Raw genomic sequence first — 127376 nt, 5'->3', positions numbered from 1 at the left:
AAATCTCTGCAAAGGTTTTTTTTTTAGGGAGATAAGAAAATTAAAAGAGAAAAAAAGATACAAGAAATTTAGATTCTAGATCTAGAATGTAGAGTAGGGCCAAGAGCTTTCTTTTTGTTTTTTTAATGGAGAAAATAAAGATTAGGTAACTTAATCCCACTGATGTCACCTCTCTTCTCATGTACAGTACAATGTACATAGTAGCTTTTATTTATTTAAAGGTATATCATTTCTTTTATATGAATGTCATTTCAAATACTTTATTATATAGGTTTATCTTAGTAAGTAGTAGAACATTGAAAACAAATTTTTGGTACCCGTACTGAGATTTATTTCATTTTATAAAATAAAGCTTTTGTACACTCTCTTTCCACTCTCCCTCCCTCCTCTCCTTCCTCTCAAGGTAAAAAAATCCAGAACTCCTGTGACTATTTTATATTGTTAAAGGAAATTGAATACATTTGGCTACATTGTGCCAATGAAAACTTTGGCGGGCTATTTATTTAGAGAAAGCACTGAGAACATTTTTTTTAAACGCTTAGCTAAACACAATTTTCCTTTTAGAAGTTCTGCCCCATTAGGTAAAGTAAGTTGAACTGTGTTTAAATAAACAAATGGTAGCTAAATGCAGTGGGCTGAAAGATTGCGCACAATTGTTGGGGCTATTTTCTCTAGAATAATAGTGTAACCCTAGGAACCATAATCTCCTTCCCTTTGCTTGTGGGTTGCAGCTCTTCCTGGAGGCATGAAACTTTGGGCATTCTGCCAGTTGCCCTTGCCCAAAATTTAGTTCTGACTTTGTGCAATGGAAGGGGGGGGGATAGAGTACAACCTTCTTACCTCAGATAGGTGTGATTGGTCCATCATCTGCTGCAAAATGTGTTAACCTTCCTAGACTGAAACCGGCATATGAACCAGCCTCCTCTCTAAGCAAGAGATCATGAGATGGGAATTTCCACTGGGCATTATGGAATTTAAGCAAAAGTTCCATTAACCTATTCCATGAACATTACTACTCTATCCATAACTTCTCAGAAGTAAGTTCCATAGATTTCCATGGGATCTGCTGCTGGATAGAGTTGAGCTTGGTTGAAAGCAGAGGACATAGTTGCTTGGACGTGCACTGTATTTCTCTCCTTTAAGCAATATTTAATAAGACTCTTATGGTATGGCATAACGAAAGCATAGAATAATGTGCTGTGCTGTTGTCACATTTAATAAGATTCCAATGGTATGGAACAGGGGAAATACAGAATAATGTGCTCAGGTGTTATGACATTTTGGAGAAATAAATTTATCTCTTTTTTAACAACTTCTGAAATGATATATATATATTTAATTTTGTTACATTAAATCTGTTAAAATACTATACTTTGTGCTTTAGAGAGATATAAAGCATTCATTGCCTTTGATTTTAATTTGTCCATGAAGTTGCCAAGAATGCAACTTGATGTGTGGACATCTATATCCTAATTTATCACAGCTTTAAACTGTAGTACTTATATTCGTGTAGTACCTATTGCCACTGAACATCTTCTCAAACCCCAAGATGAGTAGCTTATACATTTGATAAATAAATAAATTCCTACAGGTATCTCTTCTAAATTGCTGTTTTGTCAGCTCTCCCAAGTAAATTAGATGAGAAACAGGACTTGATTCTACTCTAATTAATCAATTCTATCTATTGTAAAACTACATTAACAGAATCTTGCAAGTCTCAAGGCATAAACTTCCCACTGCCCCTTTTAACTGCTTGATCCATTAGGCGGATCCTTACTAAGTTTCTTTCTCTGACCATTAAGCCACTGGAGACTCCTGCCTCTCTTATCTCATTCCTAGGCAGCGTCTCTTCCCCTTTTTCCAATGTCATTCACACATTCCATTACATGCTTTAGGAAATATTTAAAATTAATTTTGGGAAACGTTTAGAAAGAAAATGAGTTTGTTTAGGACTTAAATAGAAGGTTATGGTATTTGGAGCTGAATTTATGTTAAAGGTTGGAGTGTATTTTGGGTACATTAAATAATATATTTTGGAATAAAGGTGTACCATTTTAAGTACATGAAATGGAAAATTATATTATGTTCTGTTGAAATATAAGTCTATATTTTATAACCTAATAAATCTAAAATACTAGCTGGTTTGCTATGCCTTTTCTCTAAGGTAAAGGTAAAGGTTCCCCCGCACATGTGTGCTAGTCATTTCTGACTCTAGGGGCCGGTGCTCATCTCCGTTTCAAAGCCAAAGAGCCAGCGCTTGTCCAAGGACGTCTCCGTGGTCATGTGGCCGGCATGACTAGACGCCAAAGGTGCATGGAACGCTGTTACCTTCCCACCATAGTGGTCCCTATTTTTCTACTTGCATTTTTACGTGCTTTTGAACTGCTAGGTTGGCAGAAGCTGGGACGAGTAACAGGCGCTCACTCTGTTACGCGGCACTCGGGATTCGACCCGCCAAACTGCCGACCTTCAGATCGACAAGCTTAGCGTCCTAACCCACTGAGCCACCGCGTCCCTTGCCTTTTCTCTAGGATTACATTATCTTGATTAGAAATATTGTGTTCACTTGAAACAGCCCTTTATTAAAAATACAGAGTTGTAGCCTAAGATTTGCTTCCTGTCATAAAAGGAGCATTACATTGAAGAAAGCTTGCTCAGAAAAAAATACAGATATGTTATATACCTACATGCACTGAAATTTAGATTTAAACATAAAAAAAATATATTGACAATTGTTCTTTGGCCAAGGAGAGAACATTGACACAGATATTTTTACATGCTCCACTATTGAGAGTGGAGTTGCATGCTGCATGGGTCTAGGTATGCTTCTTACAGTAACTGATAAAGCATGCTTCATGGGTCTTTCCATTTTCAGGAAAAAATACATCGTAAAAAAACTCTGTTGCGAGTCAACGCCTAAGATCAATGCACTGAGTCCAGTTTTAATCAGTTTAAACTTTCCAATTCCTCATTAACCACTAGAGCTACTTAATATACTCCCCAAAGAGCTAACTAAGCATGTAGCAAATTAAGGGAAAGCATGTAGCACTATTTCAAAGCTAATTGTTTTTAAGGGTAGCTCCCAATTGACTTGATTTGGTTTAGACTGCCAACTTATCTGGGGGAATGAGAGACCATTAGAAAAGTATTGGATACAATGGGAGGTGGGGGGAGAGGAGACTATATAGTTGTACAGTTTTGGTCCCACCCATATTTACTGTGACATTGGACTTGGAAAATGGGGTATTTTTCAAGGATCCTATTCAGAATTTCCTGTCCCCAAAATCCTGGACTACTTTTAGTATTCTTCTCGGCTCTTAGACTACATTTCTTAGTATATAAGAGATAAAAAGATTTCCTATTTTTTAATTCTTAGGTTTCTTGGATAAATTGCTAAATTAGGCAAGCACTAGTTAATAAAATATTTTTCACAGTTGAAAGAACACCTGAATGTACTATTTCATCTATAAAACTCTACCCCATGAAGTAGAATGAAATGTCAGAAAAATTTTAACTTTTTCCTTTTCTTGTTTTATCTCTCTGGTTCTGCAAAGTCATTATTTCTTGAAATTCACAGAATATATCGTGCATTTGCAGAGCAACATATGGAAGCTGATAAACTCACAACAAGGGTGATATAAATAATACTACAAGTCTCTCTAGAGTTTAGCAATGGAGACATGAACATCTGTCTGCAGCTGTGCAGCTATTTCTGAATTACATAGATCAAGCCAGGTTGGACAGAAATGGTAATTATTTTTGTTACTGACTGGAAGATCAAAGATTAGTCTCAAAAAGTAAGGACAAGGGGACTGGTATCTAATGGAAAGATTTATACAGTATGTAATTTAATGTACGATTTTCACGTGAACCTCGTGCTAATGCATATAAATGACAGCGAAAACAAACACTTTGATACAAGATTAATTATCACCAGTGAAAAGTACATTTTGACTCTCAATCATCCTCACCAGCTGTAATACTCCAATATTATCACTGCAAAGAATCTAGTTGTAGAGAGATTATATGTTCTGGTTGTGTCATTGAACAAATTATTTCATTCTAAAAATAAAATTAATATATCTGTTTCACTGAAATTGGCAGTTGGGGCACACACAATTTATGATGATCTGTGCATTTTAATGCAAGAGCTGGTATTTTTCAGGGATAATTAATCCCTTTTTCTAATAAACCTCAGCATCAGTAGAAAAGTAGAGTTTAGGTATTTTCTGAACCAACCGGGATTCGATCAAATGCTTCCTTTGTATTGTCAAACTTTTTTAAAAAAAATAGTATTAAGGTTCTTTAATATGAGAATAAAGCATGTTGGGGAAACAGCAAAATAATATCATCATGAAAGAGGAATCATAATACTAATGATTTAGGTGCTGAGGTATAAGACAAAATAGTCAGGCGTTCTCCTGCCCAAAACATTAGTGAGAGTAAACTTGCTCTCATTTTACTCTTTAGCCAATGAAATGGCAAGCAAGGCTGACAATGTGTCCAGTGCTATCCACAGAAATAAAAGAAGAAAGATTTTCCTTGAGAATTCTGATTTTTGTGTACTTTGCTGTTTATTCATGCTTCTAAGGTATTTTTTTCCTTCATATGTGAAGAAGTCTATTAATGAATGTTGCCTACATAAATTAATGGCTTGGCAGTCTGATGGAAAATCCAGGAAAAAAACAAAGCAGTTCCACAATGCTGAATACATCTTGCATCCTCATCTTATTCAATAGGTAGCTTGGATAGACTGCCACTCACTTTGTTTGATTTTGTGACAACTCATCGACATACCAACCTGCTGCTCTTTCTAGCTGGGATTCACTACATGAAGTAGATCCCACTGAGACAATTGAACAGAATTGTCATATTGAAGAAGTACACCCTTTCCAAACCAAAGGAGTGGGGGGGGGGGGGGGAAACATGGCTGTAATCACAGCTAAATGTGTTTCAGTTTTGGAGCATCCTTTGCTGGATATGAATTATTAAGTTATGCGGATGTACCAAGTGCAGAATCCAATTAATCTACCAACAAAGTTTATTTTTCCATTCCCTGTAACTATGTGAAAACTTCAAGTTTTGAAATATGTTTCTTCATGCAGCTGTCAAGGGGGGGGGTGTCTGTTAATGAAGACTATCATTATTCAGGAATGTTTATGGTCACTGGCCTTTAAGAAAGGTTCCTCAAAGGGCAGGATGTGAATGGTTTTGGGGGAAAGAAAACACAACTCACCCACCCGCACATGCAGCCCCCTCCCAATTTACAGTTAAATCCAGAATTTTCTGGATTTTATCATTTAAAGTTTAACCGGTAGTGCTAGCTAGTCATTGATTTTTATACTTAATAAATTCCAGCAGATGAAAGCATTTGAAACTGAAATTTGTTTCCATTTATTTTAACAGGGCTGAGATACAGTCTTCCTCTGTTTTTTCTATTTATGACATGCTTAGCACATCAGACCTTTCCTAAGAGGTGAACTCAGGCATCCCGTTAAAGTTGTTTGTCATTTCTTATTGATCTTGTCATATATGTTCCTTGATGCGGTGGGAGGAGCACAATTGTCTGTCTTTTAACATCACTTCAAAATAATTTTGAAATTTACACAGGAAAATTTACACATCTTCCTGCTTTGCCTAGTTGAAGCATTGCTCCAAAATGCATTGGACCCAGGTTATGACTTATTTCTAATGATGTTTGTGAATAGTCTATTCCCCTTGTTCTGTAGACCTCAGCCTCACAGAAATCCTGTAATCTCTCTCTCCATCCCATTTCAGCTTTCTGTTTCATAATTTGTAGGCTCCCAGGCAGTAAACAACATCTGAAAATAAACTTTAACTACATATTAGGGATTGAAAAAGATCTAATCATTCTTTGAACAGACCCACTGAAATGAATGGGTATTTACATACCATAAATGCCTATTGATTTCAATGACTCTGCTTTAAACATGACTAAATTTTGTTCTCAATATAACAGTATAGCATCAAAAATGGCAGAGGGCGGGTATAATGAAATACGATCAGATCATTTTAATCTGAAGGCAACAAGCAGCAACTTCGAATCAAAAGTCTGCATGCAGCCTTGAGGTCATATAAACCCTTCCATTGTTCAGTTAGCACTAATTTTTGATACGTTAATTCAGCTTAGGACTTTTTAAATCAACTGGGTTTCTTCCAGTTGCGTGAGTGGAAAGCGTTTACTTGAAATAGATGGAAGGTCAGTGTTATGAAAAGATCTAGCCACACAATTGTGTTGGGTGTTGAGGTTGGAGCAGAGGAATGTATGGAAGAAGAAAAGGTTTTTTTTTTAAAATAAATAAATCCAAAAGATTTGGAAAAATATTTGCCATGTACTCCAGATGCACTCACTATTTGCTTTTGCTTCATTCACTTGTCTCACTTACATACAACCACCCTACACACCCAGCACAATTGTGTGGCTAGATCTTTTCATAACACCGATCTTCCATCTCTTTCAAGTAAACGCTTTCCACTCACGCAACTGGAAGAAACCCGGAGTACGTCTAGAATGCTGCAGGTCTAGCAGAATCAGAGAGACTTTTTTTCTTAAAAAAATAAATAAATCTGCCATGTGCACTTAGATATGTGGATCTGTGATGCTGATCTCAAATTGCCCTTCCTGGATCCAGATCAAACACAATTGGGTAACGTCTACTGGTATTTCTGTTTATTGCCACATGGCCACGTGATGATGTCATTTTATGTTTCTTCCTTCTATGGGAAACCAATTCCAGGACTTTCTTTGAATCAAACAGACCCTTCCCCAACAGGGCCCCAAAAGCTCATTGCAGACCTTTACAATTAATAAAATCATGGAATTTTATTAATCCCATTCTCATGTCTTTATCCTGGGTGGGTAGGCAAGCATTAAACATCATGGGATATTTTTCCCTGGTGGGAAAAGGACAATCCCATTTATGATGCTAGGATATAAGCACAGAGCCACCAAACTTTGAAAATATATATATCCCAAAGTCTTCTCCCCATTTTAATTGGACTTCCTAATATGATTAAGTACAGTGAATAGCAAGAATTATGGCTGCCATGTTGACTTTCGCTGTACATCCTTGTTTCCAAAATGATAAATGGACAAATGACATGAAGCAAGATTGGTGATGTGGATGATACACTGAAAAGATTGGAGCCCTGGAACCTATGAGAGATTTACAAAACTTACAGTTGTCTCTTGTTTTCAGAGAAAACAACCCCCTTTTCTCCCCTTGTAACTCTCATGGCTGTGGGGAAAGATTTGACAAACAGAGCCCCCCGTTTATTTTTAATGCACGCTTAGAGTATCTTGGATTGCAAAGAAAACAAATGATGCGGTTTTATATGAGGCACAGCTAGATGGTTTATGAGTACGATAAGAAAGGGGCAATTGTAATTTGTCAGGCGCGCAACCAGGGAAGGGAAACATAAGGCCGGAGAGTTTGCAGAAGGTAAAAGGGGGCATGTTTAAATAATCATCTTTCAAAAGTTACGTGGATATACAAAGAACTGGGGGCAAGCTAGGAACCAGTTCATGACTCCGAATGACAAATCAGACTCTCGTCCAGGCATAAAGAGTCTTGTACGTCCAGGACCCAAAATTGTGTGGACCTTCAACCCCTTCTTTTAGTGGCTTCAGAACCACTCAGCATAAGTACTGTGGAGAAAGATGTACACACACACACACACACACACACACACACACACAAAAACACAAATACAGAATACAGAATAACAGAGTTGGAAGGGACCTTGGAGGGCTTCTAGTCCAACCCCCAGCTCAAGCAGGAGACCCTATACCAGTTCAGAGAAATAGCTGTCCAATCTCTTCTTAAAAACAGCTTCTGGAGGCAAACCATTCCACTGATTGTTTGTTCTCACTGACAGTTGCACTGATTAATTATCGTTCAGCTAAGTGATGTAAAGGAGGCTCCAGCTGGTACAGAATGCAGCCGCGAGAGTTGTCTTGGGAGTTTCCCGGTACTCCCATGTTACACCTTTGCTCCGCGAGCTGCATTGGCTACCAGTTGTCTTCCGGGTGAGATTCAAGGTTTTGGTAATAGTTTTCAAGGCCCTACATGGCATGGGTCCGGAGTACCTCGGGGATCACCTGCTGCCGGCGTCAACTTCCCTCCGCCCTGTGCGTTCCCACAGAGAGGGCCTCCTCAGGGTGCCACCGGTCAGAGAATGTCAGCTGGTGGCCCCCTAGGGGGAGGGCCTTCTCTGTGGGCGCCCCGGCTTTATGGAATCAGCTGCCGGTTGAGCTCCGGATGGCACCTGACCTTCGCTCCTTCCGACGCGGTCTGAAAACCTATCTATTTGAACAAGCCAGCCTGGCCTGATGGGGGATGTGTTGGGGTTTTTATTGTGGATTTTTATATTATTCTATTGTTTTAGCTTGGGCTCCTATTTAATTCTTTTTTAATTTTTGTATTTTTATATGTGCCCTGTTCACCGCCCTGAGTCCTTCCAGAGAAGGGCGGTATACAAATATAATAAATAAATAAATAAATAAATAAATAAATAAATAAATAAATAAATAAATAAATAAATAAATAAATAAAATAGAGTTAGTAAAATGAAAAAAATGTCCCTAAATTATCACTAAAAATGGAGGAAAAGAAGTCCCTGTCTGCTTCACATCTGTGGCCTTTGTTTCTCTATTATTAAATGTGAGCCTGTCATGGAATTTAGAGAAGATTTAGGAATGAGAAGAGCTATTAAGGAAGAACTTGGGGAACTGCCTGCGTAGACTAGTGGTGGAAGCAAATGTGAGAAAGAAACTCAAAAGAAACCCACCTTGATTTTGTTAATGTCACAGGGGGAAGAGAGACACAGACTTACAAAAGTCTGTTATTACCCTCTAGTATAATAAAGCAGCATTCCGGCAATCCCTGCAGAGTCTGTCTTTTGCCCACCTTGTAGTCATCAAACGTTTCTGCATAATTTGTCTACTATCTCAAAAAAAGATGTGATTTAGAGCCCAATACAGATTCAGCAGAGAGCTGTTTACAAAGGATGCACAAAAGAGCCCATCAGGTCACAGGTAGCCTTTGACTTACGACCAATCACAGATTAAAATTTATGAAGGACTTCCCCAGGGGTTGCAAAGTCCACCCCGTGGTCACATAACTGCATTTCAAGCACTCAGTAACCGGCCTGAAATTATGACCATTTTCACTATCTCACAGTCACAGGACCATGTGTTACGACGATCTTGCTGAAAACCAGAATTAATTTTCAGTTTTCAGCAAAATCAGCCCATAATGAATCATTGGTTTGCTTAACAACCAGGGTGTTCGCTTAACAACCGCTGCAAAAAAAAAAGATCATAAAATCAGCTTGGTCATATAGGTGACCTAATTGAGACCATGAAAGGCAGGCTCCATTGCAATTGTAAGTTGAGGATTACCTGTACAACATTTTGAATGCTCTGCCCCATAGAACCCAGCCTCTGAAATTTCCAAAACTAGGAACAAAACAGGCCAACTGAGCAGGGTTATGTACAGGTTTGAGCAATTCCGGCCAAAATGGTTTAAAAATGGCCACTGAGTGTCATTTGCCATTTGGAGGTGGGCAATATAGGAGAACTGCAGTGTAAGCCCTAAAGTTGGTTTCACATTAATTAAAGTGTAGGTAGTCCTCAAATGACAATCACAATTGAGCACAAACATCTGTTGCTAAGCAAGACAGTTGTTAAGTGAGTTTTGTCCCATTTATGATTTTCGTTGCCTCGGTTGTTAAGTGAACCACTGCAGTTGTTAGGTTATCAACACAGTTGTTAAGTGAATCTGCCTTCCCCATTGACTTTGCTTGTCAGAAGTTTGCAAAAGGTGGCCACATGACCCTGGGACATGGCAACCGTCATAAATGTGAGCCAACTGCCAAGTGTCTGAATTTTGTTCAGGTGACCATGGGGATGCTGCAATGGCCGTATGTGTGAAAAATGGTCATAAGTCACTTTTTTGAGTGCTGTTGTAACTTTGGTCACTAAACAAGTGCTTGTAAGTCAAGGACCACTTGTATTAAGATCACTTCTTTCCCCAAACTGCCTTCCAAACCAGGAAATTCTGGCCTTACCAGCAAATCTTCCCTTAGGATTTTCCACTAGGCATCACTGCCTTTTGCTCTTGCCCTACTTCCAAAATTCTGGTGGTTTCTCCAGCCTTCCATGGATTGTTCCTTCTTCTTTGTTCTGAGCATGAGAAGTTTCCTTTAGCAAGGGGATGCAGAGAAAGGTGCCATTCATTCTGGAGGGCTGGTGGGCCATGTGCTCCATCTCTTTGGAAAGTGAAGAGAGTTCAAAGGAAATCTGAAAGAGGTGGCACAAGGCCCTCCTGTTCAAAGGGAAGGAAAACAGCCCACATTCCCTAGACAAACACCGCCCCTGTGAAAACCTACAAGTATTTGGACTTTGGCCAAGTTCTCTTTTGAACAGCGGTCCTGGTGGAGTGTTTCTGTGAGAAACAATCCCACCGAGTGATGCCTCCCAGCCCTGCCTCTGGTGGCAACATGTCAGTGATGCCATTTGTAACACCACACCAGTTTCCCATGTGTGATCAATTCCTTCTGTTTGCTTATTACGTGAATCTCAAAATGTTCCCTTCAGCTCTCAGGGGTCTCTCACGGCAGAAGCAAGTTTAGTATCATGTTATGCATCTCCTAAAACCCAGAGTTAGGTACTGGAAAGTAAAAACTAGAAAGCACACTCTAGCTATTCATAAAAAAGGGGGCGGCAATGGAAACAAACAAAACATTACAATGCATGTCACACTGAAGCACTAGTAAAGATAAGATGAGAAATATAATATCAAGTCCAATTTCCTGGGATAAAGAGTTCCACAGCCTGTATGCCTCCACTGACGTTTGGTAGCCTCATCTCTACCTTCTCTTCACCAGCTCCACAACAGCCCAGCAATTGATCTTCCAGGGACTATCAGAGTGGATTGGTAGACTTAGGGGGGGGGTGGTGTCAGAATTCATAACTTTTCTTCAGTGGGGATTTTCCCTACAGAATTTGTGACATGTTCTAAGCTCCTGTCTAAATCATCATCTTCAACGTATTGAGGCTGAGAGATGCATCCTGCAATCTTCCATTCATACATACATTCATACATTCACTCTTAGACCCAAGACAAGTTGACTCTAATTCATTGAAATTTTAGGTATTATTACTTTGTCGATACTAATAGTTTTAGGTACTATTACTTTGTTGTAATTTTAGATGTTGTCATTTTAATATATTTTTAGTTTTTACATTATAATTTAATATAGGCTATATCCTGGAACTTACTTTTAGATTTTGGATAGATTGTATTTTAATTCTCTCTTTGTTTCTCATCCGTACTGGCCTATGACCGCAATAAACTGAACTGAAATTGACCCAGAAAAGGTCTGTACAGGTAGTCCTTGATTTACAGCCACAACTGAGCCCAAAATTTCTGTTGCTAAGCGGGACAGTTGTTAAGTGAGTTTTGCCCCATTTTGCAACTTTTCTTGCCATAGCTGTTAAGTGAATCACTGCAGTTGTCAGGTTAGTAACATGATTGCTAAGTGAACTTGGCTTCCGTTGACTTTGCTTGTCAGAAGGTCACAAGGGGTGATCACATGAATCCAGGACACTGCAAACATCATAAATACAGGCCAGTTGCCAATCATATGACCAGGGGGATGTTGCAACAGCCGTGTGCGACACTTTTTTTTTAATAATCACTAAACAAAATGGTTGTAAGTCGAGGACTACCTGTACTTCATTGGCCAACTTTATTTTGACTTTGCTTCAGTTGCTAGTTTGTGCACATTTTTTTTGGCTGTTAAAATGATAGGATAGGCTTGGGGTTTTTGCCTTGTTTTGCTTTTTGCTTCTTTTTTTCTTTCCTCTTACCAACCCCCCTTGGATCAAATGTTGAGAATGGCACTTAATAAATGTAGTGATTGCCTCTGAAAAGAAGTCTTCCTGGATGGCTGACCGTTGACAAGCTTTCTCAGCTTCCGCCTTCCAGTTCTTAAGAGGCAGCGCTGAGTGTTCCCTTAAAAGCTACAAAGGCGGTGCTGACAGGCAGCGAAGAGGGCACTGCCAGGGAGCCAACTCTAATTTCGTGGTATTAATTAGACCAAAAGGAAAATTAGTTCAAGTTCGCTGATTGCTTATTGCAATTTGTAAAAAAAAAAAGCTCTCTGCCGCAGAGATATGTAAAACAATGCCTCTGCCAGGCATTCAGTGGAACACAAAGGTTCCTCAGTGGGCTAATTTTACCTCAGTTTCAGTCTATTATTGCTAGCTGCCCTCCGGCTTGCCTTTCCTTCACCACCTCTGATCGACAGATAGAGGGTTCCAGTTACAGCTTTTTGTTTCTGGCCCCTTAGATCTCGTTATCTTCTTGAAATTATGCACTTTCCTTCACTGTGTACCGTTCAAGGTTGGAGAGGCCTTCCTTTAAAGCAAGCCTTTGTGTTCCTCAAGTTGCTTCCTCTTTGTAGTAAATTTGATCAACTTTGGGCTGAAGGTTTGTCCTCAATGGCAAATCACCACATACCTGCAAGAGACATAGATACGCACTTTATCTGTCTTCAAGGTCCAGAATCAGATGGGCAGAAACTTTCTTCTGCTTTACCCCACTAATATTTCTCACTCGGTTGGTTCGAAGAATTTGGTTGAGGACGTTTTCAGAGGAGAAACTTCCAGGAAAAGTCTTGCGAGTGAACTTAACAGTGCTTTTTTTGTAAAAGAAAAAGGTGCCGGAACTCACACATGTCATACAACCTGCCTTGGCTACCCTACAAGGTTCCATCCAAAAAAGGTGCCAGAACTCCGTTCTGAGCGTTCTATGAGAAAAAAAGCCCTGGAACTTAACATGAAAATGTGCAAAAACTTTACAGGGAGTCTTCGACCTATGACCACAATTGAGCCCAAGGTTTTGTTGCTAAGCGAAATATTTGTTAAATGAGTTTTGTCCCATTTTATGACCATTCCTGCTACAGTTGTTAAGTGAATCACACAGTTGTTAAGTTAGTAATGTGGTTGTTAAGTGAATCTGGCTTTCCCATTCACTTTGCTTGTCGGAAGGTCGCAAAAGGTGGTCACATGACCCTGGAACACTGCAGTCATCATAAATACATGCCAGTTTCTTAATTTTGATCACATGCCCATGTAGATGCTGCAATGGTCATAAATGTGAAAAATGGTCATAAGTCACTTTTCCAATGCCGTTGTAACTTTGAACGGTCACTAAATGAATGGTCATAAGTTGAGAATTAGCTGTATAGCTTAGGTCTCCATGGAGTCCCTCAGCATTCCTTTGATGGAGCCCCGTCAGAGTAGGTGGGCCTAAAAATTGGGCCTTCTATATATTTTTGGGTGGTGGAGTTACCACCCAAAAGGCAAATGATTTTAAAGGCATGTTATTTATCTTTAAATCTTGCAGATATCCTTAATATATCCTCTTCATGTCATAAAATGTTTGACAACTCCTCTTAAAATGACTCTCAATCTTTTCATACCATTTAAACTTTGACTTTCATGCCATAATTAAATGGCACCTAAAAGTTATAAGGTGGCCCATGAGTGGGTATCAATCTTCATTTTTTAAAATTATGTAATAAAGATCTGCTGCTTTCCTGTTATCCACACTGCTCTCAAATTCTAGGCAAATATTATGAAGGAAGCCCTTTCACGGGACATTTTTAAGAACAGGGTGAATCCTGTCCTTCATAAATGACTGAGGTTTTTTTCTCTTCAGAAGAAATTCAGAAAAAAAACTTTATTTTATTTTACTCAAACCCTTGCTAAATATTATTTATAAAATTGGTTTGGCTTAGTTCAAAGATAAATCAAGGTTTTGACAAAACAATATACAAGAAAATGGTAACATTACACAATCAAACCAAAGGTATGTACAATTGCTTCCAGGCATTCAGCACCCATGTAGAAGTGGACTAGCCTTGTTCAGGTCCTTTCCCTTCAAAGAACATCTGTCAATAGTCTTGAATTCTACAGATTTAAATATAACTGAATGACCTAAATAGCAAGAGTAATTCAAAAACTTTCACTTAGATATCAAATGCTAGGGACTAGTCCTTGTGAAGGGGCTAGTCCTTGTGAAAACAGATTTTGAAATAATAATGCAAACTGAAAATGTACCAATGGAAGAGAATAATTGTGGCTCAGTAAACACTGTAGGGTCCTTGATGCTCTCTGAGTTTGGTGGTTTACAGAAATTTCATTACCAAACTGTTGGCTCAGAGACTGTGGTAGGATTCAGCCAGTTCACACCAGTTTGGCAGAACCGCTAGCTAATTTTTTGTTGCCCAGGCCCAGAATGGACTTCCGGAAGTGGCATCCACACAGAGTTGTTGTTCACATATTTGAATCCCACCACTGCTCAGAGAGCACCAAGGCTCCACAAACCGAAGATGACTCGACAGAAGGGCTTTTTTTCTCATAGAACGCTCAGAACGGCATTCCGGCACCTTTTTTTGAGAAAAAAAAGCTCCCTCTATTGGCTTTAGGAGTAGGCAATCTTGGCTCTTTTTTATGACTCGTGGACTTCAACTCCCAGAAATCCTGAGCCAGCCATGCTGAAGGGAAAGAGAGAGGTTTCTAAGCTGAGCCATGATGGCTCAGGAATTCTGGGAGTTGAAGTCCTTGAGTCATAAAAGAGCCAAGGTTGCCTACCCTGCATTAGAGGAGGACATTAAAATTATTTACAAGGTTACTTCTTTAGGAACTAAACTTTTAGAATCTAAAACACCTAATTCAAAAAAGCCAACAGGAAAGAACCTCACATTTTTCATCTGCTTCTGTCTTTTGGAAGGTAAAATTAGATAACAAAATAATCTATTTCCTATGTTAACATCTCTGCAATGAAATAAATAAAGGTAACAGGAAAGAAATAAGAAACATTTTTCTCAATGTAATATGTCTAATTTAGCTGATGCTAGAAAAAAAATAGTATCTTTTGTACATACTCTTGAAAACTATTTTGAATCTATAACCATCTATTACAACTAAACCACTTTAAATTAAACCATTCTTAAGAATGAAATATTCTTAATTTGGACTTTACTTTTACTGTTTGGACTATTGTGTGTTTTGAAAAATAGATTATTTAGAATCTAGTTATGTTGCACTTGAGTCTTTAAATAATTAACCTAGTATATACACAACAATATATGATGTTTTCCATGGTGAGCTTAACATCAATAACAACATTTATTAAAAAGGCTAAAATAATTTCTGGTGATATTATCTGTACATTAAAATTTTGTTTAGTCACAATCTTTCACTTTTCACATTATGGACAAGCAGTGGTCATGTATCCTAGCAAAAGATGTCACATATGTGCATAAGTGTAGTCAGTAGCATATGCCTTTTTAAAAATATCAAACATGCAAAGAAACAAAAATAAGTCCAAAATATCTGTATTACATCCAGAAATGCCAACTTTGCAACCAATATTTCTCATCCATAACTATGGCACCCTAAGGATACCTGCAATAAAACATTAAACGATATTTAAATTAAATGCAAATGCTTCTCTGGGATCAGTAACGCAGCAGGGATTGCTTTTTCCTTCCAGTAACAGATTGCTGGGAAATACCAGACATGGCCTTGAGAATTCCAATGTTTGTTACAAATTTTTCTGGATGTGGTTGGAAAGAGGCTGTTTGGCACCAGAGACCACTGCCACAAGGAACACAGCTCTGGGTCAGGGTTTGGAGCAGCTCCAGGTGGGGGCTCAGCACGGGCTGCAGCATGACAACTGCAGGGGGGGGAATCCCCACGGTGGCTGTGGGGAGGGGAATCCCCGTGGCATGTGGCTCTGAGCCGCAGGGGCGGGGGTGCAAAGGATGGGCGGCGACGCCGTAGCAAGACACCGGCATCGCTCCAAGTGACAGCACCTCTGAGTTCCGGCACCTTTTTTTTTTTTTAGAAAAAAAGCACTGCTCAACAGTATGAAATGATTTTGAAAAGGGGAATGTGATGTTAGGCTTCTTTAAAGAAGGGAAAATAATAATTCACTTCGTTCTGCATTCGTCAGTTTTGGCACTATGCATTAAGAATGAAAACATGTTCAGAGGAGGCGAGCAAAAGTGATCTGGACTCTTGAAAGGTGAAAGCCACGGGACACCTCAGCCTTAGGGGGGAAAGACTGACATGGGAAAGAAACACAACATAATAGCATTCCTCACATATTGGAAAGAATCTCATATAGAAGACAGTCAAGTCTAGTTATCATTCCACACTATAAGATACAGTACTCTATAGCAGATTTAAATTATAGGAAGGCAGGTGCTGATTGATATTTTTTTTAAAAAAAAGGCTAGAAAAAAACAGTGGAAGCAGTTAGGTGGGTTATTTTTCACTCAAAGCATTTGGGAGGAGGCTAGATGGCCCTCTGTCTAGGACAGGAGTGTCCAACCTTGGCAACTTTAAGACTTGTGGACTTTATCTCCCGTAATTCTGGGAGTTGAAGTCCACAGGTCTTAAAGTTGCCAAAGTTGGACACCCCCGTTCTAGGATGATTTGCTCTGGAGATTGGCGTGGAGCAAGAGAATGGACTGAGTGGCTTAAATGACACCTTCCATCTCTACTATTTTATCATTAAACAAAAACCTCCCATTTCCCCCACCCCTCCTGTCACTGTGATGTATCCTGTCAAGCAATAAATACTGTGTTCCTCATTCTTGTGATGCCTCTGCTAGCAAAGTTTTATCAAAGGAATAATGTGAAAACAATTCACAGTAGTTTTTAGAGAAATAACCTATGAGACAGCCAGTTTGCTGTAGTGCTTGAGGCTGCAGGCTAAAAACCGGGGCATCATGAGTTCTAATCCTGCCTCAACCACAAAAGCAGCTGAGAGATGCTGGGTCCGTCCCTCTCTCTCAATCCTAGGAAGGAGTTAGTGGCAAACTGCCTCCGAAAACCCTTTCAAGAAAATGGCAAGGATTAGTCATTTAGAATCAAAATCTGACTTTTAGCCACGTACACACACACAAGCAGTATTTCACATTCCTCTTTCCTGCTCCTAGTTTGGCCCTGGATGTAGTATACTGTATTGCTGCAAGAGTGGTGGGAGGCTGCGTACTTTTTAGTCCTGCCATATAATCAAAGTAAAGAGAGTGTATTGATGTAAACAATAATTAAAAACATCATTTGGTTGGTATTTGCCTGGGGCTTAATCTTAAAGAGCTGTGCAAAAGAGACTTGCCTGCTTTTAGGATGGCCACTTGTCCTAATATTCAAAGAGCTATTCCACCTGAATTCAGTTTTAAATAGCACAAAGACAACTTGAGAAAAAAAAAGGAAATTACCTACCAACAGTAAGAACCTGAACCCCAGACCATGCAAATGGACTAGTTACTTGGTGGGACCTCTTCTTTGCCAGGGGGAGTTTGTGTTACAGTCAGAGTCAGAACTGAAGTTGCTTCTTGAAAAAGAAGTGAAATGTTTTCAAGGTAAAAACCAAGAAAGACCAGTTGCCTTTTGATTATTACCTTTGGGACAATCATGACCTGGACAAAAGAGAATCTCCATAGACATTGGGTTCATCATCATCGTCATTGGCATCCTTCAGTCTCGAGAGACTATGGTACCGTGCTCTGGAAAGAGGTCCTAAAGCAGCATCTGGTGTGGCTAAAAAGGCCAATTTGAGAGTGGCAGTCCCGTCCGCACTGAGGGCAGATACAATCTGTCCCCTGTCCAGCCCCCAGTTTTCGCTGGTTCCAGGACTGCCTCTTTGCCTCAGCCTGCCACACAAGTGTCTCTTCGAATTGGAGAAGGCCATGCTGTGTCTTTAGCCTCCAGGCTGAGCGATCAGAGGTCAAGGTTTCCCAGCTGTTAATGTCCATTCCCAAGGCCTTTAGATCCCTCTTGCAGATATCCTTATATCGCAGCTCTCCCTCTGGGGTGCTTTCCCTGCACTAGTTCTCCATACAGGAGATCTTTCCATACAAGAGACATTGGGTTAAAATATTACAATTCAAATTATGAAATTTCTCAGTGTGCATCATTATCTATAAATTAGCACATGGATCTTATGGAACACAGGGGAAATTTAGGGGTTTTTTTTTTCCCCAGTAAGGTTAATTACTTCCACTTAGGGGCCAGAAGTCAGGTATGTGAGTGGAAAGTAGGCTGCTCTTTCTTCTTTTTTGAGTGAATATAGTGGCCCTTGAGAGGACCCCTTTCTTTCTTAGGGGGAAAGGAAGAGAGGCACAGCCAAGGGGGAAAATGAGGATGAGCTCTGCAAAGTTTAAGAGATTGGGGGAAACAGCTTTTGGACAGAAGAAGAACTAAAGCTAAGCTATAAACAGATATATGTATATTTATAGTGGGCTTGTAACACTGCCCAAGTCACTGTGATTTATTGAAATAGCACAGTTCTGCTTCAGGCCTGGGTTAAAATAAATTTTCTCTCTGTGTGTCAATTCCTGGTGGTTACCTGGTCAAGTCCCTGCAATTTCCTTTGCAGTACTTGCCCTTGTCTCCTTCCTAGGTGCTGAGAGTGGATTTCTGGCCCAAGGTCACCCAACTGGTTTTGTGACTAAGGTAGGACTAGAACTCACAGTCTCTGGGTTTCTAGCCTGATGCCTGAAGTACTACATCAAACTGGCTCTCTATGAGACAGAATAGCAAACTTGAATTGTGTTTTGGGGCAGCTGGATATGATATGACTTTGGAGAGCTATGGGCCAGCAGATTTTGGATAGTATGCCAGATATGGCCTGTGGGCTGTAGGTTGCCAACCTTGACTTAAAAGCCACTTCGTTGGCTCTTCTGTTACAGTCGAGGATGCTAGATTAGACTAGATCCAGCCTCTTCCTCTAAAAAACCAAGAGGTTTTCTTGTTTTCGAATCTAGGCCAGGGGTTCCTAACCCGGGATGCTCGTACACCCTGGGGGTATGAGGCGATATACCACGAGGTGCAAAAACTTGAATTTTCAAAATTATAGTGTATATGCATCATTCTTTGCTGTTATTTTGAACTATTGTAAGGGGTGAGAGAATATATCAGAAGCGTTCTACGGGTGTGGGGTATAGAAAAGCCTGGGAGCTGCTGATGTAGACCATCCCTTAACCTCCAGCATATAGGGCATATAACTGTAGAATAACTTGTTGGGCTGCTCTATCTCCTCTTTAAAAAATGGGCAGTATAATTGCTAGCCTCCAGTTCCTTTATCTATTTATAATTGTAAACAGGCCAATGGGATTTCACCAAAATGTCTTATTTTTAATTAGCCGGGGGAATTAAATAACTGCCAGGGCCCTTGCTGATATTAACAGATTGATTAAATCTTTGCTCTCTGCAATCATTCTTAGCGAATAGGCATATGAAGGGTCTTTGGCTGTGGACTGCAAACCCCTGCTTCATTTTTATTCCATGTCTTTCCTTAAGTGCTTTTCTCAAATCTTTGATGGCATACAGCTATCCAGCCACATCCACAGCTAGGCATTAAAATATTCCACTGTAATAGAATACACCCAGAAGCAGCAGCATCTTTAGTTCATATTCTTGACTAAGGCATAATGAAGATTCTTTCACGGTGAGTCTTTTCTTGTGTTGAACAAATTACTTCTACGGTAATGCTTGTTTTGATCTATATATTAAAGGTTACGTAGTAAAACTCCATGATTACAGTTTGAGTAGCTGTTTGATCTCAAGTTGTTTTTCTTTAAGTAAAAAATTGGCTCTCTAATCTTAGTTCCCTTCATTATGTGCTGCTATTGTGGTACAGACAAGTTTTGGGGCACTCTTGGTTTTCGAGTGGCATGCCAGAAGAGACTATTCAAAGAGGTCAAGTCAGGGCAATTAATTTAAATATCGTTTAATGTTTTATTTTATTATATTTATATTTATATTTATTAAATTTTTATACTGCCCTTCTCCCGAAGGACTCAGGGCGGTGTACAGGGCAATAAATATTAAAATACAAAGTACAAAAGTTAAAAAGCAATTAAATAATTATGCCCAATATATACAATAGTTAAAACCATATTAAAACCCAACCCCCAAACTCATCAGATCAGGCCGGCTTGCTCAAATAAATAAGTTTTTAGATCCCGCCGGAAGCAGCGAAGGTCGGGGGCCATCCGGAGCTCAACCGGCAAGCGGTTCCACAGGTCTGGCGCGCCCACAGAGAACACCCTGGGGGCCACCAGTCGACATTCTCTGATCGGAGGCACCCTGAGGAGGCCCTCTCTGTGGGAGTGCACTGGACGGAGGGGAGTTGACGCCGGCCGCAGGTGCTGCCGTAGGTAATCCGGACCCATGCCATGTAGGGCATTACCAGCACCTTGAATCTATTATTTATTATTTATTTATTAAATTAAATTCTATAAGGTGACTCTGGGCAGCTTACAGATTATAAAAAGATAAATAGAAAAGCAATTAAAATATTAAAACTATACTGAAACCAGAACTAAGAGATGGACAACATGGGAGTGAAGTCTTCTTACCCTATCAGTCAGCTCCAGCAGTGAGTGCCCTCCTCGGGGCCCAAGCCAACCGGCAAAGCCAAGTTTTAACACCCTTCCGGAAGGCAAAAGGGTGGGAACAGTTCTCATCTCCAGTGGTAGAGGGCTTCACAGGGATGGGGCCACAGTGGAAAAGGCTCTTCTCCTTGACCCCACCTACTGTTATTCCTTAGCAGACCAGATTCGTAGCAGGCCTCTTCCGCTGTCATGAGTGGAGCTGGCTAGTCTCATTGGGGTGAGAAGGCTCCTCATATACCTTAGATTGATTATTCTTCAGTCTTCTCCTTTTTATTACAATGCAGTAATTGTAACAGCTTCTTTGATACAGATCTCTGAAGGCAGCATCTAAAGGTCTCCAAGACTTCATGCAGTCTACATTGCCAGTTGTACTGATTTTTTTTTGCTAAATAAGTTGTGTAGCTTCCTGGCTCTCTAAATAATATACTTACTATATTATATATATATATATTTTCTACTTGCATTTTTTACGTGCTTTCGAACTGCTAGGTGGGCAGAAGCTGGGACGAGTAACAGGCGCTCACTCTGCTACGCGGCACTAGGGATTCAACCCGCCAAACTGCCGACCTTCTGATCGACAAGCTCAGTGTCCTAACCCATCTGAAGACTCAGGGAGGCTTACAATTTAAAGCACAAATCAATGTGCTTAGCAATAGCCTTCATTCTATGTATATGCCTGCTTATTAGGGCTTTTGCCCCCCCCAGCGGCATTATTACAAAGTCAGCTTATTGCCCCCAACAATCTGGGTCCTCATTTTACCTACATCGGAAGGATGGAAGGCTGAGTCAACCTTGAGCCTGGTGGGATGCGAACTTGCACTAATTGCAGGCAGCTGGTGTTACTTAAGGAGGCATTAGCCCACTGCTCCACCAAGGCTCACATTTATATCACATTTGCCATTCTCAGTAGGGTGTTCTTTTTAAAAATGTTACCCAAAATTTTATATACTGTAGAATGCTAGGTGTGCTTTTTGTGTGTGTGGCGATTTTCCCACAAAATGTCTCAGGGAAGGACAACCCATTTGGAAGTACCCATCAGTGTGATAAACATTCCTCACTGAATTGTTGTTTTCATCATGGTCTTCCCATGGTCTTTGAACAAGTCAATTTTCCCATTCCTTTAAAGCTACTGCTGTAGTTATTGCACATGCTTTTGGCCAAAAAAGCTTACCTTGGATTCAATGTGTCAGTTTAACAGTAATTAGTTTCTGAGTTAAATAGCATGAGCAATATGCTGCATTGTAATAACCCACCCGACTTCTTTGTGTAAATATTTATCATTAATCGTATGATGAATTCGCTTCTTGTCTTTGAGTGTTTTCATTAGAGCAGAGTCTGAAATGCCGACAGTTCGATGGCTTGGGTTTGTTTGCACAGCCTACCTGCACAGGAAATGTCTTACATGTAATGATTTCCCTCCTTCAGTGTATTTTAGTTAGCTGAAAATGTAGATGTTGTGATAAGGGGGCAGGAGTGTCTGTAGGAGGTTAATAATTAGTTTTGGAAATGTTTATAATTATGTCACCCGTTGAACTCAAGCTTGGCTTGTTAATGACTTAAAGTTGATCCGAGAGCATGGCTGAGCTGCTCTATTAAAAACATGGTATTAGAACAGCATTTTTTTTCCAGATTCACACAGGCAGCCCATTTGGATGAAATGCTCTACAATAGACAACGGTTTCTAGAAAAGCAGCCATATTGGTTCCTTGAAGTAAAATATCAGTAGCAAACCTAAATCAACAATTTATTTTCGTGGATCACAATGGTCAATAAGAGCCTGTCCTTAAGAAACATCCCATATTATGTATAGCAGAGGGGTCCAACTTTGGCAACTTTAAGACTTGTGGATGAACTCCCAGAATTCCCCAGGTGGCCATTTATATCAACATTTTTACTAGAATGTTCTATTAGAATTTTGCTCAGCAAGTTGACCCTGAACAACAATCCTATCGCTCCTCTTCTTTAGCTTAGGAGCCATCCCAAAGCATCAGAGGGACATCAACAGTACAGTTTGGCATTTGAAATGATAAGATGGATAATTAGTTTTAGTTCAAAATCATAAAACTGATCAGTTAAAATATGATTCAAAATTTATTTCCTTCTTTGGATTCTTCTAACTGAATTCTATTTATTGAGCCTTTGATATAGGCTAGAATGATTCAAAAGTGGTAGGAGGGCTCAAATGGACAGACTTTCTGTCTTAAGAATACCTCTGCCTACATTAACAAAACTTTCTCTGCATAAGATTAAACTTGCTATTTACTAATACTTCAAATACTGAATTTCAACCATGGAACCGGTAGTATTGATTGTGGACTGTGTACCCTCTAAAAGCGTTATTCCTCTAAGCTGTTTACCTGTTTCCCTTTATGGACTTCTGGGAGCTTGAATTAGTTCAGTTACTACAAGTATCTTATATTTCTGGGTTGATGCAATACTGTGTCAGAGTTAGATACTGGAGAGAAAGATTGTGCCATCTTTTCTACTCCTAGCTTACAATTCATAGCTTATAAGGCTAAAATAAACAAAAACATGCAACTTTAAGTGCTGTCAATATATTGTTTAAGGTAGGGATGAGGAGAAGAGAGAGTTACTAGGAATCTGAGGGACAAATGAAGGGATATGGGTGGGACATTTCTGGTGGAAGTGCTGAGTAGAAGAGGGGGAGAAGAGAAGCCAAGAGGCCTGAACCAACATTTCCAGAAATGTAATAAAGGAGCCCTGCTTTAATAACATGTAGGGCTTTGTTTCTTTCTCAGAGCTTTGTCCACTCCCAACAGTCTCCATTTTGTTGCCAGGTCAGCTTAGGAAAAAGTCTAAGGGGCACATTTGCCAAGGAATTAACATTTTCCCTTACTCTGAGTAAGCACCCCAAAGAAAGATGATTTGATGCCTTCTGATTCTAGCTAACCCATGCAGAAACTTGACTTCGGTTATTTGTTTTACCAATGGCTTTTGATTAAGACATAATGTTCCACATTTCTTGTGTAACTTTAGACTAACAAGAGACCCAGTGCCACTGTTTTGGATTGTAAACGGTTCTTCAGATTTTTGCCTCAGGGTATGTTAGAAATAAGGCTTGCAGCCCAAGCCAATGGACTTGTAATCAGAAGTTAATTTCATGTAGTTCATGAATGCAAAAAATCATAATGGATGGAAACTAATCAAGAAGAGAAGCAACCTAGAATGAAGGAGAAATTTCCTGACAGTTAGAACAATTAACCAGTGGAACAACCTGCCTCCAGAAGTTGTGAATGCTCCAACACTGGAAGTTTTTAAGAAGAGACTGGACAGTCATTTGTCTGAAATGGTATAGGGTTTCCTGCCTGAGCAGGGGGTTAGACTAGAAGACCTCCAAGGTCCCTTCCAATTCATTATCATCATCATCATCATTATCATCATCATCATTATCATCTCTTCCTCTCCCCCTGCCCCTTCCTTCTCTTCCTTCCCCCCCCTCTTTCTTCTTTTTAAGAGAAATTATCACTGACTTCTTCCCACCCCATAACAACCTCAATGGTTAAGGCTCTTGATATGTGTTGTTAAGGCTCTCTTTGCAAACAACAACTTTCTTTAAGAACAGTTGCAAGCCTTCTTTGCAAAGTTCACACAGCAGGTAAGAAATGACTGGGATTCAAGGGAACCAGTAAGAATCATCTCCTTTTCCTTTCTCAGGGATAGGATAAAGCCATGCCACACTTGATATTCTCCCTATAGTTATAGAAGAGTTACATATCGAACTCTATGGATTAATTCCCCGAGACATTATGTCTTTCTCATCCACACTATCACACAGTTCTGCCATCTTCCTCCCAGATTGATTTTTGAAAAGTTTACAGTCTTGAATAATGAGGGGGGGGGAATTGTAGGACTGTGCAAAACATTTAGAAGATATTTAGAAAAGTTACTTTGGCATGGTAGGATGAGCACAGCATTTCTTCTCAGGTTGCTGTAGCTTAGGGAAAATATTTAAAACTTAATTTCATATTCTTACTTCTGAATTTGATATATATTTGTCCTAGCACTACTATCAGCAACTGACCTCCAGAAATGAAGCAGATAAGCATGGGTCAAGAGCTTTATTTATCCAAACTCTAGGAGATTCAAAATAAAAGATTACAGCAGTTTGTATGACATTTTCTAATACAAGTTCCTTTGCTCAATCCATTTCCCAAAGCTTAGTTTATTAGTTTATTATGAAGGCAAGTAAGGAGAAGTTATTGCCTAGAATCTCAAAAATTATTTTCAGCCCTGGTTTCTGGCTAAGATTATGAATGTCTTCGATATTTAAAAAAAGTTTCTCTGTTTGTTAAAGCACATTTTCTCCCATATGAGCTTGGCTCTTCTCTAGGAGTATTAGAGAAGGCCATCTTTCTCCTCTCCATCACCATCTGGTTGGGATAAGGGAAAGATGCTTTTTTTTCAGGATTGGTCTTAAATTCCAGGACTAAGTGCCTGAGAAAATTTGCTTTTCTTTTCTCCTCTCTGGACAGCTTTCCGTGGCTGTTTTTTTTTTTTTTATGAAAGGCATTTGGCCAGCAGGCATGTTAACTTTAATTTTCTCTGGCATGCTCAAGGCTTCAATTAGCTTGCATTAATTGATTGTATCTGCTTTTGTGTGTTTCTGCTGTTATCACTTGACTGAGTTCATTCTTTTAGTTCTGCTTGTATAAGCTGTGCTGAACTTTGCTGGGGAAAGGCAGAATATAATATTTACTTGAAGTAACGCGATAATGCCTGCCCCTGGGTTGCAAACCAAAGGACATGACATCAAAGGAAAAAGAAATAGGAGGGAGAATTCATTTCACAGGTTCTATTAGTTATATGAGACTCATGAAAGTGTTTTTTTCCACCCTCAAAGACAAATTGAAGCCAGTATCTGGAGATGCTCCCTTATAGCTAATGCATGAGGTTGAGTTTATCATGAAAGGAGCAGCCCCACCCCCCATTTCTCCTTGAATTCCAGTTGATAGCAGAGACCATAATCTGACATCCTTTCGCTCAGCAATTGTAGAACAACTGGTTGTTGAAAAACTATATATTAGTTTTAACAGGAACCGGGGTATCATTTGTGGACTCCAGAAATATGAAGGATCACTCGAAGATAGTAAGGAGATATAGAACACTCTCTTTCTGCCCAATTGTAGCTTTTTGGATACACATACAGTATTACAGTTAGTTGGGAATGGTTTAGCAGGCTTCCACCAACTGTTCCAGCTCTCTAGCAGTTAATCTGTTTATAGCAAAGACGTATTCCTTGACCTTAGACAGGTAGACTTCTTAAGGAAGTGACTTTTGGTTAAAAGGTCTGTTTGGCAATAGAATAGAATAGAGTGCATTGGGATGTGTGATGAGATCCCATCTCTTGAGGCACTCAGGCAAAGCTAGGAAATCATCTCTTAAGGATGCCGTAACAGGTCTTGCAGCACAATTTATTTATTTATTTATTTTTTAACAGTTGGCTTTTAAGATTTTTAGTCCTCTGTGAGCCACCCAGAATTGTTGGGCAGCCTTAAAAATGATGGAATACATACATACATACATATATACATACATACATATACATACATACATACTGCATGGATTTGCACTATAAGACATCCTCAGTCCTTTCCAACTCTATGATTTAGTATTCTACAGTAAGTTTGGATGTTGGCCCAGGGACTGGGACTCAATCCATGGCCTATCTCAAAATAACTACTGCCCTGGGGTCCCTTACCACTCTTGGCATGCTTCCTTTCTCCTGTCAGAGCAATAAAGTCAGAGTAGGTCCAAATACAGATGTTTCCAAGCATTTGGAAGCATGTACACATGTTTGAATCTCCCCTTTGGAGGCAGATTGAATCCCTTTTTTATAATATTCCTAAAGCCTTTGGAATTCCTTCCAAAGGGTCACTGAATTTCAGACCAAGTATATTTAGAAATTCAGCCTTAGGATCACTCTCATCGCATTTATGTAGCAGTGGTTTCAAACTGCCGGCCCGCGGGCCGGATGCATCATCTGGAAGCAGCGCCCACCCCATTGCCGGCAATGGCAAAACTGTCCCGATATGTTGCGCGACGTCACGTGACATTGCGAGTTTAACATGTCTGATGTAGCCGAAAGATAGACTACACATGATTTTTACGAGAGAGGGACAATGGATGCAGTGACCCCCAAATGGAGATGCCCATATAAAACATATGGTGGCGCAGTGGTTAGAATGCAGCATTGCAGGCTACTTCTGCTGACTGCCAATTGCCTGCAGTTTGGCAGTTCGATTCCCACCGGCTCAAAGTTGACTCAGCCTTCCATCCTTCTGAGGTCGGTAAAATGAGGACCCAGATCATTGGGGGCAATAGTTTGACTCTGTAAACTGCTTAGAGAGGGCTGTAAAGCATTGTGAAGCGGTATATAAGTCTAAGTGCTCTTGCTATATAGATAGGGCCAGAAAATTTTATTTTTCTTCCAGATTTAGGAGGTTTGGATTTGGGTTCTTTTCTTTTTAAAAATCTACTTGTCAGTTTTCAGAGAAATTTTTATGTGTTTCAGCTCTAAAACGTCAAGAACCTCACCATCAATTTTCAACAATTATATTGTTAAATTTCAGAGAGGGAATGGAAAATAAGGAAAGGAAAGGAAAGGAAAGGAAAGGAAAGGAAAGGAAAGGAAAGGAAAGGAAAGGAAAGGAAAGGAAAGGAAAGGAAAGGAAAGGAAAGGAAAGGAAGAGGACATGCAGTCTTAATGCTGCAGATGGCCCAACCCTGGTATAATATATAAAATTAGAAATCTAGAGGAGTGTAACTTTTTATATTAAGAATATATAGTGATATGGTTGGTTCTGGATCATGGTCTTCATAAGGTTTTTTTCCCCCTAATGGATATTGCACAACAGAAAGTTAGCTCACATTAAAAATGCAACAAAATCTTTAAAAGCCTGTCTAAAAGTTGTTGCTTCTGATACTTACATTATTACTTATTATTACTGTATTATTACTATATTAAAAATATAGTTTCAGGACATATTTGAAAAATAGGTTTATTTTTAACTTATCCGTTTGTCAAAAGGTTGGGGTAATAGATATTTTATGATGTTTGTTGCCCACTGCTGGACAGATTCAATTATGAATATTTGAGCCATAATCTTACAACTGCAGGTATTTATTGCTATTGATTGGCATGTAAAAAGAAAAAAATAGATATAATCATTTCCATGACTTTTATGGATTGAACTCTGAGAAAAACTCCTCCAGGACAAAAGCTTCTATTCAAACATAGTATACTTTTCAGAAGCAATATTTCAAATGCATTAAAAATAATTTCAATCCCCTCCAAAGAAAATAAAACATTTTCCAGAGAAACAGAGCTGGTCACTGTAGTGCCAAGGAATTGTTCTACTGAATATAGAAATACACACACGCACACACAGACATAACATTTTTTTTAAGTTGGTGGGGAAAACTCTACCTAACGTGACTGATTACACATAGTTACAAACACATGTTCTCCATGAACAGGAAAAAAATCTTTAGTATAATAACATGGGCAGCCTATAGAATGACTGTGTTTAGCTTTAATTAAAGGCCACGGTGGCCCACGCAAAGTCCAAAGGGCCTTGCTCTGAACTGTAAGTTGACATCCGATGAATCAGAGGCCACCTGCTAGCTCCACTCTTGGCATTTGGGATGATTTGCATTCCTGTGGCCTGTGGCTCAGCAGGATGACACTCAGCACTTTGCTGTCCCTCAAACTGTTTAATATCATGGATCCCCGGCAGGTCATGTAGGCTATCTCTTGGAGGCTCTTCAGGCCAAATACTGTAAGAAAGGCCGGTCACATTTTGGTGAGTAAAGGAGAGCATTTTTCCCTTAGCTCCTTCTGCACTGGACAGAAGGAAATTCTTGAGTAAAATGCTGGGTTGGGATAAAGATAAATTCATTTTTGTCTAAGAGTATCAAAATGAGGCTTTTCCTCTCTCTCTCTCAACCCCTAAAACAGGGGTGTCAAACTGCCGGCCCATGATCTGGATGCATCATAGTGAAACCACGCCCTTCCCATTGCCGGCAATGACAAAAAAGTCACGATACGTCACATGTCATGTGACGTTGCGAGTTTGACACCCCTGACCTAAAAGGACTTACTATTGGAAGCCCTAGTTATGATAAGATCAAACTTAAACTGAAAATAGACTTTGTGCACTGCTCCAAACACAAAGCATCCAAATATATCAAAAAAGGCCCATATATTCATTTCTGTGATTAAAAGGTGAGCTTCATTTGAGTATAGCATGCAGGTGGAACAATGAAATCAGGTTCATAAGAAATGGCCTTTTACACATTGGATCATCAAACCATCTAGCTCATTACTTATGTATTACAGGTTTTTTTTAAAAGTAGGCACATTCTAAATATGTGGGATTGTGGTTCCAGACAACCAGCAATCTGTTGCTCTCCAGGGGTGTTGGGAGTATAGAATTCCTAATGTGAATATCCAAAGCTATACTGGCTAGGAATTCTGGCAGTACATTCCCATCTAAGGGGTGGGATTGCAGAATTGTGGTCCCTACACTCTAGAGGACTTCAGTGCAGAGTATTTCTTAGACCTACTAGAAATACTGGATTTGAGCCTGGGATGAATGCATGCTCTTGAACATTGTAGGGAAAAGAATTCAGACCTGGGTCGATAGAGATGCTCTGAACCAGCCAGGCAGCCTCGTCTCTCTAAAAGAACCCTGAGTAACTGCCCGCTGAACTTTTATTCACCTCCTTTTTCTGAATACCAAATACAACATTACATAAACCCCATCAATCTCAAAAAAAAATAGGATACATAGTGATAATTGGATACGTAGTGAGAACTTCTCAGGTGCCTATGAGATCATTACAAAAACAAGATACTAAGAGATATATGTGAAAGCTCTATCATAGCGTTTCCTAAACCTCCCACATGCCATCCTGTGCGAACCAGGAGTGTGTGCTCATCACTGTAATTCATGTAGAGGCCAATAAGAAACGTTTGGGAAAGCTGAAGGTTGGGAGGCCAAAAACTGGCTGTTGCCACAAACATGAACGTAGACCCTGCATTAAGTTTGGCTCATTTGGCCTCAAGCACCTCCATTAATGCAGGTGCTGCTAATTTATTACCTGAATGTTGATACCAGAATGAACAAACCTCCTCCTCCCCCCCTTCTTTTGGGAAAAGTGCAAAAGTAAATCCATTGGACAAAATGGACAAAGTATTAGCTGAACTTAGTTCTGTTCAGAAAAGATGTACACATAGAGATTAAAACGTGCACCAAAATGAAATCCCCTCTGGGTGCAGAGTTGTGCAATTTTCCATTAGCAGACCACTTTCTGTCCATAGATTTCTAGTGTTAGATTGGGGCAATTCTTACAGATTCTCTGAATTCTAGGGATGAGTTAAGATTTATAATTCTTGGTAGTTAACAATAACTTTATGGGAAGAAGAGATAGCTATCAGGGTGACACAAAGGTGTGGTAACAATAGTCAGAGTGGATCTATAGTCAACCTATATTCTGGTTCTCCGTTCTTCTTTAATTAATTTGAAGAAATCTTCAGGATGGGCACAGCAGTGTAAATCTAGTCTATGTGAAAATCTGTCTGTCTGTCTGTCTTTCTGCCTGCCTGCCTGCCTGCCTATCTATCTATCTATCTATCTATCTATCTATCTATCTATCTATCTATCTATCTAGGGACTGGAGGCTAAAACATATAAAGAGCAGTTGCTGCAATTGGGTATGTCTAGTTTAATGAAGAGAAGGACGAGGTGTGACATGAGAGCAGTATTCCAATATATCAGGGGTTGCCACAAAGAAGAGGAAATCAAGCTATTCTCCAAAGCACCTGAAGGCAGGACAAGAAGTAATGGATGGAAATTAATGAAAGAGAGAAGCAACCTAGAACTAAGGACAAATTTCCTGACAGAACAATTGACCAGTGGAACAACCTGCCTCCAGAAGCGGTGAATGCTCCAACACTGGAAGTTTTTTAAGAAGAGATTGGACAGCCATTTGTCTGAAATGGTATAGGGTTTCCTGCCTGAGCAGGGGGTTGGACTAGAAGACCTCCAAGGTCCCTTCCATCATCATCATCATCATCATCATCATCATCATCATCATCATCATTATTAAAAACTTTTATTCATAAAACATGAAACTCAGTCAACTGAACACTCAAATTGACTGGCACTAATAGTTGACATGGGTTGCTGCCAGCATCCTAGGTATCAACCAGGTATCTCCTTAAAATGTAAGATGTTCCGAGTAGCGCAGTTTTTGTAGCTTTGCTGGAGTTATTGCAGGAAGCTGCAATTTCTTGATGTATTTTGCAAAGTTTTTGGACATAGTTCCCAGTGCCCCGATGACAATGGGTATCACTGTTACACGTTTCATCCATAATCACGCAGTTTCGATGGCCAGGTCACGGTATTTTGTAATTTTTTTCAGTTCTTTTTCTTCAACTCTGGCACCTCCTGGTACAGCGATATCAATCAACTGTATGCTTTGGTTCTCGATGACTGCGATATCTTGTGTGTTGTGTTCCAAATGGCGATCTGTCATTATTATTATTATTATTATTATTATTATTATTATTATTATTATTATTATTATTATTATTATTATTTATCATCTATCTTTACCATCTATTCTATCCAAATGATATCATTTTTGTAAAAGCCCAGAAAATCTGCAGTTGCTGTTATATGGATTTTAACAATTACTGTGTTAACATCAGTTTACAATTCCTAGTATACCTCTACCACCACCACCCATGCAATTTCCCCCTAATGCTTGCTTTTTTCCTTATGCCATTTCCTTTATACTTAAACTGTACCTGGCCCTAAACACATTTTTAACACCCTTTCCCCATGCATATTCTGGGATTTATAAAACTTTCCTTGATGCTGCTTAACCCTTGTGGTACAGTGTACAATCGAGAGGTTCACTTGATGACTTCAGCACTGTAGAGAGTTAGCATGAGGGCATCATTATTACAATTGGGAGGAAAAAAACTGAGTGAAGTTTCTATAAAAAGAAGACATGTTTTTGAAGAGCTGTCAATTCACCATGTTAAAGAAACATTACAGCTATAAGGCTGATTTCACGCCTCTGTGGGGTCAGGCTGTCTCATGATATTAGATTATTTTTTAGAGTAATAACAAAAGGGCAGATTTCTCAGCTCCTCTCCTTTTTTTTGGCCTCAATAAAAGCAATAACTTTGAATGGAGTTAATTTGTGTTCTTTAAAGCTGTGGGATTTTGAACGTGGATTTTTCCCCTTCTCTCACTCTGTACATAAGAGATAGACTAGAGATGAAAAAAGTGGAGAGAAAAATGTCAAATCTGATTTTTGCCTCCTGTTTTGAGGAACGGAGCAATATGATTAATAACAGGAGACACTGTGATCTACTGCTAAAATGCTTCCAGATGAAGTCATAACAGTGAGAAATGCTGGCTTGGAGTTGGGAGTGAGGAAGGACAACTGGAATGCAAATATGCCCGGTTGCTCATCTAAGGGGTTGAAAAAGAGCCGGAATGGAGAGAGGCTCAAAGGAAGGAAATGGAGGTGTGAGAGAACTGAGGGAAATTTGGAGATTTTTTTCCCCCTACTTATAAAAATTCTACACACCAGCTGGGCTTTCAAGTTTGATGCCAACCTAAGAGGTGTTTTCCTGCCTCCAAGTCTCCTGCAATTTTCCTTCACTTTCAAAGGTATACTGTTACATAGCGTAGAAGTCTATTAACAGTTTGAGAACAGGGCATTCTTTTTTGATTCTGCAAATTTATCCGGGAGTGTGCAAAAAGGGAGGCATGTCCCGAGAGCAATGTTTTGCTTTTCTAATGCCTTCGTCCTCCCAAGGTGGTGAATATTCATGGAAATGAGGAACAGCAATAGAAATGTGAGGCTTTTATCATTCGATCAAACTAACACAAACTAAGCTTCCCATGTTATTTTAAATCATTTTCAGCAACAGTTTTTGAACAATTTTAATAACTTCCCTATTTAATTTAGATAAGCAGGATTTTTAAATTGGATAAGCAAGTATTAGATCTAGCACAACACATTTGGTACAGCTTTAAAAATGAAAAAAACCCCACAACCATCGAATGAAAGGCTACCAATGGTTGTTAGTTATATATATAATTTGCATGCATTTTTCTCTAAGTGTACATGTCTAGATTCAAAAGGAGAGCATTAAATATCACTTCTTGCACAGTAATCTTTGCTTTTTATTCAGTCTTCTGGGGCAATCCATGAATGTATCCTTTCATCACCATGTGAAAATTATGTTAACCTTGGGCATAAGCCAAACTCCTCCATCAACTTATTTAATCCAGATCTTTGATTCTAACCTATTCAAGATAATAAATAGTCAGGTTCCAGATGTGCCATAGCTACAGATTGGCAACTATTTCAGTACGACAATTCTACACTGAAGCAAATCCTGTTGGACGTGATGGGCTTCATTCTTAGAAAAACTTCAAGATTTTACCTTGTTTTCTTCTAGCCAACATGCTCTATTGTCCCTGGAATACCCTGTCCAGTTAATAGGGTATAAAATAAAGCCATTTTAAGCATAACTCAACATTTATAACAACACAGCATAGATGTTTTGTTAATAGACAGTATGAATAGGAATGTTAATTTCTTCAACCTGCAAATATTCATCTTAACATGGTAACATTGATCAATATTGCTCAGCACAAACTTTTTCTATTCAATCAGTCCATTGGCTCTTGATTTGAACCTACTCCAAAATGCAGACAAAGCCAGGAAGAGGAAATAGTCAGCACAAAGCTCACCACTATCTTCATCCAATTATACCATGATTATCCCCCACAGTTCATAATTTTCCACTTCTGTGTCAATCAAATGTACAATTTTCAAGCAGAGTATGGAGAACTGGAATGAGGAGAATATTCTTTCTTTCTTCACAATTTTTGGACTTGGAGGCCTGATTAATACTAATTTGGGGAGATCTGTGCCTGAACTGTGTTTTTTTTTGAAGAATATATAGTTGAACAGTAGAATTGGTTGCCATAAAAAGAGATGGTGGCCTCCCTTTTGAAAGATGATTGGACCATGGAGCATTGTTGTATCAAAAGCCATTAACCTTGAAGGCAATTCATTCCACAGAGAGCACTGTCTCAAGTCCAGCTTAGGCCTATCCAACTACATTTCCCCCCCTACAGCATTGTAAATGTCAAATGTGCGTACCTTTCAATCTAATTCATCTTGGTTCTGATAGCAACTTGATCCAGCAAAACTTGCAAGAGGAAGAAGAAAGGCCTCTCTCCATTCTTCTTCCTGTTTTAATTCTTTCAATTTTAGACAGGTTTTTGACATAATTTGGAAGGCAGTGTGTAGAGCTGATTTTGAAATACTGACCTCTTAGAATCATAGGGCTGAAAGGACTTTGGAGATCTTCTAGTCTACCTGCTCTTATGGCAGGAGACCTTATTACATCCCAGACAAATGGATATCCAAAATTTCCTTGAAGACCTCTGTGATGGAGTACCCACAGTTCCAGGAGGCAAGCTATTCCACTGATTAATTGTTCTCAATGTCAGAAAATTCCTCCTTAGTTCCAGGTTGGATCTCTCCTTAATGAGCTTCCATCCATTGCTTCTTGTCCTTCCCTCAGGTGCTTTGGAGAATAGGTTGCCCCCCTTTTTCCTGTAACAGCCTCTGAAATATTGGGGGACTACTATCATGTCACTTCTAGTTCTTCTCTTCATTAAACTAGACATACTAGTTCCCACAACTGTTCATCGTGTTCTTTAGCTTCTAGTCCCCCAATCATCTTTGTTGTTCTTCTCTGTACTCTAATAAAGGAGAATAGTTGTAGCTCAGGGTTGAAATGAGGAGTCCTTGATGATCTCTGAACTTGCTTGTTTTCTTGCAGACGTTTCATTACCCAATGAAATGCTTGTTTTCTTGCAGACGTTTCATTACCCAAACTAGGTAACATCATCCATCTGATGATGTTACCTAGTTTGGGTAATGAAACTTCTGCAAGAAAGCAAGCTCAGTGGGCACCAAGGACCTCTCTGTAGTCTTTCTACAGGCTCAACATCTTTTGTGTAACTTGGTGACCAGAACTGGATGCAGTATTCCAAGGGTGGCCTTACTAGTGCTGTACAGATAATCCTTGAATATGATAGGCCATTTATCTAACCCCCTCCCAAAGCTACATTTGATTCCATTTCAGTTATGATGGTTGCAGTGGGCCTGCAGTCATTCACCCTTATTACCCACCACAGGTTGCTGCACTACCCTCCCACCTCTCTCCCCCATCCCACCCTGCTGACACCCTGAAGCACTTGGGCTTCCTCCCCACATACCCATCATGCCCCACACTTAGCTTTTGAAGCTCTCCTGATCTCATATGATGGAGGAAGGGCAGGCTATGTGTCCCTGGGCCATGTGGTGATGATCCAAATGCAGCTGCCATTTTGTCCCATCCACTTGTGTTTGGGGACAAAATGGCAGTTGTCAGACGAACTGTTATGTTTTACTGCCTTAGAGAGGTCTGCATAGTGCTGCAGAAGCTTCTGAATGCTGTAGAAAGCTTCTGCAGCACTATGCAGACCTTTCTAAGGCAGCAAAATGAAGTAGCTTGTCCCTGGGCCGTGTAGCAGCAACCCAAATGCAGCTGCCATTCTGTGGGTGGGACAAAATGGTGGCCACTTTTAGAATGCTGCCATGTGGTTGCACAAAGAAGGAAGAAGGCCTTCAGAAATAAGTGAGGATAAAGGTGCTTGCCTAGTGTGGTGAGAATCAGGTTTAAAGTGTGGAAGGGGGAAAAGGACCCAAAGCAAAGATGACAGTTTTTCGTTCAGACTTGTTTGTTGACCACAGTAAAATACATGGGTAAATCCCATTGAAATGAAAACTGACTAGAATTAGGGTTTGCATTAGGTTTAGGGTTAGGTCATTTTGGAGTGAGGGCCAGCAACTGATGCCAGGGATAAATACTTAGAGGTCCTCTAAGGAAAGAGAAGATGACAGCCTTTCCTTCAGCTTTGTTTGTGGGACCCAGTAAAATACATGGGAAAATCCCATAGCCAATGAAAATTAAACTAGAGTTAGAGTTAAGGTTAGGTTTTCTTGGAGTCAGGGCCAAAAATATATGTTATGGTTAGATTCTTGGAAATTTTCTAAGGAAATGACAGGGACATCTTTTTGTTTGGACTTGTTTGTGAACCACAATAAAATACATGGGGGGAAAAAACTTTGCCAATGAAAATTAAACTATGGTGAGTACTGGTGTTAGTGCTAATGTTAGGTCACCTTATAATCAGGGCCAAAAACTGATCTCAGGGATAGATTCTTAGAGGTTCTCTAATGAAAGCAGAGGAGACAATTTTTCGTTCAGACTTGTAAAATACATTGGAAAATTCCAGTGGTGATGAAAATTAAACTAGAGTTAGTGTTAAGGATAGGATTAGGTCTTCTTGGAGTGATTTTCTTTGCAGGAATGGTTTTTCTCGTGGAAGTTTCTACTAATGGAAGAGGGGAAGAAGTTATTTTAATTAGCAATGTTCTGGGTTGCTTCAATGCATCTCTGAGCAGTCTGCTGAATGCTTTTTTCCCCTTTCTTATATTTTTCTTATTTCTTTCTCACCAAATGGAAATCAGAAGAGAACATGGTGCATAGATATCATTACAGCCATTGATCTTTCTTTCTTTTCCCTCCTTAGGAACATTATGGCTTGCTAAGTTACCATGTATGTACCTTTGGCTCTCAGGAACTTGAATTCTCAAGATATTTTAGTTTGCTGTAGGCCCCACAGTCCACTCCATGCTATTGTTGCTTTGTTCAGAGATAGGTCATCGGGTGTGTTTCAGGAGTTTTGGAGTGCATTAATTGCCATTGGCCATGCTACATATGCTTGATAGGAGTCGAAGTTTTAAATACTGTGCTGGGAAGACACCAGGAAAAAGGTGCAGTTCTAGGTGAAACAAACCCTCTGTTGACATTTAATCAACATTAAATGATTTAATAAATAATAAATTCTAAATATATACATTTAGTTTACATTATGCATTTATAATAGGTTTATCACTCTTTTCTTCAGTAAAAATGATCCCCAAGCGATGAGTGTAAAATAGCAAATAATCTGTGTATCGTTGCTGGTATTTTAACACAAGCAGCAGGATTTCAGTCCTGGGGGCCAACGTTATTTCAACACTGGGAGATTCTGCTGGATGGGGCTTTCAAAGTTTACTTCTCTGCAGGGAAGTTCCTTGTATCTTCTTTTCCAGTAGGTGGTTTCTTTCCTTGTAGCTGTATTTCTTCTTCTTCTTTTTTATTGACTAAACGGTTCATCAAGTTGCTTCCCAAGCTTTTCTTTGTTATTCATTGATTCCCACCCACCCCCTTTTCTTAGGATTACTGTTATGTCTGCAAGAAGCATGAGAAAAATGCTTTGGGACCTAACAGGAATCTTTGGCTCCAGTTTGGCTTGCATTCCCAGGAGATGGATTAGTCAAGTGTTGTTTTAAAAAACCATCCCTGCAGATTAAATTCTCATACCAGGCAATAACATACTTGGTTTCCAATTGAATTTAACAATTTCAGTCTGCAGATCTGCTGGGGAAAATGCCTTTACTTTTACCATGAAATATATCCTGCTGAGGTTACGCTAGGTGATATTAGTGAAAGCTGAGACCTTTTTTAGTTTTTCCTATGACTTAACATGTAATGATAACTATGAATTTATTACATGTTGATAAAAAAATTCAACTAAACACAATTGAAATAACTTTTGTACATGGCACTGAATCCCTGCTCCAAAGGATTAGCAAAATATTTAGTGTGCAAGGGCACACTACACACGTGTAGTGTGGCTAACATTCACTCTCTGTTGTGATTTGTGATTTTTTAATATTTTAATAATAGTTGTTTCTATATAGTTATTGTTTTTAATTAATTGTTGTCCAGAAAGAAAGAAAGAAAGAAAGAAAGAGGGAGAGAGAGAGAGAGAGAGAGAGAGAGAGAGAGAGAGAGAGAGAGAGAGAGAGAGAGAGGGAGGAAGGCAGGCAGGAAGGCAGGCAGGCAGGAATACACATGTATTTGGGATTGATTTTGGATGAATGATCTGTTATTTTTAAACAAAGACACTAAACATTGTGGCCACAGGGGGTTACTTGTGATAAGTTCAGTTGTGGGATTCAGCCAGTTTGGCAGAACCAGTAGCTAATTTTTTGTTGCCCAAGCCCAGAATGGACTTCCGGAAGTGGTATCAACACAGAGAACCGGTTGTTCACATATTTGAATCCCACCACTGGAAAGGTTAATCAGAAAAGGTTCTCACCAGTCATTCCCATGACTAAATTCCAAATGTTGGAAGGATTGATTTGCATGCCTCACCATGAGTCAAATATAGTTATGCCAAGAATTTGAGGATGATTCAGAATATTCACTAAACACATATAAATCCTTCTCACATTATTTCTGCCATGGGAATAAACTGTATGACTATGGAACTCAAAAGAAGTAAGCTTGAATCCAATATAGGAGATAATGAGTATACTATGTATGATAATATAGTATAGGAGATGTGAATGAACACTTAAGGAAAAGTTGTAGATAATGGGATCATGTTCAAATAAGAATTATTTGTAGCTTTGCTTGTGAAACAAAGATGGAAATCAGAACGCTAAATGGAAGACACTAAGACTATGCAAATGTTGTTCAATTTATGTAATGTGCCCTGATGATATTATTTAGTTTAGTAATGAAAGTTCTGTAAGAATACAGCCATGCTCAGAGAGCACCAAGGACCCCTCGTTGTTCAATCTGCTTGGTTAAGTTCTTCAATGCAGCAAAGTATTGCATGAAAGTATTGTATTCTGCTTCCATGAAGTGTTGACATGGAGCCCATCTTCACTTTGTCCGCTGCAAAGAAGTGGCTTCTGTACATCCGCAGGTATAACTTATGATCAGTGAGTCACTGCAACTGCCCCTTCGAACTTAGAGGATGCACTTTGAAGGGATCTCTTTTGTATTTTCATCTGACTAACAAACTGTTGGAAGAAGTGCTGTCTAAAGCTTATGGAACAAAACACTGTAGGAAAAGTTAGTTAGCATAGCTATGACATATAATATCAAATCCTAAACTGTATAATAATAAGATGATAATAAGGTATATGAGTTTACAGTACAATCCTGTGTAAATATACTGACATTTAAATCCTTCTAATTTTACTAGGACTCCAGTATGTGTGTTTGTTTTAGACTGCAATCATTTGTATACACTTGCCTGGTGTTAAATGAACTTACTCAAACTTCCTTCTCCTGACATACATAGGAATGTACTATTTGTCAGTAAATAAAACAACTAACTGTTTATCTTCAACTCCAAAAACCTAAACATGCTAATTAAACTCCTGCCAGTAAAAACAATTTCCTTCATTATGTCTCATGGAACACAGAAAGATGTTTGAGGCCTTAAACAAGAACTCTAAAAATGAATTGAATTGATAATTATTTTTTAAAATTTTAAAATAATCTTGAAATGTTAATTTTTAATTTTAACTTTAATTTGTTCTGTATCTCTGTGGTTTTCAATACACATATGCAAATCAACCAATATTGCCTTTAGGCAAAATGAAATGATTTCCCATAGCATAATTCCCTTTCTAATCTCAGCTGGCCTGTGTATGGTTTATTTCATTAACTATGGACATTCACAGCCATTCTATTTATTTTAAATTCTATACAATATACATCTGGATATATCCATATATAATAGATGGCTAGTCTCTCATTTCTACATTGCTATAATCATACAGACCTTCCTCCCTCTAACCATTTTCAGGTGAAACATCCATTGTGCACAACAAATTAAATTAAGTACACACACATACTGTAATATGGACAGTATTTTCTTTTTAAAAACCACATACACATATTTTATGTATTTGTCATAACTCCATGTGTTAGGAATCAAAGGAATTATTTGCTTTGTTAACTGTATGGGAATATAATTTGCAGTTTGTTTTCAAAAGTGGAACCACTGTTTTCAGATATCATTCCTTAGGAAATGTGTTTTCAATTATCTCCCACCCTGTTAAGTCTCAGATGAACCACACAACTTATTTTAACAAGTTACACTAATTTGCTCATGAAGATGCTGTCTCAACAGCCCCCCAGTTTCCATTTCCTGGACAATGGCTGGCCTGCAATATAATGGAGTATTCATTTCATAATGAGTTCTATGTAAAAGTACTCCATTTATAAAATTCAGTATTTTTTAAATTCACAACTACATCTGTACCACTCCACAAGTGTTTCAAGGATTCGATACCTTTGACTTCTTTCTTTCACTAGGTTTAATAAAATATATTATGCTTTAGGGATGATTTGTTGCAAACTGACTTCAACTAATCAGTTTAGCAATCCTCCCTGAATTTCAGAAACAAAGAAATATAAGATCACTGATAAGATCACTGGCCTATCCAGGCAAGGACTATTGTCAACAAGGGTGGGAAACAGAATCCATTCCAAGGTCCAATTCTCCTTCTGTCCAAATGTCATCCACACCAAGTGATACTGGAAAGAAATAAAAGTTTCTCTTATCTTCTAACAGATTTTTCTTCTGCTTAAATAGATTTCCATACATTGTATAAGGAACCTAGATGGACATTATTCACCACTAGGTTAGTTATTGCTGGCTTAGGATTCATAAAAGAATCTCGGTCCTATCTGGAGATGTCAGGGAACGCAGATCCATTTTCTTCTCTCGTAAACTCTTGAACAGAAAATGCTCCAGTCCTTCTAGATTATACCATGAACCTCTTATGAACAATAAAGCAATGAAGTGGCTTTTAAGAAGTTGAATGGAAAATTGCTTACTTGTACAAGTAAATTCCATCTCTCTCATGTTCTTGGTAGGAAAAACCACGATGTCCACATGAATAAGTTTTTATTAATTGCCAAAGTTGTCAAAATCCCCTGCAAAGACAAGGAAGGAAACAGAACCTTCTTTTGGATAGAGAACTAAAATGGAAGGATAAAGATTCTTGATTAATGTGTCCTTATGGCAGATGGAAACAAGTCTTGCAGAAAGCAATTTTCCAATATAAGGAAACCATCTGGTAGATGCTTTAAAAAGTTTTAAAGTGAGTGCAAGAATTAATGTTAACATCTGGAAGGGTCACTTGTGATCTTTTGAAACAAAGTCAGATTTGAAAACCTGGTGTCTCTCTGGCAGTCAGAATTTGGCAGCTTCAGCCCTAGGTCACCAATACAAAAGACACCAATTTACTGATATGATTTGCTGATTCATACACTGAAGCACTGTCTTCTAGTTCCCATAAATGTAGAGCAACTAGACACAGCATATGATAAATTACTTACATTTTTTCTCCAAATAAAGTTGATGTGATGATGATAGCTCTTATCCTGTTGGTAAGACCCAATGTTTTCTCTAATGTAGTCTGTAGCTTCTTGCTTGTCAAAAACACTTTTGTTGGCTGAGACTGACTAGATGAAGCTTTGATCCCAGCTTGGTAATCTCGTTAACTTTTTGCCAATTTTGACATCTAAGTATCTTAGTTCATTCTTTTCTGATTGCTTGACACTAGTTTATGCCAACAAACTATGTACTGTTTTTTCCTGGTTATAATTTAATTACACACTGACTAAAAATCCATCAGTTTTGATCATCTTATGATTATAAACAAGCATCCCGTTCCACATTCAGCAGCCCTCTCAATCAAGGAACAGGGCCACTGGTTCCTTTGTACACAGAAGATCCCAAATTCATTGATAAATGTCTGGGAAACGACACATCTGAAACTGTGGACAGGAGTAGTGCATAGACCTGGCCTAGCAATTTCCAACCTAAAAAAATCAATGAAGGGAAGGAGCTTCGTCCAAGAGTGCCATTTGGACTGGGCCTCTCATTTACAGGCTTGTAATTGTATTTATATTACAACTATTTAAATTGGTTCTTCATTTGACTTTTTGATGCTCTGTATTTTCTGCCAACCTAGCAGTTCGAAAGCACGTAAAAATGCAAGTAGAAAAATAGGGACCACTACGGTGGGAAGGTAACAGCGTTCCGTGCGCCTTTGGCGTCTAGTCATGCCGGCCACATGACCATGGAGACGTCCTCGGACAAGCGCTGGCTCTTCAGCTTTGAAACGGAGATGAGCACCGGCCCCTAGAGTCGGAAACGACTAGCACGCATGTGCGGGGGAACCTTTACCTTTTATTTTTTCCAAGGGTGGTCCTTTGTACATCTATTATTTCTCAAGGCCTGAAAGCCTGGGAATGTCTTGGATCTCTGAGCGTTTGCCATCAAGTCGGATGCATGGGAACTCTTGCCATGCTCTATGGGCGATTATGCCCAGCTGATCACGTTATGCCTTAATGAACTTTTTGAAATTCTTCCTATCTGCCTGCCCTCTTTGGGACCTTTTGCCATAATTCTTCCTATCTGTCTGCCCTCTTTGGGACCTTTTGCCATAATTTTTTAATTGCGCAACAGCAAAGCCTGAAGGCCGCCACCTGCTGGACAAAGAGCCCGTCGACTAACCCAGTTTCAAACCGTCACCTTTCTGTGGCAGAAGGAGCTCTTCGAGCCGGGGGCAGAGGATCGACATACTAACCTGGAAGAGGCCACCAATCCGGGACCCCCGTCCCCGAAAAGGGCTTCAGCGCCGGAGCGGCAGAGCAACGCGCTGATCTGATCTCCTCCGGCGACCCAAGGATGCTGGCTGGCCTCGCCAACTCCCGGCATCCCTCTCAGCCAATCAGAATCGCCCGGGATTCCCTCGGCCGGCCGAGGCGGATGCTGCGCCCGCGCTCAGCCAGGCGAGCGGCTTTGCAGATGGCTGGGCGCATAAGGCGCGGGTGGCAGTGACCTTGCCGTCGGAAGGTGAGGGAGGGTCGTTTTGCTGCCTCTTGAGGGGAGACGGGCGCCATGGGCAACATCCCGCCGGCGCTGAAGCACTGCCTCAGCTACCCCCACCTCCTCAAGGAGCAGCTGGGGATCGGCGAAGCCGCCCAGCAGCCGACTGCTCTGCAACAGCCTGGGCAGGTACCAGGGTGGCGTCCGGAAGGCCGTTCGGGGCCACAGCTCCAGCCCACGCAGGGGAGGTGGGAGGACACTCGGGGCTTCTGGCTGACCAGCTGCCAGTCAGGCACGGAGGGGAGGGCAGACAGAGGGGTCCCTGAGAAAGTTGGGATGGCCTTCAGGTGCCCAGGGTTTTTTCTGGGCAACCTTGCCTCAGAAGGAGAAAGCATGGCGGCCAGAGTCAACTCTTGCCAGTCCTCTGTTATTTTCTGCTAAGCCAGCCCTGGTATTCTTCAGGGGACTGGGGTGCTTAAAATTCGTTTTTATTTTATTGTATTATTTTATTTTGCAGCTAGACCTAGGGAGGCTTTTTTTCCTTCGTGCCTTCATTCTGCTGAACACCTAATTCTTGCAGTTCTGTCTAATGTGTATGGGTATCAACTCATAGAGTATGGCTGCAGTATTATTATTTATTCCTTTTATTATCTTCTTTATTTCCATCATCATCATCATCATCATCATCATCATCATCATCATCATCATTATTATTATTATTATTATTATTATTATTATTATTATTATTATTATTATTATTATTAGTGGAGCAGTGGGCTAATGCCTCCTTAAGTAACACCAGCTGCCTGCAATTAGTGCAGGTTCGCATCCCACCAGGCTCAAGGTTGACTCAGCCTTCCATCCTTCCGAGGTAGGTAAAATGAGGACCCAGATTGTTGGGGGCAATAAGCTGACTTTGTAATAATGCTGCTTGGGGGTGTGTGTGAAAGCCCTAATAAGCAGCATATACATAGAATGAAGGCTACTGCTAAGCTTGTAAGCCGCCCTGAGTCTTCGGAGAAGGGCGGGATATAAATGGAATTAAAATTAAAAAAAATAAAAATAAAAATTATTTTCTCTGTTGGCTTTCAAATACGCTGCTTCCGTACTGGAGACAACTTCCTTGTATGTCTAATCACACTTGGCCAATAAAATATTCAATTTTATTTTATTTATTTATTTTATTATTATGATTTTATTTTATTTCTAGGCTGGCTGTGAATTCTGGTATCCCCATGGATCTAGAGCAGGGGTGTCAAACGGCCGGCCCGTGGGCTGGTTTCATCATACCGAAGCCGTGCCCACCCCATTGTCGGCAATGCAAAACGAGTTGCGATACGTCGTGACATGTCACGTGGCGTGGTGAATTTGACACCCGTGATCTAGAGGGCACCCGAATGGAGCAGTTGTTCTAAGGAGCAGTGAGAAAGTATCTCCATATCCCTTCTAAAAGGAAGTGGACAGACCGATGGAGCAGCTGCTCCGTCAGCTGAACTTCAGCATTCAGAGAGGTAGATGTGGGCAGGAAGAGGAAGTGTAGGAAGTACTGAACTCAACATCACTTTTTTCCTCTTGGTGTTGCAGAAAACCTCATGTACTATAGCAGGGGACAGGGACCCTGAAGGCTTTCAGATGTCTTCAGCTACTGTCATTCTTCACCAGTGGCCATGGTGGCAGGTTGCTGGGAATTGTAGTCCATCTGCTTCTGAAGTGTTACATGTTTCTCACTTGGACCTGCTATCCACAGTATTTTCCTTCAGGAGATTATGAGCCAGCAAAAACACCTATCTATCTCTTTAATCAATCATTTGTAGTACTTTTTCTCAATCTCTATCATGACTCAGTAGAAGCAAGTGGCCAAAAAGAAGAAACAGGCATTTAGAAGAATTTGATTTGAGTATCGTTGTGGTTTCTTGCTGTTACATCCAGAGGGAAAGAAGAACTTCAAGTGTCTTACTCCATTCCTGGTCATTTCTCATCTGTTCATTTAGCAACTTTTAACAGGAATAAAGATATGATTTATGAAGATATGTAATATTTGGACATTATGAAGCTGAGTAAAATGGAATGTTACTTGAATGTGAGGTGGTGGCCTCAAAATTGAAGTAAATAAAATACTCAGTGGTATTCAAATATAAATAAGAAATAACCTCTAATATTCTAATATTAGGAATTCAGTTATTGATATCTCCTATGCTGGAGGAATCAAATATACCAGAGTGATGCTACTGCTTGAAACCAGTTCATAAAGCTCATTTAAATTCTTTAATGTAGGGATTATTTTAATGCTCATACTGTTAACGCAGTGTGTCATCTCAATCCTGAAGATACGCAGAATAGAAACTGCTGAAGCCATACTGTCATCTGTAAATCTAGGTTAATGTTTTTTTTTAAAAAATAATCTGATTATTTTCAATGACTAAAATGTTTATCATTTATTTATTATTTATTTATTAATTTGATTTATATACCGCCCTTCTCCCGAAGGACTCAGGGCGGTGTACAGGGCAATAAATATATTAAAAATACAAGATACAAAAGTTAAGAAAAATTAAATATTGTGCCCGATACAATAAAATTAATTAAAATCAATATTAAAAACCCCAAACCCATCAGACCAGGCCGGCTTGTTCAAATAAATAAGTTTTTAGATCATGGCGGAAGGAGCGAAGGTCGGGAGCTATCCGGAGCTCAACCGGTAAGCGGTTCCAAAGGTCTGGCGCGCCCACAGAGAACGCCCTCCCCCTGGGGGTTGCCAGTCAGCATTCTCTGACCGGCGGCACCCTGAGGAGGCCCTCTCTGTGGGAGCGCACTGGACGAAGGGAAGTTGACGCTGGCAGCAGGTGCTCCCGTAAGTAATCCGGACTCATCCTCCTCATCATCATCATTTTAGCCTTTGTCTATCCACTGCAGGATGAAGGTCTCTTCTGCATGTTTCCAAGCAATATGGTCCTGAGCTTTCTTTTGCCAATTGAGCCCCAAAACTTGCTGATGTCATTCATCCATCTTGTTTTAGGCCTCTTTTGTGGATGCTTTTTATCAAGTGGGATCCATTCTATGACTGCCTTGCTCCTCTTGCCATCAGTTCCTCTTGCTTTGTGACCAGCTCATTTCCATTTCAATTTTTCTACTCTCTTGATGGCATCATTTATTTTTGTTTGTTCTCTAATCCATTGTGCAGGTCTTTCTGCCTTGTTTTGTTATGCCAAGCATGTATCTTTCCATGGCTCTTTGCGCCACTTGTGTCTTTTGTATTGATTGTGAAGTTAGTGTCCATGTTTCACTGGCATAGGTTAGAGCAGGTAGCACACACTGATCGAAAACTTTTCTCTTTAGGCATAGAGGGGGGTTGTTCTTGAAAATTACGCTTAGCTTGCTGAACGCCTGCCAACCACATTTAACAGGCCATTCAATTTTCTTTATTGTATCACCTTCCATTGGGATTCATTGGCCAAGGTATATGTAGTGATCTACTATGTCTAGTTCTTCACCAGATATAATTTTTTTTTCTTTAGTGAATTTATTTAACATAACTTGGCTCTTTTACAGGTTTGCTTTTAAGCCAAATAGTTCTCCTGCTTTGTGCAGCTCTTGTATGTGTCTTTGTAGATCTTCTGAGTCTTGCGAGAAGAAAACAACATCATCTGCAAATCTTAAGTGATTTAAATAGGCACCATTGATTTTTATTCCATCTTTTGCCCAGTCTAATTTGCAAAATACTTCTTCAAGGCAGTCAGAGAAAAAGTTAGGTGATATTGAATCGCTTTGTTGTACACCTCGTCCTACGTTGATTTCCACTTTAAGATCATTAGGACAAATTTTCGCCATTGTTTGTTTGTTTGTTTGTTTATTTATTTATTTATTTATTTATTTATTCAATTTATATACCGCCCTTCTCCCGTAGGACTCAGGGCGGTTCACAAGGTTTTTTTTTAAAAAAAAATACAAAAATTACAAAACTTAAAATCAATTAAAAAGATTATATAGACCTTGCAATAAACCCCAGTTAAAAAACAATTAAAATCCCAATTAATATGCTCAGACAAGGCCAGAGAGCTCAAAGAGCCAGGTCTTCAGGTCCCGGCGGAATGAACGAAGGTCAGGGGCAGTCCTAAGCTCTACAGGCAGCTGATTCCAAAGGGCAGGCGCACCCACAGAGAAGGCCCTCCCCCTGGGTATTGTCCGCTGGCAATCTTTTATTGGCGGTACCCTGAGAAGACCCTCCCTGTGGGAGCGCACTGGACGAAGGGAGCTTGATGCCGGCAGCAGCTATTCCCTCAGATATCCCGGACCCAAGCCATTTAGGGCTTTATAGGTCATCACCAGCACCTTGAATCTCACCCAGAGGGCAACTGGAAGCCAATGCAGTTCGCGGAGCAGAGGTGTTACATGGGAGTATCGGGAAACCCCCATCACAACCCACGCGGCTGCATTCTGCACCAGCTGAAGCCTCCGGGTAGTCCCCAAGGGCAGCCCCATGTAGAGAGCGTTGCAGTAGTCCAATCGGGAGGTCACGAGCACATGAGTGACTGTGGGAGGTAGTAAGTTTATGGTGGTCACAGTTTACAAAAGATACTAGCAAAATTATACTCAAGATGCCTCAGAGAAGAAAAAATATCTGATAGATGGAAAAATGCTGAAGTGATTCTTATATACAAGAAAGGGGCCCAAGATGACTTAAAGAACTATGGCTCAATAAGCCTTCTTTCAGCCAGCTACAAGGTTTTCACCAAGATAATAGCAAAAAGGATATTGAGAACATTAAATGATGCATTGCCAAAGGGGCAGGATGGGTTCAGAAATGGCTACAGCACAATGGATCTCATCCAGGTTGTTCAGCAAGTCATTGACAGGCATGAGTACACTATACCTCTGTACATGGCTTTCATTATCTACGAAAAGCGTTTGTCTCAGTATTCCATTACATTATATATATATAACATTCAGTGCAATGCATTACTTATTGCTTGCTGGAATTCTGAGACAAATGCTTTTTGTGGTCAATATGTATATATATGTGTGTATATGTGTATATGTATGTTCTTTTATCCATGAAAAAAGCTGGAATAAGTCAAGTGTCAGTGGGTAACCCTTACATACATTCATGCCTGGTTTCTACTTGTTTAAAGAATAGCATGGAAAAAAGCCTAACCATATAAACTAGACCTGTATAATTATATTGAGTATGATAGAGAACCCTGTAAATGGCATTGTTAAAATACTAAATTCGAAGGCTGACCACTTCGATAAACAGAACAAGGTTAAGCAAGTCATCCTGGTTATATGCTTCTTTTTGCATTAAAGATAGCATGAATAAATTCCATAATGAATTTCCATAGGGGTAATTTGGTGAAAAGAAATGCTTGCGTGTTTGCTGGCTTCACTTAGCAAGATTCTAGGAACTAATTTCAAACCTCAGTTAAAGGGAAAACAAAATGAAAGCATTTGTTCATAACTACAATTATACCTTGCCACATGCATCTCATAGAAGTAGATTAGAATGGGGAAATATTTTTATATTTTCTTTTCAGAATGAAAAGCCCATCCTTGCTGTTTTCAGGTTGATTGTACAGATAGATGCATAGAGTTGAATATGTATACTTTTTTAAAAAAAAACAATTTAAGATTGCCACTAAATGTATAATGTGCAATGGCCTGAAGCCAGTTCTGACTCTTACTATCTGATCCATCCGCCCCACATAAAATACATCTCCATCATGTTCACTTCTTAAATATTTAGACATGCACTTTTTAAATGTACCTAAAAATACAGTGTGTGAAAACACCCTTAGGACTTTGAAGTTTTTTCCTGGTACATGAGGAGGTGAAGAAGAGATAAATCCTGAACATCAGAGGAAAATCTACTTCCTCTTATGTACACATTCCTGATGAGTTTCAGTCTTGGAAGGTTTTATTATTTTAATTTTCCAAATTAAGTAGTATTTAGATTCGTAAATATCCCTTGGAGTGTTCTATTATTTCGGAAGTGTTTTGCTCTAATGGATTTTAGAAACCATTATTACTTCTGGCAATCTGTTCATTAGGATAAGATTTCCTGAAAAGTATGGTTTTAATTTTAGGTTACTAAGAGTCTTAGATCTTTTGAGCTTTTTTGTTGTCATGTATTTTCCATCATGTTCTTATTCACAGGCTCTCTATTTGCTGTCGGTGCAGTTTGTTTTTACACTGTTTTAAACTTTGGACCATTTCATTTTACATGGAATTCACTCAATTTCTTTAGGGTATACATTTGCCTATTTTTCTGTTTAATGTTACTGCTGAATCTTCTCTTGTTGGATTGTTTCTCATAAGTTGTTTCTCTTTTTTTAGTTATCCACATGTATATCTAGGAAGATTATACAGCTCTCACTTATCACTGATTTTTTTTTGGTGGTCACAGTATTCTTCTCATATGTCACAATCAGTTTTTTGGGCCAACGTAGGTCCACTTTTGGGTTTACATTGATTAGACCTACGATTCTGAGTCAAGATGCACATAATGGTGGCTAAATGTTGAGTAGTGTGGTAGAAAATTAAAGAAGAAAAATGAGAAGGGAAAAAAGTATTTTTATTATGCATTTGAGGCAATTAGTTTGGTAATTCTAGGTTTGGTATTAACTTATGCAAAGTTATACCACTTAGGCTATGTATGTGTAAATTTTGCTCAAATAAAATTAGATTTAATTTTCCTTATCTAAAAGGTAAAGATAAAGGTTCCCCCACACATGCATGCTAGTCGTTTCCAACTCTAGGGGCCGGTGCTCATCTCCGTTTCAAAGCCGATGAGCCAGCGCTTGTCCGAGGACGTCTCCGTGGTCATGTGGCTGGCATGACTAGACGCCAAAGGCGCATGGAAGGCTGTTACCTTCCCACCATAGTTGTCCCTATTTTTCTACTTGCATTTTTACGTGCTTTCGAACTGCTAGGTTGGCAGAAGCTGGGACGAGTAACGGGCGCTCTTATGTTGGAAACCACCAACCTTGACATCATTGTGGTTAGTAATACATTTGGGGCAGGTAAAAGCTTTTTTAAAAAAGCAGTTGATAAACAAAAAAAGGTTAAATTTGGGAATATGGATGTTTGCTCAGGAGACATTAACTACACAGCTTTGTTTGCTGTTTTGCTTTATTACAGAATATTGTCTCTTCATAAACAGTCTCAGTTATTTACGGCAGTTCCTTTGAACTTGAAATATGAAGCTCTCTTGGAGTATTTATCTGATTTCTTATAATTTAGCCTAAACTTCTTTTAAAACCCAAACATGAGCTAGGGAAGAGGATATCTCTCTGTAATGATTCTTCAAGTATGCCTAAGAGAGAGCACTACCTGGTACCCTAGAGATCCAGTGCAGTGTGTCAAATAAATAAGCCAGATGGAGTTTTGGCATGGAATAGGGCAGTTTCTGAACTACCACTCATGATTGCTATGCCATTCTGTGAAGAATGTTGAAACATTAATTTATTCCTTGTGTGTCCAATCATACGCCTGCCCTTTGGAATCAGCTGCCTGTGGAACTCCGGATGGCCCCCGACTTTTGCTCGTTTCGCCGGGACCTAAAAACTAAAAACTTGGCTATTCGAGCTTGCCGGCCTGGACTGAGGGTTTTGGGGTTAAGGTTTTAATTTTTAATTATTTGGGGGCTATTTAATTTAATTTTATTTTAACCTGTATATAATGTATTGTTTTAATTTGCCCTGTAAACCGCCCTGAGTCCCTTGGGGAAAAAGGCGGTATATAAATCGAAATAAATAAATAAATAAATAAATAAATAAATAAATACTTGGACAATAAAGAACATTCTATTCTACATCTTATGCTAACCCTAATCCTAACCCACCCTACCCTACCTTACCCTACCCTGTAGTTCGTTATAATGCTATTGTTGTGAACTGGTACACACTTTACTCAGTGTGGAGCTGAACCTACTAAGGGCTGATTCACACCTGCTGGGTCAGGGATATCAAACTTGCAAGGTCACGTGGTGTGTCGTGATGTATCGTGACTTTTTCCCCAGTGCCGAAGCTGGGGAGGACGCGGTTTCGGCATGATGCATCTAGCCCGTGGGCTGGCAATTTGACACCACTGTGCTGGGTTATTTGTTGATTTACTGGTCAGCGTTGTGTTTAAAGAAGTGCCTCTTGGGGCTGAGTCATCCAGGGCGGCTTTTTCTCCTTAGGCAAATGAACTTAATGTTGCAGTCAATCATATATTTTCTAGAGGTAATCATACAAATGCAGCCTTTCCATAGCCATGTGCTGAGGCTGATTCAAGCCCAAGCTGAATTGCAATATTAGCCTTGGGAATGGAAACGTCTGTTGCTCTTACGTAATGCGATTATGATGAAACTAAGCTAAAGGATCTCTGATCTTGTGATCTGTAATGCAATACGACTTCAAACAGGTGGGGGTTCTGGTTACTTATGCAATGGATATGTGCTATCTGCAGGAATACTTGGCTTTCTCCTAGCATTACAGTAGATTGTTGCATTGGCTTATGAGTTGAACAGCAAACAGGGTGGCATTTCCTTAACGCAGAGAAAGCTAAGATGTCTGCTAATGTTTCCGAATTCTTGTTCCAGGAGAGGGGGAAGTTATTAGCAGTGTTTTTCCCTCTCTCTTTCTTTGTATGTGTGGCTGATTTGCTTATAGCCAATGTAAATTTAAGAAGGCTGTAACTCCATGATTAAAGGTTAGCAGCATTTTCTATTATAAACCCATGTTTTAATCACTTTATAAGTTTGGGGGAGAGGAGCAGAAATTAAATATTTTGATTAACATAATTGGCAGACAACATCTTAAGCTTTTTTCCTCTCTTGTTCGAATTGTGTGACATCTGAGGAGGATGGGAATCCAGGGGTGCTTTCTGTTTGGAAAGAGGCATTTTTGAAGAGAGAAGATTTTACATTCAGTTTTCTGTTTTGTTTTTTTTGCCAACACCTGATAAATGGAAAATGCTCCAGGATTTTAGCTTTTTATGTAAACTCTTTCTTGCTGATATTCCACACAATTTTCCCATAGTACTTACCACTTCACAGAGCTAATATCGGATTTAAGAACATTTCATTATTTTTAATAATGCGTTTTTGTTGAATCAAATTTAGGAAGACATGTTCATATACTGAAGGAACAGTTAACCTTTGTAAGATTTTTTTGGCGAGTTTTTTTAAAAAAATACCATTACTTTTTTTCTGTTTTTCACTCTAGGGGACCTGGGTGCACCGAACAAATTTTACACTAGGGTTGACTTGTCGATGTTTTTATGTTTACTTTATAAATCTTGCTCCTTTGAATTTTTTTTTTAAAGATAAATGCATGCTATAAATAAGATGGAGAGTTTAAAAGGAAGAGGAGGAAAGCGGGTGAGTTCGCTGCCTCGAGTGATTTGTAAAAATAATAAAGACAGGAAATAAATAAATCCCTGCTATTCTAATGTTTCAGGCACTGTTGCATTTTTTAAAAAAGGTTTCAAGTCAGTGTTGGCTCCTGACAACTGTGGGCAAGGGCATGACATTTCCTTGGCAAGATTTTTAAAAGGGGTTTGGCCTTGCCTTCTTTCTAGGGCTGAGAATGACTGGCCCCAAATCAAAACAAAATTGTGTGTAAGGCAGGACTAGAATTTAAAGCTTTTGTTTTCTAATCTCGTGCCTTAACCAGTTGACCCTTCCTGTTTGATAGAAGGAGCTCCATTTTTTCCCCTAAATGCTAAGAAATGTTGGACCAGTACAGCAGAAATTAGTTTCCTTTGGAGGACAGAGCCCTGGGGATCAATTGTATTTTTGTAATAATAATAATAATAATAATAATAATAATAATAATAATAATAATAATAATAATAATAATAATAAAGTTGGAAGGGACCTTGGAGGTCATCTAGTCCAACCCCCTGCTCAGGCAGGAAACCTTATACCATTTCAGGCAAATGGCTGTCCAATCTCTTCTTAAAAACCTCCAGTGTTGGAGCATTCACCACCTCTGGAGGCAGGTTGTTCCACTGGTTAATTGTTCTAACTGTCAGGAAGTTTCTCCTTAGTTCAAGGTTGCTTCTCTCCTTGACTAGTTTCCATCCGTTGCTTCTTGTCCTGCTTTCAGGTGCTTTGGAGAATAGCTTGACTCCCTCTTCTTTGTGGTAGCCCCTGAGATATTGGAAGACTGCTATCATGTCACCCCTCACCCTTCTCTTCATTAAACTACACATACCCAATTCCAGCAACCGTTCCCTATATGTTTTAGCCTCCAGCCCCCTAATCATCTTTGTTGCTCTTCTCTGTACCCTTTCTAGAGTCTCGACATCTTTTTTACATCGTGGTGACCAAAACTGGATGCAGTATTCCAAGTGTGGCCTTACCAAAGCATTGTAGAGTGGTATTAGTACTTCACTTGATCTTGATTCTATCCCTCTGTTAATGCAGCCTAGCACTGTGATAGGGACGCGGTGGCTCAGTGGGTTAGGACGCTGAGCTTGTCGATCAGAAGGTTGGCAGTTTGGCGGGTCGAATCCCGAGTGCCACATAGCAGAGTGAGCGCCTGTTACTCGCCCCAGCTTCTGCCAACCTAGCAGTTCGAAAGCACGTAAAAATGCAAGTAGAAAAATAGGGACCACTACGGTGGGAAAGTAGCAGCGTTCCGTGTGCCTTTGATGTCTAGTCATGCTGGCCACATGACCATGGAGACGTCCTCGGACAAGCACTGGCTCTTCGGCTTTGAAACGGAGATGAGCACCAGCCCCTAGAGTTGGAAACAACTAGCACGCACATGTGGGAGAAGCTTTACCTTTTACCTTTAATATTTGTTTATTCACATAACAGTGAAAACAAGACCCTTTTTTGACTGTGAGAAGACTTTGGGCAAAATGCTTTTTTTGAATATCCCTCCCTCACATATTTTTTCTCGGTGCTTTTTACGGTAATATATATTTCTCCATTGCTTTCTGACCTTTGAAGTTAATAGTCATATGAAATGGCCATATGTGACCCCTTTTGCTTTCCATTTAATTCCAAAATTGGCTATACTCTCTTTCTGCTGGCTGAAAAAATGTGCCTTTTTATAGATATTCTGTTTTAATATTGTGCAAATATACCCAGCTTTTATTAATTAAATATCCCTTAGAGAACACTTCCAGTCTTATCTAAAGTCTTCACTGACTTGTAACTCCAATTTAAAGCTTATCTTTTGGTTTATATGATCTATCATCCTTCTGTGACAGTTGACAGTCATTGTTGATCATTCCCTGTTACAGTATACATCAATATAACAAAAAATTTTCCACTTAAAATTTTACTGTAGCCAGTTCATGGAAGTTAAATTGCTGGGTTAAATTAAAATGGGAAGTCTGAATCAGTGTGAATCAGAGGTTGCAAAGCCCCTGGAGTAGCATCAGATTAAGCTGTTTATATTAAAGCCACTGACTGATAGGGACATAATTGTTAGGAATGGCAATTTGCTAAGATAAGTAACAAAACATTTCACATGTTAATCTCTCTGACATTCAGATCACCCTCAAATGCCCTCTCCCTTTTTTCTCTTCATCTTGTAATGTTACCATATCTCCCCTGAAGGCAAATAAATAAATAAATATCAAGCATGATCCCTTGCTGAAAAAAGTTGTCAACTCTAGTGTAAATGGTTTGTATATACCAATAAATAGAACTATAACATGTTAGTTAGCTGAAATTTGATTTCTTTTCCTGAATTCCTTTCTTATTTCCTGTTCTTCTGCTAAGCATTCCACTATCCCTTGCATTTTGCATTGTGATGAAACAATTTACAAAATGCATCCTAGGAGAAACAACGGTTTGATGTTGCAGCATGATGGATGGAGGAAGACGGGGTTCCGTCTTCCGCGTTCGATTTTGCCCCACTGGGGACCCTAAAAAGTCGCCCCAAAGAGGCAATGGAGAAGGAGGGGACCCTCGTTGATTGTGGAAGGGCAGTGGCCCTTCCATTTGATCCGAGGAAGCCCTCCAAACCAGCAGGGGAAAGACTGGCTACATTCGTGTGGCCAGTTAGAAGCAGCTGTCAACCGAAGAAAATAAGCATTAACCAGCAACTTTTAAGCAATGTGGATGGAACTGGGTGAGACCCTATCCTCTCTTTATGGCTTTAAGACTTTCCTGGGGAAAAACCACCCAAAACAAAGAATCCTCCCCGATGAGAGAGGAAAGGGGAATTTCCACCCCATTCCCTCAGGAAAAGAAAAGCAGTGAATTAATTGCTTGGGGGGGGGGAACAGAAAATTAAAAGATTAATTTGAGATCAATACACATATATAACTTTGAAATTTGGGTGCTTTTGAGTTTTGTTTTGTTTTTTAAAAGAGACTTAAAAAGCTTGTAATATAAGTTTGGATGTAAAAAAACTGGAAGACGGTGTCAATGACATTTAGTGGAGAACTAAAGCACTACAATTTATTATGCCTAAAGGGAACTTGGCTGGAAGCCCAGACTCATATAAGACTCTTGTTGTTTTCAGAAACTTTCACTTCTGAAGCTGGGAAAAAAAAGAGGGGGGATTTTTTTCTTGGGCTGATTACTTGTGTGGCGAGACAATAAACTATTTTGAAACTGGCCTGCCTGGATTACAAATATAAATACTAACTGACTTTTAGAGCTGTGTCATGGAGCTTTTTCTCTATAAAAGAAACATGCATTATTGATTGAGATGATGGAATACTTGGAATTATAAACCTTTGATTAATTAACAATTTTTAATTGCTCTTTTCTTTCTGGACAGAAAAATTTGAACTTTACTTATATTTGCTGAGGGGAGACTTAAGGACAGACTGATAGGCCGGCTGGATAATTTGGAGTTCAAATGACAATTGACTGAAACTTTTTAAATCCCTAAATAAATTGGACTATGAAGACTACATACAAAAACAAAATGGATGCTTCATACTTAGTTACAAATGGTAAAAAACTAACCATAACACCTGTCCCCAAAGTCCCCAGCTTGACATACCAACAAGAAAATGTTGATGAATTTCAGAAAGAAATTCTATGTTAAAATCAATACAAGAGACAATTGCCTTAGCTCATGATGAGACTAAAAATAACATAAAGGAGATAAAAGAACAATGCTTTAATCTAGATCTACAAACTCAGAAAATGACTACAAAGGAACTAGCAACCCAAAAAATAGCAGGAAAATCAGAGGAAGCAGATCCAAAGATGGAGGACCTAAAGAAAGGAACTAATAGACAGATTCAGACAAGTGAAGAATTAGAAGATGTAGCGATAATATCGGAAATGGAAAAAAATATCTTACCTGTCAAGATCTCAGAACACACTTGAGGATAAGAAAGAAGAGCTGATTGAATGGAAGATAGAGCTGTTAGGAGAATTGTGGGAAATTGAATAAGAGGTAGGCTGTTTAATCAATACCAATGAGCTGAGTGGCCTTCCAAAAATACTTTAATCAAATTGTCTTTCTTATTCCAAACAATATACACAAAAATAGAGGAAGAATTACTTGATGATTCAAATGCATTGACTTGGAAAGTTAGTTGGCAAAGGAAGAAAGCTAGAGTAAGACTGAAAAAATTAGAGGTTTTAACCCATCTGATGGGATATTATACTATTAATCAGATGTTTGAACATGGCTGAAAATAGATAATTGTTAGAAATAGAAGTATTATTATAACTAGAAAGATAGGATTTTTAACTAGAATATTATATTTTGGTATGAGAAGAGAAATATGAAAATGCTAAGAGGGTTTGAATAAGGAAAGCTTTTGGTTACCTAAATATAACTTATTATGAGAAATTATAAGTGATAGAGATATTTTGAACACTGATGGGAAATTAATATTTAAAAAAGCGGGAAAAATAATATTAATTGAACAAATGGATATTAAGTGCAAATGCAATTAAGATATATTTTGGTTAGAAAAGATATTTTAAACCAGCATTATTTATATTATTAGGAAAATGTAACAAAGATGTTGATATTCAATTGTATATGTATTAACAACAATAAGAATTTTATTTGCCTAGTGTGGGAAAATGTGTACTATCGGAAGAAGAGAGGAAGCATTGGATGGTGTAATATTGGGCCTAGATTGAAGAAGTTAATATGTGTCACTGAATTACTAATGGACCCAGACAACACGTTGTTTATTAAGTGCTTTTGATTGTAAAACTAGAAAATTAATACAATATTTATAAAAAAACCTAAAAAACAAAAATGCATCTTACTGTACGTTACCTGGGAATTTTGCTAATTATAAATTGGGAATTTTCAACACATTTGGAAGATACTTCACTTGAGAAGGCCGTTTACCACACTTTCACCAAACCTATAGAACTTACTTTAAATGGCTGCTATTATAACCTTGGTGATTATGCTGAAATGGATAAAGAGCTCTTAAGGATCCACATAAGCCCATCTTTACCCGATATTTATCACAGCATCAATGTAGACATTACATGGGCTCAGGAATTCTGGGAGTTGAAGTCTATAGGCCATACAATTGTCATAATTTCCTACCCCTGCATTAAATTAAACATCTAGGATCAGGTCTTCTAAAAGGTAAAGGTAAAGGTTCCCCCGCACATGCATGCTAGTCGTTTCCAACTCTAGGGGCCGGTGCTCATCTCCGTTTCAAAGCCGAAGAGCCAGCGCTTGTCCGAGGATGTCTCCGTGGTCATGTGGCCAGCATGACTAGACGCCAAAGGCGCACGGAAGGCTGTTACCTTCCCACCGTAGTGGTCCCTATTTTTCTACTTGCATTTTTACGTGCTTTCGAACTGCTAGGTTGGCAGAAGCTGGGACGAGTAACAGGTGCTTACTCTGTTACACGGCACTCAGGATTTGACCTGCCAAACTGCCGACCTTCTGATCAACAAGCTCAGCGTCCTAACCCACTGAGCCACCGCGTCCCTTCAGGTCTTCTACTTTTCTTTTATTCAAAAGTAGATGCAAGAGGCCCAATCAGTTTCATGATCACAGGATGTGGGAAGGTTTAATCTTTTGAATTCTAGTTTTTAGCTATCTTTTCTATACAACTGTTGTGGGTGTAGGGAAATAAGCTATTTTTACTACAATGAAGTTTGGTCTGATATGGGAGAAAAAAGAAATATTATTACTTAAATGGAAATGAGAATCAACCAAGCCATCTGATAGCCATGTGTGGGCAATTGAAACAGCACATTAAGATTTTCCACAAAAGTTAACTTGGAAAACACTATACAATAATATGGTAGTGATGTTTACTTCCCCAAGCACGCTGGTGTGGGTGGGTGTTGTCAAATAGCTTGTGATCATTCCCAGATTGTACCACTCATGTGCCATTTGTCTTGTAAGATCAAATATCTGATGGTCTTGAAAAAAACACAAACACACTCTCTGCAAAGAGATCTTGCATTAATAGTAATAAAGGCCTTCTAAATTGGAGGAGATGGTACATGACCACGGAAATGTCTTGGGACAGCGCTGGCTTAGAGTCGGACACGACTAGACAGAGAAACCTTTACTATTTACCTTTATGTAGCAAAAGAGAGCTTTGCCTTTGCATTGAAATGGGCTTATATACTCAGCAAGTGTATGTTCTATTTCTTTTTATGGTGTTAATGGAAATGAAGGGTAAATGAATTAGTTCCCCCCTCCTTCAAAATTTAGTTGCTTGGCAGCCAGCATGTATTTATGAGAGTTGCAGCATCTTGGGCTCATATGATCATCATAATCCTATTTTAATCTTGGTTTTATCTTAATTTTTGTATTGTTTTAACTGTTTTTAACCTTGCCCTGTAAACCGCCCTGAGTCCTTCGGGAATAGGGCGGTATAGAAATCTAAATCTAAATAATAATAATAATAATAATAATAATAATAATAATAATAATAATAATAATAATAATAATAATAATAATTTGTGACCTTCCTGGGGGATTCTGACAAGCAAAGTCAATGGAGAAAGCCAGATTTGCTTAACAACTGAGTGATTTGCTTAATGACCATGGCAAAAACATTGTAAAATCAAATGCAATTCATTTAATGACAGCATCACTTAATCATGAAAGTTCTGGTCCCAGCTGAGGACTACCTGTAAATTGTTTTAGATATTAAGGCGAAAACTTTGAACTAAACACTCATGTTGTGCCTATCCCTACAATCTGATTGTTCATCTTTATAGAACCATAGCAAGACAATAACTCTGTATTTAGCTTACTGATTTTGTGTCCTACAAGTTGTGACTAAATAACAGTCCTGTGATTCGTCAGATTTTGATTATATGTACTTATATATTGAATAATTAGAAATCTTAACTTTGCCATAACTAGATTATGTCTACCAAAGGGGTGAGCAAGCATCCTTTGGGGCATCTGAGCTTTTATTTATTTTGTGAGTAATTAAGATTCTTTTTTAATGCCAAGCCACTAATTAATTTCATGCTGATTTTTGCTCGGATGCCAAACAATATAAGTGTATCAAACCACCCTCAGATTTTTTTATACCAATTAATGACAAAACTATTACTCAGAAATATAAAAGCTGACTCTAAAAGTCTAGCTTTATCCCGTTCAGTGCTACCAGTCATTACCATGTCTCTGTGGCACATATATATGTACATGCACATACTTACATAGATGTATAAAACATGGATCTGATCTAATGCCTTGATTGGCAACTAATTTGTTGGAGTTTTGTTTAGGAAAGAATGGCAAAAAATTTCTTTCCAAATTGTCTTCCAAGGAAGATTACATTTCCATAACCATATTTCATCTTTACTCTCCTTTGATCACAGGGTTAGCATCTGGAATACAGATTTTATGCAAATGTTCCTAGTTGCTGATATAAATTATTCCCAAACTGGATGAAAATCAGTTTCTTGAAAATGTAAAAGTTATGTTAGGAGCAACTGGCTGTGATCAAGTTGATCCTCTTCTTATTTTCTCATAAGAGCAGGGTTTGGCTTCATCGTTTCTTGAAAAAGACTATCATGTTTTAGAATCCTGGCTGTTTGATCCTAATCTGCAAGGAAACATTTCCATGATGATGAAAAGACATTCTGCAAAGATTCTTTAAGATAATTTTCGTTGTTCCCCCTTTAACATTCTTGAACCTGTTTATAGTAAGAAAACAAACTGTATGCAAAGCCCTAAGGAGGGAGCCTTAGTGTAGATCGAACTATAATCTTTCATGTGCTAACAAATCTTTCATGTTATGTTTCAGGAATTGCTTACAAGTGGATTTCCTGAGTTTGTTAAAATAGTGGAAGTTGGTCCAAGAGATGGATTACAGAATGAAAAGGTATGTTAACCCATGGGGAGAATGAACCTTTGGGGAAGACAATATTGTATTAATTAAACCCAAATAATTGATCATGCCATTCAAAGTTTACAACAATTTATAAAAAGCACCAGAGTTTAGATTTCTATTCCTCTCTCTTGTGATGTTTTAAAATTTAAGATTAATTAAATTAATTAATTAATCTTTAGGTGTAAGCATTTTTTAGTACTTACTGTGGTATTATTCTACCTATTACATTAATATTGTCTTCAAGATCTTTCCTCTTTAAAGTATCAACAAAATATGACTAACTGTAGCAAAAGGAAAAGCAATGAGGGCGTTTCATCTCATTGAGATGGTTATGTTTTTTAATAGCATCAGTATGAAATCAATTAGTAGTACAATATACAATAGCAACTTTATATTAAGAAAAGGACTCTGGCATATTATATTAATTGCGAGAACCTCACAAAATGTCTTTACAAGCCTCAATCCATATGGAAGCCATTTCCCTTTGGTGACATTCCATATAGCTTCATGTTTGTCACTTAGCTGGTGCCCAGCCTATGGGTTTTCCATATTTAATTATTAATTTGTAAGAAAAAAAGTTCCTCGTTAAATCAGAAAGACCTGTGCACTGTCTTCTCCCATGTGATTTGATATCTTTTTCCCTGTCTTCTTCAACCTCCCAACCTATTATCCTGAATTTTGCCACATAGAAACATGTGCCTTAAAGCTCATGCAACATTTAAATATGAAAAGCATAGCCTTGAGTGGTACTGATGTGACAAAAATCATAGGGCAGTGTGTGAAGTACTTAGTCAGCCTGAGCTGATCTCAAAAAGCTTAGTAGGGTTGGACCTGGTTGGTACTTGGATGGGAAATGGTAGAGCTGTAGGTGGACTGAGAAGCAGAAAAACATCGTAGAAGAAGGCAATGCAAACTGCTTCTGTTTTGTTACAAGAATCTTGGAAGTCTGGTAACTGGAGAGCCAGTTCGGTGTAATGATTAAGGTTCTAGCTTAGAAACCAGGAGACTGTGAATTTTAGTTCTGCCTTAGGCATAAAAACTGGCTGGGTGATTTGGGCCAGTCATGCTGTCTCAGCCCAAGCCACCTCACAGGACTGAGGTTGTCATGAAAATAGGAGGAGGAAAGACTACCTTGATTTGCTTATAAAGCAATACATTAGGGGAGATAATCTAATATAAACAAATAAGTAAATAAATTTTACATGTGCCCATGAAGTTCCCAGTGATACTGTACCACAAGTACAAGCGAATAAAATCAGTTCATATATTGGAAAATCATAATGTTATCATCAGTCTTTCTCCTCCATAATTAGTTACATAAATTGTATAAATTAAGGAAGTGGTGCTTTTTCCTCCATAGCCACTCCATATAACATTCCTGGTATATATATGGGTAGGCAGTAGTATATATATGAAGAGGGAAGTTACTTAAAGGTTGGGATTTTAAAAATCCATTTGTAGAAGGTAAGGTCCCTATTTTCATGACAATGGAAATAGTGACAGCAGCTTTCTGACTTTTGTCTTACTTTATGACTAAATAATTTTCTCATGTTTCTTCTATCATAAATGTATTATATTTCCATCCCTCTCTTTCCCTTAGTCTCAGAGGCTTTAAATTGTAAACTCTTGGGGACAGAGCCTTACTTTCTGCTTTGAACTGGTTGGGGCAATGCCAGTTACTGTAATAGTCAGAAAAATATGTTTTGTATTCCCAAACATGTGCTATCCATAGTCTTTATTCCATCTGACTGTGTCACTTGTATTAAACAGATATTGCAGACTCTGAGGAAGAGCCAACAGTAGTACATATTATAACTTATTTCCTGGGGATGTGTGTTAGTTTCCTTTTGACTAAGAAAAGAGCATCTGGGCCCCATTACCTAAAAACATCATTGGTGATTTTTACATTTTGTTTTATGACATTATAAATGTTTTGGGTTTGGATCTAAGATGTTCTTAACACATGGCATTGTGCTGTACAGAAATGATATTTCTTCTTATTTGCAGGCTATACTTCCTACAGATGTGAAAATTGAGCTCATCGATCAACTTTCCAAAACTGGCTTGTCTGTCATAGAAGTGACAAGTTTTGTTTCTTCAAAATGGGTACCTCAGGTAGGCAAAAGAACTGATAGTCTTGAGCATTACTCAGCATTGCCAGTGTTCCTTGCATGATGAAATTTCTCCACCCTCTTTTTCTGGGCCATTAGTTCTCTATTTAGCTTTCCTCTATTGCTTCCCATTTCTGCCCTGTCTTGTTTTAATATAGTTATTGGAATTGGTTGGTTTACTGATGACAATTTCTTTGCCCCTAGGCAAACTCTAAATGGCTTTGGCACATTACTTGTTCATAATCCAGGGAGATCTATTTGTCAGAGAGGTCAAACTATATTGGAGTCATAATTTCTATGAAGACTTACTATTGTTTCTGGATTTATATGGTAATGGAAAAAAAATAAAAATTCATCTTTGCAAAAGATATTTCTGTTTGATTTTTCCTTTTTTAACACTAGATGATGCAGAGTTAATCCTGTACCCAACATGTTGCCGTTATTTTTCTGTTGACTTCTGAAAGGTTAGAGAAAAATGCACAGTAATGCATTGCAATATTTTTCACTTCTTTTGTTGAGAAGTCATATATAAGATAACTGCACATGGATAACTGCACGTGGACAGTAGAATTTGACCAGGATATCCACATCACCACCACAGTGTAATGACATTCAAACACTTTCAGGTGGCATATCTCATTGTAGGCTGGAAGTTAATTTAAAGGAGATTTTCATGTGATCTTATAAATTGACCTTAAATATGAGGCATTACTTCATGGAATGGATCTCTTTAATTTAGGGCCAAATTATACATTATAACAGGGCAGCATAGTATGAATCAAAATGTGTCTCTAATGTTTTTTCCAGACAGTAACTAAAGAGAAACAAGGGGTATATGTGAGTTTTCTTTGCATGTTGTCATCCTGATCAAAATTATCCTTATCCAAGGCTGCTATTTGACAAGAAACACATAAGTGCAGGCATTTTGTTGGATTCAGACTTGGGTCTTCAGAAATGGAATAAATACTTAAGTTTGTGGAAGATGTCTATGGAGATTCTCAGACATCCAGGATGTTTGCCAAAGATAGGCAAAAGGTCAGAACTGAAGAGGCTTGGAGGAGAACCGAAATGGCTTCAAGCAAAAATTAGAAATCCAGTTGCCTTTTGAAAAGTGGGAAATCAGTGAATATACTTCTCCACAAAAACTTCCCACTACTAAATGTCTATGGAGATTTTCTGTCATTCAGGTCACAGTTGTCCCAAAGGTGCTTTTTCAAAAGGCAACCAGACTTCATTTTTCCTTGAAGACATTTTCATCCAAGAAGCTTCTTCATTTCTGGAGAAGAACAAAACATCTTCAAGGGGAAAAAAAAGTCGGGTTGCCTTTTGAAAAAGCACCTTTGGGACATCCCCCTGATATTACATCTGTTGCAGGAAACTTGGAATTTTTAAATAGGATTTTCCCGTTTATAAGGCAAACAGCAGCCTCAGGAATGAAATGTGAATTTCTCTGGGAGAATGGCATGATGAAAAGTTAATGCTATTGATAGCCTGAATTCACAAAGCAGATCACTCACTCCTGCCTGCAGCTTCTGCAATAAAATACTACCTCTATTGTAGTAAGAATCTTGGATTATGAAGTTTATGTCTTCATTGTCTATCATAATGTTCCAAACATGGGAAATGAACAGAATGAGCTTGTACCAGCATACAAAAAAGTAAATATGATTTCATAGTTAAAATGGAAACTGGGATAACTTTTGTGGGATGATTTCTATAACTAGAATAGAGCAATTGTATGATACTATTTGTTCAAAAGGAGCAGAAGCAATAGACATAGAACAGTTGGTGCATTGGGGATTAAAACATTAAAACATCCTTGCCCACAAATCCAAATGAATGAATTTGGCAATACTGTGGAGAGAATGTGGGTTAAGAATAAAAGCAGTACTGTTGTTAATGCCTCCTATTGCTCTCCTCAATCAAGGGAGGATGTGGACAATACTTTCCAAAGGCAAATTTGCAGAGGCATGAAGTGGTACTTATGGAAGATTAATAATACCTATACATATCTGGCAACAAACTTTGCAGTATAGTCCTTCTGGCAAACTCATGACACCTCATACTGGCAATCTTCTGTAGAGGGTAGAGGAAGGCTCAAGAGAATTAACTCTCATTAAAACTAGAACATTTGGGGTTCAAATGCATGCACCAATTCAGAAGATTTTAAACATTACTATACAACTGAAAAAGAATTTTTCCTCTTGGGACTGATGGATAAACAGTTGGAAAAAAAAGTCATGGCGTTTTGTTTTTATATATGACAACCACAGCAAGCTTATTGGACATATGAAGTTGGAAAGATTTGGCAATATCTGAACAACAGAGAAATGTTTCATCTAGCATTTGAATAAGTATTGATGTGATATTTATATTGCTTGTAGTTATTTTATAAGAGTTAAAGTGCGATAGATTTAATAGTTTATTGTTGTTTGCATAAGGTAGATTATGATTGTTTGTATTTTTATACCCTGTATTTAGCTCTGGGAAGTCGGGGAGGGGGGAGGGGGAAGGGAGGGAGGTGTTGGGGAGGGTTGGGGAGAGGGGAGGGGGTTGGGAGGGGTTTTGTTTTGTTAAAAATAAAATGTATTGTAAAACTTTTCAATAATAAAAAAAGAAATGTTTGGTGAAGATGATAGATTTTGCTGAGGTGGCCAAATTGACCTGATTGATTAGAGAGAAGACAATATCTATGTTTATCGCTGACTGGAAACCCCTTAGGGACCTTTTGCATAAAACAGAAAAAAACGTACTTTTCCTCTATGATTTTGATGATTACATAGGCTAGATTATTAAAAGAAGAGACTCACGCTGTAATGTTGGAGAAAGAGGTAAATCTACAATTGTATTTATAACTGCTGTTAGAAAAAGATCAGAAGCCACTTCTTTGTATCTTTGTATCTTTTTTTCTTTATTTTCTATTTCTCTTCTACCTTTTTTCTTCTTTTTGCACTTTTTCTCTTTTATTTCTTTTTTGTTTTCCATCTGTATCTTAGTTTGTATTAATGTTTGTATATATATATATATATATATATATATATATATATATATATATATATATATATATATATATATTGTTTGTGTTAGCCTTAACAAAATCAATTTAAAAAATAATTTTGGATTTTTCTTATTGTCATTTTATGGTGTAATATAGTATTCTGATACAGTATGTACTTTCCTTCAAGGAATAGTTAAGGCAATCATAAGCGACTTTTTCCCCACTTCCTTAGTTTTTAAAAATGTTTTCTTAATTTCTTTTTTTCCCCAGTGAGGCTCCCTCAGTAGCAAATTTGGTCTAGGTTGGCCATATACAAGTGGTGGAAAACAATCTCATTTTATTTCTATTTCAGTGCTGAATGTATAATATAACAGCTTGATGTTTGCATGAAATTTGTTTACATTCTGAGGCCACATTGCTTGCCAATGAAGCATGATCTTAATAGTATCCCCTTAGATCAGCCTTTTCTTAGATCATAAAATTATAGCTAGTTACTTTTCCATCTTTTCTTTCTTAAAGGTATTTTGGAATTTTTACCATTTCTTTATAAATGTTTTCTTTGGCGATGACTTTTTTTTAGTTAAAACAGCCAGAAGAAGTAAAGGGTTTGCAGTAGCAATGTGCCATGTAAAACAGAATCCCACACCTATAATTGAAATTGCCAAGAATGATAAACGGGTGCCACTGGAATGCTTATGGATTAAGTATCCTATTGCATTTTGTACATGGATTGCAGAAACATTAATGTTAAAATAAGACTTTACTCTCAAGAAAAAAATACCAAGAATAAAATTTGTTGTATAAAATCTATTTGAAACTATTAAGTTTCATGGTGCTTGAATTGTACTTTCTATTTAGCCTTTTAACCATATTTCCAGGTGTCTCACAATAGTCAAAAGCACAAATGTTGTCACATTGGTTTCGTATTTCATTAAGTAAAGTATATTTCATTTTAAAGATTTGCCTTATCCTAGGTGGTATGAGGGACATTCTTTATTTAATTAAGGATTTAAAGCTTTGTTATGATTGCACAAATAGCTTGCCTTTCCTCTGCAACCTCAAGATGGTAAACATAGTCTCATTTCCTTTTACCATCACAACAAAAATATGGTCATTTATTTGGGCTGAGAATAAGTTCAGGGTTAGCAAGCAGCTTCATGTTGAGCAAGGACTCAAACTGCCCATCCCAAATCTCAATTCAGTATCTTACCCACAACCAGTAGGCAGATTCAAATGTGCGAACTACCGGTTCTCTGTGTGGATGCTGCTTCCGGAAGTCCATTCTGGGCCTGGGCAACAAAAAATTAGCTATCGGTTCTACCGAACCGACTGAATCCCACCACTGCCCACAACATACCGTAGTTACTTGAAAACTGAGAGATACTCCTACATGAAGTACTATGTAACAACCATGTGCTATGGAGAGAAAGAGAACAAATGTTAGTTATACTGACTATATTATCTGGCATACATTCTCAGTTTTATCTTGCTTATCCGGTTTGTGTATGTGGGTTGTATTTTTTGTGTTCTTTTATTAATGCCTTGAGATAGGCATCAGATATTATAATATGACATTGTGAAATGATTTTTTTTAAGATGGCAGATCACACAGAAGTAATGAAAGGAATAAAACGATATCCTGGAGTCCATTATCCAGTCCTTACTCCTAATCTTCACGGTTTCCATTCTGCTGTATGTATATATAAATGTATATGTATGCATAGAATGAAAATAGACTGGGGAAATGCAAGTTTGAATCCACCTTTATCCACAGACGCTTATTGGGAGACTTTGGGCCAGTCATCTTCTTTCGGCTCCAAGATAAAATCAGGATAATTGTTAACAAATAAATGAGTGTTTTTTGCTATGGAAAATATAAAAAAGAACACTCTTTTTGATACAAATTAGAAAAAAAATAAATCCTTCCAAAGCATTCCAAGAATTGTATAATTAAAAATACCAAATTACAGAATGCTTCTATTCTTGAGGTTAAATCCAAAATACATTAATCAAGATTTGGATTCCTTGAAATACATGACTTGTGCCAAATTTGGAGCTTATCCACATCTCCTGTTTGCTGCTGTATGAAGAGGGCACATGTACCAATTGTTAAGGAAATCTCTTCACAGTGCGATATATATCTCATCATGTGCCTCTTGAGGAGGCAGGCAGAAGTGCTACCTTGCTTGCGGTGCTTGTCATGCTGTTGGGAAAATAGTTGGAATGTTCCCTCCTTTCCCAAATTGAATCCCAAGAAATTGTAGTTAAGAGGATGATATTCCTATGACTGGACCAAATAATTATAATAAAGTATAGTCCCCTTTAAATTCTATCACAGCCTATAGCATGGTTTATAAACTGTAATATATATTCAGTCAAGCTATTGAGTCAAAACAAACCAACTACATTATGGCTTATCCTAAGAGTAGCAGTTATGCAGTCTGCTGTCATTGATTTTAATGGGTGCTGATCAGGATTCACATTTTACCTCTTCAACTCCCTGACGCCTCCCCCTTTTGATACCCCTAATTGACAGAAATTGCATTACTCTGTCTTTTCCAAGTTTGTGAATGAGTTTCAGTTCACTCTGTATCTCCACTTACCTTTCAGAATAAAAGCCAATGAACTGGAACAAAGATTAAGTAATACTAGCGTAACGTAATGCCTCAACTTTTCTATTTTAGTCTTGAATTCTTGCTCCAGTATGTGGGGTCTGATATTGGACACCATTGAGAAGATCTTAGTTCTTATAGCAGTAATGACTATATCTAGATCTTAACTGGAAATAGTTTGCTCTTGGAATGACTTCATGTAAATTTTATTAATTATAACTAGACTACTTTTAGGTTATTCTTGCTACAGTAGTCAGGAACTACTGTTAAAATAATGCATTTACTACAATTGTATATTCCCTATTTGCTTAAGAAAAATGATGTGTTTTTTTTTCTTCTTGTTCTGTTTGCTTTTGTAGATAGCTGCTGGAGCAACTGAAGTGTCAGTGTTTGGTGCAGCATCCGAGACTTTCAGTAAAATAAATATCAATTGTACTATAGAAGAAAGCCTGGACAGATTTGAGGTTGTAGTTAAATCTGCAAGAAATATGGACATTCCAGTGCGAGGGTAATAATTATTAATTTTATTAATGTGATCATTTCTTTGCTATATTTTCACAGTGACTAAAGAAATGGAGATAGAGTTCTAATTTGCAGCACAATTTTTGGTTGTTTTCTCAGAAATGAATCCTAGTCTATTCTGTTGGACATTCAGTATAAGACTTATTTTAAGATTGCAGTCTTAGTTATTCCATTTTTGCAATAAAGCTGTGTTTCACTTCAGACTGAATAAATACCTAGAGTTCCTTTTACAGCAATACTCAAGCCCTTGTTAATCCCAGTTTACACGTCATATCCATGCATAGCTTGGATAGCTTCTCTTGTGCAGTTTTTCAATATATTCAGTGTATTTGAAGAACTCCAACATTTTCTTAGGATCCATTTCTGGAACCCTTCAAAGATCTGGATATCCCCAGAGGTTTCTTCCTTCCCAGCAATCTTTTTATTAAATTTGCAGCAATTAAGGTGATTGGTAGTGAACTGTGGAGAAGCGTTCAGGGTGGATTGAGTGCTGTTCAACTTAACTCCTGTTTGAAATCCTTTGCTTGACAATGAATGCAATGAGTGCAATGCATTTCTGTTCTCTTTCTAAGGAGATTCTCAGTCATCCAGGTCGTGGTTGTCCGAAAGGTGTTTTTTTTCCAAAAGGCAACTGGACTTTGTTTTTCCTTGAAGTTGTTGCCCGCCTCATTGAGAACTAAAGAAGCGAAATATCTTCAAGGAAGAACAATGAAAGTCCAGTTGCCTTTTGGAAAAAGCACTTTGGGGGCATTTCTGTTCTATGTAGCGTTTTCTCTGTCTAGACGTCACAGCAGGGACAGTCTTGCTGTGAACAATTTTAATCATTGTTTGCGGAAAAAGCTGATGCAATTTGTCCTGATTTGGACTCCAATGTTATAGCAGAACAGAGAGGTTACTTTGGTAACCTGTTAGTCCTGTTAGTCCTGTTCACAGGGAGTTTTAGCATGTAGTGCAGGGGTGTCAAACTCAATTTCATGGAGGGCCGCATCAGCATTGCGGTTGCCCTCAAGGGGCCGGGTGGGTGTGGCCTGGGTGGGCGTGGCCTGCTGGGTGGGCGTGGCTAGAGTGCAGTATGGCCTACCGGGCAGGCGTGGCTAGAGTGCATATGGCCTACTGGGTGGGCGTGGCCAGCTCTACATCGTTCGCATCAAGGGTGCCTATGGGGGCCTGGGCAGGAGTGGGACAGATCTGGGGGTCTCTGGCAGAAGGAGGGTCTCTGGGCCAGGGCCAAGGCAGTGGGGGCCGTTCCCTCACTGTTTCCAGGATGGCTTCGCGGGCCGCATGAAACCACTTCGTGGGCTGGATCCGGCCCCCGGGCCTTGTGTTTGACATGTCTGATGTAGTGTGTGTGGTGATGAGGACCACCACTGTATTGCCCAATACCCTGTCCTTACTAAATGATTAGTTTAGCTTGGATAGGAGAGACTCCATGGTTACGGAGGTGATTAATGCATTTATCAGGGTGGATTATGTTCCTGCTAGTAGTCATAAGGTCCTTATTGGAAAAGTCTCTTGAGCTGGAAGATCCTTGTAACTGCAAGGCAGTCTCAAATTTTCTTGAGTAAAGGGTAAAGGCTCAAAAAAAAATGTGACCCCAATGGATTTGGGTGCAACTGCTTTTCTATTTAAATTTCTCCTGGGTTTTTGGTTGGGATATAATCCTGAGACTATTTTGGCATGTTAATGGATGACCTATAGGGACGCGGTGGCTCAGTGGGTTAGGACGCTGAGCTTGTCGATCAGAAGGTCGGCAGTTTGGCGGGTCAAATCCCGAGTGCCGTGTAACAGAGTGAGCGCCTGTTACTTGTCCCAGCTTCTGCCAACCTAGCAGTTCGAAAGCACGTAAAAATGCAAGTAGAAAAATAGGGACCACTCCGGTGGGAAGGTAACAGCGTTCCGTGCGCCTTTGGCGTCTAGTCATGCCGGCCACATGACCACGGAGACGTCCTCGGACAAGCGCTGGCTCTTCGGCTTTGAAACGGAGATGAGCACCGGCCCCTAGAGTCAGAAACGACTAGCACGCATGTGCGGGGGAACCTTTACCTTTACTTTAATGGATGACCTAAGCTGGAATATAGAAACTAGCTGTGGTGTAGGGACCCGATGTTTTTTCTAGGCTACCTAATGGCTTTTGATACCATCAACTTTGGTATAACTTCAGGCAATCTGGCAAGTTTGGACCTTTCAGAAATCACGTTAAGAATTTCAAGCTTTATATCCTGTTTTTTTCCTGGCAAATTAGAGTTTATATTGCAAGAATAGATCAAAAGTAGTGGGTAAATGTAATGGGAAAAAATATCCTTGAAAGCTTTAGACAGGTTTCTTAAGTTCCATTGCTACAGCTGGACCGGCTTTGGTCCAAGGTCATGCAGTGTTGGTATATGTTCACGTAGATTTATCAGCTGAAATATGGAAGCCTTGAACTGCTTATTGGCAAATATCATATGCTTGCTTTTTTTAAAAAAAAAGATAGGTAAATATTGTTATTAATTATTCATACATCCATTCTCCATATTTATATATCCAGTCTAGTGTATGAAACTAATTAGCTGAAGTTTCAAAATGAAAAGAAGTGGTTCATCTGAACAACCTGTAATTATTAATGCTTTGAATTCCTGCTGCAAGGTACAGTGAAGCTAAGCCCTTGGAAGGTGGGGTTTTGCAAATCCTTCTGAAACTAGTTTGTTCAGAATCAAAATCCAGATTCCATCTGGGTTTGCAAAGTTACCACTACCTTGTGAAGGCTCAACCTGAAAGCTTTGAAGACTTTCTGGTGGAAGTGTCCTCTACGCATAAACATAAGGGAAAATATAGAGAACATATTTTCTCCCCTCTCAAGACTTGTGGCACAATCGCCGACAGAATGCGACAGTGCATACAATTATTAATCAAAGTTTGAATATAGTTGTCCCTTTACTACAATTTTCACTTCCAGCAGAACAGATTAGAAGTATACATGGCTGAGCAACATGATTTTCGCAATTATCTTAATTATTAAATTTTGAATTGTATCATAAAGCAAATTGCCTATCATGGATAACAAAGTGAATAAAATTCCTGAATAATATAATGTCAATACTCAAAGACGCTGGCCTAGTGAATGGATTTTACAGGTATTTATGTTACAGAGATAAAGGAAGACATATTTTCAGACAGGTTCATGAATTCTACACTCAGCTATGGTGTACAATTTAAGCAACCTTAGGTTTATTAATATTAAGATTTAAGAAACCTTGGGTAATATTGACATACAATTTTCCCCTTATCTTTAAATGTTTAAGTTACCTAAATCATCACAGTGTTTGTAAGCTGTTTGGTAAAAACCATTGTACCCAAATAGTATAATATACTGCTTCTATCTTATAATACTTTTTTTCAATAACATGTCATCCAAATATTTTTCCAACAAGGCATTCTAAACAACCATGTCAGGACTGTAGACAACTGTTATAAGCAAAGAATCTGGAAAGTGCTTTCTTCATGAAACGATATGTGCCAGCAAACTCTAGTCCTCAGTGGCATTTGGACACCAGCTGCTGAGGTCAAACAAAAATGGAGGCTGTTCCTTTATCGATAAAAGAAATCCCTAATGGCCCTCAGTCCAGCAGCACTTTTCCTACCACTTTAGAACATCCTATAAGACCACAGTTCAAAGAAATGTGCTAAAAATCCAGCCATCACATTTTTAAAAATATATTTTGTATGTTCAATTGTACTAAAGTCTCCCTGGTGATCTGATAATAGAAACTGCGCAGAAAGTTATTGTCTTTTAAAAGAATTCAAAGCTATATGAGCGCCTTCCCGATGTAAAAGTGTATATAATTACAGACACTCTCCTGATAGGAAATGTGAATGTAATCCATGAAAACAAAAAAGCTTAAGTAAATATATTGTAATTAAACTAAGGGTAGTACAGCAGGTGAATAACATGTCACATTTAGACAACTTTAATTGCCTGCTAGCCAAGACACTGACTGGGTGGTCTTGGCAAATCGTGCTGTCTCTATGTATGATCTGACTCACTCAAAGTATGGTGAGATGAAAATGGAGTTAGGATTGTAAAGCACGATGTTTATTCTTTGGACCTTGCTTTACAAGACTATTAAAATAGTCTCATAGTTCTGACTGAACAGTCAGACCCAGGTCCTATTCAAGATTTTTCCTTGGGAGCTAAACAGATGCCAATGGGATATCCACAAGTAGATCGTGAACAGAATAGTCTTCCGGTTATTTTCACTGAAAATGTTTAAGATGTGAACTACCTCCATTACAAAACATTCATAACTGTATATGTCATAAATTAATTTGAACACTCTTTTAAGATATCCAAGTTAGCAGCCAACACTACATTATTTAATAGTAATTAGCAAAATTTAACAGAGTCGGACAACTCTCTCAGTCTTCTGTTTTGTAGGTGACCCCAGGCTCTAGTTTTATAAGATACTCATAATACTTTGAGAGACTATGAACTTTACATAGTGAGGTTTTCCATGTCTTAATTCTGAGAAAGATGGGATTTCATAACAGATCTGGAACTCACTCTTAACATCAATCTTTTACCTAAAAAAACAAACAAATTGCAAATCCTAAGTAAGCAAATTGTGATTCCACAAATGTGTCTCTATTTATAAGTAAAAGAGCAGTCCATTTGTGGATGGCACAAGTGATTAACTTTACTTCCATGCAGGAAAATTAAATGTGCTTCATTTGTAAAGTTCAATATGACAGGAAAAGCATCCAATGTAATGAAAATATGAAGAGTCATTATTTGCTTAAAGGAAATGAAAATTATTTGTATTCATTCACCAGCAGCAGAATTTTTCATATAAAGTAATTTGTTGCTATAAATGGCCATTATATTGTCCATGTTTGTTGAAGTTTGAAATCAGAAACTAGATCTACGATTATTGTTTGTATTTTTTAAAAATATTGAGAATGGGATTGAGGATTGGCAGCAATAGTTTTATTAGTTTGAACACTCATATTATTATGGAAATTTGTTGAATAAATTACAAAATGCTACCTGAAATACAGTAGGCATTGCATCATCTAGTACAGTACTTTATTTATTATTTATTTTATTTTATTACATTTATATACCGCCCTTTCCCTGAGGACTCAGGGCGGTTTACAGGGAGTTAAAAACCAGCAATACAAAAATTAAAAACCAATTTAAAAAAGATTAAACTAACCCTGTGCAATTAAAAACCCCCGATTAAAATAAATTTCTCCTCAGCCTGGGCCCGAGAGCTCGAAGAGCCAGGTCTTCAGGCCCCGGCGGAATGATCGGAGGTCGGGGGCTGTCCTCAGCTTCACTGGCAGCTGGTTCCAGAGGGCAGGCGCCCCCACTGAGAAGGCCCTATCCCTGGGTGTCACCCGCCGGCAATCTCTTACCGGTGGGACCCTGAGCAGACCCTCCCTGTGGGAGCGCACTGGGCGAAGGGCATTTGATGCCGGCAGCAGGTGTTCCCTCAAATACCCCGGACCCAGGCCATGTAGGGCTTTATAGGTAATAACCAGCACCTTGAATTTCACCCGGAGGGCAACCGGAAGCCAATGCAGCTCGCGGAGTAGAGGTGTTACATGGGAGTATCGGGAGACCCCCATTACAACTCGCGCGGCCGCATTTTGCACCAGTTGAAGCCTCCGAGTGGTCTTCAAGTGAGCAATTTTGGAATACGAAACTATCCAAAGTCCTGTTCTTTTTTAAAACTTTACTTTCATTAGGAGACATTAGGAGACATTTTAAAGTTATTATTACAACCTCCCCTTATTTCCTAGTGTTGTGGTAGAAATTATTTGGTGGCTTTATAATATAATATCTACTAAGGAAATATCAACTGCCATGTTAAGAATTTGCTTTTAGGATGCATATCTGTTCTTATTTCCAGTGAAAATAAAGCTTCTACAATGAATAGTGTAAATTATATTCAAATATACAATATAATAATAGGGAACACTAGCATCTGTGTCTCAGACTAGATTCTGGGGGATCTCTCTGCATTTGGATGTGCTAGTATCTCCCTCCCTCCCTTCCCCCTTCTCCCCTGTCCCTCCCCCCCTCTCTGTGGCCATGTGTGTGGCTTTCTAACCATCATACAGTATTTATTTATTTATTTATTTATTTATTTATTTATTTATTTATTTATTTATTTTTGGGACTTATATGCCGCCCTATCTCCCGAAGGACTCAGGGTGGCTAACAACAATAAAAACAACAATACAAAAGTTAAGAGAAATTAAATAAACAGCCCCAAAATAAATAAATTAAACAATTAAAAATTAAAACATTTTAAAAACCCGTCGTCAGTCCAGGTCAGCCTGATGAAAAAGGAAAGTTTTGAGGTCACGGTGAAAGGACCGGAGATCCGGGGCCATCCGGAGCTCAAGGGGGAGTTGGTTCCACAGGGCTGGCGCTCCCACAGAGAAGGCCCTCCCACTGGGGGTCGCCAGCCGACATTGTCTAGCCGACGGCACCCTGAGGAGGCCCTCTCTGTGTGAGCGCACTGGGCGATGGGAAGTCGTCCCCAGCAGCAGACGGTCCTGCAAATATCCCAGGCCTAGGCCATGTAGGGCTTTAAAGGTAAGTACCAGCACCTTAAATCTCACCCGGAAGACAGCCGGTAACCAATGCAGCTCATGCAGGAGGGGTGTAATATGGGAGTATCAGGATGCTCCCATCACTACCCGTGCGGCCGCATTCTGCACCAGCTGGAGCCTCCGGGTGGTCTTCAAGGGCAGCCCCATGTAGAGAGCATTGCAGTAATCTATCCAGGAGGTAACGAGTGCATGAGTGACCGTACGTAGGGCATCTCGGTCCAGATAGGGGCGCAACTGGCACACCAGGCGAACCTGGGCAAATGCCCCCCTGGCCACGACTCCAATATGATCTTCAAAACTGAGTCATGAGTCCAGGAGGACGCCTAAATTGCATGCCCTATCAACGGGAGGTAACACCTCTCCTCTCATAACCAAACATGGAACCTCTTGGACAAGTCAAGATGCCGGTACATAAAGCCACTCTTGGCCGGGTTGAGCTGGAGCCTGTTCTTCCCCATCCAAATCCGTACCGCTTCCAGGCAACGGGACATCACATCGAGGGCATCGCTGGGTTGGTTCGGGGTGGAGATAAAAAGCTGGGTATCATCAGCATATTGATGATACCTCACCCCGAAGCCACGGATGATCTCACCCAGAGGCTTCATATAGATGTTGAACAGAAGGGGCAAGAGTACCAACCCCTGAGGCACCCCACAACTAAGGGGCCTAGGGTTTGACCTCTGCCCTCCTGCCAACACTGCGAATGGCCCGAGAAGTAGGAGGAGAACCACCGTAAAACGGTGCCTCCCACTCCCAACCCCTCAAGATGTCGCAGCAAGATACCATGGTCGATGGTATCAAAAGCCGCTGAGAGGTCTAAAAGGACCAGGACAGAGGAATAACCCCTGTCTCGGGCCCGCCAGAGATCATCCACCAGTGCGACCAATGCCGTCTCCATGCTGTACCCGGGCCTGAAACCCGATTGGTACGGGTCCAGATACTCAGTTTCCTCCAGGACCAAAGGGAGCTTCCGTGCCACCATGCTCTCAACAACCTTCGCAAGGAAGCGAAGGTAGGAGACAGGACGAAAGTTATTTAAAATAGCTGGATCCAAGGCAGGTTTCTTGAGGAGGGGCCTTACCACCGCCTCTTTCAAGGCGGCAGGGAAGCACCCCTCACTCAAGGAAGCATTGATAACTGCCAGGAGCCAGCCTCGTGTAACCTTCCGAGCCGCATAAACCAGCCAGGAGGGACATGGGTCCAACAAACACATGGCGGCACTTAATTTCCCCATGATCCTGTCCACTTCATCTGGAGTCACAGGATCAAACTCTTCCCAAATATTATTGGCCAAACCCATTGTTTCCCCTTCGTCAGATACTGCCCAGTCGGACTCCAAGCCAGCCCGAATCTGAGTGATTTTAACCACCAGATACTCACTAAACTCCTTGGCCCATCCCTGCAAGGGGTCCTCTCCCGTCCCCTGATTTAAAAGGGAACGGGTCACCCTAAACAGGGCGGCCAGGCGATTATCTGCGGATGCAATGAGGGTGGCGAAGTGAGCACGCTTTGCTACCTCCATTGCCACAAGATAAGATCTAGAAAAGGATTTATGCAAGAGCCAGACTTCTGTGTAGGACTGTTTCTATTTGGATTTATTTTCATTTATTGGAAGCTGTTAATTACCCAGCTACTGTATATTTCGTAAACGTTGCTTCTAAAGACCAATGTCCATAATAACTTATAGTTTCAATCACCAGAGGTGGAGTTGCTAGTATTCCATCCATGGTTTTTTGTTCTTTTTTTAGATGACAAGAAGCAGGGATTTTTTTTTATCACTCTTCCCACTGAGGCATCCAAAATGGTCTTTGAAAATACAGAAGAGTGCTATATATTTGCCCACAAAACCTTATATATATTTGGGTTGGGACTGCAAACTACCTGACAGACAAGAATGTGACTGGAGAAAGGGCAAGTAGAGTGGAGATTATACAGTGTGTGTTAGCTGCAACAAGTGTGGAGGAAAGGCAGGTGTCAGGCATGCCTTCGATGAGCATACCTAGTATTTTAATGGCAGCTGGAAAGATTGAGGTGGCTTCTAACATTCTAACTATAGGCTTGAAAGCAAAGAAAACATGCAGTGAGTCTCTGGCTAGGGAGACAAAGAAGATAGCTGCTGGTTAGCTGATGTAAGCTCCTAGAAGCAGGTTGTAGTTTACATTTTATTTGCTATAGTAAGGATGGACAGAAGGTTACGTAGAACCTACAGATAGATCAACCATGTTCTATTAGTCCTCCTCCCTCCGAGTATCCTGGGGAAAAGGTAGAAGGAACAATTTTTTGCATGAAAGGCAGTTCTGGAATTCGAAATAAATTCAGAGTTGTTTAGTTCTGTAACAATGAAATAGGTTATTGTCTGTTTAAGGATGGGGTAGATTATGGCAGGCCTGGAGTCATCATCTGCATGTGATTCCCATTTATATAATATGTAAGTATTCTGAGTTGGGTGGCTGCTTTGGCAATATCCTGACTGAAGTCCACTGCATGAGCCTTACATCCTTGTATCGGCATATCACTTTTCGAATCATTCCCAACATTGCAAGATTTATTTTGGGATCTCAGTACAGATAATATACTGGTTTGAACTAGTACAGGCATGTCAGACTCGCTACGTCACATGATGTCGCATGACGTATTGGAGCTATTCCCCCATTGCCAGCAATGGGGTGGGCGCGGTTTTCTTGTGATGCGTCCGGCCCGTGGGCCAGCAGTTTGACACCCCTGAACTAGTAGAAGTCAAATTGTAAATATAAATGCATTTAGTTAAAAATAAATGTGATAAGAACATTGGATTTATTTTTCTGCAGTAGTTTGTATTTAGGCATATGGCATATTGTGACCAGGTGGCAGATAGATTGCATTCGATTTTATCAGTATTATAGTGTGACTTGCAGACTAAATTTGTCCACCCTTACACTTTTATCTAATTGTACATACCACATTTAAAACATGATGGTTGCTTGTGAGAATTACCATATGGATGCCTATCAACAGTGTATCTCTTTTCCTTGGTTTAGGTATGTGTCTTGTGCACTGGGATGCCCTTATGAAGGAAATATTCCTCCAGCTAAGGTTGCTGAAGTAAGATTATTTCTTCTAAATTAAAACCAAAGCAGAATATGTGCGTATTAAATATCCGTCTAGAACTCCTTATTCTTCAAAATTTGTAGGGATAGCTGCATGCCTGATTCATTCCCTTGCGATAATTAAAACTGTGAATACAGGAATATGCTTGACCAGGGGTGTCAAACTCAATTTCATTGAGGGCCACATCAGCATTGCGGTTGCCCTCAGGGGGCCGGGTGGGTATGGCCAGGGTGGGTGTGGCCTACTGGGTGGGTGTGGCTAGAGTGCGTATGGCCTACTGGGTGGGCGTGGCCAGCTCTATATCATTTGCATCAAGGGTGCCTATGAGGGCCTGGGCAGGAGTGGGATGGATCTGAGGGTCTCTGGCAGAAGGAGGGTCTCTGGGCCAGGGCCAAGGCAGTGGGGGCCGTTCCCTCACTGTTTCCAGGATGGCTTTGCGGGCCACATGAAACCACTTCACGGGCCAGATCCGGCCCCCGGGCCTTGTGTTTGACATGTCTGTGCTTGACATATTTATTTCTATGTAATGTACTTTGAAATGACACTGCCAAGAGAGGTACTTCTAATCTTTAAATTGGTGTCAGTTTTTCTCACTGAAGGAAACTTTTTTTTACATTTCAGCTATATAATTATTTGACTACATCTTGTCTATTAGCTGTATTAGACAATAAGTAGCCTCTATCTCCAATCCAATTAGCATGAGCCATAGCTATTACCTGCCATCAAATATATTATGTGTGTGTTTTTTCAGAAGCAAGAATAACTGTCAGTTCAGATAATAACAGAAGCATCAGCTCCCACTGTGTCTTAGTAAGCCAGAAAGTAAAACATATGGTGGGGATTTTCTTCATTCGATGCAATAAATGCGCCTTCCTAAACATGTCATGAACACTTCTGCTCAAGCCAAGATTTAGTCTTAAAGCTGATAGAATTTATACAATCTGCCTCTTCTATATTTGAGGAGTAGATGGACTGCAGAAGCAATGAAAATATGTTTTTTAAGTCTAAGAACCACCCATATGAAAAAGAATGTGTGTGTGTATGTTGATCTCTGGAATAGGAATGGTAAAACAGCAGAGCGCCCCCCCCCCACTGATTCATCATTATTTTGTTTCTTGGAGGACAACCTTTGACCTGCCACCCCAAACAAACAAAAACCTCATGCTGAGAAAAGTAGTCCCTCATGCTCTACATTTTTTTTACATGAGTTTATTTCCCCTCCCTCAAAAAAGAGGAAAGTGATGTAAATTCTGAACGCTTTTTAAAATCGAAATGAAGACTGAAAATACAAATCAAAACTTACAACTTTTTGAAGTTATGATAGACTTAATACAAGTTATCTACAATCCTGTCCTCAAAGTTAAGCTGTTGTACCACTTGTGTGGTCGTGAGATCACAGTTTGGGCTCTGCAGCTGATTCTCATTTATGACCAGTTGCAGTGTCCCATGGTCATGTGATTGTGTTTTGCAATGTTTTTGGTCACTCTCCAACAAAACTTGTCCATTGGGTAACCTGAATTTGGATTTTGCTTAAGGGCACTGGTGATTTACCTAACAACTGTCATAAAAATGGTTGTAAAATTGAGCTTGGCCTGGGGGGTGACTCGACTTACAACTACAATGGCTTACAACCAAAATTCCAGGCTCAGTTGTGATGGTAATTCGAGGAGTACCTGAAAATGGAACAGGGATCTGCTTTGGCTTTCATTTGTTAAGTACACTGTAATATCAGATAGGCCTTTTCCCTGTCTTAATTGGTTTAGGCCAGGGGTAGGCAACCTTGGCTCTTTTATGACTCATGGACTTCAACTCCCAGAATTCCTGAGCCAGCTGGCTGGCTCAAGAATTCTGGGAGTTGAAGTCCATGAGTCATAAAAGAGCCAAGGTTGCCTACCCCTGGTTTAGGCAGACTAAAACCTAGCAGAATGTCCTATTGTTTGGACAGATCTCGATTTAAAAGGCCGACAAGGTGACATGCATTTGTAAGTGCAAAGAATGATTTGGCAACTTAGATCTGCTTTCCTGACCCCGTGCCTTCTAACCCCCTTGTGATTAAAATTCCCCAAATTCTAAGCCATCAGGTTTAGATGCTCCAGAAATCTTAGAAAGAACATAGAAATGAACCTCATGAAGAGAAAAAAAAATGAATGGGTTCCTGATACCTCTGAAATTCTTCTTTGGCACATGTCAATTTGTAACGTTAAAGTAGGCGGTTGATATTTCCCTCGCTACCTCTCACTTATATTTGAAAGAAATCTGTTTCTGTCTGATCAGGTCTCGAAAAGGCTATATAGTATGGGATGCTATGAGGTCTCTTTGGGAGATACCATTGGAGTGGGAACCCCCGGCAGCATGAAAAGAATGCTGGAAACTGTTATGATGGAAGTTCCATTGTCTGCTGTGGCAGTGCATTGCCATGACACCTACGGCCAGGCCTTAGCCAATATTCTTACAGCTATGCAGGTAACTTCCAGCCTCTGAGTTCATCTTCACCACCCTCATTCATTCATGTGCTTATGTAGGTTGGAGAAAAGAAGGGAAAAACAAACGCAGGTATGTCCTGAGCTGCTCATTTCCAGGAGTGATTTGATGCTATTCCAAGGGCCTGGGATGAGGGCTGAAGAGGCAAGATTATCATGTTTGCCTCCTAATTGTCTTTCACTTACAACATAGCAGTTTAGAAATATGTTTTCTGAATATACACTTCATTACCAGCCGAGAGAATTTATGTGCTCTACAAATTCAGGTATCCTGCAGACCCCATTATTGCAGGAGGGAATAAACTTGAGGTAAGCATTTTAAATAGTCTTTGAGAAAAAGTCATGGAACTTTGTTTTTATATATGATAACTGCAGTGAAAATGTTTTGTACTATCTGCAATGGAGATATGGTTAGTAAAGGTGATGGGACTTGCAGAGATGGCTAAATGGGCTTCTTTGATTAGAGACAACATCTGTATTTATTGCTGGCTGGAATCCTTTTATAGACTTTCCGCATGAAACAGAAAATGGGCTTTTGATTTGTGGTTTTGATGACTAGAAAAAATTAGTAATGGAAAAAATAGAGCTTTCTTGTAATCTTGTAAGATAATTTTGTGATCATACTTGTATTTTCTGCAGAGAAAATTGGAAGTTTCTTTTTATTTTTTATCTTTCCATACGACTGTCTTTTTTTCTCTCTCTCTCTCTCTTTCCTTTTCCCCCCTTTGGATTAGTTTTTGTTAGTTTTTATCTCCTTTTTAAAACTTTTAAATATGTAGTCCGTGTGTGTGGTGTGTGTGTGTGTGTGTGTGTGTGTGTGTAGTAATACCCACACCGGTATGCATATATATAGATACATAGACAGACAGACAGACAGATAGATATACTCATATATTCATGAATATGAACATGAAGTAAGTCTGACAGCAAGATAAATAAAAATAAAATAAAATAAAATGTTGTTAAAAATAAGGGGTGGTGGAAGCTAGGGCTGCTGATACTATTTACATCATCCAAATCCATAAAAAGTAAAGGTAAAGGTTCCCCCGCACATGTGTGCTAGTCGTTTCCAACTCTAGGGGCCGGTGCTCATCTCTAACATAAAACTGGAACCCAGATCTCCAAGAAGGAAACAGCACTTAAAGGTGATATTTGTCACCCGTGTATAATTTTGTGTCTGTGTGTATGTATCTGTGCTATGAATATAAATCAGAAGTTCAAGAGTTTAAACAGAACAAAAATAAGATAAAGGACATTAGGCAGTCTTCCATGGTTTTCACAAATAAGCAGAAATTGTAGTGTCACGGGACACAATAAAATGACATTTGGATGTTTGGAACTGAGAAACTATTCTAAAAAAATCAGTGAGGGCAGTTTTCCTTCCTTTTTTGAAACAACAATAACAACAACAACAGCAAAATATAGGACAGGAAAAGATTGGGTGGCTTTTCCCTTGCTTTATTTCCTAAAGCCCCTTCATCACCATCATCAACCATCATCATCAGCTGCCTGTCTTCAAAATAACTTTCAGATCTCTGAAGACTATGTATCTGCTTAATTTATCAGAAGAAACAAATTAGGAAGATATTCCGAAGTTTACACATGAAATTTCTGATTAACTTAATTATAAAAAATAGATATTGTTTCCTATTCAAATTGAGGAGCAGCTTTCTGTTGACATTTTATTTTTTTCCCCTATAAATGTTGTGCCCTACAGCATAGTAGAGTAGCTGCCTCTTCATTACATTTTCTTTTCTAATAGTCAGTTGTCATTTACCTTCTTGGGTCTGATTTCTGGAATTGACACTCTTTTCAAGTACCAGGTATGTGTAATTTTGTTTTAGGTCTTGGGCACACATACGTGGATGAGTTAATTAAAACGTTAGATTTTTGTTTACAAAATGTTTGTCTTTTTTTTTACAAATTGTTTGTATTTTTTGTAAAATGCAGAGACATCTCGGAGTTATCTTGAAATTTTTAATCCAAAAGCATATTAAGGAGAGGGGCAAATTTGTGGTGTTACATGCTTCGTGTCTCATGCCAATCGCATCTTGGAAGGAAATTAGTCCTTTTTCATCCTCTCCCTCTTGTTGCCTGTCTGAAAAACTTTCTGAATGTCAGCTTCCAGCAGCTCTAGCAAGCAAGCGAAGACAGATTGCTGGCCATTTATTTATGACCTTAATATGAGTGCTCTTCAAAATCCAGTAACTCTTGGCTGTCTCTCTCTGTAATATCTAAACCGCTGAATAGGGGATTTCTCCCAAAAAGGGATTGCTTTTTCAAGTGGCCATGCTTGCTTGCCTTCTATATTGTGGGCTAAGTGGTGAGCGAAAGATCCTCTTATGGGAGTAGATTATGGTATGGAAAAATTAAAATGTACTACAGGACATTGGTGGGATCAGAAGCACATGAAATCACATCTTAAGATGTAAGTAATGCATGGCTGCTGTAGGAGAATGCTGAGGAACATAACTTCAGGGTCTTTTTCAAGGCCAACCCAGTGACACTGAATGCCGGGTGTAACTGATATGCTATCTTGGCTTTGACCAGTGACAAAAAGCAACAATACAACTTCCAAATTTTACAATTTGTTGCCGGGCCGGGTGGGGGGGGATGTAATAGAAAAAGGTCAGGAAAAGAAGGGAAAATATTTGTGGAGCTGTTTCTTTTCTTTCCTTTTTTTTAGTGGTGTCTATTTCCTTTTTAAAAGTTTAAATGGTAATAGGAACAGAAATGTTGTGTACAATATTGGAAAGAAATGCAAATGGTAAATGGAAAAGAGCTTCCTGTTTGGAAATCATACCAGGAAGTTTTGATCTGCTGTGATTCTGCTTCTTTAACATGTTTCTTATAAAACCATTGAAACTGAAGATGAGATTTCCAGTTTTCCACTACTGAACTAAAAAAAAGGAATAGTGGGATAAACAATACAGATCAGGTATTTTTGGATATCCGTTATTAATAAGGGATATTTATTTATTTTATTTTATTTTAATCCCATTTATATCCCGCCCTTCTCCGAAGACTCAGGGCGGCTTACAATCTAAGCACAAATCAATGTGCTTAGCAATAGCCTTCATTCTATGTGTATATATATATATGTGTGTGTGTGTGTGTGTGTGTGTGTTTGTGTGTGTGTGTGTGTGTGTGTGTGTGTGTGTGTGTGTGAGGGAGCAAAGAAAATTTCGGCCCCCAGAAAGCAGTATGTGTAACAGGGCTTATTTTATAAAATACATATGGGCTCTTGAGTCCAGCAAATGGAATTCATTCAAAGTAACGTCTCTGAAAAAGATCTTGTTAATGTTCTTAACTCGATGCTCTAGAAGAAATAAATTGTGAGCTTCTCTTACTGATTCTAGTTTATGTTTCGTTAATGGCATTAACTATGAGGAAAAAGAACATGTGAAACAAAAACGTGGCACTTTAAAAAGGGTTTAAATATCTAATAACAATAAGTGAATGTATTTTCAGGCAAGGGTCAGTGATGTAGTGCTTACAGATACCAAAACAGTTGCAACACCTTAAAAGGTATATCGTAATTCTGCAATTAAAGGATTAAAGGGTTGAAATGTTTTGTAATTATTATATCTCATAAGATTTCAGTGTTCAGGCATAGGAACTTATAAAAGTTCAGATGTTATTCATTCATTCATTCATTCATGAAGTCTGTACCTGAATTTGAACATACTCCTGCTTTAAAAGTCTTGTAAGAAATATTTAAGGGGCTTGTGATTGTACAGTCTGGTTTCCCTGTTAATTCCTGCCTCATATAAAACTATCAGTGTTGTTCTATTTTCTCTGAATAGACCTCAGTGAGGCAATCTGCATGGACTGTCTTGTTTTTTTGCTAGAAAATTATGTTCACATGATATTCCTAACAAAAAAGGAATACCTGTGTAACCTGAATGGTGACCTGAAGTCTTAGTCTAGTTGATATGTGAAAGCCAGAGCATAAAGAACTCTTATGGCAAGTCAATGCTTTGCAACTGATTAAGTCCTTACAGCATTCTTTGTATAACTAGGCACATTATAATGACAGGTCCTTGGTGCTCTGTTTGTTGAAATGAGGGGTCTTTGTGCTCTCTAAAATTGGTTGTTTTCTTGCGGACATTTCATTACTCAAACTAGGCAATGTAATCACTGTTAGCACTGATGATGTTACCTAGTTTGGGTAATGAAATGTCTGCAAGAAAACAACCAAGCTCAGCACCAAGGACCCCTCATTTCAACCCTGAGCTACAAATATTCTCTTTTATTAATAATAATAGTATCTACGGGGACATTGGCACTCCAGGGAAGGGAAACATAAATATGTTTCCTCTCTTTTTCTCTCCCTGTTTTTTCTCTCTCTCTCTTTCTCTCTCTCTCTCTCTCTCTCTCTCTCTCTCTCTCTCTCTCTCTCTCTCTCTTTCTCTCTCTCTCTCTCTCTGTGTGTGTGTGTGTGAGAGAGAGAGAGAGAGAGAGAATAAATTCCACTGGTGATAGGATGAAATATATGATGCATCAAGAAATTGACAACCTGAAGCTTGACATGGTATGATTAACCAATCAGTGGACAAAGATTAGTTTATTTAGCTTATTTGAATTGTTTTTAAGCCACTTCCTTAAGCCAACGGTGGACAACCGCTATTCCTCAGATGCTGCTGAACACAAAACCCATGGGCAATAGTAAGAAGTGCTGGGAGTTGTAGTTGAGCAGTATCTGGAGGGTCATGAGTTTGGTGTGAATTGGACTGACAACCTGAGTAGGTTTTGTGAGCCTTGGCATTTGACAATAAATCTGGAGCTCGAAAGAGGGGGGGGTGGGTTGGAATGGATGTAGGGAGCTAAACCAAGTGTTGACAAGAAGCTTAAGTTTAGCACAATACTTTGCAACTGCAGAAACTTGGCAGCAGTTATGCATCATTCTGCGTGTACAACCTGATTCCAAGTGCTCGGTTTGAGAATAAGAAGAGAGCTGGCACTGGTTCAAAACCTCAGTAATTTTTCCCTACTGTTTTCATGTTTTGGAATTTAACCTTCTAACAAGCATCTGTCAAACAGGCAAGGGAGTTGCCATGTCAACTAGGTATAAGAACTATGTGCCATTTAGAGGTGGAAATCCAGAAGCCTCACCTTCATTGAAGAAAAAAGGGAGATATTAGAGACGACTTTGGGCTCACCATTTTAGATAGCTCTTATACTCAGAGTTTCATTTGGGCTTTGGTAAATTGCTTTCTACTGGCAGTCATTTCCATTTCAGCTTCTCTAATTAAACATGTAACTCTGCATTTTTCAGCTCCTTGTAGTCAGCCAAAATCCATCTATCATTGCCTGCTTTCCATTAGCAGAAGGAATCGTTTGATTTTTCCCATCGCGGGGGGCTGGTTTTGAAAAATCATTTTGCACTTCATAAAGAGTAAAGAAACTTGGACTTATGTACAAACATTCAATGGTAGCTCTCAGCACTCCATTGGCCAAGTGGGTTTCGACTGAGTTAATGGTCTGTAAAAACTAAGACCCAGTTATAAAACGTCTTCTAAGATTCTTCCTCCCCTAGGGTGGGGTCTAAATCTCTGCATGTGTGGTTTGCAATCTGGCTTCTTTGTTCAGAAGTGGTGCTGTAGCATTTTTCCTAATAAGTATGTCCCACTGACTTTGAAAAATGTATTATTAATGTTCCAATTTCAAACAGATGGAATGCCTCCATGGTGGAAGCACGTTATATGTGTGATAATAAGCTCCATCATTTCTAGATGAGAGAAAAAACAAGGGGTTGACCAAGGATCAGTGCTCAATGTAATGAGTATCCTTAAATGAAACAGATGCAAGGGAGGGGTTCTCTCTCTCTCTCTGTCTCTCTCTCTTCATTTTCAAGCGACTTCCTTATTTATTATATTTAGTAAGGCATAGTTAGACCCTATCAGCCAAAGTTATAACAGTGCAAGAGCAAGCTTGGCTACAGAATCTACTTCCCATCTACTTCCTATTCTAAGAAAGTTTTTCAAGTTCTTCTGACCAGAGCGTTTAGCCACCCATAATAAGAATAGGGTTGGGTACATTACTTTTCCTCTAAATTCCTTGGGTAAGCCAGGGAATTTAGTTCAAGGGAAGAGTTGGTGCCAAATTCTGCTTGTTAGGTGCTTAAAGGCAAGTAGTGCTCTCCGTTTGGTGGTAAGTGATCAGCAGAGTTGCCAATCCCATAGAGCAGTGTTTCTCAACAGTGATTAATATTTATATGTTATTTATATGTAAGGCTGTGGGTCTATACATATGTTGTATATAGTATGTTTAAATGTGTGTTATGTATGTGTACACTTTGAGAGCAAGCAACCAAATTTCATTTTTAATGTGTGCCATTGTGCCCACAGTTAAAAAAAGAGAAGGCAATAAAGTTTATCTATCTATCAAGTTTCAGAGTTTTAAGAAGGATAGACTTCAACTCCCAAAATCCCCCAGCTCCAAATTCTGGGAGTTGGAGCCCACACTTAAAACTCCCAAGCTTGAGAAACACTGCCATAGAGAATTCTACTCCCCCCTCAGCCCAGCTTACTCCTCCACATACCGGTAGTAAGGAGAGGAGGTATTGAGAGGCATGAATAACAACTTCATTTTTTACAAACTTATAAATAGGACTGGACATGGTGATCATTTATTAAGTTTGCGTCAAGGATAAAACAGCCAGGGGAACTTGAGATAGAAAAGAGCTCACTTTCACTCCTTGAAAATAGACAGTGTCTGAACAATGCAGAGGAGGAGATAATGCAGAAACGGTATTTGGGGACGAGTTTTTATTCATTAGAGAAGAAGGAGACGATGGGAAACATAAGCCCTTGAATAGTCTTCAAGAAATCCTTGAATGGCCTTGAAGAAAGAGGTTGAACTGAATGGAGAAGGCTTAGTTCAGTGGTGGGCCACCAAAACAGGCTTATATTCTTGATGAATGAAATCTCCCAGTAGTGCATTGCATGTCTAAGCTTTGGCAATATTCTGTACTTGTTATAAAGTCTGAGTTTCTCATCCTTTCCATTTCTTTACAAACCTCAAGTGGAAGAGATTCACATCTTCCCTGGGCTTAAGTAGCTTGCTTACTCTGTTGAACCATTGCTGCTATAATAAATGTTATTTTCTTGCAATCCAATTCAAGATGACTGTATCCAGTTGCTTCAGTGTGAGCTTCTCTGGTATTATACTAAACAGCAATATCCCGGTTCTCTTCATGAAAAACTATTTTCACATTTTAAGAGATAAGTTTTAACATCTTCACTATTACACTCTTTCCCATTTAAAGTGTGACTTGAAACCAAGAGGGAGGTATTGACTGGATCAAACAAAATTGTACGAACCTAAAAACCCTCAATTTTCTTATCATGCCAGTGCAAAAAACAAATATCCAACTTTTTAAAAACATTCTTTGGGGAGCCCAGGAAATATGAAACAACATTTTTATGAGCTAGCTGTATTTTTAAATTGTAAAAAAAGTATATTTTACGTTCCCCATTGAAATAATTGGAGTTTTGAAATGCATTCAAAAGCAAGAAAACAGATGCTAGAGTTTGAAGAAAAAAACATTTTGACTTGTGGTTTCAGACACAATATTTGTGTACTGATGGAATAATAGTAAACTGTATTACAAAACATTGTACAAGAGCGAAGGGAAAATTTTAAAAGAGGGAATATAACAAAAACCCATCTCACTCTCATGTGTCAATAATTTAGTGTAGCCCCCCCACCCAACCTAGAGTTCTCCAGATGTTTTGGGACTCTTCCCCCTTCCAGAACTCCCAGCAATATGGCTGCTAGCCATCTTGGCTTGGGCATACTGTGACTGGTAATCCCAGCACATCTGGAAGCTGTCAGGTGAAGGAAGGCTGGTATAGTGCAGCGCAGAAGAATATGGAATCGCTGCAGACTACTGCCATCCCACCTCATTTATGTACTAGCATAAATGATCTTGAAGTTAACCCAAAGACCGAATTCTGGTTTAAATGCATTTGACAGGCTGACTTGCTGAGAAAAAAAGAAAAGAAAAGAAAAAAATCAGCGAAAGGAAAGCAATTGGTGGAGCCCTAGAAAACATTTTTGAAATTGTCCATCTGAGGTCTTTGATAATTAGAGGTTAGCTGGTAGAGATTGACAAAGGAAATGGTCGTCAAACGTTTATACAACAAAACATGTGCCCAGGACCATATCCCATGCTGGTATTACTGAAACCAGAGTCCGGAAATGTACACTGGAAACAAAATTTGTACCTTTCTGGGGCCAACACAAACAGCAATTACAGCTCAGTGTGAGAGGCATCCTCAGAAATACTACTGCCTATCAGTAGTTCAACCAAGTCAGCACTTTGGGGTAATTGCAGGGGAAAGGGCTGAAAAACATTACGCATCTCATCAAGAAATGGTCCTTTATACCTTTAAAGTGATCCTTGATCAAAACAATGCCGGGGTCAGAAGAAGGCTACTTTGCCAGTGTTGCTCTCGCCGTGGGATCGGCGGACATCTGGTTGAACTACGGAAGCTGGAAAACGGCTTTAATATTCTCTTGACAGTAAAACGCACATGTGGAAAACATTCTAACCTGTTAATCTGTGGCGCTCTTGGAAAAAAAAAGGGGGGGGACATTTGGCTTTATATTTTTATAATGATAAATAGCAGGTCTCTGAGTCCAGCTGGCATCAAAAAGAAAAATGATCCTAAATATAGGACCGGTCACTTGTGTTACTCTTCTGATGGGCTAAATGACAGAAGCAGGGCTTTTTTTGTCATAGAATGCTCAGAACGGAGTTCCGGCACCTTTTTTGGATGGAAGCTTGTAGGGTAGGCATGGCGGGTTGTATGACATGTGTGAGTTCCGGCACCTTTTTCTTTTACAAAAAAAGCACTGGACAGAAGTAATGGGGCACTTCTGTCCTCACAACGTTACAGATCTGTTTTACAAGGCTCAGTTAATACTGTTTGCAGAACAGTAGAGCTTCTTCCCCAGTGTGAAGTGATGGAGACTGCAGGTCTTTTATCTGTTTACTAAGTCTGGTCCCGCTGAACTTAGTGGGACCTAGCTTTGGACAGATGTGCAAATCACGGCATTGCAATTACAGATAATCCTGAACTTATGTCCACAAGTTGAGTCACAACTTCTATTGCTAAGCGAGGCGGTTATTAAGCGAGTCAGGCCTGATTTCACAACTTTTTTAAATCGAATCACTGCATTTGTTAAGTGACCTGTGCAGTTGTTAAGCAAATCTGGCTTCTCCCCCTTGACTTTGCTTGTCAGAAGCTGGTTGGGAAGGCTGGAGACAGTGGATCATGTGATCCCGGGATGCTGCAACCACGTAAATACATGCCAGTTGCCAGGTGCCTGAATATTGATCACATGACCATGGGGATGCTGCAATGGTCATAAGTGTAAGGACCAGTTGTAAATCGGCGCTATTGTAACTTCAAACAGTCACTAAATAAATAACTGTTAAGGGCACTACCTGTAAATATAAATAGTAACTTATCCGGCCTTTCTGTAGTTCTAGACCAGGGGTCGGCAACCTCGGCTCTTTTATGACTCGTGGACTTCAACTCCCAGAATTCCTGAGCCAGCATAGCTGGCTCAGGAATTCTGGGAGTTGAAGTCCACGAGTCATAAAAGAGCCAAGGTTGCCGACCCCTGTTCTAGACAGATCTAGATGGTTCATATGTAGCTTGATGAACTGTTTTAATTGATTTAATTGCTGGGGAGCTTGAAAAAAGGAGTTGCCTGATTTAAGTAAGATTTTCTTCCAGTAGAGCTTCATGATAACAGTTCAGAAGTGACAACAATGCCTGTTTTTCTTCTCTTTTTCTGCCTTCGGTCTGGGGATTTCCTGCTAGTTCACCATCCAAAGACCAATCAGATTTGGCCCTGCTTAGTTTTTTTGTAGATCAGCTAATTGTTTTCATGAGTAGAAAACTGCAAAACCAATCACAGGTGTCTCCTCCCAGATGTATGCAGAGCGTATTGTACATGCAGATCAGTTACACAGTTTGCTGAAGGAATGGTGTTGTGACCTAATGTGCAAAATAACACTTTGAACATTACCATGGGGGAAAAAAATGATAAAGGTTAGCTAGCCTTATGTTCCATGCAGCGATGTAAAGCAGGAAAAAAGATCAAACCTATGAGCCGATTTAATATTTTGAAGCTAAACTCTTGGTTATATTATCCAAAACATAGTCCAAAATGGAGTGATCAGCAGCCTTTGCCAGAATGTTTTTTTTCTACAGTCAAGTTTTCATTATTAGACAAAATAATCCTGGAAACAGCAGAACTTTTACTACAGGGGTGGCCAACCTTGGCAACTTTAAGACTTGTGGATGTCAACTCCCAAAATTCCCTAGTCAGCAAAGATTGGACAGCCTTGATTCAGTACATACTGCAAATCTGTGGGTTTCAAAGGCAATTTGCTCAAATGCCTGTGAGTCAGGACCTTCAAAGAAAACCTAATAAACAAAGAGCAAAAAACTGTTCTTAAAGTTGTAATCTTGGAGTTCACAGTTTTTGGCCTTCAGCAGTAGAGATACCATATGTTGGCTGCAAAAATTAAGAGGGCCAGAAGATGGCAACAATAAGATACCAATAATTCTAGCTCTTGGCCACCCTCTAGAGCAGGGGTGTCAAACTTCCAGCCCACGGGCCAGATGCGTCATGCCGAAACCGCGCCCACCCCATTGCCAGCAATGGGGGAAAAGTCATGATATGTTGCAACATGTCATGTGACGTTGCGAGTTTGACACCCCTGCTCTAGTCATTCATTATCCAGGATTTTTTCAGAACACAGATATGATCACTTTTACAGGCGAAAACATATTGTGATTTTAAGGAAAGAAAGTTACTTGCTCTTATGAGCTGGAGTATAGCTGCCATGTTGGGTTCTTGGTTGGGAGAATGCTAGGCCTTTAAAACCTGCATGCCTGATCCAGCTAAAGATTAATAAAGCCATGTCAGGATCCTGAGAAAGTTGCTTTGCCAATTGTGTGCTCACCGTGGGATCAGTAAGGTAGATTCCATCCGGTAATGATGTATTTTTTAAAGATGTATTTATTAAGTTTGTAATAAATTATCCTTTCATTGCCCTAATAGGGCTTGAGCAGATAAAAATACATCATATACTCCAATTTGATATTTTAGAAATTTTGAAAAAAACCCCCACCTTTTACTGTGACTTAACTTTTAGTTTAAAAATAAGTAAACTCAAAATCTTAAATATAATCTTCCTGTTATCAGAATTTATCAAGCAAAGAAAGCCCAGCTTAAGGCAACAGTGCCACCAAGTGTTTAGCAAAAGAATACTTTTCCCTTTAAAAAGTAATTATACTCTCATTTCATGTACATCTTGCATGTATGAAATTAACACTAAATTACAAAGAGGATACAAATATAGCCCCCTAAGGTAATTTGTTTGGGTAGTGTCTGATTCAGAATTTTATGCACATTTTCATGTCTGGGTTTAAGCTGTATCAGACCTAGTTTTTCTTCATGATCTCTGGGCAAAGCATTCAGTAGGGTTACTTTGCAAAGTTGGTTTAATGCTCCTTGAACCATCAGCACAACTATGTCCTCTGGCAGGTTGTCAACATGTTAATATGTATGCACAGAAATTCCATCCACTGGAATCACCACCAATACCAAAAAAAAATAAAAAAAAATATGACTATGCCTAGAGACCACAGGGGAAAAAAAATCTTCAAAATAGTTGCACTCAACATTTTGGAGAATGTGGCTGCTTCAGTGCTTTTAAGGAGAGATGCTTGACTTGTCCCAGTGCATTTTGACTAACATCCTGTCAAATCTTTTACACTAAACTTTTTTATATCAAAACTGTCAAGTACACAATTTGTTTCTCATTCTATAAATAAAAACAATTAAAGGCAAGTGTTTATTCTGCTGGCTACTGCTTTTATTCCAGTGGGCTCAAAGTTGTTTATCTAAAGCCCTTGATCAGCCAAATTCCTGTGCGCTGAGCTTGCAGCACTAGTATATACACTAGTTACTTCTGTAGATAAGCAGTGCCTAATGTCAGCATTGCCTATCTGTATTTCCAGACTGAATGAGTAATTTATTTTAACCCTTGTTGGCATCTTTCTATTTACTCTGTGAATTTGTGTTTCACAGAGCATGCCTGCGGGAGTAGAATCTAACTTTGGAGACAGTGCTCTTAGAGTATTTAGAGAAAGAGATGCTTATGATCCAAAAGTATAAGTAAAGTTTATTACGGAAATTGTGCACTAGTATACATGGCTTCATTTCAGAGCTTTCTGTCCTCATGATGCTAAAACTGAGACAGAAGCAGACAATACTTGATTCTTCCTGCAGAAAATAGATTGAAGGGAAAAACCTCAGTCCACCAAGGGACAAAAACCCAGACAATCAATGGTGAATGATAAATGGTCTGTGACAACGATCAATAAAATGTGCAAAGAATTTAAGCTTCTGAAGCGGCGGATCCAATGTTTCTCTAGCAGCTGATAATACACATTGAATGCAAAACAGCTGAAAGTATTACAAAACAATATTATTCAGCAATCTGGTTTTGTGGTTAGCTTGGTGTCAATAGATCCGTGGAACTTATTCAGTGTAATGATAGATGTTTTAGACTTATATATTTCAAACAGTAGCTCCTTAGATCTCATGGGAAAACACATTTGAAATATGGATTTTAAAGTAGAAGCAGTTAATGTCACCTGGATTCTGTTTATTTAGTGACAAATTGAAGTCACTTTTAATTGGGTACTTATTGTGGAACTGGTTCTATAATATGTAATTTGATTTTGTGCATTTTAATAACTTTTCCTCTTGCTGCTATTAATTTTTTATTGTTTGCTTTTTCAGTTTTATGCATTTTTTCTTATTGCTTTTTATAATGCGCTTCTGTTGATTATATTGCCTGGTTTTATGATTAGAATTTATATTAATCTACCTACATTTAAAAAAAAATGGGGTATTATTTTAATGCTTCATCATATAAACTTCTAAATCTATTTTCCATGCCCACTTTAGCTTCAGAAAAATGCTTCTCACTGTAGATAAGTCTGACAAATGGCTTTTTTTTTGATAATTCAGTATTTGGGGGCTTGTGTAAAGTTTTTATTTTGCCTTTTGCATCAGTGTGATGTATGCCTTGAGTTATATTAATGTAAGACTGCTCTACAAGTGTAAAATGATTTTAGCCTATATGAGTTCTATAATGTATTATTATCCATACATGAACTGCATTCATAAAAATGTTGGCTATGTTATATTTGAACATGAGGAAATTAATTGTAATCTCAGAGACATCCATTTTAGTACTTTAGGTTCCTAGTTGTAAATAGTCCTGTGTCAAATTAATTTTTATGAGCTTCCTTGATAATAGCGATTGAGTTCCCAGTGAAAAGTGTCCAGATGCTATGACTGTATTTTATAAATGGCATAACTGGAGTGTGTGGCAGTTTAAACACAAGGAATACGTTCACCATTATGTGTACCAAGAAATCAATTTCCCTTAACTGTAATAGAGGAGACATGCCAAAGATTGCAACTGATTGGGGGTGACCTGTTTCACAGATACCTGAAAAATGCCTCTTATGGAAGATTAAACCTACAACACCTATCTTTTGTTTGTGTCTTGAATTCAGACTATAGTTATGAATCCTCAGATTTTGGAAATGTGAACAATGTCACGTTTTCCTCTTGTGAGACTTTAAATTCCTGTTTTGCAGTAGAGGATCTCAAGCTGTTATCTGATCAGTCCGTGCTGATTGGTAGAATCAGTTTGTAAAGATACAGCATGTTTTATTTTGAAAGAGGTATGGGCACAGCATGGCAGCTGTGTTGAATGTTTATCTAAAATAAGCCACCTATGGTCAGGGTTAAAGTACAATAGTACAATAAGAGTAAAATGGCGGGGGCGGAGCCAGCTGTCAGAGCGGGCGGCTGTGTGAACGGAGTTCTCTCCATGCACAACCTCTCACCCAGTGTTCGCGGGGGCTTTTCGGAGCTTCAGGAGGTCCTGTAGGGACATCCGAAGTTGCAGGCAGCCCGGAGAACCTTCATGAGCGGCGGTTCGTGTTGGAGATCTGGAGAAAGTCTGATGTGAGCGAACCGGGGAGAAGGAGGCCAGTAATGGCCGACATGAAGATCTGACAGAGGGACGGAGCTAGCACGAACTTAGCGGGACAACGGTAGAGCGGAGCTGACGGAGAGTATATCCGAATATTTACATTTGGAAACAATAGGAAGCACTTGAGAAAGAGGTACTGGTTTGAAGTGGGTGCCTCACGGAGAGGGTACAAGCGGCGATAGAAGCCCCGAGGGAAGCGTTTGGCAAGAACAGCAAGAAAAGGAAACCCGAAGACCATATGACTGCATTTTAGCTGGGGATAAAATACCACAGGTCAAAGTCTGATCTTGGAGCCTTGGAGACTGAATTCTTGAATATCGGGCGTGGAAAGCGATCAGCCTGGTTTATCCTGGTCTATCCTGGTAAATTTTGAACTTTTGAAACTTTTGAAATTTTACTCTACTTGTTGCGGGCGGCCATTTGACATAGCAATTTAGTAATTGGAGGTCTGTTTAGTGGGACACCTACTGGTCTTTGACAGTAGAGGAAGACGGAAAAGGTGTTAATCTCTGCGCCGGAAACGGGGTAAAAAAAAAAAAAGAATGTGACTTTCAATTTATTCAGACATATATATTATAGAATTCTATTATATAAATTGCTTAGTTGGTAATAAGTATCTGGTTGTAACTGTTATACATACTTTTTGTCATAGAGTTAAAAGGTTCATATAAGATTAAGGGTATTACATATTGATAAAACGCGTGTTACAACCGGGAAAACATGACAAGTATTTCGGGAGTAACTAAGCCTAGCGCTGGCAAAAAGGCGGCAACACAGGGACAAGGGATGTCCTCAAGTCCCTCCAATCAGAAATCTATATAGGATATGCTGCAAAGGGAAAGATCTAACTCAAATTCTTTTAAAGACCTACATGCCCTTTTGCAAAACTTACACGAGGTAATGGCCAAAAACCATGAGGAAATGAAGAGAGAAATAGGCCAAATAAGAAACGATACTGGTGAACTTAAGGGGAAAATCCAAGCGATAGATGATAAATTTGAAGGGATTCAACAACAATTAGTTAAAAATGAACAAAGACTTCAAGATATGGAAGCTAGAATGGAAAAAGAGGAAAAGAGAGTAGATGATTTAAATGAAACACTTCTTCAGGCTAATAAGGAGTTAGAGACAACAGTCATTTTTTTGGAGGCAGAAAAGGCTGCTCATTATCTACGCTTCCAAAATGTTCAAGAAAAAAGAGGGGAAGATTTGTTGGTTATGATGGCAGAACTAAAGGCACTCGGTGTAGGGAAGGAGGAAATGTTGGCGGAAATTGATGAAACATACAGGGTTCAAACTAATTATGCGAGAAGGCGCAACCTCCCAAAAGAAGTACATGTAAGGCTAGTTAAAAAATCAATTCGGGATGAGCTTTTGCATAGATCTAGAGAGGAACCATTAGAATTTCGGGGTCAACCAATTACTATCCTTAAACAGATACCTAAAACGATGAGGGATCTGAGACGTGGCTACCAATTCTTAACATCTAAATTAATTAGGGAAAATGTAAACTTTAGATGGCTAACTCCAGAGGGTATTCTAGTCACATGGCAGGATAGAAGGCATAGACTGGACACGATAGAGAAGGCAGAAGATTTTTGCAAACTCCACTTTCATAGCCAAGAGGAAGCAGAATCAGAAGATCAAGATGGAAGGGAGGTAAGAGAAAGAGATACAATACGAGTAGCAATGGATGGGAAGGTCTTAGCAACAGAGGATAGAAGGAATAAATCTGGAGAGTTAACAGAGAAACATGGAGCCAGAGACAAGGAAGAGAGAGAGCCCCGAATCACGAGATCTACAAAAACCAGAAATAAGTAAGATGAAGGGAGATGAGTGTAGTATTATGTCTGTAAATATTAATGGACTGAACTCGCCAGTGAAAAGGCGGAAATTTTTTAATAGGCTTATTCATCAACAATTGGATATCGTTGCAATACAAGAAGTCCACATAAAGGAACAACAAAAATATTTCTTAGTACAACCAAAAATAGGGAATTTATTCGTTTCCTTAGACCGACACAAGAAAAAGAGAGGAGTGGCATTATATGTAAACCCAAAATTGATAGCAAAACAAATCTATAACGACAAAGAGGGTAGAATACTGATAGTTGAGGTTGTAATAAATCATAGGAAGGTCATGATGGTAGAGATATATGCTCCAAATCATAACCAAGAACAGTTTTTCAAAACACTTCACAATAAGATATGTAGTATTGATTATGAGGAGATCTGCTTAATAGGAGATTTTAATGCTATCCTAGATATAAATTTGGATTATATGGGTAAGACGATTAGGAAAAAGAAAAGAAGAACTCTACCAAGATCTTTTCTCAACTTGGCTAATGACCTAAATATTCAAGATGTCTGGAGGGAAAGAAATCGTAAGGCTAGACAATATACATACTACTCCAATCGACACAACTCATGGTCTAGAATAGACATGGTATGGATGACGAAAGAAATTAGTTCTGAAATAGACGAGGTGCATATAGCGACAGGTACTTGGGCAGACCACAATCCTATTAAATTTAGCTGGAAAGGCTCCAAAAAAATATCCAGATGGACGTTACAAAGAGCAATTTTAAAAGAAGACGAATTTAAATCCAAGATGGAGAGAGAACTAAGTCTTTTCTTTAAGGAAAATAAAGCTATAGACACCTCAGTACAAAATAATTGGGATACAGCCAAGGCAATAATGAGAGGGGTAGCGAGGGCATATATGATAAACAAGAACAAGGGGAAAAGACATCAACGGGAAAGATTAGAAGGGGAATATAAGAGTTTAGAAGTTATACTCCAACAAGATCCACAAAAAGAGAATATCAAACAATCTATGGACTTGATTAAACACAAGCTTAATATCTTAGACAAAGAGAAATTAGCACAACAATTGAGAAGCACGAAACAAAACTTTTTTGAAAATGCAAACAAACCGGGCCGTTGGCTTGCATATAAATTGAAAAAACAAAAGGAAAACAACTGGATTCGCGAACTACGAGATGAGGAAGGGAGAATATTCCACCAGGAAGAGGAGAAAAAAATTATAGCCCAGGAATTTTATGAGCGTTTATACAAAGAAGATAGTCAGGCAAGTGTGGAGAAAATGGAGGAATATTTTCAAAAAGCCAAACTACCCAAGGTTACAGAAGATACCAGAAATATGCTAAACGAGGAAATTCGGCTATCTGAGGTGATAAAAGCTATTAATGCACAAAAGAATAATAAAGCATCGGGCCCTGACGGTCTCCCGTCAGAAATCTATAAAGAACTACAAAATATCTTAGCACAACCCCTAGTGGAGGTATTTAATGCAGTATTAGAAGGCGCAAGAACGCCTAAATCTTGGTCTGAGGCAAACATAGCCCTCATTCCGAAAGATAATACGGACCATACATTAATCCAAAATTATAGACCCATATCACTTCTTAATTCAGACTATAAGATATTTACATCAATTATAGCGGAATGACTGAAACGATTTCTAAATGATTTCATACACGTAGACCAGAATGGCTTTCTCGCTAAGAGACACACCAAGCACAACATTAGAATAATATTGGATACGTTGGAGTATTATGAATTGCATAGTGGACAACAGATGGCATTACTTTTTTTAGACACCCAAAAGGCATTTGACAATGTTAAATGGTCATTTTTGCATCAACAACTTAGCTTCATGGATATGGGTGAAAAATTTATAGATATAATTAGGGCAATTTATGATAACCAGGAAGCAAAAATAATTATTAATGGGGAAGCTTCTAGGAAGTTTCAAATTCAAAAGGGAACACGGCAAGGTTGCCCCTTATCACCATTGCTGTTTATATTGACACTTGAAGTATTAACGAGAATTATAAGAAATGACCCAAAGATAAAAGGATTAACTATTAAAAAGGAAACCTTTAAACTTCAAGCATTTGCGGACGATCTGGTTTTTATTATGGAGGATCCATATCAGATGGGACCAAATCTATTGGAAGAACTATCTAAATATGGTGAGGTTGCCGGATTGTGAATAAACAGAAATAAGACCAAGATGATTGTTAAAAACATGACTAATAAACAAAAAGAAAATTTGGCTGGAATCATGGATATAGAAATAGTCAAGAAAATAAAATATCTAGGGATCAATATTACGGCTAGATGCACCTCACTCAAAAAAGATAATTATGATAATGTAGTGAATCAAATAAAAGGTGATCTGGAAAGATGGGGAAACCTAAAACTCTCATTATTGGGAAGAATCGCTGTCATCAAGATGAATATCCTGCCCAAAATTCTGTTTCTGTTCCAGAATATCCCAATACAACTCGATTCTAAGTTTTTTCGAAATTTGAATAAATTATCATTAAATTTTGTTTGGCAGGGGGAAAAATCAAGAATTAAATTGAAATATTTACAGGACACGAAGGAAAATGGGGGTTTTGGATTGCCAGACTGGGAATTATATTACCACGCCGCAGCTCTGAGTTGGATTAGAGAATGGGTAATTTTGAAAAATAGAAGACTATTAACTTTAGAGGGTCACGATTTGCAATATGGCTGGCATGCTTTTCTATGGACGGAGAAACAAGGTCTTTTCTCACACTTTCAAAAACATCGGATTAGGCAAGCGTTACTTAATACCTGGAAAAAATTAGATCTCACAATTACACTAAAGTACCGGTCTGGCTATCCACCCTTGAAGCGATTGTTTACCCAAATCTATTTGATGTGGGTAGCATAATTTCATACAAGGATATTATGAATGAGGAGGGGGAATTGAAACTTAGGAATGAACTAGAATCACAAGGTATAAAACTCGATTGGTGGGCCTACTTACAAATCCAATCAAGATTTAGGAAGGATAAAAAAGAATGGGGGATATATACCTCTGAAACAGCATTGGATAAAATATTATTGGGCCCAGACTCCAAACAGATAAAGAAATTATACAAATTGCTTTTGGAATATAAGCTGTTTGAAGAGCAAGTGAAGGATCCCATGTTGATTTGGGCTAACAATTTAGGACATAACATTGATTTAGGTACTTGGCAAACAATTTGGGACAGAAATAAAAGGATAACACTGGCCTCATCTTATAAAGAAAATTTATTTAAAATGTTTTATCGATGGCATCTTCCCCCAGCCCGTCTAGCAAAAATGTATACAACAGCATCTCCCAAATGTTGGAAGTGCTGTGAAGAGATAGGCACATATTTCCATACGTGGTGGTCTTGCAGTAAAACACAAAAATTTTGGAAAATGATTTGGATTTGGCTGAAAGAAATACTAAAACAAGATATTGAGTTTAGTCCAGAACTTTTCTTGTTGGGAATTACGAAAGAGAAATATCCTAAAGATGTGCTATATTTGATGATCCATATTATCACAGCAGCTAGAATGTCATTTGCGCAAAAATGGAAAAAGAATTAGATCCCAGGAGAAAAAGAGGTTATTAGGAAAATTTGGGATTGCGCAGAAATGGACAAACTAACTTTGGAACTAAAGAATAAAGATCAATCAGATTATTATAGAATTTGGAACAAATTGTATCTTTGGAGGGATAAAAAGAAAGGTCTCTATTAGGTTTTACAGACTAGCTCATTGTTTTAAATATTGTGTTATTTCACTGATTTGTAATTTAAGTGTATTTAAGTGTATTTTTGATGTACATATATACATGTATATTTGAACATTGTAGACAAGAAGGCTTGTCAGCCCGCTGGTACTGTGTCCAATGTTTTTAAACAATAAACTTAATAAAAAAAATTTTTTTAAAAAAAGAGTAAAATGGCATCTGGATTATTGAATAAGGAAAGCATGCTCAGATGTGGATTACAGAAAGTGCTCTTAACCATTTTTGTAGGCAGGGTACACTAGTGAGCATTTTGAATTTGGGACTAGCTTTCCGATGGAATATCTTTGATTAACTGTCATTGTGTTCTAGATGGGAGTTCATGTTGTGGATTCCTCTGTTTCGGGCTTAGGAGGCTGTCCATACGCGAAAGGTGCCACTGGAAATGTGGCCACAGAAGATGTGATATACATGCTTAATGGCATGGGGATCAATACAGTAAGCTAATTTCCATATATCTATTCGATTCTGTGTAATTGCTGGAATTGAGGGTCATTGAAATAGCATATGTGTCATTCCTGTTCTATTGATTTCAAATAATATAATGCATTACTCTCTTTTACACCATGTATAAAAAGGCTATACAGGCAGTCCTTGGCTTAATAACATGTCATTTGGTGACCGAAGTTACAGCAGCACTAAAAGAAGTGACATTACCATTTTTCACACTTATACCTGTTGTAGCATCGCCCTGGTCACATGATCAAAATTCAGACATTTGACAACTGGCTCATATTTATTGACTGTTGCAGTGACCCGGGGTCATGTGATGACCTTTCTGAAAAGCAAAGACAATGGGGAAGCCAGATTCGCTTAACAATCTTGTTACTAACTTAACATCTGCAGTGATTCACTTAATAACTGTGGCAAGAAAGCTTGTGAAATGGGGCAAAAGTCACTTAACAGCTGTCTTGCTTAATAACTGAAAGTATGGTCAGTTATGGTCAGTTATAATCATAAGTCAAGGACTTCCTCTATAGATTTGATAAATGAATAAATCAGTGCACACTAATGTATTCTAGGGCAGGAATCTGATGGGATATTGACTTTTCCACAGAATAGGTATATTTGTGTTACAAAGGAATTGCATAATTTTTCTATATATATATATATATATATATATATAGATAGATAGATAGATAGATAGATAGATAGATAGATAGATAGATAGATATAGATATAGATATAGATATAGATATAGATATAGATATAGATATAGATATAGATATAGATATAGATATAGAGTCTTGGGTTTCTTCCCGCGTTCCTTAACGCGGGAAGAAACCCGAGACTCTAGATCTACACATACAGACACCCGCGAGAATCTACGAAAACAAATATATATATATATGTTTGTTTTCTGAGGTTTGTTTTCATATATATATATGTATATGTATATGTATATGTATGTATATATATATATATATATATATATATATATATATATATATATATATATATATGTATATATGTATATGTATATATATATGTGTGTGTGTGTGTGTGTGTGTGTGTGTGTGTGTGTGTGTGTGTGTTTGTGTGTGTGTGAATTTATATGTACATCTGGCTAGTTTTCCATCCCAAGCAATTATGAAACTCTTTTTAAAACAGTTTTAATCCTTACTATTGCCTGAATACTACACTTTAGAATTTATTTTCTCACCAAATTATTTATTGATAGCACATACCGTACCATTTACTAAAATTAAACATTGCCCAGTGTTTATATTATTTTCATTTACATGTTCTTTCTTGGGTTGCTGCTAAAGAACACAATGGAACTTTTCTCTCTTTTAAAAGCCGTTGAACTTTCAGATGAGCTGAGTGTTGAAGTCACAGTTAATTCCTCGTTTAGAACAAGGTTCACAATGATTAGATCAAATTATCAGTTTACTTTGGGAAAGTTCAGACCCAGCATCTATTCATGGTTGTGTTTAGTTTTGCAAAGGTCAGCTCAGTGAACATCTGGCAAGTGAACATTGGATTTAAGGTGCTGAAACATTTTTTTAAGGGTAACATGTATGAGTCAAACGAATATTAGAATCCCAAAACAGTACTGTTTTTGCAGAAGTCTCTGCTCATCAGATTTCTTGCCGGTTTACTTTGTGCCTAGATATATATTCAATAAATTTACTTCCAAATAGAAGTGTGTAAGGGATCTCAGTTTGAATCTGAAGTAAAAAGATGCTGCTTTTAAATTCCCTAAGTAATTCATTTCTTTTGTAGCAGGATTCTTTCTCTTTCCTCCATCTCAAGCTAAAATAGAAATGGCCTTTTGCCAAATGACTTTAGACAAAACTAGACTTTTGGTCTAGCGGTGAAGGTGCAAGGCTAGAGACCAGGAGACTGTGAATTTGAATCCTGCCTTAGTCGACTGGATGACTTTGGGGCAGTCACTCTCTCTCTGCCCAATCCACCTCACAAGGTTATTGTTTTGGCCACAACAATAGCCACATTTAGGGTGCCACCACCAAGTGGTCCTGTTGCATTTCAAATCAAGCACCAGGATCTTCAGATGTTCTGGTTGCATGCAATGAGTAAGGGTCTGAGCCAATTTTTTTTTAATTAAACTAACAGTATTAACACTGTTGTTTCCAGAGCACATGTATAATATGATTGTGTTTCTCTTCTCCTAGTTATCAGACTGGAGAGCCAGTTTGGTGTAGTAATCAATGCACAAGGCTAGAAACTGGGAGTCTGGGAGCTCTAGTCTCACCTGAGACAAAAAGCCAGCTGGGTAACAGTGACTCTTTCAGCCCTAGGAAAAAGACAAGAGCAAACTACTTCCAAAATCTTGTCAAGAAAACTGCAGGGAATAATCCGGCCAGTCTCCAGGAGTCAACACTAGCTTGAAGGCACAAAGCTAATCATAATTTTAAAAGATTATCACTCTGAAGTTTGGATAATTCAGGTCCATTCAGACAATATAACTGCAAGTTTTGAACCAACTTCAGAGACAGGCCCATATTAAATTCTCTGAAGTACTATAATTTGAAGGTATGTGATGTAGTTCTTAAAAAGCATTGGGGACGTAATGTATTAGAATGCTGCAAGGCACTAAAATATAGAAGGTCAGACAGACAAGCATTCAGATAATGTTTTCACGATATGGAGAATTTGATGAAGAATTTACGATTAACATAAAGCATGCTGTTTTCCTCTGTGGCTGAATATCTTGAGTGGTTATATATGAATAAACATATTTTTTAAATAGTTTCTTTCTCCTGTCTCTTCCTCAATTTTAGGGTGTGGATCTTTACAAAGTTATGGAAGCTGGCAACTTCATCTGCAGAGCTTTGAACAAGAAAACCAGTTCTAAAGTTGCTCAAGCTTCCTTCAATGCTTGAGCTGGAAAAGAAATGGTGGCATTCTTAAAAAGTTAAATATTTATCCATCAGTGGGCTTTTCCTGTTTATAGTTGCAGAAAACAAACATATTGCAAAAAATATTTAAAAAATCATCTGAAGGGAACAATAGCACTGATTAATATGAGACCAATGGCAGTAATAAATTGAAAGACCAAAGTAGAAAGCCTTCACTTGAATTGCTAAACGATTTTCCCCCACCCCTTGGGGTCTTTGGATGGTGCCTATTGCAACTTACCTTGGCCTCTCTTTATCAGCTCATGGTCAACTTCTGATGTGATGCTCTTAGAATATATATGTTTCCCTATCATGGCACTCTACCAACAAAAGTACATACTTATTTGCTCACAAATGAAGTAGGCTTGCTACGTGAATTAAAAAGATAAGTTTGAGATGAACTGAACTGAGCAGGCATGCTGTTATGTAATGTAGAGCTACTGAATTTGAACTGAGCATATCTCGCGATGAGTTCTCCACATCAATAGTAAAGGAACAAGCAATCAGGAAATATGCCACAATCTAGCACTTGGTAGAGCAGCCATAAATGCCTTGGGGGGAAAAATATTCTTACGCCGTAATGAGTCTATACTATCAAGATCAGAGGTGTGCAGACAGTAGTTTTCTGTGTGACACTGTAAGGAAGTTGGACTTTGAAGAAGCAGGATAGAAAGAGTATGGATGCTTTTGATGTTAGAGGTGAATCATCAAACAAATCAATCTCTTGAGTTCTCATTCAAAGCATAAATGACCAGGCTCAAATTATCCTATTTCAGACACGTTATGTTTGGCTTAGCTCTCTAGGGAAGGCTCTGATGCTAGGAAAGGTGGAAGAGAAGAAAAGAGAATCATTAGCAGCAAGAGGCATGGACTTGTGATGGAAGCACCTCTGAAAGACCAAGTTGGAGATAATCACTAAGAATCCACGCTGATTTGATGGCACATAATAAATCAATGTGCAGGTTGGACTCCAATCTATGTGTAAGCAGCATGGGACTGTTCAAATGTGTTGAACATGATCAGACTCAAAGCAGCTTGGCTAGTGGCAGTGAGAAATGATAGGAGGTAGCCACCCCTGTCTAATTCAGGAAATATATGGTCATAATATAATGGTGATTCTTTTAAAATACCTTGGGACTTTATTCAATTTCCTTCCATTTTTATTTTTATATATTTGCTTAAAATGTACTGTATATGTGTACGCTTCTGGAAATATTTGTCCATGTACTAGATGATATATTTATAAAACTCTGGAAAAATATATGCAAAATACGAAATCAATAAAATAATCTGTCTCTGTTCAAAGCTCTTTTAACTACTGTTATGTGATCAACTGCAACTCTTGGTCTCAAAGAAAACCTCACTATGCTAAAATGCCATGAAAAGGGGCACAATACGGTCCGTCTCCTATTTTGAAAATGTTTATTAGAATTAGACTTGAGAAACACCAAAGCACAGCCACTGAGATAAAGATTAACCCGCAGTGCAAGAAGAAGTAACATAAAATCATACATTGCTGCCTATCCTGGATTGCAAAAAGAGAATAATGGACAAATTGCATTTGGTTTGATGGGTAATAAAGTGGATTAAGGGATTTAATTGCTTTACTTACAGCTGATCCTTTTAACCGTCTTGGATACAATAGGCTGCAGAATTTTAAAGACAGTAAGTACATTGTTAGCTCTTAATCAAGCTTTTAGTGTCTCATAAATATTTGCAGCAATTTATGAGGTCCATCGTTGTGTGTGGCCTGTTGTACAGTTTATTTCTGCAGATTATTCTTTCTTTTCCCCCCAAGTCATTATTCTCTGAACCGAGAGCCAAAACTGGATTTGCTATGAGTAGCATTTTTGTAACGTTTTACTATGCCTGACATCTGTTAAGAATATGAAGGACTTTATCTTGTTCCAAGAGTTTGTGGGAACTGGCAGCCTGCCATATTTTGCAAATTTGTGGCGCCCTCCTATAGTTGTGACATACATTACAGTCATTGTAATCAACTTTAATTTCTCATTTTGAGCAAATGATATTTAATACTGCTGCTGTGTTGTTGGGGTTTTTTTTAGGGAGGATGTTTAGGGCAGCAAATTTTGCTTTACTGTGCAAACTTCCTGAAAGGTTGTGGTTGTACAGTGGCAATGTTAATCACTCTCTCCCACAGCTCCATTCAAAAGAGAGGTAGTGCTATTCATGCAGATTCATCTGTGTGTATACCCCTCACCCAAATAAATGACTGGCCAAATTTGGATTAGAATCATGGACTGGAAATGAAAGTAAAAAAATCACAGTATAAATTGTGCCCCCTTTTCTGACAAGTAAGTACTTCTGTTTCAGCAGAAAAAAAATGCCCTTGTAGTGTCTATTTTTAAAATTAAATTCCCATTTTAAGATTTATGATTATATAATATATCTATTATATCTATTTTGCCTAGTGGCGAATCAAGAAAATGTCCCTTAAAAGCCAAAATGGAAATGTTCAGATCATGTTCCTTATACTGGATTTTCTTAGGTGATGGCATCATGAATGCAATTGAACATGCTAATTACTATAGATCAGGGATCCTCAATTTGTGGGCTGCAGCCTACTACCAGGCCGTGGCGTCTTGGCCACCAGGCCACATGAAGGGATGACCAGTGCATGCTTGTGTGTGCATGCATTCACCCCCACACTCAGTGCTAGCGCTGCTGTGAGCTTCCCTTGGCACTAGCACCGCCCAGCTCCGAGAGTCCCGCTGGCACTAGCACTGTCTCAAGCATCCCGCTGGCGTCAGCACTGCCCCACCCTGAGTGTCCTGCTGGCACTAGCACCGCCCCACACCAAGCATCCCACCAGCACTAGTGCTGCCCTGAGCATCCCGCCGGTTCTAGAGACGTCCTGAGCATCCCACTGGCTAGTGCTGACTTGTGCCAAGCGTCCAGCAAGCACTAGTGCTGCCCCTAGTGTCCCACTGGTGCTAGCACCACGCTGCACCGAGCGTCCCTCCAGCACTAGCACCACACCGAGCATCCACCGGCACTAGCGCCACCCCACCCCAAGCATCCCACTGGCATTAGCGCCACCCCATTTGTGGCATTCACACTCATGTGGCCCTGTATGTGCATGTGCTCGCACATGGCCCAATTGCGTGTGCGTATGCACTTGCTCATGGCCCACTTGTGCACGCGCATGTGCGTGTAACTGTGCCTGCCTTCCTTTCCAGGTTGTCAAACCAAAAGGTTTGGTGCTCTCTGCTATAGATTATTCAGGGAAAGCTGCTTAACTTCTTCTGTATCTCCACAATCTCATCAGTTCAGATACAGAAAGCATTTAGGTCCATGTGGACCTGAAAGGGGCCAGTATTTATAAAGTGTCGTGAACAATGAATTGTACAGAAAACATTTCCTCAATGCTTTTCTGAATCTGTCTTTTTCATACAGGAAGTTATGTCTGTCTCATGCAGAGCTCTGTTAAGAAGAGGAAAGGTTTACCTACTTTTTCCAGTTGCCTGGAAAAATTCCCAGTGAGCACTGGGTCTTGGGAAGAAAGATCAGTGGAGGATGTAATTATTGGCTATAAAGAAATACCATGTAAATATAGTTTGATCGTCTCACTAAATACAGGTAGCCTTGGACTTACAACAGTTCATTTAGTGACCATTTGAAGTTACAACACCACTAAAAAAGTGACATGAGTTTTTCACACTTAAGACTCTTGTGGCATCCTCATGGTCACATGAACAAAATTCTGACATTTGGTAATTGATTCACGAGGTTGCAGTATCCTGGAGTCATGTGATTACCTTTTGTGACCTTCTGACAAGCAAAGTCAACGGGGAAGCCAGAATCACTTAGGAGCTGTGTTGCTAACCTATGATCTGCAATGATTCACTTAACAACTATGGCAAGAAAGGTCGTAAAATGGGGCAAAACTCACTTAACAAATACTTCACTTAGCGATGCCCAATTGTGATCATAAGTCGAGGACTTCCTGTACTGCTACTCATTATTTTCACCAATATATAGTTTCTGCTTTAGATATGAAAAAAGTACAAGATATGCTCCAAAATACATAATCAATTGCAAGTAACTAATCTGGGCAGAAAAATCAATAATTATTGACTGCACTTTCCATTCAGAGTTGATATTATTGGTGTATAATAATCTACCTGAAGAGAACATATTCACCACTAATTACTTTTTTGTTAATCAGCACTTCCAATCAGCTATTATGAGCAACAACTCACCGAAAATGAGTTTATTTATGCTGGGAGACAGTTTTCTGCATGAGTCTTGTTCAGAAATCACAACAAATTGTATAGTCAGCATGCATGTAGCTAGTTGTACTGGGGGTGATCTGTTGTTCACACTTGCAGAGCAAGTTCCATAAAGGGCTTAGCCCGACTCACTTCCACGTATGAATGGCCCATGGAAGCAATTACATGCAGTGCTCAAGCTCCTGACTACGATCAGTTCCATACTGATGGAGATTGGCTTTTCACTTGCTTTACCAGTGAGTAGGAGCTGCTCACCATTCCTCTTTGTTGGATTAAGCATTGGAGGAGCTTGGCTGAACAGAGTTACTGACATGATCAGGTTTTACAGACATTCAACAGGTTTTAAGAGAGATTGGATTGCTACAATGCGTGTTAGCTTCATCATCTTGCCAAAGAAAAGGGGTGAGGGAATGGAATGGAATGCCAAGAAGCCATTCACAGACCATGAGAGCCTGCACCATGTCAAGGAGACTGCCACAGGTGCTCGATGGAGAAGTGAACTGTTCCCATAACAAAAAGAAATATTAATATTGGACAATGTGAACACCCAGTGGGTGGGGAGCGGGAATCCAATGTTTAACTAAGCAAGTTTTCGCATGGGAAATCTCAGAGTTGGTTTTGCTTCTTCATTTCTGAGATGCTGTACCCAATAAAGTTGTGCCTGCTGGGACTTAATTGCCTTGAGGATTCCTTTTGTTGAGTTCACTAGTCAGACCATTTACAGAGACATTAACTTCCAGCTGGCAAGAACCGACCACTACAACCACCAGACTGTTCACAATGCCTAGAAATGGTCCTCCATGGTTATCATTGCTGGTAGGATAGGTTCTACCACAGGGGAATTTTGTATAGAGCCACTTTGGATTTGGAGCCAAATCTAAGTCTCAAACTGTGTAAATTCAGAAAACATCTGGTAAAATTAAGGAAAAAGCCATCTTTAGAGCTGTATAGGTTTTGTCTTACCCCAGGCTCTGATACTGACAGTGAAGGTAGCAAATGGCATTTATGTGACTGCAGATGCTATGTCACTGTAATTGCGAGCTGGTTGCCAAGCACGCAAATCACAATCGTGATTGTGGTGATGCTGTTAGGGCCAAAACAATGAGGGGTTGTAAGTACATCTTTGTTCAACACTGTTGCAACTTCAAAGAGTCAGTAAGTGGACATTACATGAGGACTACCTGTATATAGTAATCTGATCCTTCAAACCTTTGATGGTACTAGTACTTCAAACACAACTGTCTATAAAGTTTTGACCATTTGTTTTAGTGAAAGCAGCTGAAAATAGCTGAACAAATGCATACCGAGAATTGTTTGCTGCCATTGATCTAAAGATGACATATAGAACTCTATGTGTACATTAAGAGCAAGCAGATAAGAAACAAACAAGTAAGCAAACAGGAAGAATAATCAATTACATATCTTGGCTCATTTTGCTATGATTTCTACAAATCAATCAAATGAAGTCGGGTACAAGCAGAAAATGTGCACTTTTACCACCTTTAGGTATATTTTTCAGATTTCAGTTTGGCTTTTAGGTTATTTAGCTTACAAGCTCTTCAGGGTAATGTTTGCGCTATATCCATAGAAAATAAATCATCTTTCTTATAAGACCTTATCAGTGAATAAATACAGGTGGTCCTTGACTTATGACCAGTTGTTTCACAACCATTCAAAGTTACAATGGTCTCGGAAAGGGGGTTTGCCCTTTGTAAACCATTACACCAAGCTGGCTGGCTGTAAGGCCACCACTTCTCTTAGATTCATGTTGTCTTAGCAAACAAAAATTCAGGAACATGTATTTCTAGCTAACATCCTGTTCTATACTCAGTATAATTTTGTGTCCCTGTGGCTTAATTCTAAAACAAATACCCTAGGCAGTCAAGTACTACACGGAAAAAAGAGAACTCCAGATATATGTTATAGATTGGCCAATATTTGCCAAAGTGGTCGATCATGGCTATGGATTCTGTCCTTCCCTGTTTATTTTTTTGTTTGTTGCGTTTTGTTTCTCAAAGAGATTACACCCAATAAAATGGTTGGTTTATTACAGCAGTCAGAATGAGCATTTTTGGCCCAGTGGATGATCCCGAGTTGTCGAGTTGTTTCTGATAAAAGGGCCTGGGAGCTTCTCTGATAAATGGACTTGGGAGGAAACTCTCTTTGGCAGATAAGCAGCTGTGCAGGCCCTGAAAACAAACAAGCAAGTGTTGCATTAACAAACCAGGTAGCCTGAGCACATCAATCTGCTTGGCTAAAATCGATAGCTGAATAAACTTTGGGTAGTATCTAGCCCTTTTAAGTCTTATTGATACTTAAAAAGGAATTAAGCCTATCTTCTTTCATTGAAATAAGTAGGATTAAGCAGTGCTTAACATTAGCTTAAATGTGCCTCTGTTCCTGGGAAAGTAGAGTTGTAAATGTTCCTATATATCATTATTTATAGTCTATTAGCATGAATAGTAGCTATAAATGCATTTTATCTGATATGTCAGGATGATAATGTTCTGTATCGAGGCCATTCTGGCCCCTATTCTGTGAGTATTGCTGCTGGATGCCCTGCAGTATACCCATATTCCATGCTTATTGCCAATGTTAGCTTGGGCTGATGGGATCTGTAGTCCAAATTATTTAAGGAGTAACAGATTGCCTCCTCTATGGTAAGCCAGGGCCGATGGAGGCATTTTGGAGACCATGTTGTGACTTCTTTCAAAAAATGGCTGCTGGTATTTGAAAAGGCCCATCGCCCATTTAGAAGAAGATGAGCCAGTGAGAGACCCACCAGGAGTACCTCAGGAACCTCTCTACCACCCCAACTTTGTCTTTTGAATGGGGCAGACAGTGATACGTCCTAACAATGCAATGGATTGCAGCTCCCCTCCCCACACACACTAATTTGCTTGCAGCCCATATTTGATCCAAAGAGGTAATAGAGACTTTGCTATTCATGGAACAATTATAATTAAATTTAAAATAACCAAGTTAGGCAGGCTAGAAATAGACCTGTGAGTGCCATGTATGGAACACCAGTTGTATTATGTTGTTTATTCAACTTTCCATACGCTTGCCCCAAGTAGTTTTCTGTTTCTTTCACTGGCTCCCATCAAGATGTCACCACCTCTTCTGGGAAGTAACAGGTAAAAATGACTAGAGATCAGGAATGCATGTTGAGGGAAACGAACAGCTGAGTCTCTTCCCTAACCTGGAGAACGCAATACACGGAGACTGCCTTTTGCAGAAATTACCTGGTCTTTAACAAAGTCAAAAGGATTGTTCCCAGGATAAGAATGATGCAAGAGACGAATAGAATAGTAATGACTGTGTCACCTAGAATTAAAGTGGGAAAACAATTTAAAAGTTAAAGTGCACCCAATCTAATAGCAATATTTAAATGGCAAATTTAATTGTATGAATCAGCCAGGATTGTGTACTGTTTCCTTGCAAATTTCAGAAACAGATGAGCAGGTGCTTCAGCTGTGTTTCTCCCTATCCCTCTGTCTCTGTTTCTTTGTCTCTCCCTCTCTCTCTCTCTCTCTCTCACACACACACACACCCACACACCCACACACCCATATGGATGAGGCTATAAAGTACTATGGCTGTCTGCCATCCTCCCTGAATTGCTGGGAATCAGGCAGCATATAAATTTAATGAAAGAATCACAACAACATCGCCAATACAGTAATACATGGGGCTATATCAGCACATGTCAAATTCAGAGTCCCAGACCGCCCACCAGCATTTGGAGAAGGGTATCTGTAAGGAAAGATAAGGAGACCGATCCCACTCTCCGTTTAAATGGAAAACATTTACATGCCCTTGAACAGTGGCTTAACCCTCTTCTCCTTCCAGATAGAAACCAAGACCAGAACAGGGCTGGTTTCAGCAGCCTCTCCCCCCCCCCCGCCCCCCACCTCCAGCATCCTCTGTGCTCTTTCTTCTGCAGGCAGCCTGCATTGTGACCCTCTAGGAGCGGACGTTTCCTTTCTTTTTGAAAGTCCAACTCACCGTAAAACAAAGACTGTTCTCCAGTTACAGGAAGTATTTTTCCAGGGAGTTCTATCTGCGATGAGTAAAGGTCAGCCACTCCACCTGATATCTGGCCTTTACACAGGAGAGGATATGAAAACAAGACGGTGTGAAAGCAAGTAGAAAGGGCATCCTATCCTGGCCTCACGGAGGGCTTTCCTGTTGGATGCTTGCCAGCCAGTCAGCCTGATCGCCGCCGGCTGTGCCGTTCCAGGATTCTCCATTCCATTCCCTCTTGTCTCCCTGTTCCCCCTCCGCTCTCCCAAGCATCCCAACCTTGTTCTTCAAAACACACAAAAAAGAGGGTTATTTATCTATCTATCTATCTATCTATCTATCTATCTATCTATCTATCTATCTATCTATCTATCTATCTATCTATCTATCTATCTATTTGTTTAGCTAGCAAACCTTATGTTTGCTTCTGTCTCCCCAAACATGCTGTCGTTTCTTTTGTTTATACAGATGCTTTGGCCCAAAATACCACTCGGTTAAATATTCTGTCTCAAGGAAATGAAAGAGGTAGAAAGAGATTCAACGCTGTAAACAACCGTGGAGTAGGACTAGAGTCAAAAATGGAGGCGACCACTAACGTTTGCTTTGGTGCCCATTCATTCTATTTCTCCATCTAATATCCCCTTATAAGGAAGACCCTCCCAGGAAGTTGTTGATTGACTGGACCGAGTTAAAAGCAAAAGAAGAATTGCTTGCAGTTTTAGTTCAGCTCTGGTGACTTCACGAGCAGCTACATTGCTTAATGTACTGAGCAATAGTAGAGAAGTAATTTTCTGTTGCTTTCTTTGGGAAATGTTTCCCACTTCCTGGTGTAACAAACAGCTTGCTATTTTTTTTTAGGAATCTCCCACCCACGGTCTAACCTGGCCTGGCACAGCTTGATATCTGAAGCAGATGATGCTACCGTCTGAGCTTAAAGGAGACAATGTCCAGGCTTGACCAGATTGACTTACGTAAGCAAATCTTGCCATGGAGTATACGATGGAACCACTGGCATACCGACTGTTCAGCTTGTGATGCGGCCTCACAGGTACACTTGACTCGAAGGACAGATCCCCACAAGTCCACATAAGCAGCTCTGCAGTCGATGCTCTCTGAACAAATTGGGTCAATGGAGTTCCAAGTCTTGAGGCAGGAGTTTTCTTCAAGGCAGGCTTGGCTGATGTGTTTTAAACACTTTGAGGTAAATGCCTCATATCTGCTCCTTTGGAAACATAAGGCAGAGTAAGGGGAGCATAAATTGTAGAGATCAATAGCACCCCATGGTTCCTTTTGATTGTGATATCCAACACTCAAGCATGGGACAAAGGAGAGAGGATGGTAGGAAAGCAGATCGGGAATCTCCTGTGAGAACTACAATGAGGAATATGAAGGAGGACATATTCAAAACACTGTGTTTTACTTACAATTCACAAATTGATTGGAGATCTCTTATTCCAAGCAATGGGTTATCAATATGCTGAATATGGGCTGGAAAGGATTACAGTAGTCCCCCAATTTACAGTCACAACTGGGTCCAGAATTTCGGTTGCTAAGCAAGATGGCTGTTAAAGTGAGTTCCACCTGATTTTATGACCTTGTTGCTATGATTTTTTAAAGCAAATCAATGCAATTGTGGAGTGGTTCGTGTGGCTTCCCCAATTGGCTTTGGTCATTGAAAGCTGGCTGGAAACAGCAATCATGTCACTATAAGATGCTGCAACTATCGTAAGTACCTACCAATTGCCGAGCCCCTCCCCCACCCCAAAGTTGATCATATAACTGTGGGGATGCTGCAAGAGTTGTGGGAGAACTGGTTGTAAATTAATTTTATTATTGCCATTGTAACTTTGAACAGTCGCTAAAAACAATGGCTGTAAAATTGAGGAGTACTTGCTGTAAATGGCCTGGAAGAATATTTGGGGGTTGGGGGGGAGAAGCAACATTTCTTATTAAAAGAATGCATAGGATGGAGAAAAGGTATCCTGGGCCACCACTTAAGACTATATGTATATGATTCATAGTGATGAACAATTAAAATTTGCCTATCTAATATGTTCTGCCAAAGCTCATAAATTACAGAAGATTAAAAGGAAGACTTACCTGTAAATCACAGGGAAATAATAACGTTAGCCTTAGCTTATTCTGTAGCATGGAATACTTTTGTTTTGCAAAGCTTAGGAACCATTAGGCACTGCCAGCTAAATAGATAGAATTAATCCATTTATGTACTTTCACATTAAGCACACTTCTGCCCGCAAGCAAAACTACATACCAGCAAATCTTGCTTTCTCGACACAATTGCATTACATGAGCACAGCTAGGTGTTGGGACCATTCTGACGGCACACGGATGGCCATGAAGGAATCGTCTGGATTGGTGGCAGTTGTCGTCTGATTGCATACAGTCACAAAAGGTCAGCATCTGAGCCACCTGAAAAGGCATATTGGTATAGAAGGCATGTAGGGCTGCCCGGCATCGATTTATATCACAGGAGCTCCCGTTTATTTGGCACACTTGGAGATATAAAGACAACTGCTTATTGCAGACTTCATCATTCACACATTCCATGTTTGCTTGGAAGCAGGTTAGTGGCTGCTTGTACTCTAAGGAAAGAGCAAAGCAAAATAAAATTACAAGATCTGCCTGTCAAGAATGATCTAGCAAGCCCTTGGGTGGGTCTTATAATCCTCAACTGTCTCTTGAGGTGCTCATGTCAGTGATAGGCAACTAAAGACTCTCTTGGGATTCTTTTTCCCCCCCATCTCCCAAAGCCATTTTGACCAGCCATGCCCTAAATTGGGGGTCTCCAAACTTGGCAACTTTAAGATTTGTGGACTTCAACTCAATGCTGGCTGGGGAATTCTGGGAGTTGAATTCCACAAGTCTTATAGTTACCAAGTTTGGAGACCCCTGCCCTAAATACATGGGGTCTATTAGTGCTGGGAGCAACATGGTGTGGATATTGTATTTGTACGACTGCTTGAGATCTTTCCATAGGCAGTCAATTTGCACAGGTAGAAGCAGAATACCAAAGCAGAGAGGCTTTTGATTCAGCACAGCTTCTTCTTACAGCTGTCTGTTGTTAGCCATCAGTGTGATCATGGTCAGTGATATGATACAGTAAGTTAGTCTTTCTGTAGAGTTAAATAGGGCATTACAACTGAGAAATCCCATTTCTCTGTCTGTCATCTGGTGAGATAATGCAAGGAGGACTTATCAATGCCAAGGAAGAGACCTATGGGGGAAAGTCTGATGTGATGCGTTTAGCCTCTGGCTACATTAGCGCACACAAATATTAACTGTCTGAACGAGAATGAGAACTGATGCATGTATTTTCATAGCACTGTGATGTGCAAAGCTACATAGATTTAGGCCAATTCAACCTATGTGGATCCCAGATGAGATAGTGGTATTGATTTTTACCATAGTTTGAAAGTGCTGATAACTTCCACTGTGATTTTGCTTTCATGTGATCTGCAAGAAAAGAGATAGATCTGTTCAAAATTAATGGATTTCATGATGCAGGTTCCAAAGTGAGGTGAAGTGGATGGCAGGGGAGCTTGGCTTGACTTATGACTTAGAATTAAAACCAGAATTTCTATCTTGAGGAGATTGTAAGTTGAGTTGTGCCCAAATTTATGAGCTTTTTTACAAGGATCATTAATTGAACCACTAGGGTCATTAAATGAATTCCCCAAATTGTGATCGCGTGACCATGGGGGTGCTACACTATCACAAGTGCAGAATTGGTCATAAGTGTGTGGACTGAACTTTTTTCTGCAGCATCGTAACTTTGAACGGTCCCTAAATGAATGGTCATAAGTCGAGAACTATCTGTAACATAAGTTCAGCCAAATAAAGCTAATGAAACATATTGAAACAATTCTTTTCTTGACTCCTCCTTTACACTAATAAAATGCATTGATTATGCAAACAGCCTTTTCAGCATTGGACCCAAGTTTTTAGAAACCCTTTCCAATAGGTCTTTGTCTAACCCCTTCTATTCTAATATCTAGATTTTTTCCATGAAGATGCTTCACTTCTAAATTACCTTTGATCGTATACAATACATAGGCATCCACTGAGGGGAAGGATGAGTAAAGACAAAGCAAGCATCACAACCGCTATAAACTCCACCCCTCTTGTGCACACATCTTGAAGATGCCCACATATATGTAAGGAGCTGAGTCTGCATTGTGACATCACAGTGCTTATCACTCCTTCTGACAAAACAATTGTATTCCCTAAATAGTTTTAATACAATAGCCTATATTGCAGAGAGTTTTCTTGAGGAATGCTGGAAACGGCTTTTCATTTAACCACATTTAAATGGCATCTTAGTTCTCACTTTCCACGGACACAACGTAGTTTGAACTGAAAGTGAGAACTTTAATACAAGTGCAGCTGCAGTTGTATTGTGTAGTGAGTAGAGAAAAGACAATGAAAGGTTCAAGGCTGCAGCTTCATTATAAGTGGCTGTGATTTAAAAGGTAAAGCCTTTACCTGGATTGTGGCTTTGAGTTTCCTCAACTGCATAGGTTTCCTTCCCAGTGGCAGAGTCTTGATATTCCTGGGTGGACTGCAGACATGTGTTATTAAAGATATTTTTCCATATTTTAAGGCACCTTTTATTCACGGGTTCTGGACATGTGCAGTTGCCCATCACTGTTTTCTTGAGCAACTTCCATGCAGCAAAGCATTGCTCTACCACCATTTCTAGGCTGCATTTTGCTACCTCTGCTCTGCACACTCTCTGGAATGTCTTGTATTGTGTCAAACAGGTGTGGTCTCTTCGACAGAGGACCTTGGTAACTGAGCAGTCATTTCCAAGCTGGCCTGAGTGGACCATCCCTGGAGGTTTTATCTGATCCAGAGGTCTGAATTGAATATCTGTGCTGGAATAAGACTCTATGTTCCCTGTAAAGAGATAGAGTTCTTTTCATTTTCATTTAATTAAATCTCAATACATTTTATACTCATGATTACTCATCCTTCATGCAACAATTAACACTCTTGTCCTCCAGATAGCTTCACTTTAATGTGTATACTCCTTAAAGCAGTGATATTTTTTTCATGCACACACTGAGTAATAATAATAATAATAATAATAATAATAATAATAATAATAATAATAATAATAATAATAATAATAATAATAAAATGTATCCTTTAATGAATGGCAGAGAAGTGATGTGCTCTGAGCACCAAGCCATTCTTTGGAATCATTTATGAAGAATGTCCAGCTCTACCGTCTAGCAACAGTTTTGAAAGTCTCTGGAGTCAGTTCCATCCAAGAATTGTCATGGCCACATGAGGCTCTTGGGACCTCAGGATGAGAGTATCTCAGTTGATTTTTTTTGTTACCTGTGCCTACAAAAAAAAATATTGTCCCTGATCATCAGGGATGATTGGACCTGATGCCGGACCTGTCCCAACTGGGTGGTTTAGAAAGAAAGAACCTTCAACTGCACTTGTAGTGAAAGGAATAACTTTACTAAAGCCAAGTGATTACAGGTTAGGAAAAAAACAGATCTGAGGTTTGAAGCACAAAAGCTGCCTAGTTACTTCCCCCTTTCTCTGGTCTTCCCTTCCCAGTTATCTCCCAGATGTCTAGTTAGATTCAAACAAATTGTTTTGGTAACAGTACGGAGGTTTTGGCAGGCTCGGTGATGGTCTGCACACCATTTCCTTGGTTGTGACCTTGGCAGGCACTTAAAGTGGTTCCAGTTTCTTGTCTTCCTGTTTCTTGTCCCCCCCCACCCGCTTTACTGGCTCCCTCCCCGCTTGGGGTGCATGGCGGTTTTGGCATCTGCCTATCGATGGGGCAAAGCAGGATGTCAGCACACTGACAGAGCACCTCCTGGGATACTGCATCAGGGACAGCTGAGGGAGAAGGAGGAGGAGGAGGTTTCCTTAGTGAATGTTCCTTGGTGGAGCAGTGGGCTAATGCCTCCTTAAGTAACACCAGCTGCCTGCAATTAGTGCAGGTTCGAGTCCCACCAGGCTCAAGGTTGACTCAGCCTTCCATCCTTCTGAGGTAGGTAAAATGAGGACCCAGATTGTTGGGAGCAATAAGCTGACTTTGTAAAAATGCCGCTTAGGGGTGGGGCGAAAGCCCTAATAAGCAGGCATATACATAGAATGAAGGCTATTGCTAAGCACATTGATTTGTGCTTCTTAGATTGTAAGCCGCCCTGAGTCTTCGGAGAAGGGTGGGATATAAATGGGAATTTTTAAAAAATGAATTACCTTGAGACAGGAGGAGGCAATCTTTTAATAATGGGGGTTGAATTTGTTTGGGTGGCAGGAGTTTACAGCAGGTGGCAGAATGACGGAAGGAAGGTGAGAGCATGTCATGTAGGTAGGCTGGGCCAGAAGACTTTTAAATATTCCCTCCAGACTTAGGAAGACATGTGAGGATGCCCTGTGCCACCATTTGGAATGTTTCCTGCTCAAAAACGAAGACAATGGTACAATGCGGTGCTGCCAGATTTAGTAACAGGAAGCTAGATAAGGATTCAGGAGACTGCAGAAATAGGACTTTCACTGTGGTGGTACTCTGGAGCCAAATGTTGTCTGCATGTTTGTTTTGCAGTTTGTATGATTATTCCACTTGCAAAGTGGGAGTCTGGCCAGTTAACATAGGATTCAAAGAGGAAACAAAATAAAGAAGAGAAGGACAGTAGTTACATAACCTGATCAAGGCCAAATGCCAGACTATCCCCATTCTAAAACCATTTCCTAAACAGGGTCATCCAATCATTCAGTGCCTAGGGGAATGGCCAGTTTTTAAGGCTTTCTAAAAGGCTAACAGGAGAGGGGGCCATTCGAATCTCAGGAGAAGGCACCGCTCTATCTCTCTCTCTCTCTTTTTAAATATAATAGTTATTGAAGAAATTTTTAACAAGGTCAAACCAATAGAGATACTCAAAAAATAAACTAAGGAACAATGGTGAATAAGCAAGAAATAAAATGGAAAAATAAAGGAAAGGAAAGACTATAAAGAAGATCATAAATCTTATTGTTTTATAATCTTCCTTGCAATCTTTACAGGGTAATGCTGTTCTATAGAATGGGCACCAGGACAGAGAAGACACAACTCCTGGGTCCCACTAGGCGACAGTTTTTCATCCACACAGCAGCTGTCTGTTACCTGTCCTTTATTCCTCACAAGGGACTCACACACACACTGAAAGGCTTTTTTATTGTCATAATAGCATTAAAAGAGATGAAAATATGAAAAATTCTTTCTGTGGATTTTCTTCCACTAAATTGGTGTCCAAGTGGCTGTTTTTCTTTTTCAGATCGCTGTTTAATTATAACTCGGTCTGTATAATTGCCTCTCTCCAACGTTTCTTCTTCACTTCTGTGGAACAATTTCTAGAGATTCAAACGTTTTCTCACTCTCTTGCTCTATGTATCCTGTATAAAAATGCCTGATTTAGAAGCTATTGCTGCAATTAATGGGCTACTCTTTGGGATGGTTTGTGATTGCGACTGCAGAAATTAGAACATGAGTCTGGCATGGGTACTGTTCTAACTTAGAAATGACTTCGTTCAAAATATTCATTTGTTATGAATGATGAATGTGACCATATCTTTTGAATCCGAAATCCAGTACACCTGCTTATAAGAACCATGGGATTTCTAACTAGACATTGGTTGATACTATCATATGATTGCTTGAATTGGGGAGCTTCTTAAAGTGAGAAATGTTTTTTTTTCCTTAGCACAAAGCGATTATACAATGCTATTATTTTATCTGATAACAAAAAGCCAACAGTTACCTTTATCACTGGAATATTTTTTCCCCAACAATATCCTGATGCTGCAGTTATCTTTTATGCAGATGTCATCTTTAAATTCTGGGAACTGGTCAACTAAAAACTGAATTATTTTATTACAGTTGGTTGAATCTTTTATTGCACAGCTGTTGCCTAGATTTCCAAAACACAATACCATTAATATTTTCTTATGAAAAATCAACAATGACATAATCACTTCATTTTTCTAAGATGAACCTGTGACATGATCAAGACTCAACATTTTACTTCTATAATTTTCAAGATTCTTTTACTATTTAAAATTTTGGATGAAGATTAAAGGCGTGGGGGTGTGCCCTGCCATTAAAAATCTTCTCGTGACATGAACTGGCCCCCCAAAGATGTAAACAATTACCTACCACATTTTATCAAGTTTTATTAATCAGAGCAAAAGTCTGTAAAAGTCATCCAGCCAATAGGGGGGCATTTTTAACGTTGTGCAACATTTCTCAATTGCTCAGAGACAAAGAGGTCACAGTTCAGAGGCAGATTGGATGGTGTTCAACATTTAATTAGCAAAACAACACGTCTCCAATCTACTCTTCAGCTGGTTAGGAGTTGTGTTAAATGGTGTACCTTTCTTTTACAGGTATCATGAGGCTTGGTCATAAAATTGATTCAGGTGCTCAGCTAAAATGCCATAGATATAATCTTGTCCATAATAGCGAGAGTATTGGCAATACAAAAGATACTTTTTGGTGTTACTACTGATTGATTCATATATATATATATATATATATATATATATATATATATATATATATATATATATATATATATATATATATATATATATATATATATATATATATATATATATATATATATACATACATACATACATACATACATACATACATACACACATAGATACATACACACATACATACATACATACATACATACACACACACACACACACACACACACTATGCCTGGGATACTATCAGTTATAATTTGATCTACATGATTTCTTTTCACCTGGGATTTGTTAAGAGCAATTTGTTTATTAGTTCCTTTTTCTGTATAGTCAATGCTATTGCCATTTAGAAATGGAACTTACACTAAAATGGGCACTGTGACTAATTCCCTACTTTCCTAAGTCATACACACATACACACTTAGTTAGTTAGTTAGTTAGTTAATTTATTTATTTATTGACCACCCATCTTACTACAGAGCAACTCTGGGCAGCTTACAATCATAAATGTATACGCATACATACATGCAAACATATTTTTTACTAAATAAATTTACATGCTGCCCATCTCACTATCCAGAGTGACTCTGGGTGGCTTACAATGCTGAGGCTATGACTCTAAACAACCTTATAAGAAAATAAACAACCCAGCAGTCAAACGTGTATGCAGGGGTGGAGAATGTATCCAGAGTTGAATTTGGGAGGCTTCTTAATATCTCTGAGCTTGATTTTCTTCTTGGTGTTATCAGATTAAGCTCAGTTCATCAAGAACCCGACAATTTTAATGTGTATGCAAGAATTTTGATGTGATGATGGAATATGAGGATATGTGATGCGGTATTTATAGCCCAACATTGTGGGGAAATGGGAAAAGAAATGAAAAAAAAATCTAATGGAAAGTTAATGTACTTATAAATATTTACAGAAGTGGTACGAAACTCTCTTTCTGCAACACTGGGCTTTATACAAGTTACCTGAAATGTAACAAACTTCCTCGAGTAAATTCCAGACACTTTCACATCTATTTCCTGCAGCTACACATCTCTCTTTCAATTGTTGACATGTTGAGGTCTGTGCCTGGTAGGTTGATGCATTCAGGCAATACAGAACCAGCCCTGCAGATCAGGCAATATCAATTTTTTATTAAAGTGCGATTCATTTGCACTTATTCGGTATGTTAGCTATTTATTCTGATGTATTCATTTATTTATCAACACAATATACATGTCCACTTATCTTCCCTAGATAAATCTGGGTGACTTACAAAACATATGAATAAAAAAAAAACTTGTAAAAGGCTCAAGACAATACCAGATTAAAAGATATCAGAGGCTCTTGATATAATTGTTAGCAATATAAAACAAAGACACGATATGGGGGTCCGCTGACCACTTGGGCCCAGTCTCTTCCCCAAAGGAATAAATAGTTTATAATTCTCACCATCCCTAACAGAAACCGTGACATATTTTCATATATGGTGGAATTGTAAAAAGGTTAAAGCCTTTTGGATTAAAATTTGGTGGAATATGCAAAAGATATTTAATAAAAGGATAAAGTTTTCTCCCCAATTGTTTTTATTGGGTATTATTACAGATACTACTGGTATAGACACTGATGTTGCATCTAATTACGGCGGCAAGACTTTTAGTTGCGCAATACTGGAAGAAGGAGGAATTGCCGACTATAGAAGAGTGGACTTTGAAAGTTTCCAACTTGGCGGAAATGGCAAAGATTTTGGCATATTTGAAAGACCAATCGCAACAGAGATATATTGTGGAATGGAGAAGATGGATTGAATATATTCAGAATAAATATGGGACTAAAAAGTTTCATTTAGCATTTGAATAAGTAGTGGATTTTTATGATGTATGATTAGTTATTTGTTACTTTATTAATATTATGACTATGGAGAGTTAAAGTCCAATAGAACTTAATGTTTTATTTTTCTTGTTAGCATATTTTAGTTTATGTTTGTATTATTATACCCCGTATTCAGCTCTGGGAAGTCGGGGAGGGGGTAGGGGAGGGTAGGGGAGGGTTGGGGAGAGGGGAGGGGGAGGAGGGAGTTCATTGTATTTAAAAATTGTAAAACTTTTCAATAAAAAAAAGAAACCGTGACATGTTGACTTGGAATAGGAGGAACTGTAGTAAAATTGATATGCACAGGATGAAATAGATGAAAGGGAGAACAAAGTATCCCTCTCTTCTGTCTTTCTTTCTGTCTGTCTGTCTGTCTGTCTGTCTGTCTCTCTTTCTCTCTTTCTGTCTATATCTGTGTCTCATCTAACTTCTCTATTCCAACTATCTCCATGGATTGGAGACTAAATATTCATTATCGTCTTAGAGATACCAAACTCACTTCCACATTTAGCAACTTGTTTTCCATCCTGCTTTTGTCTGTTTAATGTCTGTTGTGCTTGGTTTCTGGCACAGTTATCAGGACTTTCCCAGGTTGATGCTGTCCTGATGGATTATTATCAAAGATGCATTGAACTTATGGGAATCCAAATAAAAAAGCAATTATGGGGGGGAAAAACAATTATGGGAAGTTTTCCTAGGACAATGCTGAGCTTGTCAATCAGAAGGTCGGCAGTTTGGCGGGTCGAATCCTGAGTGCCGCGTAACAGAGTGAGCGCCTGTTACTCATCCCAGCTTCTGCCAACCTAGCAGTTTGAAAGCACGTAAAAATGCAAGTAGAAAAATAGGGACCACTACGGTGGGAAGGTAACAGCGTTCCGTGCGCCTTTGGCATCTAGTCATGCCGGCCACATGACCACGGAGACGTCCTTGGACAATCGCTGGCTCTTCGGCTTTGAAACGGAGATGAACACCGGCCCCTAGAGATGGAAACGGCTAGCACGCATGTGCGGGGGAACCTTTACCTTTTTACTGTGCATATCTGATCTGAAGAAAATCCCATTTTCAAAGAGATTCTCAAGTATCAACGCAGATGCTCATTTGCAAATCATTAAGCAAGGACCATCATCTACCTTTGATGAAGTTGCAGCTGCAGCAGTGAACTATCTGCATTAGAAAACTCCCTGTCCCATTAGGTCTGGGGTCAGGGTTAGAAATACAGTAGCAGGAAATGCTAAAATCAGCGAGCTCCTTCAAGAGGTTCATCCTTGGACTGCTGAATTTTTATTTTTTTATTTTTTATTTATTTATTTTAATTCCATTTATATCCCACCCTTCTCCGAAGACTCAGGGCGGCTTACAAGCTTAGCAGTAGCCTTCATTCTATGTATATGCCTGCTTATTAGGGCTTTCACACACACCCCAAGCGGCATTATTACAAAGTCAGCTTAATTGCCCCCAACAATCTGGGTCCTCATTTTACCTACCTCGGAAGGATGGAAGGCTGAGTCAACCTTGAGCCTGGTGGGATGCGAACCTGCACTAATTGCAGGCAGCTGGTGTTACTTAAGGAGGCATTAGCCTACTGCTCCACCAAGGCTCTTGCCTACATGGGTTATATATTGACATTTCCTACTGTTGCTGGTGTGACAAATGTGATTTTTCTAACTGAATCTTGGTCCAACTTATAGAACAAAATTATATGGTAACACTGATATATCCAATTTGTCTAATCTGAATAGATTTAGATAATATTTATTTGGTATGTTTTTTTAAGCATACAGTTGTTTGAAGGGCTTCCCAAAATGCATAATGAAATTGGGATATGATATTGTATTAGCCTCTTCTAACTAGGTACCAGTCCCTGGGCATTGTCATACTGTCCAGTATTTATTTATTTATTTATTAAATGTGTTTGCCTACCATCTTACCATGAGTGATTGTATTGTTAGAATGAAAGTCCAAGACATCTGGGAGACAACTGGTTGGGGAAACTGTTTTATTTTTACTTTTTTAAAATCATGGATTGGTAAAATTCACCAGTAGGTTACAGAGAGCTTAATCACATGGCTTAAATGGTTTTTCAGGATTTATTTTAAAATGCTGTTTTAAAACTGTGGCTGACCAAGAGTGGGAAGGAAGCTAAGACATAAAATATCCTTTCAAGTCTTATATTAATGTGTTCTGTACGCCTAAATTCACTGTTCTTCCTTCCTTTTTTCATGCCTGGCCAAAAGGAAATGTTACTAATAGTAGCAATCATTCTTCTTGTGGCCTTACATGCTCTTAAGCTTTTTACTCAGCAAACAACAACTATTTGTTTAAACGAGGCTTCCATTTCCATGCCTGCTGGATATTTATAGATTTGAGTAGGTCAGCACACTCAATGAAATATATTGACCAAATACAGATGACATCTCTAGCAAAAAGACATCTTCCAAAAGGAAACTATCACAACCAAGCAAACACTACTCTGGAGATGGTATGGAAGTGTGAGGTTAGCATTTGTTCATCAACCACTTGTTTCTAACCTTACCAGGGATAGATGAAAGCTGTTCCAAGAAGCACAAATGACTCGGGAAGTGTGTAGAGCCCGAAAGCATTTAAAGGATTAGCCAGACTTTGCACAACACCTGTAGCTCTGGGCATAAGGAAGCTACTCATGCAGACAGAACACATTTACTCTGACATTTTTGTTGGCCTGTGCATTGTATGGCTTCCAGCTGAAATGGGTGTGCTGGTTTGAATAGCAATTAGAACACAACATTATATGTTGACTATGACTGTGGAGCCCTTTCTTCGTTGAATTTCCCTCAGGAGCTCTCTGCTGCTTTTCACCTCCGTGCAGATGATATTAACTGGAGACAAAAATCTGGGGATCTGAATCTAGCCAATGAAAAGGTTCCTAAAAGAACAGGGGGAGGAAGTAAAACAAACGCAAAAGCCGGTCTTTGCACATAGCTTTTCTTTCTCATCTTGACTGTACTTCCATGTCCCCCTTGAAATGTATGTAACTCATGGGTTTTTCTCCAAAAAAAACAAACAAACCAAAAAAAAAACCCAAAAAAAAACATAGTAAGCCTGAATATGGTAAATTCTAGAACCTTAGGTGAAGTGCTTCTTGTTAGTTTGTTTGTAATTGGCTTGAGCCAATTATTGATTTTCTTCCACAGATCATAAATGAAAACTACAGGTAGACAGGAAATAATTGCAATTATATGAGAAGTGTAATTGAGGCCAGCGGGGGGGGGGGGAGAAAACCAATAGAATAATTTGAATATTTATATTTTAAATCCTGTTCTAAGGGTCACAAAATCTTATACATTACCCTTTAAAAAGTTATTTTGGATGTCTCCAAGTTGCTGCAGTTTTCTTGGCAGGTTTGTCCTTGCCTGCTTCCCAGAGCTGAGGGAGAGTGACTGGCCCATGCTCACCCAGCTGACTTTCATACCTAAGGCTGGTGCTTTAACCACTAGACCAAACTGTCTCTTTTTAAAACTAATGAAGGCCATTTTTAAAAAAAATCATCTTAAAATGGGAAGGGGAAGAAGGAGAGAAAGAGACCGAAAAGAAATGATCTTAGACCTAGTAGATAGATCACCCTTTATTATTTTCAATGCAAATGGTAAAGTGATAAGAGACGCATGTTGGGCACACACTTTGATGCTGCCAAATATTTTATTTATTTGTTATGTTTTTATTTGTTAAATTTGTTTGCTACCCATCTTGTCACAAGGCAACTCTTTTTTTTTACTCCTTTAGTGGGCAAGCAAGGCTGCAATCTTAGCAAATATAATTGGGAGTCACCCCAATTATAGATAGATAGAGATGGATAAATAGGTGAGATAGATGATATCTAGATGAGATAGATAGATGATAGATAATAATGATGATGATGATGATGATGATGATAATAATAATAATAATAATAATAATAATAATAATAATAATGATAACAATAACAATAATAATGATAATAATGTTAATAAAGATAGATAAGATAGATAAAGATAATAAAGATAGATAGATATGAATGTTGAGAGAGGGAGAGAGAGGGAGAGAGAGAGAGAGACTCCTGTTGAACTAGAGCAAACTTACCAGTGACGAGCAGAATGGAGTTCATGGCTGAGGAGGTTCCAAGTAGACTGAGCAAAGCAAAGTACCCGTTGCCTCTTAGTCCTCTCTGAAGTCTCCTTTTAAACACGAGGAGTCATTTCAGTACCACGCTCCGTCGGACAGCGCTCCGCTCGCTGCAAACGCTTGCGATTGGCCCAATCAGAGTCGGGACACCCGCCCTCTCACCCGCTCGCTTTCCCAGCTCCCGGATCTGGGTTTGCTGGAGAGCTAGCACAGTTAGCACACCTGTTGGAGAGGTCCAGGCTACGGTAAAGCTAACTGCTGATCAGATATGTTTGCTGAATAAACGATCTACTCTTTCATTAATTCCAGGAAAATAACCAGTTCGCGTTTGGCTTGATTCCTGAATTTCCTTCTATGCCTGAATTTCATAGTAATTCATCAACACACTGTTCACGTAAGACACGAACACATTGCATACGGTTAAATAAAACTGAACCCCATTTTTTGGGGTTCAAACGGCCCGCTGATCCATAAGCTAATCGCCTGAATTGGACTTGCACATCATGCCAAGCCAAAATTGTAGTCCAGTTGACTGAATTTTAGTGAGGCATGGAACTAAGCTTACGCTTCATGCTCCTGAAGGAAAACTAACTTTATTCTGATTATTAAAAGAGAATTAGATCTTCTCTAGGGTGAAAGCAGGCACCTTTTTTGGCTCTGTTGCAAAAGTCCAAGGGAATAATTTATCACTGAAACAAATGTGAAATTTGCTGCATTGTGTACTGTGCTGCCAGGCTGATAAACATAAGGGGGGGGGAAATCTGTAAATGTGGGAGGAAAGGCACATATAAGCATCAATCTACAACAGCAGATGAGCAACAGCTCTCTAGTTTTTATTAGTCAGTGATTCTCAAAATCCTAAATCAGCAGGAAAAGATTAGGGGTGCTGAGAGTTGCCATGGTCCAAAATTTGGAGAAGGTCAGCAATACTTATAAAGCTGTAGGAAATGTGAAATGTGGAGAAAAGCAAGGCATTTAAATTCGGTTCAGTTTTAGTGTTGGAATTCTGGAAAGAACAAAAAAAATTCTTTTAATTGAATTGTTATTGTATAAATTGAGTGGAAGTGAAAGAAATGAAGTTTGGGCAGCAGGTCAAAAGTTCCATAGACTGTACTTATTATAATTGCTAGTGTTTGGGTAATGTGTGAGATAGATGTTGATAGGAAAAATATAGAAACAAAAATATGTTTAACCTATTAGTGTGTCAAGGTCTTTGAAGGTGATCTTCTCTCTCTCTCTTTCTCCACACACACCCCTGGGGAAAGCTTTTGGTTCTCTGGCCCTATGTTCATCAAAAATTAAAAAATAAATATTAACATACAGTATTAGGCAATTAGAATAATTATTTATTTAGACAGCATTCTGAGCAAATAGAAGCTAAAGCATGCAAGGTATCTGGACTGGGTATTAATTTCCAATTGCAATTTAAAGAGGCATTTCTGACTTTTCAGGTG

General features: G+C 39.0%; 1 protein-coding gene across 1 annotated transcript; it reads left to right on the top strand.

The window, feature by feature from the left end:
- Positions 1–42443: 42443 nt before the first annotated feature.
- On the top strand, positions 42444–103108 carry HMGCLL1 (3-hydroxy-3-methylglutaryl-CoA lyase like 1; the record flags this gene model as incomplete). Its single annotated transcript, XM_083348725.1, has 9 exons — positions 42444–42560; positions 59538–59615; positions 61632–61739; positions 66330–66425; positions 67705–67853; positions 77485–77548; positions 79829–80017; positions 100074–100199; positions 103007–103108. 9 exons carry the CDS (start codon positions 42444–42446, stop codon positions 103106–103108), a joined length of 1029 nt encoding a protein of 342 aa, XP_083204851.1.
- Positions 103109–127376: the final 24268 nt, after the last annotated feature.

Source organism: Vipera ursinii (assembly GCF_947247035.1).
Source record: "Vipera ursinii genome assembly, chromosome: 1".
Taxonomy (NCBI): Eukaryota; Metazoa; Chordata; class Lepidosauria; order Squamata; family Viperidae; genus Vipera; species Vipera ursinii.
Note: the sequence above shows the minus strand (reverse complement) of the source record. Positions and strands in the feature narration are given on the sequence as shown.